Raw genomic sequence first — 144179 nt, forward strand, 5'->3', positions numbered from 1 at the left:
TTCAAGTCGTGAATGGTTAAATTTCTGTATACGGAGGGCTGACTATAATTTCATAGTACCCATTCCACATACCAAACCTATTGATCTTCTTGATCTGCCTGATGATGGAATTATGATATCCTTTAACATATCTGAGGGCACCAGGACAGTTTAGGGCAGTAGTTCTCAACCTGTGGGTCCCCAGGTGTTTTGGCCTACAACTCCCAGAAATCCCAGCTAGCTGTTAGGATTTCTGGGAGTTGAATGCCAAAACATCTGGAGACTCACAGGTTGAGCACCACTGGAGGGAACAAGATTGCCATGTGTCACACAGGCCCCATCTACACTGACCATCTAATACAGCTTGAACTTATACAAAAGCACAAGAAAGAATGCTCTTAATGCACACCAGTGCTCTATGTTTTATTACAATCCGGGCCTCCAACAATTTCCAGGATTTCCTATGTAATCATGTGCACAACGAAACCACTTTCTTCAATTCTATTTTGAAACTGCACTAAATGACCAGTGTAGACAGGGTCGTTTGTCCTCCAATGGATGGAAATGGCCAGGAAGCTCAACGAACAGCCAAGGAATTCCCATTGCACCCCTCCAGCTTCCAGCATTTGAGGCGGTCACCACACTTTGGTTAATGTTAGAGCTGCTGTTACTCCCACAGAGAGGGTCACATACGCTTCTGAGAACCTTTTTATGATGGCTGTTGCGTGTCTTCACTTCTGACCTATGGCTACCTCTAGTGGTACTCAGATTGTGAAGCATTGGATTGGAAAAGCCACCAGTTTTTGTCTCCCATCACCAACCACATTAATATAATGAAGACTTGCAATATTTATAATTATGCAAAATACCACTAGAGGGCATTATCATCGCACATTTAACTGATTCCAACGTAAGGAAAAGGTGGATACAAGTGGCAAGACAATATCCAAAGACATTTCTTTCTGGGTTGTTGTGAGTTTTCCGGGCTGTATGGCCATGTTCCAGAAGCATTCTCTCCCCACGTTTCAGCCACATCTATGGCAGGCATCCTCAGAAGTTGTGAGATTTGTTGGAAATTAGGCAAGTGGGGTTTATCTATCTGTAGAATATATATCTGCAGAGGTGAGAAGATCTTGCTTGTCCTTTGCTGAAGGTAGCATTTGTTGTATACCATGCAGCTGTGGACAACTTTACACAGGGACCACCACATGTAGCATTGCCCAAATACGAATCAAGGAACATGAAAGGCACTGGAGACTAAATTCAACCAGAGAAATCAGCCATCGCAAAAACCTGATGAATCAACCTGGACAAGCATATTATTTGCGAACACAGAAATGCTGGATCACTCAAACAACCACCTTGTCAGACTACACAGAGAAGCCACTGAAATCCACAAACGTGGGCAATTTCAACAGAAAGGAGGAAACCATGAAAATGAACAAAATTTGGCTATCAATATTAAAAACTCTAAAATCAGGACAGTAAATAAAAAACAGCACTCAGAAAATGGGATTGCCAGACAGGAAACAATCAGGGCCAGCTAGCACCTCCCAACAAAGGATTCCCCCAGGCAGGAAGCAGGCAGGTTTTGAAGTTGCAAAGTTATTAAATGCTAATCAAGGCATTCAACTGCAACATTCACACAGACAAGAGTTATTTCTCCCACCCTGGACTTTCCACAAATATATAAACCCCACTTGACTAGTTTCCAACAGACCTCACAACCTCTGAGGATGCTTGCCAGAGATGTGGAGAGAAATGTCAGGAGCTGGGGCTAACAGCAGGTGCTCACTCTGCTCCCCGAATTCGAACCAGCGACCTTTTGGTCTGCAAGTTCAGCAGCTCAGCGCTTTAATACACTGAGCCACTGTGGGCTTCCTCAGCAGCAAACAGGCCTCAAAATAGCAAGCCCTCTCTGAACCCCGGTGGCGAAGTGTGTTAAAGCACTGAGCTGCTGAACTTGTGGACCAAAAGGTGCCAGGTTCAAATCCTGGGGGCGGAATGAGCTCCCACTGTTAGCCTCAGTTCCTGCCAACCTAGCAGTTCGAAAACATGCAAATGTGAGTAGATCAATAGGTACCACTCTGGCAAGAAGGTAATGGCGCTCCATGCAGTCATGCCGACCACATGACCTTGGAGGTGTCTACGGACAACGCTGGCTCTTCAGCTTAGAAATGGAGATGAGCACCAACCCCCAGAGTCAGACATAATTGGACTTAACGTCAGGGGAAAACCTTTACCTTTTACCTCTGAGTACACTGCTCTCTTCACCAGCAGTACTGAGTCAGCTCTGAAAAACTTGTCCAAACTGGTTCTGCAGCAGCAGAGCAGAAACAGTATCAAATCAATCCCCAGGTATTTGCAGGCTCAGCCAATCGGCTTCTTGCACTTCATTTTCCAGTTAACACACACAGCACAGTACCTTTGCAAACCATGGCATATCTTTCTCTTAAGCCTTAAGTACTTATGCCAGATGCATTTGAGGAAGTAGGTTTAGGGGGCATCTGCACTGTAGAATTAACGAAGTTCGACACCAGGTTAACTGCCAGGGCTCAATGATATGGAATCATTTGGGTGTTGTAGTTTTACTAGATCTTTAGCCGCCTCTTTGGTGTCTCACCAAACTACAACTCCCATGATTCCATAACAGGGAGTCATTCAAGTGGAATTCAAACTGCACAAATGCCTCTGGAATATGTCACAATGGCGCTGGAGGTGGAAAAACACCCTGGCAGGCCCAGCACGCTTCCTTCCTGTCGTGGGATGATGACGTCTGAAGAGGGGCGTGTTCCCCAGCCTGTCGCCTCCCCTGCAAACGGGAGGGTCCGAGGATCCCCGCGTTGCCTCCCTTCCCACCGCAGAGATGCACCACCGGGGAGTGGGCGCCGGCGCCATCGCCAAAAAGAAGCTGGCAGAGGTGGGCTTTCCCCCTTCCTCCCCCCATATCGCTCTTTTCCTTGGTATCTTCCTTTCATTCCCAGCCTTTGTAGATTGAGGAAGGACGGCTTCATTTCTCAAAGGCGGGGGGGAGTATTTCCTTGAGAGCCGCCCCTTTCCCCCCTGTGCCTGGTCTTTTGGGTACAGCTACACTTTAGAACTAATACAGTTCGACACCACTGCCCTGGCTCAATGTTATGGAATCCTGGGAGTCGTAGTTTTACAAATTTTCCCTGCCAGAGGGTGCTGGTGTGTCACCAAACTGCAACTCCCATGGGTGTTTAGCAGAGAAGGCTAACAAAGCATTCCCCCAGGCGTTGAAGCTGCGAGGCCATTTAATGCTAATCAAGGTGGCCAATTGCACCATACATACAGTAGAGTCTCACTTATCCAACATAAACGGGCCGGCAGAATGTTGGATAAGCGAATATGTTGGATAATAAGGAGACATTAAGGAAAAGCCTGTTAAACATCAAATTAGATTATGATTTTACAAATGAAGCACCAAAACATCATGTTAGATAACAAATTTGGCAGAAAAAGTAGTTCAATACGCAGTAATGCTATGTAGTAATTACTGTATTTATGAATTTAGCACCAAAATATCACGATATATTGAAAACATTGACTACAAAAATGCATTGGATAATCCAGAACGTTGGATAAGTGAGTGTTGGATAAGTGAGACTCTACTGTACTTGCCTCCAACAGACAAGAGCTGGAGGACAGTACAGTAGAGTCTCGCTTATCCAACATAAACGGGCCAGCAGAACATTGGATAAGCAAATATGTTGGATAATAAGGAGAGATTAAGGAAAAGCCTATTAAACATCAAATTAGGTTATGACTTTACAAATTAAGCACCAAAACATCATGCTATACAACAAATTTGACAGAAAAAGTAGTTCAATACGCAGTCATGTTATGTTGTAATTACGGTATTTACGAATATAGCACCAAAATATCACGATATATTGAAAACATTGACTACAAAAATGCGTTGGATAATCCAGAATGTTGGATAAGCGAGTGTTGGATAAGTGAGACTCTACTGTACATAAAAAACAACACTGAGAAAACGGGAACTCCAGACAAGAAACAATCAGGGCCAGCTAACACCTCCCAACAACGAATTCCCCCAGGCAGGAAGCAGCCAGATTTTGAAGTTGCAAAGCTATTCAGTGCTAATCAGGGTGATCAGTTGCAGCAACAAACAAGATTTCTTTCTCCCAACCTAGACTTTCCACAGATATATAAACCCCACTTGACTAGTTTCCAACAGACCTCACAACCTCTGAGGATGCCTGCCATAGATGTGGGTGAAATGTCAGGAGAGAATGCTTCTGGAACATGGCCGTACAGCTCGAAAAACAGCAACCCAAGGCTAAAAGACTTTGCAAAACTACAACTCCCGTCACCCCATATCATTGAGGCATGGCAGTTTTTGCAAGATCTTTAGCCATCTCTGCTGAAGAGTGCTGGTGCCTCGCCAAACTACAACTCCCATGATTCTATAGCACTGAGCTATGGCAGTTAAAGTGGTGTCAAACCACATTCATTCTAGTATAGATAACTTGGAGAAATAAATTGGTGGCACAAGCTTTCTTCGGCTCCGGGTTCATCTATGCTACAAATAATACAATTTAGCACTACTTTAACTGGCATGGCTCAATGTCTAAAGTTTCGTGCTGCCTTTATTATTATTTTGATGTGGATGTAGGGTATGATTTTGGATTTGGGTGGTTTTGGTTAGTTTGTTCTTTGTTTAGTATTGCACAGCATTGAATGTTTGCCACAACTTGTTGTAAACTGCCCTGTCCTCATGGGGAGATAGATTATTATTATTGTTATGGAATTATGGGATTTATAGTTTAATGAGGCACTACACTCTTTGGCAGAGAAGGCTAAAGACCATATAAAAATTACAGCTCTCATAATCCCATAGCAATGAGTCATGGCAGTTCAAGTTAAGTCTATTTCCTCAGACGCTTAAGTCTACCAAAACATATAAGCAGAGGCTGGATAGCCATCTGTCAGGAGTGCTTTGATTGTGTATTCCTGCATGGCAGTGGTTCTCAACCTGTGGGTCCCCAGATGTTATGGCCTTCAACTCCCAGAAATCCTAACAGCTGGTAAACTGCCTGGGATTTCTGGGTGTTGTAGGTCAAAATACCTGGGGACCCACAGGTTGAGAACAACTGCTGTATGGCAAGGGGTTGGGGAGATGGCTGTTTTGCAATTTTGTCCAACTATGATTTTGTGCTACTGTATCAGGCATGGGCAAAGTTTGGCCCTCCAGATGTTTTGGACTCCCAACTCCCACAATTCCTGGCTGTTAGGAATTGTGGGTGTTGGAGTCCCAAACCCCTGGAGGGCCAAACTTTGCCCATGCCTGTTCTATATGCTACTAACCTCATTGTCTCAGTTGGTCTGTAAAGTGTTATAAGATCCCTTTCTATAATAATGACAACTAATATATATGCTCTGGTTTCTGGCCCTCTGTTTTGGCATTTGCTCAGTCAACTTTTCCTTCCACTACCCAAAAAAATTAAGCCACTTTTTATTATTTCTTATATCCTTTCTAGAAATGCTAACAATCTTTTTTATTTGCCTTCCCACTTTTGGTGAGTGATCATTATATTTTAAAAATATTTTGTTACTGATTATGCATTTTGTCATTCAGTTTCATGAGGCAGAGAATTCTACAGCTTGGACTCAGTAATAAAAGCTGAGTTCTAGAGGCCTGTCAAACAGTCTTCCTATGAATCCCCTGCAGTTGCTTCCTATGATGACCAAACATACAGAAGAAAAATAGAACTTTGATTTTACAATGGGTTATTATCATATTTTTTCCTTTGTAGGCGAAATACAAGGAACGTGGGACGGTTTTGGCTGAGGACCAGTTAGCCCAGGTGAGGTGTGGAATATACCAGTGGTTGTTTTTGGACTTGGAGGGATGATTGTTGCAAAATTTGTGACTGTATAAGCCTTTTTTTCTCTATTAGCCCAGGCTTTTTATATACAATGCACATTTAATCTTAGAACCTATTGCCCTTGATGTTGTCATGATCACAGACAACAGTTAGGAAAATAATTAGAAAAGGCTTATTCATAAAAATTAAATAAGGCTTGTGAGCTGATCTATAGATGCTGAGATAAGTACAGGCAGTCCCCAAGTTGCTAACAAGATAGGTCTGTAGCTTTGTTTGTATGTCAGTCGGAACAGAGACATTTTTAAAGTGTAATTCCAGCCATATATATAAGCTTTGTTGTCTCACCTTTGCACTTAACTATGAATCATTTGTAAGTCAGATTTTTGTGACTCAGGGACTGCCTGTAGTATACAGTTAGTCCTTTGCATTTGCATGTTTAACTTTTGCCGATTTGATTATTTGCAGAATTGAGTAATACGTTTTTCCAGGATATTTTAGGTCCTTTAGAACAGGGCTTCTTAAACCTTTTCCGCTCATGACCTTTTTCCACCTAATACATTTTTACATAATCCCAGGTATATAAAATAGGAATAAAAATCAACATTTGTTGATAATAAATCAGCATTTGCAAGACTTGAAAAAAAAGGCTGATTCTCCTATTTGTAGAGAACAGCCGAAGCATTTTCTGAAGTCCATTGTAAACACTGCACATTGTTGCTAACAGCTTTATGCAAATGGGTGGCGTTCAGAAACCTTTTACTGTTGTAAAATGTTTTTGTGACCCCAAAATTGAGATTAAGGGGACCCCATTAAAGGTCCAGGACCCACAGTATCAAGACCAACTTTCTGGTCAACATCTGTTGCAATGGATTAAACCCTTGTGCTGGCTGGACTACTCACCGAAAGGTTGGCGGTTCGAATCCGAGGAGCGGGGTGAGCTCCTATCTGTCAGCTCTAGCTCCCTATGTGGGGCATGAGAGAAGCCGCCCACAGGATGGTAAAGCATCAAACCTCCGGGCATCACCTGGGCAACGTTCTTGCAGATGGCCAATCCTCTTACACCAGAAGCGACTTACAGTTTCTCAAGTCGCTCCTGATACGGAAAAACAAATCTGCTGTAAGTTGATCATAGAATGATCCTAGGGCAAACACTCCTTTGGATATTTGTAGGATCTCCAGTAAACCCCTGCTGGAAGTAGATCATAGTGACATGCTGGATGACCTAGGGATTCATAAAGTGGTTTTAAAATTTGCAGCTTTCCCAGTTCTGCAAAGATCCTGAACCCCCAACCCTTGCAAAAGTAGAGGGTCTGCTGTACTGTACTGACACTGTATTAATCTTAATGTGTAGACCTTTTGTTTGGGGGGGGGGGGAAGCAGACGCAAAAGAACGATGAGATCAATTGTTTCTTCGTGGAAACTTCTTTGGATGTTCCTTCTGTATACTCACTAGTATGTTATTGGTCTGAAAAAATTGTTAAGGAATATTACAATTAATCTTTCAGGTTTAGCCTAATCCACCTCTCCTTTGTTTTTCTTGACTTCATGTACAGATGTCCAAGCAGCTGGACATGTTTAAAACGAACCTGGAAGAGTTTGCTAGTAAACACAAACAAGAGATCCGTAAAAATCCCCAGTTCAGAGTCCAGTTCCAAGACATGTGTGCAACGATTGGCGTTGATCCGCTGGCCTGTAAGAAATGGGGAGTTGGGGTTTGCTGGAGAGAGAAAGAGGGAGAAGGGAATTCCTGGTAGATTTTGGCACATTAGGTTTTATCATGGAGTTGGGCAGTGTTTATTGGATTGCAATCCCCATGCAATACATGGTGAAATATAATGCCACTTGCAGTCTAACAAAAGAAAATTTTTGCAATATTGTAATAAGTAATTAACTCTTGGAACAACCAGTGGGTTTTTTTTTGAAGAAATTAATTGTTTTTCATATATTTACATTGTTTTCATTTTCTTTTCTGCAGCTGGGAAAGGATTCTGGTCTGAAATGTTGGGGGTTGGAGATTTCTATTATGAATTAGGGGTCCAGATTATTGAAGTCTGTCTGGCTTTGAAGCACAGAAATGGAGGTGAGGATCATATCCAGTACTCAAATCTGCCCAGGATTGTGTGTGTGTGTGTGTGTGTGTGTGTGTATATGTATTTATGATGTGTGTATCTATCATTGACTCTTCAGTTTCTCCCCCACTTTTGGCATCATTTGCCAGTATCTGCAAATTTCTTCTGTTCTAATGCTCTATCTGTTTGAAATTGATTGTGTTTAATATAACATCACATTTATCCAAAATGATGCATCACCTTTAATGAGACTTATTCCCTGGTATGTGTGTATAGGATTTCCAACATAGGTTAAGGAACACTCAGCAGTGTTTAGAAAGAATTTTTTAAAAGAAAAAGCAGATAACAATTGTTAATATTATAACTTTAAAAGAAAATATTTATTTGTTCCTGGAGAGTAACAAAATCAAATCCTTAAAAAAACCCACATTGGAGTGCTACAACGTACTGGCTAATGCTGCAGAATGTTATTCCAGTCCACTTTATTGTTTCTTTGACACCTAGTAGAAAAAGCACAATGTAATGATTTCAGCATGGGATATATAAGTGTGGAAAGCAAGGGGTTGGTCTTTCCAGTGTTGTTGGACTACAACTCCCACCATCCTTTACCATTAGCTGTGTTCACTATGGCTGATGGGAGGTGTAGTCCAATATTTGGGGGTCCACATGCTTTCTAGCCATTATATAGGATTGCTGTTTAGGTTTGTTAATAAAGTAGGTTAGATTCAGATTTCTCATGTTTCTGGCTGAATATTAACATACTTTCTTCTTTTCAACTAGGGCTAATAACACTGGAGGAGCTCCACCAGCAAGTACTCAAAGGAAGAGGAAAATTTGCTCAGGATGTCAGCCAGTAAGCATTGTGTTGGAAGATCATGTCACCTCTGGTTAAATTCATAATTTCAGGGTGCTTGAAAAAAAAATCAATTCAGCTCAAATATGACTATCCTACTTGGCTGTGGTTTCAGAGCTTTCAGTGGCCAGGCTGAGGACACATTTTTTCCTACAAACAGGCAGATGGGTTTTTGATATGTCTCACCTTCCCACCAAAATGGGACTCAAAAGCAACTAGCCTGGTGCCCTCAGTTGTGTGCTGTTAGACACTGTCTTGTTGACAGTATTGCAGTAAAATTCAGCTCTCAATCCAACTAGTTTGTATACATGGAATAAGACTAGGGATGGGAGGGCGAAATGTACGTCAGGCCAAACAATGTTTTGATCCATCTCTCATTCCAAATACATTTTAACAGCTGTAAGAGCTAGAAACTTTTGTTTGTATGCATGCGCTTCACATCAAAGTTACTAAAGAAGCTCAGTTTTACATCATGTGCTTTGTTCTTTGGCTTCCAAAGAATCGCAGCCTACTGAACTGAGATTTGCAGGTCTCCTAACTTCAGGCCTAGACTGACTCTTCTTTCCCTGGCTTCTCAGGGATGATCTCATCCGAGCGATTAAGAAGCTGAAAGTTCTAGGAAATGGCTTTGGGATCCTTCCTGTCGGCGGAACCTACCTGATCCAGTCTGTGCCAGCAGAACTGAACATGGATCACACTGTGGTGATACAGCTAGCTGAGGTAGGTATGGAAAGAGAGGATGAGCTAGCGTGAACTGAGTTGCCTCTTCTTGTTCTAGTTATTTTCAGGAAATCTTTTACTATCAGTTGAATCTCAGGATCTAACCACATTAATGCAGGATATGTAGCATTAGTTTAGAACCAAATTCAGTTTAGAACAGAATTCAAAGACATGTCTATATCAGTATAGGTGGGTCTTCAAATTGGTTGAGCAAGTAGGTTCGCCCGCCTGCAAGCCTTTCTCTTCTGAGTATGAATCTTTACTTATATAGAGGACTTGATTCAATGTAACCTTCAGTCTGCTTACGCTGGTCCAATGTTTCCACTCATCTTTGCATGTAAGTGAACAGCTTCTGAAATTACTGCTTTTTCTGTTTTCCCTTTCAGAAAAAGGGATATGTAACTGTCAGTGAAATTAAGTCCAGTTTAAAGTGGGAGACAGAACGAGCCAAGCAGGTGCTGGTATGTAAAAAGGCATATGTGCTACTTTTCCTACTAACATGAAGCCCAAATTTGGCAGCAAGGGAATTCCAGTATTGCATTGGGAATAATTTTTGTGGACATACCAATCACATTTGTGGAGACAAATATGGACCAGAAATCTGTTCTTTTACTTCTATTGTTTGCATTTCTATCTAGATGTTGAGGTAATATTCCATAGGTAAACGTAAAGGTTTTCCCCTGACATTAAGTCTAGTCGTGTCTGACTCTGGGGGGTGATGCTCATCTCCATTTGTAAGCTGAAGAGCCAGTGTTGTCTGTAGACATCTCCAAGGTCATGTGGCCGGCATGACTGCATGGAGCGCCGTTACCTTCCTGCCAAAGTAGTACCTATTGATCTACTCACATTTGCATGTTTTCGAACTGCTAGGTTGGCAGAAGCTGGAACTAACAGCGGGAGCTTTCCCTGCTCCCCAGATTCAAACTGCCAACCTTTTGGTCAACAAGTTCAGCTGCTCAGTGGTTTAATCTGCTGCGCCACTGAGTGCGTTGGGTTAACTTTTTGGCCTGCAATTCCCAGAATCCCCAGTAGGTATGCTGTTGAGGGGATTATTGAAGTTGTAGCCAAAAGGGTAGATTTCTCATGCTGTGCACGTTATAGCGGTGCAATTACTGGAAAACAATCTTGTGTCATCTGTGGTAGCATAATTTGCTATAGCTGCCAGGAAATTGCTCATTTCATTAATCACTGTAAAAGTTTTTCATCCATTAGTTTTGACGAACTGTTAGTCAATTTACTGCATGAACAGGTTGAAGTTAAGTGGTTCAAAAGTAGATTGTATTTTTCTTAATTTTACATATGTGTAACCTTAACCTATGGATTCAACATCTGTGGTTTCATTTACCCATGTTACAAAAAATGTTTGTGGGGCTCTCTAGGTCCTCCGGTATGATTCTTATGGTACTCTTCTGGCCCATGAATAGTAAATAAGCAATGTATTCACACAGCAGAATGTCTGACAGCCCTTTAAGATTAATTATTCAGAACTTTTACAAGAATTAATAAAATAAGTAACTTCCTCATCTCGGCAACTTGGACACAAATTTCATGGGAGCAGGGCTGACTTATTTGGTATCTGTTAGAACATCTAGGATATTTTTACATATGCATCTCCTAGTCCTAGACCATTCTGTGATAGGCTTCTTTCCCTTCAAATACAGGATCACCTACTGAAAGAAGGCATGGCCTGGCTTGATACCCAGGCTCCATCAGAACCTCAGTACTGGTTGCCTGCCCTCTTCACAGAGCTTTATTCTCAAGAAATCACTCCAGAAGAAGCCAAGGAAGCTTTACCTTGACAACAATGTATGATGGAATCAAGTGAAACATTTTGCATTAAATGAGCAGCACTTCATATTTTAGTAACATAAAATGGAGCGGTATTGAATCCTTTTGAGTTTTTGTTTGATGTCTTTATATAAAGTGGCCACTGAATATGAGACTTCGACTAACTGTAGAGAAAGACATTTTGTTAACAAGTTTCAAATTCTTACGACTCTGGGAAAATCCTTAGTAAAGATGAAAGCATGATGGCCTATGGACTATTGGATGTCTCTTTTCCATTCTGCCTCAGTTTCTAAATTCTACAATTATAGTAGGAAATATTTACCTTATATGTTGCCTGTCCCACCAAAGGAGAACACAGTGAAACTGGCAAAAGAGAATGTGCTATCAAGCACAATTCAAAGGGAGGCAATTTTATGAAGTCTTAAAAAATATATATTATTTAAGCTCTCTGCTGACACTGCTATGGGATATAGCTAAATCCGGGCTGGAGAAGAAGCTGAGGGATTTGCGTAAAAGACATCTTCCCTTTTTGGAACTTTTCTATGAGCTTCAGTAACAGGGATGACGAACACCAGGTCCCTAGGCCAAATTATGCCCTCCTGGGTGGCCCATACAACCTTCCCTATCACAATACTGTTTGGAGATTTCCCTCATTCTAAAAGGTTGGCAAGCCTCAAGACTTAGTTATTGGTAACAAGAACCTTAAACGGAGATAAAGTTAAAGAGGTGTTTTCTAGCTGTACATCACTTAAGAGTGACCTCATTAATTTCATAAGGCTTTTTAAAGACGAGATGGGATCTGTTGTCTTCAGGGTATTTAAAATGAACTATAGTAGTCTTTTTGGCCCTATCTTTTTTCTCTTGGCTCAATACATTGTTGGAATGCAGCACCGAAACGCCTCTGGAATTGAATCCAACACCAGAATGACCTGAAAGCCACTACAAAGAAGAAACTTCAGATCCTGCCAAAACAAACTTTATTGCACAAAAAACCCTTTATGTACAATTTTATATAAACAAGGTTTCATTATTTGAAAACCCTTGTGCATTTGTTTCATTTTTTTCAGCTTGTTAGGCCTAAAATTCTGTCACTAAACATTTGTCTAGATCAGTCATCTAGGATTGTCACTTTTTGAAATGGAAACATTCAGAAAACTGCTGACAGATGACTATGGGCAACTAGAAAACCATATTCCTTTGTTTTGTTTTTTTCTTACATCCACATGCGAGCCGTGTGAAAAACAAAAAACCACATAAGGCATTTTCATGTTTTGTTTTGTTGTGTGTGTGTTTAAAGGAAATGTTTGCAATGGTTCAACAGCCAACATGCACCTGGAATTCTGATCGCCAAAATGAGCCGGTGCTCTGACTTGGGAGCACCTCTAGTGCAGGGGACTACAGAATGGGGAGAAAAGCCAAATTTGTACAATTGGCACAGTCCAGAGAATATAAGGCCTACTATCCAAGTCCTACTGATTTCAGTGGGACTTAAAACATTAACTGTGCATTCAAGTCCCTTTGATTTCAATGTGGAGAGGGTATTAATCACATCTGACTTCTGCTAGATTGCACCCCATAAAATTAAAAATAAACATGATACAATTAACTGCCTTGTGGGTGCCTTCTTCACTAGGCATCAAAATGCAATCTTGCACTGAAGTGCTTCTGTTTGATTCCATCAGCTGTTCATCACTCTTAAGAGTCTTCTTCCCCCTCCTCATGTGGCTTTAGTGGTGGGGATTGGGAAACAATTCTGTCCCAGCCCAAATGCAGACATACAGAAATGTTTTGCTACCAAAATGGTTTGAAGCAGTGGCCCTTCCCTTTCTCTCCACTGCAGAGAGATGCAAGAAGAGCTGGAAGATTGAATGCCAGCAGAGGCAGATAGGAAGGTGGTTACTTGCGTAGATCCATTAGTCTTAATAAACTGGCTGAGTGAAAACCTCCCAATTGACCTCACACCTTCCCCATCTCAGCTCTAGATAAGGATGTTCTCCTATATGTTAATAATGTTCTTCCAGTTTTCAAACAATTTAAAGTTGTTTCTAGAAGAACGAGGGAGGGGGAAAAACACTCACAAGGTTTCTGGATCTTTCTGTCTACGAACTAAACTAAAAATAATAATTACCAGCCAGGAGAATGGTTGTAGACAATTCAATCTTCAGAAGGCGTCCTTTAAGTTGCAGCCTTATATCTCTCTATCACAGTGGAGCAAGGCGAGAGAAAGGATTTATGGCAGATTTGATAGCGACACACACACGCAATCCCAGACTTCACATTCAACAGATAATTTTGTCAAAAGGAGATCACATCCTTCAACAGAGTATTTCAATGGTTCCTGTTTACTCTTGAATCTCACATTGATGCTGCCCAGGTTACTTATATGCTTTGGACATCACTAAACTCTTAACTGGTTCTTCCAAAAATTGCATGATGTCATCTCAAAGCTTCCAGTAAGCATGGCTGGGCTTCCTTTCTACAGCAATTATCCATATGTTCTGTCTTCTCCTGTGAGTGCTATTAGTAATGCAGAATTGTGTCTCCTCAGTAGCACTCTCTTTTCCTGAACTAGAACACTAAGCCTTCCTCCAAATTAGATGCAATTTAAAGGGCTTTTTTTCTGGGAATGACCAAAAAGAATGTTGTAACATGAAATAAGACTACATTTGCTAGGTGTTGCTCTCAAGCTTGAAACATTTAAATTTTGGATCTCTTCTTTCCCAAATGAAATTCAAGAGCAGGGGGAAGTTCAACAAATGAATAAAGCTTTGACAACTTAAATTGCCATAAAGCCATTCCAGCAAAAGCTCCTCCTCTTTGGTCTTTCTAAAACAGATAATACCAACCTGACTAAGAAACTACAACAAAGCAAATATGAAAAATTTGGTGATGGTGGTGGTAGTGGGGGACTTGTTTATATAAACTGTCAAAAAGTGCTTTAACAGACTTGATGGCTGGGGGTCTACCATGGCTGGGGGGCAAGCCGGGAGGGAGGTGCTACGAAGAAGCAGTATGTTTTGGAACCGAGATGATGAATCTGAGAGTCATTCTCGATCTCATGCTCTTTTTGAATCAAGAGGGAGGAAGTTAGGCAGGAAGATACAGAAACCCATGTATCACAGGTTCTTCCAGAATGCCTGTATGCCATCGGCTCGTAAGTTCTCCAGTGGAGAAAAGGACCATTTTCAAAATATCGCCTGTGATAAATCCAATTCAGTTTTAGCATCAAATCCTCTTTTTTTGTTTTTGAACAAAAACCAGAGCACTGAAGGAGGCGACCAAAGGATGCTTCTCTGCCCATGTTATCTCCACTCTGGAACCAGACTGGTTCTCAGGTTTAGCCAGGATCCTCCACAGCGTCTGGAGTCAGAAGATCCCCACCCCTAGGTCTTGGGTTCCCAAGCAATTAGATGGGAGATCTCTAAGCCTTAATGCTGCCTTGAGTGTCCGTCTCCGTTTCAGAGGAACTGCTCTCTGAGTCTATGTCTGGGTTTTCCTGCTGGTGTTTCTCCTGCACCTTGAGACGGATTCCTTGCAAACGCACTAGAAGAGACTGGTAGTCAAAGTGTCCTCGCTTCTCACCAAAGGGATCCTGAAAAGAAAAATGCGAATTAAACCAAGATGGGTAGCAAAGGAAGATCTAGATTGAATGAGGCATCTGTGGTAAATTAGATTTCCAATGAGAAGTCAAAACTCCTCATCCTAAATTATATTGTGATATTCCACTTGCTAATAATAATAATAATAATAATAATAATAATAATAATACTTTATTTATACCCCACCACCATCTCCCCAACGGGGACTCGAGGCGGCTTACATGGGGCCATGCCCAGGACAAAGGTAAGCTGCCCCCCCCCCCCTATTCTGAGAAGCCCAGGACAAGACCAGAAGCAGAGACACAATTTAAGCAACAGAGGCAATAAGCATCTAGCATTATACCAGGCCTTCTTGAATGACTGTGTGAGAAAATGGCGGCTGGGCCCAAGTGGCACTTTTCTGTCTATGGCATGACACTGAGTAGTTTTAATTTTCCAGCGTCATCTGGTTCAATGCTAAACCTCAGACACTATTTCAAAAACCTCAGGGGAAGTTATTTGTTCTTGTTTCCACTAGTACAGAAATTGTAAGAGTCATGAGTAAATTACATCTCAGGTTGAAGGATCAAACTGATAAAACTTAAAACAAAGGCAAAAGCTATATGGAAACTCCCCACCCTCCCCACAAGTTCAGAGAGTCCAAATCGTTCATCCCTGGTCTCTTGACTTGACTTGACTCTACTCCAACCGTCAGGCTGGATTTGAATCTCAACTAACTTCCACTGTCCCTCACCACAACCTTCAGCTCATTTCTGGTGCTGCAAATGACCAGGCATGAGTTATTTTCACTAATTTACATCTCTTTGAATCCCACTTCTGAGAAACCAAAGATGGCAGCTTATTTTCTGTGTGTTTGAAATAAACCAGTCCATCAAGAGATGACATCTATCTATAAGTTCACTACATCAACCTTACCTGCATTGTCTGTCCTTGGAGATGCAGCCTTTCTTTGCACACCCCCTCATAGAAATCGTAATACTCCATGAAGGACTTCTCCATAACGCCACTAGCAAACAAAATCAGCAAAGCATGAAGCCACACAGCAAGAATACAGTGGGAAATTCATCCATGAGGTAATTAATTACCTACTGTGGGCTGTGAAAAATGTTTTAAGCAGACACACCCAGGTTTTTTAACAGAATTATCTAACACAATAGCTAGAAACATTTTACACCTACTATCCCAGCACTCTACACAGAAACGGTGTAAGGGCAATACATTTTTTTTCCCTTTCACATATTACATAGAAAAAAAATCATACAGGGAATAAATTCTACTTAAGTGTGCAAAGAGTAAGGTTCACCGTTGTTTTAGTCTATCATGATGGGTTTTCTGTGGCCACATTTGCACAAAAGAAAAGGTCACCCTTAGAGAATCACAAGTTGGCCTGCAGAAACACAATGCCTAATCATTCCACTTTGCTTCTCCCATCAATGAGCACAGATTCAATCATAAGAAACTAACCAGGAGGGAAAGGGAAACCTTATGGGATTTCGGATGATCAATTCCCAAACAAGCCAGAGTGTGGCAGCTGGATTCAAAAAAACAAATGACAGCAACGGGATGCAATGTGCCAGCAAGCTCACTAAAGAATGATAAATCAGCAACCTCTAGTATCCAAGATCATTGTTCTGTGCAAATGTGGTCTCTCTCTCATTTGGACATACCATGAGAGGGTGTGTGTTAAATTCAATATTATTTTAAGCTATTGAAATGTGGGAGCATTTTGCATTGCATGTTAGCTGCCGTAGTCAACCAGCTCCCAAATTCTAGCTGTGCCATCTTCCTTCTCTTTCCAGAGCCTGATTCTTGGCTCATTCCATCATTTGCGAGGAATCCAAAATACCCACCATGCATACTCTAAAAGTCCCTGATGTTGAAGCACCTGTAGTATTTTGATAAATTGTTTTAAGCCCCTTTGAGAGGCAACTGGCTGGAAAATTGTGGGGCATAACCACAATAAAATTACGATTTTAACTTTACATTTATTTGAAAATCTTAATATACACTACATCTCTCAGCCTCCTATCCCACAAGGAAAGGGAAAAATATTATCAACTAAGAAATCAAGTGATAGGATGTCATAGGCCCCAGAAAAGTTCATTGCCTCTTTGCCCAACTCATCCTGAAGCTTGATTGGAAGATGAAAAAATGGGGTTTGTGTTGGGAAGTGGAATTCCACACAACACCTGAAATATGGTTGTCTGTATTATTGGTGTAAACTTTCTGAGCAAAAGATATGAACTACAAAAAGGTAACATTATTCAAGAAATATCAAACTTAGAACTAGTAAGTTTTTTAGTGGTAAACGTTAGCAGGGACACTAAAAGAAGTGAAATCTGTTAATGTCATGTGATGGGTTTTCTACTGGTAGAACTTCTTTCTGGGTATGGGTAAGGCATGGCTGAGACAGAGCTAGGCAACATTTCTTTATCTGGACTGCATTCTTAGACTCCAACAAGCATGACCCACTGGCTGTTCTGGCTGAGGGATTCTCGGAATTGCAGCCCAAAAAGATAGTAGTAGTAGTGAAATATGAAATCCAGCATATCTATCTTGTTTGCTGTATCATACAATAAAATAATAATATCTTTATTTGTACCCTGCCACCATCTCCCCAAAGAGACTTAGGGCGGCTCACAAAGCACTCCAAGTGCTGCATATAAACAACAATATGCATGTTATCAATACAATGACATAACTATAAACAAGAGTGCATATAAGTGCAGTAGAACCTGCAAATAAGCCAGCTATAACCAGCCTCTGAAGAGATATATCACTCCCACCCACACCAGAAGTACAAAATCCATGATTTAAGTTGCCAAGGCCCCCAACACATACCGTAAAGGCTCTGGACATGGACACTTCCCTTCCAGCATGTCACACACAGCAACTCTGATGGTCTCATGCCGAATGCACTCATTGTAATTCTTACTGTCTCCTGGATGCCTTTCCTGCAAGAGATCAGTTACCAAGAACACCTTGTAAAACTTTTCCATTTATATGGCCTATCAGAGCATATTCCACACAAAAAACGAGAGCAAAGGGAAGAGAAAAAAGTGAAAGACGGAGAAAAAACAAAGACATTCAAGCAGTAATCATTCTACTTTCCTCCACATGAGAGAACTTAATTCTGCCCCTGCTCTGTCTCTGTTCTTCTCACATGGAAGTGATGCATCTAAAGAGAACTTTCAATTTGTCTGGAGGCCTTCCATGCCGGTATAGTAGTAACAGAAGAAATAGAGCAAAGTACTCTCATGGTAGATAATGCCAGAATCAGACTAAAGACTGTGAATGCTCCTGAATTATTACCTATGTGTTGGGAACAACAGTCTGTCACTGACATAGATGGGAGTTTATAACTAATAATTTATAGCAAAACTATACTCTAGGAAAGGAAAACCAAAGAAGTGGGCAGGACTGCTATAGAATAAGAAGCATCGGTTAACTTAGTCACTTGGGTGCACTCTTCCCTTCTGTGTCTGGGAATATCAGGGTATTAGCTATCCCTCCGTCATTGATAAAGATGTTGAATAGTACACTGTCCAGGACAGAACCCTGTGACACCACTGGTCACTTCTCTCCAGGATGAAGAGGAATCATTGCTAAGCACCCTTTGGACAGTTAACCAAATCCAAATCAAACTAACAGTAGCACTGTTTACCCCACATTTTACCAGCTTCTTTGTGAGAATATCTTGGGGGACCTTGCAAAGCAAACCGGTAAGTTGCCTCAGGACCCATATAGGGAGAAATGTGGGACAATGGTTATCAAATTTGCAAATGACACAAAATAAGCTAAGACCACAGAGGACATTTAACAGATTAGAGAGCTAGACTAAAAGTAACAAAATGAATTAGCAACAGAGGCAAACGTAAGCTACTACACTTAGAAGAAATGAATGCATAAACATAGGATGGGTGACATCTGGCTCAAAAGCTGTAAATGTGAAAAGGAGTGCGGGGTCTTAATAAACCACAAGCTGAACATGAGCCAACAGTGTGATGCAGCAGCTAAATAGCCAATGAGATTCTAGTCTGCATCAACAGGAGTACAGATCTAGATCGAGGTAAGCAATACTTCCAGCTCTATTCTGCTTTGGTCAACCCACACCTGGAATACTATGCCCAATTCTGGGCACAATTCAATAATTTATTATTTATTATTTGTATTTATATCCCACTCTTTCTATCTAAAAAAGAGACTCAAAGAGACTACTGTATATTGGGAACGTGGAACATGTCTAGACAAAATAATAAAAGATCTGGAAGCTAAGCCCTATGAGAAACAGCTTAGGGGGACATGACAGCTATGTTAAAATATTTGAAAAGATGTCATACTGAGCAGGGAACAAGTTTGTTTTTTGCTGCTCCTCAGACTATGAGTAAGATTCAAACTAAAAGAGAGAGATTCCTTCTAAACATTAGGGAGAACTTTTAAAGCAGAGGATAGACGGGAATGTTTTGATTGTATATTCCTGTATGGCAGGGGGCTGGATTGGATGGCCCTTATGGTCTCTTTCACCTCTATAGTTCTAAGCTAAATAAATAATAAAGAAAAATGGTTACAACTTTGGAGCAAGTTTTCTGGGATGGAGCTCAATGCTTTGCCAGTTCAGCATGCTCCAAGCTCCTCTAAGCAAGTTGTTATACCAACATTTCAAAATGCTGTGACAGAGAATTCCACAGGCAGCATTAATCCAAAAATCAGCTGTCTTACCTGTTCGAAACCAGGTTCATTGTGATAGGGGTTCTCTGTCATTAGTGACTGTATGGAAATAAGGACTGAAGAAATACTCTGTGCAGGACTCCAGGCGGGACCAGTCCAAGTGCTACAGGATAAGAAAACCGAATTTTATTTTCACACACAATAGTGACACAATATGATCTCCCATATCAATCTAGGTTCAACAAAACATGACCTCTTTAGGGATTTTCTACGCCATACAGTGGAATTCTATGGTATTCTTGAGCCAAATGTCCAAGAGGGTTAGAGAGGGGTTATTGAAAACTATTTCTGCCTCGTATGCCAAAGTAATTAGGTTTCAGATTCTGGGCCTGTTTTTCATAATGCCTATATAGTGCCTAAAAGAAGCATGCTATGTGAAAAGATGCCTTAAATTTGGCAGTCTGGTTCCTTGTTTTTCAAGGTGGTGGTCTCTACACCAGTGCAGCTCTTTGAGCCACTGGCTGGCCATCCCTGGAGTTTCCGGGAAAGAGAGAACTAACTGTACACAGTGGGCATAATGGGGAAAAATATAAGTGCCACCACTCCCACATTGCTTTAGATTAGGCCCGCACCACCTTTGGCCCTCCAGATATTTGGGATTCCAACTCCCAGAAGCCCTAGCCAGCTTGTCCAATAGTCAGGAATGCTGGGAGCTGAAGTCCAGAATACCTGGAGGGCCACAGGTTGTGCAGGCCTGCTCTAGATTAACCTATCCGTGCTTTAAAGAAACACACACACACTCCTAAAATATTTATTTACCCTAGCTCCTTACCCTAGAATACTGAGGCAGACCTTCCCATTGCGGTAGAAGTTAGGGTTAAACCTCACTGTGTTATTCCCAGTTGTCATCAACTTGACCCGTGGTGGATGGATGGGATAATCTGGAGGACAGCGAAACAGGAACAAGAAGAAACCCCCTTCGTAAGGCGTGTCAAAGGGGCCTGTGATCAACGCATGAATCTGGAAGAGAAAAGCCCAGCTCGCGCAAACATTTCCGATTTGGTGGAACACCGGCAGAGCCTGCACAGGACGCAGGACAGCCTCTGCTTATGATTCAAGAGTGGCTGCCTCCATAAGCCAACTGGAAAACTCAAGACAGGTCTCAGGAAGGCCAAGGGTTTGAGTATCAGGCTTCATTCACAAAGACAAGGTGGTAAAATGTGATTCTGAAACACCTTTTCACAGTGCAATGCTATGGAGTCCATCCCCCCCAATATCTCTTTACTAAAAAAATCTTGACAGGAAGTTCGAGAACTATGTTTCTTAGGCTATTTGATGTGAAGGACAAACATTTTTCTTATATACAAGGAACTGGATTTCTACTTATGGGTCACAACTCTTTCTAGCTTTCCTGGAAACTCTTCACCAATTGTCAGTCAATGAGTTGTGGACTGGTGCAGGACCAGGGCTCACCACTTTGAGCAGCACAGTCCTAGAATAAAGATAGGAAGATGTCGCTGGATGACAAAATCAAACAGCTTCAGTGAGCATGGCTGGAGGTCAAAGAGGAAAGGAACTGATGAATGACAATAATCAAGAGCTAGAGGCTCTTTGAAATCTTTTGGTATTATAGCCGCTTACATCTAAATTAATTTTTGTGGAAAGCTTTTTGAACATTTCCCACCTGCACTTTGAAGCAGGTTATTCTAGAACAGTACAAGCTAAGCATTATCCAGAACTTGTTTGTATGAACTAGGCATTGCCCTATCGTCTATTCAATTGTCACTTATAATTGCCCCATTGATGGGGTGGATGACAAGGTATTTTCAGTGGTGGTCTTATGTTTCTGGAACCTCCCTTTTAACCAAGATACACATGGCTCTTTCCCTCTTTACTTTTGAAAAAGTTTTAAAGAACGTTCTATTCTGGTTCAATATTTACTGGCGTGGATGGATACAATTTCTCTGCTGATTAACAGTGACATGTCTACAGATTTCAATCCTTGCATGTCTATGCTTTCCATTAAGTTTTAGGTGTTGGTTTTCAAGCCTATGTGAGGTGCCTTGAGGAAATGTTTACTTTCAAGGGCAAAATACGCACTTCTAAATAAAGAAGCCAAACATCAATATTATGGCTCTTTGCTTCTTAGCCCAGCCCATATGCCAAAGGCTCCTCAGAGCTGCATCCAAAACATCTTAGGGTAATTCATGTGATCAGTCATTAACCTTGTGTGTGCATTGGCCATTTTAGGATCCAAGATAAAATTACTACTTGAATTTTACCTGAATCCATCTACTGAACAGGCTTGAAATTATTTCACACTTCTCCAAACATCTAGAAATTACAATACAGTGTTAGAAGGGAGAATCCCACCAAATGAGACTGATAATTTTCCCTAATGAAAAGTAATGGATGGGGCTGCCCCAATGCTGTGCTACCAAGCAGGATATTCTGCCAATTGATGTATAGCCCATAACTAATGGCTTAACTGAATCCTGAATAAAGAGGGTTCATAACTGAATGAGAGATTTTTTTTAAATAAAAGTGTGAATTGGGGAAAGGAACTGGGAAAAGCCAGAGTCCTGTCCTCACAATGAGCAGCCCTGCTCCAAGGTATCATTTGAAATTGCACACAGGACAACTGCAAGGTTTCTTTCAAAAATATTCATATAAGAAGGAGACACAGGTATTGGTGCCATTACTAATTACTTCTACAGCGCCATGGATGATGATGGTGCTTTACAGTGCAACAAAAACTAGAGGTCGGTTCTTAACCCAAAATGCTTACAATATATACTGGAAGCAAACACACCTCCCAAACTGGACCCAATTCAAAATGTTGATACAGCTTGAGCATTCCTTATCCAAAATTTCAAAATCATCCAGACGGGTGATTGAGATATGGCTGAGATGGGTGGCTGAGGCTTACTTTCAGGTAATGCAGGCATGGGCAAACTATGTTTTAGACTTCAACTCCCAGAAATCCTAACAGCAAATTGTAGGAGTTGAAATCCAAAACACCTGGAGGGCCAAAGTTTGCCCATGCCTGGTTTAAGGTTAACAGACTTTATTTCATGCACAAAATTATCACAAATATTGAATAAAATTACCTTCAGGCTATAAGGCGCATATGAATTTTGTGTGTAGAGTTGGGTCTTATTTCTAAGATAACTTATTGTGTACGTATATTGAAATACAAATATTCTATAATATTTCTCAAACCCAAAACACCCAAACATTTCAGACAAGGCATTCACTGTCAAAGCCCTGAAGCTGGTGGTTGGGGAACCTGAAGGATTCTCCCATCCTTTATATATTTTCCCAGTTATGTAAAATAATCTCCAGGGTCAAATGAGGTGAAACAAGAATAGGGACTTCCACTGGTGATCCTCTGAGTGTGGAATGCCTTTCCCAGGCAGGTTTGTCTGTTGGCTTTGACTTTGATTTTCACTTTGGTTTGATTCTAAATCTAATCCTCAACCACAGCTAAACTAGGCAGAAAAAGCAAACACAGCAAAACACATGAGAACATGAAGAGTCTGCACAATTTAAGTACCATTCAACTTTTCTTGGGGTAGTGTGTGGCATAAAAAATTGATTTTAAAGATCAGGATGTCCTGGATTTATTCCTCAAAGTTCATACAGCCCTCAAATTGCAGACGAAAGGCCTGGGGGTAGCCTTATTTAAAGGTTGCTATTTGATAACAACTCACTAATTTTTCCTGGTTTTTCAAACTCTTCTCTCTCCTTTCCATTTTGTTCCTGCTTCCCTTTCCTCTTTTCCATTGTAAGCCTGAAGCCACACACTGTGCACTGTATTTTGATTTACACACAGCACCTGAGTAACATAGAAGAATTAGCAGCAAGATGGTTAGGTACAAACTGTTCTAATAGTATCCACACACTCTCATTCTTCCTCATTTCAATTTGTTTTTCAGCGTGAACACAGGACAAGCTGAAAAGTACTTAAAAGGTGGAAAGACTTTGTGTGAATATCGTTCTGTCAAAGCAAGATGGTCAGTTTTTCTGCTGCTCTTCCTAGGTACTTCTGACTACATGGAATTACAGGTCACTGGGAGAAATCTAATACAGCAACCTCCTTCTAAAACCTGCAGGCTTCCTCCAACCCCATTTAGCAAGATGCATTACAGGAAAAAACATTCACGTCCCACTTACCTTGGTCATATCATGGGGGTCAGGCACAACAAACATTCCAGGAGGTGGCTCTTTATATATTGACATGATGTCTCTATAGAGGGGGGAAAGTAAACAAGCATTCAGTCAAGTGAACAAACGGTTCAGGACCTGCTTATCTCTGTGACTGCCTCCTCCCCTATGAACCCATGCAGGCCTTGAGATCTTCTGGGGAGGCCCTTCTCTCGCTCCCACCCCCGTCTCAGGTGCGGTTGGTGGGAACGAGAGAGAGGGCCTTCTCGGTGGTGGCCCTTCGGCTCTGGAATTCCCTCCCCAGGGAGATCAGGCTGGCACCCTCACTATCCATCTTTCGAAAGGACCTTAAAAGATGGTTATTTTGATGTGAATTCGAATAAATAGTTCCGGTTAGTTATTAGTTGCCACAACTACTGCACTTTATCACACTCCACTCTTATTGATTGAACTCTGTAATGAGATCCTTAATTCCCTCTTGTAGAGTCTGCTGAATTTTATCTTACAGTTTGTATTTTATGTTCAAATGTTCTAATGTTTTGATGTTGATGTTTTATACTGTATGTTTATACTATTTTACCTGTTTTACATTGGTTTAATTATGCTATATTTTATTGCATGTTGAAACTAGGCTTGTCCCCATGTGAGCCGCCCCGAGTCCCCTCTGGGGAGATGGGAGCGGGATATAAAAATAAAGTTATTATTATTATTATAAGTGCAATCTCCCATGCACCCAGCTTGCCACTGCAGCCCCCAAAGACTCTTCCCGAATTCTTTAGAAACAAGCCTATTCAAATAAAAGAACAAATGAACAAAAACATACCAGAATATGCCTTGTGGTAAGGTAAAGCAGTTTTCCCAAAATATTTTGTAAAAGTCTCAAATCATGAGTAGTTCTGTTGCACTTTCTGCAGTCACCTTCCTAGCTCTTACACTTCTCCCTATTTTGATCAATACTCAATTCTTTCTGCCATTAGACTCTTTACACTCGGTGCATGATATACATTCACAGGAAGCCCCCAAACAAATTCAGCATACAACCTACTCACAGAGAGGAAGAGGAAGAAAGGGAAAAGCCATGATTATGAAACCTTGTAAGTGTCATGATTCAAGCCTCACCTTTCCACTTCAGGTCACAAACTGAAGGGGAGAATCAAAAACAAATACTGCAATAGGAAGCCATGTATCATACTTTCTGCAGCCTATTCAGAACTTTGCTCTCTTACTAAGCGTAAATATGTCCATATTTTGGCCTGACCACATAAAGCCAGACTAAAGTGGATGGCTAGAGACTGTAACTTGAAAACCACCAGTTCACAGAATAATGAGGAAGGATAGTTGTTAAAAACGAGCAGACTAGTCTGACGTCTTGCTGCATGTTAAAGAAAAGACTATAGAATGTTACAACAATTGTAGGCCAGAATTTAGAAAAGCTACATTTTTAGCATCCAACTCCCAGAATGTCCAAACTTTTCCAAATTCTGACATAGATTTCCTGATGGAGGTCACGTGCCTTCTGCAAGTCTCGGCTGCTACTTGGCCTGACACACCAGGAACCATATACACCTTTCTCAAGAAATAAGGCGCGGGAGGGGGGGGGGGGTACTTTCATTTCATGCTCCTTTGTTAGTCTCAACAATAAAGGTTTTGTTTCTGGGATTACATAAAACTGGCAAAACTGCTCCTAAAGTTTAGTTATAGAAAGAAACAGAAATTGTCAATCTTCACCCCCCCCCCCAATACACATACAACACACATACACACACACAAGTAAGGCTCTGGAGTTATACAAAACATCTGCCTTGGTGCTATGTGCCAAGATCATGGTGGATGTACACTAAGGCAGAAAAGTCCAGGCGGGGATTTACAAAATGATGCAAAAGATTCTAAAAATGAAAATACTGTATAACTGAAATCAGAATACTTCCTACTAGGATCATTAGATATAAATACAGAAGAGAACAAGGATAAACAGGGTTGTGTTTTCCGGGCAATATGGCCATGTTCCAGAAGTATTCTCAAGGATAAACTTTTTAACTATTTCACTACAGCAGCAAAAATAGTTTACGCGAGAAGTTGGAGAGAAAAGGAAATTCGCTCAACATATCAATGGAAGATAAAAATCTTAGAAATTATGAATATGGATAAATTAACACAACTATTATCGAGACATGAAGGGAAACTAAAAAAAAAGCACGGACTGTAAACTATTTAAAAATTATATGGCTCAAGAAAAACAAAGTTTAAAAATCTAGACCAATCCAATGGCATTTAAGAAATATTTATCATGGAAAAACTGGAAGAAAAGGAGAAGCAAAGAGAGAAGAGAAAAAAAGAGAAAAGATAAAGATTAAACAATACCACCATGAAGGAGATCGGAAGTCAACAAACTTTCCCCCTCTCCTACACCTCTTCCCTATATTTATGCCCTCCCGCCTTCCGTCCTTCACCTTCCCTCAATGTCTGTATTTTTACCAAATGTTTAAAATATTTTGAATAGCAATGTATCTATTGTCTGAAAAACAGTCTTTGTTGAAAAAAAAAAAAACAACCCCACAAACCAAGTGGCAATAAATTCTTTTGTGAAAAAAAACACACACACATCTGCCTTGGAACTATAGCCAGGCAGAATAACTAATAACTAGTTCTTCAGAACATCCCAGGCAGGTCTCATCAAGAGATACAGACTTGTTAATGACAAAGATTTTGTCTATATTAAACAGACATTTTCAACAGTTAACGGGTAGGCGTTCCTTTCTATGGCAATTTCTGGGATGATCCAAGTACATTAAAGAGAGGAACTACGAAGATGTGGGCAATAGGTGACCCTCCAGGTATTGTTGGCTTCGAAGTTCCATCAGCTCTAGCCAGCTTAGTCAATAGCGGAACTGCAGTCCAATAATATCTAGAGGTCTATCAACTGTTCACTCTTGGACCTGAAGCATTTGTGCTCTCATTTTCTTCTCTATCTGGAATGGTATGTTGGGTGCGGCACTTGGAGACTAAATGTTTTCTATAATATTTGTTAAAGTATTAACATGTACTATGGCACAAAAGATGAAAGAAGAAAGCTAACAAAAACCAGATCTGGCAGGTGAATTTGGAAATCTGCCTTCAAATTCTCCCTTTTGCCAAGGATTCAGCACGTTGAACAGTATTCTCAGTAGTGAAATGGAAATGATGGAAACCTGCCACTTAGGTGTGTTGAACGATAAAGAACACATCAATCAAGGAGAAAAAATTCTAAAACTGTATTGTGATATAAGCCCTTTCATGTTGCTCATTACAGGCCTGTCCTTGTACAGCTTATTGACTATAGGAACAAAGGCAGGATCACCTAGACCAGTTTTAAAGTGACGTAACCCTCCTGTCAATCATAGTAATTCTTAATATGTCTCCACAATATTTCTTTTGTATTTTGTGAATGCAAAATAGAGCCTCAAAATGTATTCTGAACCAAAATGGAATGTATATTGTGTGAGACTGTTACTTTTCACTGCTTGATCTGAAAATGATAAACCAAAAGAATAGCATTAAGAGCATGACTGAGCAGCGCATGGAATCATAGAAATACTGTCATTCTCTTGCTCTTTAGATTTATATAGTTACAACCATGAGAAAATGCTTTCTGCTTTAGGAGGGACTGGTCTTGATCTATGGCAGAAAACTGCAAACAGAACTTTACAGTTCTGTTGCCTTCTAGATTATAACTTCCACATCCAGCTGACGCACAGCATTTCATTACAGTATATGCACATCAAATAAACTCAGATCGGGGAGGGGACAAAACGAAAACGAGATAATAACTGAAAGTGTGACCAGTTTTGTGGTTTGAGTCATACATGAATTCCAGGAAGGAACCGAAGCAGGAATGTATTCATTTTTTAGATTACTCACTTGCAATGAGGGTGTAAGTATCTCCTATAAGAACTGTTATCTGAAGCACAACAAAGAAGTTGAGACTGGGGTGGAAACAATCTAAAAGGCTATATTCTTCATATAGAATTGATTCTAGGCTCAGATGAGAATAAAGCCTCTCTCATCTTCAAGGCTGTCAGAAACACCATACTAGGGAGAGGCCTCATACGACTTAGTGAACTTTCACTAAACCCATGTAGTAAATACTATCATCAACAACAGCTCCAGCTTCCCATGCAGCAACATGAGAAAAGCCTCCCACAGGATGGTAAAACATCCAGGCGTCCCCTGGGCAACGTCCTTGCAGCCGCGACTTGCAATTTCTCAAATCGCTCCTCACACACACACACACAAACAACAAAAAAGAAACCCTGACAAGATTGAAAACTGAAACTGCAAGTTGAATAGAAAATCAAAAGGTGTAGTTCCCCATCCCCATCTTGGTGAAGGAATTAGGCTAGACCCTGAAGATATCCTGAAGTTAGAATGATCTGTATTTCTACGTACAGTTATGATAGCAAGACAGGGAAAAGCACTACTAGGAACAAAATCAATTCATTTGAAGTGTGGCAGATGGGTTCTACAGATACTGTGGACTTCTAAAAGGTCTAATAATGGACATTATAGCAAATTAAGACTGAACTTTCCCTAAAAGCTAAGATGTCTAAACTGAGACTGTTGTACAGGCAGTCCCTGAGTTACAAACATTCAACTTACGAATGACACATAGTTAAGAACAGGGGTGAGACAATAGGAAGTTAGAGAAATCTACCCTTAGGAAAGGAAAATTCACTCCTAAGAGAGAAGTCACAGACCTGAATCTGCAAGACCTGAGCAGGGCTGTTGAGGCCTTGGAGGTCCATCATTCATGGCATTGCCATAAGTGGACTTGAAAGCAATTGGCAACAAATCAGTGCTACACCAAAGTACCCTGGTGCTACACCGTTACCCACCAGTAACTGGTGTAACAGCTGTAAAGGCATTGCAACTCTTCCATTAACATCCTTAGAGGAGTTTTATGGCATCATGAAGAAGATACATTCCCTCTGCTTTTAAAAAGGTAAAAGGAAAGCAATACACCCAGATAATGACATGAATATGCACTCTGCACATGTACAGAAACTCCTCCCCTTCCATTCCTATTAAACCTAGCATTCTAGGGCTGCATCTTTCCTGAGCTGTGGTCAAAATGCAGGAAGGGTGAGTGGGGGTGATTCATACACTGAAGAATTAATGCCGCTTAACACCCCTTTGACTTCCAAGGCTCAATACTATGGAATAATGGGAGTGGTCGTTTTACAAGGCCTTTCGCCTTCTCTGTCCAAGATTGCTGGTTCATCACCAAACTACCAATCCCATGATTCCACAGCATTGGGCCATGGCAGTTAAAGTGGGGTCAAACAGCATTAATTCTACAGTGTAGATCAGACATGGGCAGACTTTGGCCCTCCAGGTGTTTTGGACATCAGCTCCCACAATTCCTAACTGTCAGCAAACTGGATAGGATTTCTGGGAGTTGGAAATCTAAAACACCTAGAGGGTCGAAGTTTGTCCATGCCTAGTGTAGATGCACCTTAAGACTGCCATATATGAAAACATAATAGCAAATAAACAAAACATCATGAGAAAACTATTTGGATGGATAAATCTGGGGTCAAACTCAGATAATATTAGCATATATACTACTTTGAGGGGAAAACAATGTTTATGACACTCAGTTTTGGGTTAAGGCCAGAATCACTGGGTTGCTGTGAGTTTTCTGGGCTGTATGGCCATTTTCCAGACGCATTCTCTCCTGATGCTTCACCTGAATCTATGGCAGGCATCCTCAGAGGTCATGGGAAACCAGTCAAGTAGGGTTTATATATCTGTTGAATGTTCAGGGTAGGAGAAAGAACTCTTGTCTGTTTGAGGCAGGCGTGAATGTTTCAACTAGCCACTTTGATTAGCATTGAATAGTCTTTCAGTTTCAAGGGTGAGCTGCTTACTGCCTGGGAGAATCCTATGTTGGGAGGTGTTAGTTGGCCCTAACTGATTCATGTCTAGAATTCCCCTGCTTTCAGAGCTTTGTTCTTTATTTACTGCCCTGATTTTAGTAGTCTGACATGGTGGCTGTTAGAGTGGTCCAGCATTTCTGTGTCCTCACATAATATGCTGTGTCCAAGTTGGTTCATCAAGTGCTCTGCTATGGCTGACTTCTTTGATTGGATTAGTCTTTAGTACCTTTCATGTTTCTTGATTCGTGTTTCGCTGCTGTGTTTGGCGATTCTGGCCATGAAAGTCTTCAACAACAAGATCTTTTTCATACATACTGCTGTTGAAACAGGTGCCCCCCATTCTGTATCATTTCATTTCATTTTTCCTGCCTAAGTGGAATATCTTGCATTTATCCTTGTTGAACTTCATTTTGTTAGTTTTGACCCATCTCTCTAATATGTTAAGACCGTTTTGAATTCTGCTCCTGTCTTCTGGAGTAGTAGCTAATTGAGAGCTGCCCTTCCACACAGCCCTGTATCCCAGAATATCAAGGCAGAAAATCCCACATTATCTGAATGTAGACTGAGATAACCCAGTTCAAAGCAGATATTGTGGGATTTTCTGCCTTGATATGCTGGGATATAAGGTTGTGTGGAAGGCCCCTAACTCTCTGCCTCGGAGCATGGTTGAGGCTCCTTCTTTGGAGGCTTTGAAACAGAAGCTGGACGGCCATCTGTTAGGGTGCGTTGAATGAGATTTTCCTGCTTTTTGGCAGGGGGTTGGACTGGATGGCCCCCAAGGTCTCTTTCAGCTCTATGATTCTAAATATCCCTCTCAATTTGATCCCGTCTGCTAACTTGGTGATCATGCCTTCTAACTCTTCATAAGTCATTAACAAAGATGTTGAACAGAACCAAGGTCAAGACACAACCCTGTGGCACTCGTCACTTCTTTCCAGGATGAAGAGGAAGCATTGGTGAGCACCCTTTGGGTTTGTTCACTTAACCAATTACAGATCCAGCTAACCCAGGCTTGGCAAACTTTGGCCCTCCGGGTGTTTTGGATTTCAACTCCCACAATAGGCTGTTAGGAATTGTGGGAGTTAAAATCCAAAACTCCCGGAAGGCCAAAGTTTGCCCATGCCTGAGCTAACTGTAGTTCTGCCTAGCCCATATTTGACTAGTTTGCCTGCCATAAGGTCATGGGGGGCCTTGTCGAAGGCATGGGAAACTTGGGCCCTCCCTCCAGGTGTTTTGGACTTCAACTCCCATAATTCCTAACAGTCTCTGGCCCTTTCCTTTTTTTCCTTGTTAGAAATTGTGAGAGTTGGAGTCCAAAACACAGAGAGGGCCCAATTTTGCCCATGCCAGATTTACAGTTAGTGGAGATTGACCTCGCTTGAACTGCCAAGGCTGAAGGCTATGGCATGATAGGAGTTGTAGTCTGGGAAGACCTTTCTTCTCTGCCATAGCGGCTGGGCCTCCACTCTGCTTACCGTTTGATGCGGAGGAGGCAGGCGGCGCTAGGCCTCTCCCCGTCCCAGTCCCCGCTGGTGGTGGGGTCCCAGAAGGCCGAGTGCGAGAGCAGGACGCCGGCGGCGGCGGCGGCAGCGGCGGCGGAGGGCGGGATGCCCGGCACTGAGGAGGCCCCTCCGGACGCGGCAGCCGCAGAGGAGCCCCCGCCGCCCGCGCCCAGCCCCGCCACCGCCCACAGCTCGGCCGGCAGGAACACGCCCGGGCCCCCGCCAGGCCCCGCAGGCCCACCGGCGCTTCCCGCTCCGGGCCCGCCGCCCAGCACCGCCGCCGCAGCCTCCTCGGCCGCCGGACTCTCCGCCATCATCGCCCACAGACCACGACGACGAAGACGACGACGCTTCCGGGACCTCCGACACGCCACCAACGACGAGGGGCGGGCAGAGCGGACCGCGAGGCCCCACCCACAGCCATAGAGTACCTACTGGAGACCCAGAGCGGCCCCTATCTGGCTGCAAATCGAGCGGGACAGCGACGCCGCAGGGATAAAGAGACCCGATCAACGTTATCCGCAACCCCCGCTTCCGATTGTACTTAGACACCCTTTTTAAGCAGAGCAAGGGTCGTGTGTCTGTATTAGGCATAGGTCAACTTCGGGCCTCCAGGTGTTTTGGACTTCAACTCCCACAATTCCTAACAGCCTGTAGGAATCCAAAACACCTGGAGGGCGGAAGTTTACCCATTCAGTTTCAATACAGTAGAGTCTCACTTATCCAACACTCACTTAGCCAACGTTCTGGATTATCCGTTTTCAATACATCGTGATATTTTGGTGCTAAATTCGTAAATACAGTAATTACAACATAACATTACTATGTATTGAACTACTTTTTCTGTCAAATTTGTTGTTAAACATGATGTTTTGGTGTTTAATTTGTAAAATCATAACCTAATTTGATGTGTAATAGGCTTTTCCTTAATCCCTCCTTATTATCTAACATATTCGCTTATCCAACATTCTGCCGACCCGTTTATGTTGGATAAGTGAGACTCTACTGTATTCTGTTTGCCCATGACTGCTCTATTTTGAGTTTGCTAAGCCAAATTTTTCTAAGCCAACTTTCGGTTGTGTATGCAGGAGGGCATTTTCCTTTCTTCTCTCACTCCTTTCTTGTGGCCACTGCTAACAAGAGTCCAACCAAGTTTCTATAAATAAAGGATATTTGTGCTTTTAAAATAAATATTGCCCAAAGGACTAGTAAATTATTGTATGGTGTCTAATGTCTCTCTAAAATGATTTAAAAAAGTTAATAAGAATGCTTTTTCTCCACATTTCTTCCAACAAAAGGAGGAGTTTATTAATAAAGTGTGTCTTTTACTGATATTGAATGCCCTCTAGTTCAGCTAGAGTGGACTGACCTCAGAGAGTGAAATTGTTCCCAGAGGAGCTTTGTTCCACATTAACGGTCCATGATCCTACACTTGTGTTGTATAAACCTACTTTTACATGGATACAAAGTGGTTATTTTGCAGTACCATTCTGCTGCATCATTGTGGAACTGAATATATTTGCTTTTATAATTTTGTATGTGTGGTTTTATGAAAATGTTTGATTTTAAATGTTGATTATTTTTTTTGCCTATCAGTAGCAACTTGAGAAACTGCAAGTAGCTTCTGGTATGAGAGAATTGGCTGGCTACAAGGACCATCCTTGTGGGAGGGTTCTCTCATGTCATCCACACTCTTTCATGGCTGGAATCACTAGATTGCTGTGAGTTTTCCAGGCTGTATGGCCATGTTCCAGAAGCATTCTCTCCTGACGTTTCGCCCACATCTATGGCAGGCATCCTCAGAGGTTGTGAGGTCTGTTGGAAACTAGGCAAGTGGGGTTTATATATCTCTTGTCTGTTTGAGGCAAGTGTGAATGTTGCAAATGACCACCTTGATTAGCATTGAATGGCCTTGCAGCTTCAAAACGTGGCTGTTTCCTGCCTGGAGAATCCTTTGTTGGGAGGTGTTAGCTGGCCCTGATTGTTTCCTGTCTGGAATGCCCCCCTTCTGTGTGTTGTTCTTTATTTACTGTCCTGATTTTAGTTTTTTAATACTGGTAGCCAGATTTTGTTCATTTTCATGCTTTCCTCCTTTCTGTTGAAATTGTCCAAATGCTTGTGGATTTCAATGGCTTCTCTGTGTAGTCTGACATGGTGGTTATTAGGTTGTCCTAATAACCCTTTCTTAGCCCAGGATGCCAGCAACACCATCAGTCTACAGAGATGCAGACATGGTCTGCAACCCTCCTTTCCCATACTATATGGTAAAAGTTTTCCCCTGACATTAAGTCTAGTCATACCCGACTCTGGGGGGTGGTGGTGCTTATCTCCATGTCTAAGCCGAAGAGCCAGCGCAGCGTTGCCCATAGACACCTTCAAGGTCATGTGGCCACCATAACTGCATGGAGCGCTGTTACCTTCCCACCAGAGCGCTACTTATTGATCTATTCACATTTGCATGTTTTCGAACTGCTACACTGGCAGAATCTGGAGCTAACAGTGAGAGCTCATCACGCTCCTCAGATTTGAACCGCCAACCTTTTGATCAGAAAGTTCGATAGCTCAGCGGTTTAATCTGCTGAGCCACTGGTGGATCCTCCAGTACTACTTCGATGCTATATTAAAGCAAAGCAAGGGTTATGTATTTCTCAATAACTTTATTTGCTGCTCCTCACGTCTGGAGGCAGGGTACCACATCATTAAAACAGACATATGAAATATAGTACTATTAAAAGTCACCAGTTCAACACATCACAAAGACTAATACAAATAAAATGTAGGTTAAATTCAGTTTAAAATTGCATTAATTATTATTTATATTCTGCTTTTTCTCTTATCTTAAAACAGACTCTCATAGCAGCTAAAAAAGAGCAAAAACAATGTGCAATTTAAAAAGCCAAAATATATAAATATTAATATATATATTTTTATTGTGTCAGAATTCCTTAAGACCAGCCCTCTAGCCAATCAGTGCTTGCTTCTTAGAATCAAAGTCTGCCCCTTCTCTTTCCTGTTAGTACAGTGGTTCTCAACCTGTGGGTCCCCAGATGTTTTGGCCTTCAACTCCCAGAAATCCTAACAGCTGGTAAACTGGTTGAGATTTCTGGAAGTTGTAGGCCAAAACACCTGGGGACTCACAGATTGAGAACCACTGTCTAAGTAGAACCTTTGCAGCCACCCTTTCACTTTCCTTATAGTCACTGAAGCAAAGCATTGAGTTTAAATTCTTTTCTTTTTTTAAAAGACTTGTTTGGAAGGTAATCCCTCTATCACCTTCAAGGAAAAATATTGGTTGAGGAAGTTTTAGAGGTCACCAGAACATGACCTGGTCATAACCTCGCCTTTTTTGTTTTTGCATCTACACTGTACAAGTAGTGCTCTTTGGCAGGACACCAGCACTCTAACAGAAAAGATGACACTGTGAAACTACAACTCCCATTATTCCATAGCATTGTGCTTTGATAGTTAAAGACTGTATGTGTGTGTGTGTGTGTGTGTGTTGTGGGGGGGGGGGGTTCTATTTTTATTGTTCACTACCAAATGAAACTGATGCGCGCGCACACACAAAGTGAGATGCAAAGGCAGAATGAAGTAAGACACAAGACAAAAAAACTTTAATCTTATTTATTTAGAGAAAGTTTGGAACACCCTGGCAAAGGGAGGCAAGTTCAAACCGGTGAGGACACAGACAGACAGCAGCTGCAGCATAGTTCCAAGGATTTCACATGGCGAACAAGATGAGAAATGCCACCATCAAACAGAAGAGCCCCATGGCCTCTGAGAGGGCAAAGCCCAGGATAGCATAAGAAAACAACTGCTGCTTGAGGGATGGGTTCCTGTAAACAGCATGCAAAAGAAAGCCCTGTTAAGGTATTTTACTTTGGGAGGGGGTTCTAAGCTGCCCATTGTGATAAAGTGGAAACGGTTTTCCAAGTTAACTTACCTGGCATAGCCGATGATTAAACTGCCAAATACTGTCCCAATTCCTGCTCCTGAGCCAGCTACTCCCACAGTAGCAGCACCAGCACCAATGAATTTAGCAGCAGTATCAATGTCACGGGAGACCGCACTGGTTTGGAATTCCCGATGAACCAGCTGATTATTGGAAATGCCAAAGGGCTGCAGAAAAAACAAGCTGTTAATATGGCCAACAACATGAAAGCAACATAATTTCAGCCAGTGCTCACCAAACAAAGTATTAGGACAGAAATTGGGATCTTTTGATCTTCCATATTTTTGATGACAACTCCAACCCTCTCCCATTGGTCATGTATGGCCTACTAGGAGTTCCAATTTTCAGCTTTCGCCACTGGTTATACAGGCTAAGACTGAAAGAAATGACAGCCCAACAATATCTAGAAAGCCACACATTTCTTATGTTTGGAAACATAAATTGTTTCTTGTTAGATTTAGAGTGTGTGAATAGCTGCAACTTCCAGTGCAATTGAAACATCTGCAAGCCACATGAGACAAGAATCTTTTGATACCCGCTTTTCCCTGGGAAGAGGTAAAACTGGTGTATGCAACCCACAGGACACATCCAGCACTTTCATGTCTTCTGATACCTCCTACAATGTGATTAAATAACTGGCATATTCAGTGACCAAGACGTTAGTGTTCGCAAATTCATATATATATATACATATTCTCTATTCCTTTATTTAAGCACTTTCACTTTGACATTTATGTGCTTTGATGGATTTTAGTATTTGCTTTTGTAACATTTTCACTACTTTGGTCTTCCTTTTAGAAGAAGAAATGATGCAAATAAACACTAAAATGAAAAGCTGCATAAGTCAACAATGTGAAGCCATGTTGTTTATTCTCACCTGCACAGTTTGAATTTCTGGCCTGCTCAATATAGAAAGGGAAGCTGGCCTTGTTAGAGCTCGAGAACAGCAGCGCAACTGGGGGAAAAGGTAATAAATAAATAATCAAAATAAGAAGAACAGTTCTATAAAGTATTGTCTATTCTGACTGCCCAATACTCTTCAGGGTTTCAAATTTATGTCTCTCCGAGAACCTTCACGTTGTGGATGCCAAAGATGGGAGGAAATCAAGAGTAGAAATCATGCAGCCCTCCAGGTATTGTTACACAGCATCTCTAATAATCCTAATGCCAAAGAAACCTGGAGGTTATAGTTCAACAACACCTGGAAGGCTGTTGTTCCCACCCTGGACCAAACATTCTTAAAATACAATTTCTACCAGAATTATAATTTAATTTTTTGATAAAGGAATCATTCCTAGTCTAGAGTACTGAGCATAATCACAGTACAAGTCAATCCTAAGGATCACTAGCCATAGAGCAACCGATGAGAATACAGAGCAGCTGAGGCACAAGAATATGATTTTACTTAACTGTAAGTAAAATCTGAGTATTTATGTTCTTGTCTTTAGTTTACTTTTATATATGTAGTTTATATTTTAATTCCATCATTTAGAAAATTTTTCCAGAGCATTTGTTTATCCATAAGGGGATGGATCTGGATTTAGCTGGACTTAGAAGAGGAACAATGAAATCAATTACCACAATAACTATTGAGTCAAGTATGAACTCACATTAAACTATCATTTGATATATCATGTCAAATTTGCTAAATGTTACCTAATATGACTGCAATTAGAGATAAACTAGCCTTGGGCAGACCAAACATTTTCTTAATAAATATTAACTGTGACACCACTGGTATGAGCCAATTTGGATCCAGACTAATTATTAGCTTGAGGAGGGGGGAGAGATCAATGGACTCCCTGCTCTTGAGATATTTTATGTGATAAACAAGTGATAAACATTTCTTACCAGGGCTGGTGAAGCCATAAGAGCTAGTGGAGCTTGCATTTTGATTGTCCTGAATAAAAGAATAAAAACCAGATTTACACAAAATAAATAGTCATGTCATTCCCAAAAACAAGTATATGATTTTTCCTAATCCATTTGTTTTTCAGGGGAAAAAACTCTTTCTATAAGAGTTTTTACTACAGTAAGTGCTAATCCAAAATAAAACCAGGTCAGATCAGCCTTGAATTAACAGTATCAATCTGTCTATCCACCAGAAAAGGGAGAATTACTTGACAGGCAGGAATTGTGCAACAGTGACATTCCACCAGCTGTAGACTGGCACCCTATGTGACAACTAAGGCACCTTCCACACTCCCCCCCCCCCCAGGATCTTATCCCAGATTATCTGCTTTGAACTGGATTATACGAGTCTCCGGTGCCAGATAATCTGGGATAAACAGGCAATCTGTGATCAAATCCTGGGATATAGGGGCAGTGTGGAAGGGGTCCAATAAAATGATAAAACAAAGCCAGTTTAAAAAAATTGTTTTGTAAATCCATGAAAAGGTTCTTCTTCTTTTACAGAAATCATAAGACACAAGGAAAAGGATGTTTGGAACTACAGTAGATTGAAAGATGGCTCTTTAGAAGAGATGTTAAACATAGTTTTGGGTACATGTGTATGTCAAGTCATCTGTTTCTTAGGGAAGGAAGGAATACTTAAAGGTGATTTTTGCCAGATTCTTCCTTTGAAATATAGCCTACAGCACCTGAAATGTGTTGATTATCTCCCATACAAATTCTAACTGAGGCTGACCCTTCTAATCTTTCATGTTCAGATGAGATCTGGTGTCTTTATAAAGTATTGCAGCAAAGGGTTTTATTACCTGCAAACAGGCAGCTAGGATCTCATCACACTAAAGAAGTTGTTCCCAACCTTTGGTCCTCCAGGTGTTTTTGACAGCCGCACAATTCCAAACAAGTAGTAAACTGGCTGAGATTTCTAGAAGTTGAATCCAAAACAACTGGAGAACTAAACTACTGCACTGGAGCAGTTATCTATTTTAAATCTTGTGCAGGTCTCTTGCAAAATTCTGGGGTTTGTAGTTTGGGGGGCGGGGGGGCTTTAAACTGCTCAGCCAGAGTGGTCCTGGATCTCACTAAACTGCAAACCCCACAATTCTACAGGAGGCAGTCACAGGATTTAAAGTGGATAATTGTTCTGTGATGAGTTCATAAGAAAAGAACTGATATTAGGTTACAAAACTTCCAGAACGTTATTTTTTAAGAGCTGTACTTCCCGACCAAAAAATAGCCAGTAGGCCACCAAACAAACCTATCACTAAGCAGCTTTCACCTTTTACCAGTTATATCTAACTTGTTTTTCAGTTTTTGCTATATTGTTCAGCCACTGAGATGTACCCAAAGCATTTTCATATGTCCCTTTCTCTCCACATCTACACTGTCATCTACTTCAATCATAAAGTCCTTGGACTGTTTTAGTAGTATTAACCAGTGCTCATGGTCGCTGACTTCAATTATATCATCTAACTGAAATATTACATTTGCAAGGTTATGCAAGGAGCAGTTACCGTTATATGACAGTTCTAAAGATGCAAGTATGCTTATCATACAGAGAATCAAAGGACCTTTGGTGACATTTAGAAGACTAATTCGATTTTGTAGTACCAGAAGGCCATGCTCTCTAAAGTTCAAAATCCACAGATAATCACGGCATAATAAGATAATGGTACAGTGCAGTGATTCCCAACTTTTGGCCTTTCAGGTGTTTGGGAACTCAACTCCCAGAAGCCCCAGCCATCTTGGCCACTTCTCAGGAATTCTGGGAGCTGAAGTTTAAGGCCCATTTACAATGACAGAAACATGGAAATATGGTAGTAGTTAAAAGATATCATCAGGATTGTGCAAGGCCTAAATGTTTTCTGTAATATGTGTGACTGTTGCTTTATAAATACACTACCATATAAAATCCAGATTATGTGGTTTGAACTGGATTATATGGCAATGTAGATTCAGCCTAAAACACTTGGAAAACCAAAGACCACAGCTCTGGAGCATATTTCTCCATATTTCTCCTGGGTTCAATATAGTTTAATGTATCAGATCAATGCCTAATGTATTAAACTCACAATTTACATTTAGATAGAATAAGTGTGTTGGATTGCACACTGAATCTGTTATTTATTTGTTAAAATCTATATTTAAATGTTTCATGTACAATACTAATTTTGTTTTCTATTTGCCAGTTGGCATAACCAGACACAATTTTTTAAAAATCCAAAATTGGTCTGTATGGCCCAGGGATGACTGACCCATTGATGTTCTCTGAAAAAGAAATAATGTGGGGCTTTCAAGTCCTTTCAGACCTATGAAGACCCTAGGTAAAGGTTTTTCCCTGACATTAAGTTGAGTTGTATCTGACTCTGGGGGTTGGTGCTCATCTCCATTTCTAAGCTGACGAGCCAATGTTGTCCGTAGACGCCTCCAAGGTCACCTAGGTACCTATTGATTTACTCACATTTGCATGTTTTCGAACTGCTAGGTTGGCAGAAGCTGGGGCTAACAACGGGAGCTCACGCCGCTCCCCGGATTCGAACCGCTGTCCTTTCATTCAGCAAATTCAGCAGCTCAGCGGTTTAATCCACTGTGCCACCGGGGGCTCCTTATAACAACCCTGCGTCAAACCTACTGCGATTTTATTTAATGAATATAAAATAATGCAAATATAGAATGATAAAAATATAATTTCAACATTTTTTTCACAGGTTTGTCAGTGCCTTCCTCCGAGACCCCTTCCACACAGCTGAATAAAATCCTACAATATCTGCTTGGAACTGGGTTATCTGAGTCCACATTGCCATATATTCCAGTTCAAAGCAGATAATGTGGGATTTTATTCAGTTGTGTGGAAGGGGTCTCAGACAACCCAATTCAATGCAGATATTGTGGGATTTTCTGCCTTGATATTCTGGATTGTATAGCTGTGTGGAAGCTGAGGCTGAGAGAGTATGACTGGACCAAGGTCACTCAATGGGATTCGAACCCAGGCCTTCCATTTCCTTCATGCATTCCTTCCTTCCGCCCCACCAAACCCACCTCCTTTCTCTGCACGTTTCCTTATCTGCTTCTCTTCTCCTAGGCCTCACCTCGGCTCCTGTGCAGTAGCGGCTCCAGACTCACCTTCTCCAGCGGAATCAAAGCGGCTCCCAGCACCACAGAGAGAGAGAGAGAGAAAGACAGCCGAGCCCCTCCCGCCCTCGCTCACCTTGCCAAGGCTCCACAGCGTCCTCCGCTCCTATTGGTCCCTGCGACGCAAGGCACGCAGTCCAGCCTGGCCGCGGTGGCTCACGGGACGCCAGACCTTTTTCCCGCGCACGCCATTGGCTGCCCCTGCGCGCGCGCTCCCCTCCTCCTCGAGCAGAGATTGGCCTGCTGCTGAAAGGACTTCCGACTCGTCAACTCTTTGCCACGGCTTCCGGGGAGTATTCTACAGAGTGAGTGAACGGGAGAAAGGGAAGGAAGAGAGAGGTCGCGTCACGTGTCGGCATCTCCCCCCCCTCCCCCGCTTTGGGTGTGACTGAGGCGCTGTAGTAGAACGCGGAGAAGACCTTCGTTTGACGCAGAGCAATTCGATGCACTGATTGGACAACCCCGCACCACGTGAGGCGATCGGGCACAGCCATGCCTGCACTCGGAGAAGCCTGTAAAATCCACAAGCATGTGGACAATTTCGACAGAAAGGAGGAAACTCATCAAAATGAAGAAAATCCGGCTACCAGTATTTAAAAAAAAACAAAACTCTAAAATCAGGACAGGGAATAAACAACACTCTGGAAACGGGAATTCCACACACATGAAACAATCAGGGCCAGCTAACACCTCCCAGCAAAGGATTCCCCCAGGCAGTAAACAGCCAGACCTTGAAACAGAAAGGCAATTCAATATTAATCAAGGTGGCCAATTTACACTTGCCTCAAACAGACAAGAGTTCTTTCTCCCACCCTGGACATTAGAATCATAGTAGAGTTGGAAGAGACCTCATGGGCCATCCAGTCCAACCCCCTGCCAAGAAGAAGGAAATCGCATTCAAAGCACCCCCGATAGATGGGCCATCCAGCCTCTGCTTAAAAGCCTCCAAAGAAGGAGCCTCCACCACACCCCCGGGGAGAGAGTTCCACTGCTGAAGAAGTTCTTCCTAATGTTCAGGTGGAATCTCCTTTCCTGTAGTTTGAAACCATTGTTCCGCATCCTAGTCTCCAGGGCAGCAGGACACAAGCTTGCTCCCTCCTCCCTATGACTTCCCCTCATATATTTATATATGGCCATCATGTCTCCTCTCAGCCTTCTCTTCTGCAGGCTAAACATGCCCAGCTCTTTAAGCCGCTCCTCATAGGGCTTGTTCTCCAGACCCTTGATCATTTTATTTGCCCTCCTCTGGACGCTTTCCAGCTTGTCAACATCTCCCTTCAACTGCGGTGCCCAGAACTTGACACAGTATTCCAGGTGTGGTCTGACCAAGGCAGAATAGAGGGGGAGCATGACTTCCCTGGATCTAGATGCTATAGCCCACTTGCATAAGGTTGCTGTGACTCTTTTGGGCTGTATGGCCATGTTCCAGAAGCTTTCTCGCCTGACATTTCGCCCACATCTGTGGCAGGCATCCTCACAATCTCTGAGAATGCCTGCCACAGGTGTGGGCGAAATGTCAGGAGAGAAAGCTTCTGGAACATGGTCATATAGCCCAAAAGATTCACAGCAACTCAGTGATTCCAGCCATGAAAGCCTTCAACTCACTTGCATAGTTTCCAATAGACCTCACAACTTCTGAGGATGCCTGTCATAGATGTGGGTGAAATATCAGGAGAGAATGCTTCTAGAACATGGCCATAGAGCCTGAAAAAGTCAGCAACTCCCTGTCTGCTTTTTGCCTGTCTATTTTGAAAGGAGGCTTTGATGTACAATTGTTCTTCCGTATCCATGGGTTCTGCACCCACGTAATCCACCGTCCGGGTCGTTATGATACAGAGTGTGCCAAACCAGGCATGGGCAAACTTTGGCCCTCCAGGTCTTTTGGACTTCAACTCGCAACAATTCCTAACAGCGGGTAGGCTGGGGTTGTATGTTTTCTGGGCTCTATGGCCCTGTTCCAGAAGTATTCTCTCCTGACGTTTCGCCCACATCTATGGCAGGCATCCTCAGAGGTTGGCTGTTAGGGATCATGGGAGTTGAAAGTTCAACACAACTGGAGGGCTGAAGTTTGCCCATGCCTGTGACCTAAACTATCTATACATAGGAAAAATGAACAGACCTATTTATTATTATTATTATTAGTTTATATATTTTAATGTTTACATTGGAAGTGTTTTGCAAAATTGTGTGATGAAACATTTTCTCCATAAATGGCAATTCTGGGGATTCCCTGTACTTTTTTTAAAAATCCAAAAAACAAATCTCAATTTTACCATTTTACGTTAGTAAGGGCATATTCGAACTACGCCATTATCTACAATGGAATTTCAATTTTGATATTTAGGAGGATACTGGAACCAAACCCCAGCAGATAACAAAGCCCCACTGTATCCATGATGTTTATTTCTATGTGATATCAATGTACATATTGCTTAAAAAGCAAAATATTGGATTCTGCCAAAGGCCTGGAGGGCCAAAGTTTGCCCATGGCTGTGATATAGAGTGCTGCTAAGCTATCTATACATAGGAAACAAACAGGCCTCTTGTAAATGGTTTTAGTTTCCCAATCAGGATCAAGTCACCCCAAAATAATGTCCACTGCAATTATAACATTTAACAGAAAACTTAATACAGTAGACCCTTAGTTAACTGAAACTCAAAGAACTATAACTCTCAAGCAACCAGTTAAAAATAATGAAATAATTTGTTTTATTTATTTCATGTCAAAAGCATTGCATAAATGAATAAGTTTAAAACTGACAAAATAAAGGGATCACAAGCAGCTAAATAGTTTTAGACCAAAACTATCTGTCTGTCTGACTGCACTATCCGTAGTTTTAAACAGTTCTTCCTCTGTACATGAGGTAGGGCATTGTGGGCAAGTATACAGATGCCGAGTTGTTTGTTCTGCTCACAATTGCACAAGGTGAAGGATTCTTCTAGGTAGTGCCATTTTGCCAGGTTGTCTTTTGATCTCCCAACAACACTTCTGAGTCTGTTCAGGGACTTCCAAGTTGCCCATTCTTGGTTTGTCCATGGAGGAAGATCCCCCATGAAGGGCCATTCATTTGGAATTGCCTGATTATGCTGCTCACAGGGATATTACTGCTGTTGCTGGAGGAATATTTAGAGGAGTGGTGGTTCTCATGAAACTTCTACTTGATTTAAGTCTACTGAGAGGAGTCTGATAGCTGTATAGTAGGTGACTCTCACAGTGTTCAACCTTATTTATCTTGCAATTGACAGCAACTTCCCGTCACACATCACAATTACTTATTTATATTTATTTCATACATTTGTATCCCATCTTTCTCACCCGCCCAGTTTGGGGGGGGGGGGGGGACTCAGGGCAGCTTCACAACCAGCAATCATTAGATGCCATAAACAAATCTATGTGTTGTTGAAGGCTTTCATAGCTGGAATCACTGGGTTCTGTGAGTTTTCTGGGTTGTATGGCCATGTTCCAGAAGCATTCTCTCCTGACGTTTTGCCTGCCTCTATGGCAGGCATCCTCAGAGGTTGTGAGGTCTGTTGGAAACTAAGGCAAGAGGGGTTTATATACCTGTGAAAAGTAGAAACTCTAAAATCAGGACAGTAAACAAAGAATAACCATCAGAAAACAGGAGAATTCCAGACAGAAAACAATCTGGGCCAGCTAATATCTCCAAACAAAGGATTTCCCCAGGCAGTAAGCCTTCAAACAAAGGATTTCCCCAGGCAGTAAGCACAGTCAGTCCTTGAAGCTGCAAGGCTATTAAATGCTATCAAGGTGGTCAATTGCTACATTAACACTTGCCTCCAACTGACAAGAGCTCTTTCTCCCACCCTGGACTTTCAACAGATATATAAATCCCTCTTGCCTTGTTTCCAACAGACCTCACAACCTCTGAGGATGCCTGCCATAGATGTGGATGAAACGTCAGGAGATAATGCTTCTGGAACGTGGCCATACAGCCCGAAAAACTCATAGCAACCCAGTGATTCCGGCCATGAAATGCTTCGACAACACATTAGTATACAATTTAAAATATACGAATATACAAACATTAAAACAGAATCAAACACAACCAAAACTAAAAAGTTCACAGTTAAAATCCACCAAAACATATTCAAAGTAAAAAAAAAAACATTGTTAAAAGCCTGCCACAATTAAAAAGGTTTTAGCCTGTCAAACTGCACTAATGCTACAGTGTAGATGCAGCCAGGGCTCCCTGAAGGCTGTAGATCAGAATGATGGAGGCTGGACAACAACGGTCACTGGGAAGGAAGCGTGGCATGCATCGCGTTGTGGGACTACACTTCCCGGCAGCCTGGGCAAAGCGGCCCCGCCTGCATCTCCAGGGCTGGACTTTGGCGAAGCCAAGGAGAGAGAGAGGATCGGGTTTCTCTTTCGCCCGTCAAGGCGCCGCCTCCTCCCGGTGACGGGGAAACAGCGGCTGGGTCTCTCGGACAGGCAAGTCTACGGAGAGGTTTTTTCCGTCCCTGGGCAAGGAGAAGGAGAGAAAGAAGGAAGGGTGAGTAGCAAGACAGCCAAGCAAAATCAGAGTTATCACCCTTCCTGGTTCCTTTCCCACTTGGAGGAAAGAAAGGAGTGGGAAAAGGACTTTTAAACAAGTGCGTCGCATCCGGGAAAGAAACTTAGGTGAGTCTACACTAGGCATGGGCCAACTTCGGCCCTCCAGGTGTTTTGGACTTCAACTCCCACAATTCCTAACAGCCAGTAGGCAGTTAGGAATTGTGGGAGTTGAAGTCCAAAACACCTGGAGGGTCGAAGTTGGCCAATGCCTGGTGTAGACTCACTCGAGTGTTTACCAGCCTGGATGTACATTCTCATATCCGGGTTATCTTTTTGAACTGCGTTATATGAGTCTACACTGCCATATAATCAATTTCAAATCAGATAATCTGACTTTAATATCGCAGTGTACTTCCAGCACTCTGGATCATCAGGGATTCTGGGAGCTGAAGTCCCAAACCTTGGGACTTTAGCTCCCAGAATCCCTGATCATCTGCCAAGGCAGCTGAGGTTTCTGGGAGTTGAAGTCCCAATCTCCTGCAGGATTAGAGTTTGGGAGTCAGTCACTGGATGCATCTACACTCAAGAATTAATGCAGTTTGACATCACATTAGCTGTCAAGGCTCAATGCTGTGGAATCCTAGAAGCTGAGGCTCCAGCACTCGTTGGCAGAGAAGGTTAAAGACCTTGTGAAACTATAACTCTCATGATTCCATAGCAGTTAATGTGGTGTCAACCTCACTAATTCTACAGTGTCGATTCACCTTGGGCCCTTCCACACTGCCATATAACCCAGAATATCCAGGCAGATAATCCACAATATCTGCTTTGAGCTGGGTAGTCTGCACTGCCATGTAACCCAGTTCAAAGCAGATGATGTGGGATTTTATACAGCTGTTTGAAAAGGGGCCCTTGTCACCCTTTCACCCGCTCAAGCAGCTTTTTAACTGGAGATGTTTGCATTGCTACCGCTAGGCAGTTTGCTGTTGTTGTCATGTGTCTTCAAGTCATTTCTGACCTATGTTGAACTTGTCGGAGGGCTTTCTTGGCAATATTTGCTTATAAGAGGTTTGCCATTGCTTCTTATGACGCTGAGAGAGTGTGACTTGCCTAATCTCACCCAGGGGGTATCCATGACTGAGCAGGGATTTGAACCTTGGTCTCCCAGAGACCTAGGGCCCTTCCACACAGCCATATAACCCAGGATATCAAGGTCGAAAATCCCACAATATCTGCTTTGGACTGGGATATCAGAGTCCACCCTGCCATATATTCCAGTTCAAAGCAGATAATGTGGGATTTTATTTCTCTGTGTGGAAGGGGCCGTGGAGTCACGCTCAAAGTACTACACCACTCTGGCAGGTGCTCAGCCAACAAAATACAGTCAAGTCTCACTTATCCAAGCCTCGCTTATCGAAGTTTCTGGATTATCCAAGCCATTTTTGTAGTCAATGTTTTCACTATATCATGATATTTTGGTGCTAAATTCGTAAATACAGTAATTACAACATAACATTACCACGAATTGAACTGCTTTTTCTGTCAAATTTGTTGTAAAACATGATGTTTTTGGTGCTTAATTTGTAAAATCATAACCTAATTTGATGTTTAATAGGCTTTTCCTTAATCCCTCCTTATTATCCAAGATATTCACTTATCCAAGCTTCTACTGGCCCGTTTAGCTTGGATAAGTGAGACTCTACTGTATATTAATTATTTAACTGTCTAGTCCAAACAAAGGGGGCACAAACACTAAACATAGCAGCTGAAGCGTGTTGAGTGGTGGCTTGGGAACAGGTGGAAGATACTGTCTGTCTCGACTATATTCTGCTATTCATCTTGTGCTAAGGTCACAATTTATCATCGGTGTGCATTGTACACAGTGCAGTAGAGACAATTCTCGGAATTGGAAGAGGGTGTGGGCTTTTCTGTAATACATGGAAAGTGAAAGCTATGGCCTATTTAGTTTTATGATAAGTAGGAAGTCCAACAATGTGACTTTTTAACCACAGGAAATGAAGGAGGATGGTAGTTAGCTTTGTATATATGCAATATAATGATCTCAAAGGTGCTCTCTGAGAAAAGACTGGAAACAGGGAGAGCAGGATAAAATGGGCATTCATTTGTTTTGTGCTCCAGAACAAAGACTTTGCTGTTCTTATTGTGTATCTCCAGGCAGTGCTGGACTGCAGCTCCTAGCATTCCTCACTATCAGTTATGCTGCCTAGCTAGGATTGTTGGAAGTTGCAGTCTGGCCTTATCTGGAAGGCTGCCCATATCTACTTTACAAGCACGCTAGATGATATTTTGAAGACATAGTTAGCAGCGATGACATTTTGGTTTCTTTCTGCAAGGAATTCTAAAGTGGGGACAGGGCTGTTTTACTTCTTTGGCCCCTGATGTTCTCTTGATTGAAATGGGGAACAGCGTCAAATGTTTGTACTTCCTGTGCAGAAGTTCTTATTTGTAACAAACCATGACACGCAACAAGGAATTAAAGCTCCTCTTTCTTCCTGTAATCTGGACCTATCTGAAATTGACCCCCCCTCAAAATTAGTGTTAGATTTTTTTTTAAGTCATTACTTCTAATCATGTGTTTACGGTTTTGCTTTTTTGGTCCTTAAAGTAAGGAATCGGGCATGTTAATGCTGTGAAAAGATATGTATCATGTTAATCTCCCACCTTCCTAAAATCAGCTCTAGCCATTATGGTACTGAAGAAAAGTATGCCTCTATACAAGTAAACATGATGCAAGCAAATTGGACTTCTCTCTGTGCCAATTGAAAAATAATGAAAGGAAACAGCAAAATGCAATATTGCATTCTTCCGTAACTCCTATTAATTTCCGCAAGCTGTATGCAGGAGAACTTCTCACTGGTTTAGACTCCAAGGCTGAGGTTCTAAATTAAGCAAATAGGATATAATGCTCAACTTATGCCGTTCTGTGTTTTATGCCATACATGTCTTTCCTGGGAATGGAACACAAAGGAGTGCCCTATATACTCATGTATAAGTCTAGGAATTTTAATAAAAAATCAACCCCCGCCCCAAGATGGGGTCAACTTATTCTTGGGTCAGTGTGATTACTGAACCTTAACTTTTATCAAAAATGAAATGATCCCCTTCTCTGAATAGTGAGAAAAGCAAGAGTTTAATCTGTCCTGGGAGAAAATAAAAACAAATCTGGGTTGCTGTGAGCTTTTCGGGCTGTGTGGCCATGTTCCATGGCCTTACATACCAAAAAAACTCACAGCAACCCAGTAATTTCAGCCATGAATGCCTTCGACATTTGTTTGTAAAAACAAATACCTTTCCTCAATCTTCTGGTCTTTTGAATGTCTGGGCAGGAAAATGGAAGTGGCAGCCAGGGCGGCTTGGCCCTTGAGGTGGTGCTGATGTTTTCCCCTTTCCACAGAATTACCCTCGACTTATTCATGGGTCAAATCAAGATCCATAATTTTGGCTCCAAACCTGCCCTTGACTTATATGTGAAGTTGAGTTATACATGAGTATATATGGTATTATTTTCTTCCTGTACAATCCTGCACCCAGCTGTCAAATCTCAGGAGCCTTGGTTGTTGTTGCTTATATGGGAAGGGGAGGGAATGGGGAGGCAAGCTGAATGATGGAAAACTGGCTAGCCTTTGCTTGGAGGAGGAGGGAAATGGGAGCATGTTTACATATGGAATGCATCCTCCTATTTCTTTCTCTGCGTAGTCTGAGCTGCTTCCAAATCCCCTCCCTCCCAACTAATAAGCAACGACAGCCCTTCCAAGGGCTTGACAGCTGGAGGGCTGGAGTTGTGGATATTATCTATAAGGATACTGAATAATGCCTTGCACTCAATTCAAAAGGAAACATATGCACTCATATTCTTCAGTTTTCTTGCTATGAAAAGCTCTATATATCTTCACTGGACCATTTCTGTCCTCACTTGCCTTTGACTGTTATAAGGGATTTCCCCCCTGGACATGTGCAGGGAAAGGAGTAGCAAAGCCAAACTGAATCCAGCAGGGGACTTTCCATGCATCCCAAAGTGGACAAGTCAAACAGGTCAAGATATTCAGCTTTCTGCTATATATAACTCCAAATCCTGCTATTAGATACTCAAGGAAGAGACTGATGGATGGATTTCTGGCAAGCCTTTGTGAATTTGTGTTTGGAACACATGTGTGGTGGAGCTGTGTTGTTTGGGGAGAAAGTGGGGATTTAGGCCACATCCAAATCCTCCCTCCAGCCTCGATTGTTGGTGTTTTCTACTTGTTTTTTGTTTGTTTGAGAAATTAAAGTTGCATTTGTGCATATGCAACTGAAGAGCTGTATGTACTCCACGAGTTTTCATGCTAATCATTTCAGAGCTAGTGCCATCGAAATCCATTTGGCATGAACATAACTCAAGGGAGCAGAATGTCCAAAACAAAACCGATCTAGCCAACTGCTCACATTCCCATTAATGACCTTTTCCCCTCACCTTGAATGGCATGTGTCTCCATTATGTGGTCATATCTCGCTTGATGTTCTGCTGTTATGAGGATCAGCCAGGGAACTCATGATCAGAATTGGCAAGAAAGTTGTCTAGGAGGCAGAGAGTCCCAGCCATCTGGTGACAATCCAAGACCTGATCAAGTTGCCTCTGAAAACTTCAGAGAGAAGTTTGTATTTTGTTTTCTCTATGCTTCCAAGAATAGGTACGAATGGTGTTACCTTTTCAACATACCGTGCATTGTGCAAGACACAACACCCTGCAACTGCATGTAAATATGGAGGTATTCCATATGGGCAGGAGAATGAAAGTTCTAGAGTTAGCATTCCCTTCTATCCTTTATAATGTTTAGCACTGGTAATGTTTTCTCAGACTAAATTCCACTAGTGTTGTGAGGAATTTATCATTAGGTGCAATCAACATGGTGTCATAAGGTCAACATTATCTGTGTCTACTTAACTGACCTTGTTTATTCTTCTCTCCCTTTCCATTTCTATTTTTTCTCCTTGACAGAACTCCAGCATGGAAGCCGTGCCTTGCAATAACTCAGATGAACCCCCTACTTCTGCTGTTCTCTTGGACACCTGCCATTTCTCTCAGGTCATCTTTACAGACGTGGAGAAATTCTACGTTCCTGGAGGAGACATAACTTGTCATTATAACCTTTCCCAGCAGATCATACCACGCAGCAAAGACTGGGTGGGCATATTCAGGGTAAGTTCATGGTATAAAAACAGCTGCCTGCATTATGCAGTGTAGACATCGGAATTTACTTACGATGAGTCATGAATTCCAGATTTACAACACATTGGCCAGCTGGGCTTATAAATGATTCTGTTTCCCTTCCCTTAAGTATCAGCCTGTATTCGGAGATGAAGTAATGCCAGAAAGGTCAGGATTTTGTAAGCAGGGGAAAGAAGGGAGGGGTGACTATTTTTCAAATGCTCAGTTATCTTAAAGTCAAGGCATTTATATCAGGGAGCTTGAATTTAACATACTTGCCCCCCCCCCATCTTTTGTTTGATATTAATAAATAAATTAGGATCAAAGCGTATTTCCTCCTTTGTTGTGGTTTCTAAATGGATAACTGTGTTTGTTTGTTGTAGCAAAGCCACAGAGTCTTGTAGCACCTTTAAAACAAACATATTTATTATAGCAACTTTTATGAACTGGAGCCCACTTTAGCAGGTGCATTCATTGCAGTGAGCTAAAATTCCTGAGTGTTCCTGCTATAGCAAATACGTTCATCTTTAAGGTGCCACAGGGCATTTTCCAGAATCTGCACTACAACATTCAATCAGTTTTAATGATGCATGGGTTCCCCCAAAGGGTCTTGGAAGATATAATCTGGTGGGGGTGCCAAACATTATCTCTGTTAGGAATCCCTTGCCTTACTTTAAAAAAAATGGGAGAGGAAATGATAATGATAAAAGTAGATTAAGGGAGCAATTCTGTAAGTACACAGATACAGTAGTTTAAGGGTCACTTTATTGGCAAATAGGGCAGTGTTCCAGCAGTTATCCTAAGTATCCCAGTGTACAAATTTCATCAGTACATATCTTCCTCCTGTGGTTTTTCCATCTGATCTGTAGGTTGCTATGGTTGGCTGCACTGTGCAGTGGCATCAATGTTATCTGAGCACAATTGGATTAAGTTGTACGGCTGTAGTGTAAATATAACCCTGCAAAGGTTTCTGTTTGAGAAGAAATCCTGTGGCGTTTCTGGGCTCCAGCTCTCAGAACTTCTGATAATTGATCATGCTGGTTGGAAGGGATGGAGCTTAAACTTTCAAAAGCAAAATACTCCAGAACATCCAACAGACTCACAGGCACACAAATATTTAGCAAAATAAATTCACTGTATGTATGAAAGAGGTAAAAATGTTTCCGTTGCAGGTGGGATGGAAGACAACTCGCGAATATTACACTTTCATGTGGGCACCTTTACCAAGCAATGCCAACAGCAGTGATGCTGAACTTCAACAGGTGCTTTTCAAAGGTCAGTGGGAAGAAGGGGAGGAATTTGATGGAGCAGGTATGCAGTCTTGTCCTATTTGTTATAGTCTTATCTTGCAAAAAATATATATATAAACACTTGGTAACCTTTGGTTTTGAAGATTAGAAGGAATTGATTATAGAAATTTTTTTATCTTATGGTTAGAGGAGGTATGAATATTAGTATGTATAACAGTTGCAAGGATGATCAGAAGTCAAATTTCTTTCTTTTTGTTATTTTCTCTTTTTCATGTCTTTTTTATTTTTCTGTATATCATTTAGTGTGATGTTGAAATATCTAATTAAAAAAGAAAGGAAAAAACAGATCGTCATAAGTTGGAAACAACCTTGAAGGTGCTGCAACCAATAAAGTAGCTCCAATGTTTTTGCATGTTTAAGAGGCTAGAAATGAGATTTGTTTTGTCCTTTTAGCTTACTACTTGCCAAAGGATGATGAATATTACCAGTTTTGTTACGTTGACCAGGATGGACAAGTCCGTGGGGCCAGCGTCCCCTTTCAGTTCCGTGCGGAGGCTGAGGATGACATGTTGGTGGTGACTACACAGGTTTGTCTCTTCTTTTGTCCTGAAGCCTGTAGTGCAGGACCATGGAAACTTTAGTCTTCTAGATATTTTGAACTCTGATTCCCACAATCCTTTATCATTGGCTACGGTGGGTAGGGCTGATGGGAGTTTTAGACCAAGATGCCTGGGAGAAGAGTCCCCATTGTGGGTGATTGGGCTTATTAACAAAAGACCCTCTCTGTTGCTAATAAGCAGAGTAACTTATTAGCAACAGCGTGACCCAGCACCAGTAGCCAAAAGTGATAAAAAGAACAAAAACACATATACCAATGTTACCTCTTCCTTAGGAGGCTTTTCTTTATGGCAAAATAATATGGTTGCACTATTTACAAAAACAAGGTTTCCATAACACAAATAAAGTTCTTTATACTTCCCTTTTTACTTCCACGCTGGGCTTCTTTTGCATGCAGATAAACAGCTTCGCTCTCACAGAGCCTCCTCTCACACTGAACTTACACAGGAGATTTACACAGTAGCTTTACACACAGCCTTCACACTGGAGCATCTCACACAAGGCCTTTACACATTGAGGCCTACCTCACACTGAGGCATTCTCTCACTCTCCTAAGGATGACACTAGCTTTGGCCCACTAACTCTAACAGGCTTCGGCCTACTCACTCTTCTCAGGGCGATGCTAGCGTTTTTAATCCCTTCAGTGCTTGACTCAGCGGCAACAAAAGTATGATTTCCTACCTTGGAGTATATTTATGATAATAAAAAAGAAGCAGCAAGTCTAGCAATAACTAAATATAACTAATATCCCAGTATCGTGTATACAGTGTTCTCTCACTTATCGCGGGGGTTAGGTTCCAGGACCACCCGCAATAAGTGAAAGTCTGTGAGTCGGGAAACTATATTTATTTTAATATTTATACATTATTTTAGTAATTATACACTATTTTAAGTCTTTATCAACCAATCATGTGTTGATAAATCGCCTCCTCCTCCTCCTGTTGCCGTTTGGGCTCCTTTTCTCTCCATTCGGCTTCTCCTTCCATCCTTAGGCTGTAAATTGTAAATTTTATGATTTATAATAGTCTTTTAGAATTTATTGAAAAACCGCAAAACAGTGAATCCACGAAAAGTGAACCACGAAGTAGTGAGGGAACACTGTAATATCAAGTAATATTTTAGCAGAAAATGGTAGGTAATTTCTCCTTTCACTTATCATTGAGAATGTAGTCTAAGCAGAACATATAACTTGTGCATTGGACTGTAATGGCTTCAGAAAAGGAATTTTCATTTTTAAGTGGCTTTTGAAAAACAAACTCCCTATGATAGAATGGTGCCGTTTTCACCACCTTGCTCTGCCCCAGATATAGCTTGCCTGGATTATGGAATGCAGACAGCAAGATGACTTGTTGGAAGGTATCTTTGTAAGGTTTGTGCTGTCCACATTGTCTATGTTCTTCAAAAATTAAAAGAATACTCAAGTGATATGAATGTGGGGCAGCCTGTGGTTCCCAGGGGAACAAGGCCATAGCATGGTTGGCTGGGTAAACTGAAATCATAGAGGAAGAACTGGATAATGAGACACTTTTCAGTTCCACAGCAAGTATTTCAAAAGATGACTGTGTTGAACTTTGAAGCCCTTTTGTATTGAGATTATGTGGGAGAATAAAAGAGCAAAGAGCACTCTTATGAAACTGAGTATTGCAGTGCATGTGGCTTTTTGCAGGAGTAATTAAACAAGATAACGCAATTTTCAGCTCCATTGAAGACAATAAAGCATCTGAGAAAAAACAGTGTAGAAAAATAACTCTTTGTTGTGCCTGTTTTTTGTTTTTTTTTGTCCTGGCTACCAGAGTATATGGCGCTTTGCACAATATCATAAGCAAAAAGCAAGACACAGGTATTTGTCCTCAAAGAGCTCAATATATATATAAAAAGTGGACACTGGGCGAGTAAAATGACAACAGGAAGATAATTTGGTTTGGCAAAAGGGTTAGTATAAGAATAGGTCTCATGTTCCATGATTTCATTTCACTATGGCTGGATCTACACTGCCATATAATGAAATATCTGATCCCAGATTATCTGCTCTGAACTAGATTATATGAGTCTACACTGCCATATAATCCAAGCCAAAGCAGATAATCTGGGATGAGTTACTGGATTATATGACAATGTAGGTGGGGCCTAAGGCTCAAGGCAGGCTTGCATAATCTTTCCATCCCAGGAATGTTTAAAAATAGTATGTGTGGTTCAAATGTCTTTAAACAGCTCATATCATTGACTTGATGTAAGCATGTGTATTCTTCCTCAACTCAGAAGAATGCCTCCTCACCCTCAGCAAATCCTTTCTTCATTGCTATGGAAAGAATCGTTTTCATATCATTTGGGTGATTTGTTGGATCAGGGTTTCATGACACATGGATGCAACCCTGCGCTCCTGAGTTTCACGAAACGGCATTGGAAGGATATAAGAGATAGCAACACAAAAGAATATGCTCTTGGGAAAAAAGCATCCCAGACAGAATTGGAGACAGGGTGGAGTCATTTCGGAGACTGTGGTAGTGGTGAAGATAAAGGAGCAAAGTTTTCTGATGCTTCTTGCACAAGTGTTGCATGCCATTGTGGAGCGATCAGATTTTGCTGACACATCCCTTCAGCCAGCCAAGTTTTGAGCAGCCCAGAAAGACCACATCTGTTCAGTGTCAAATACTTTGGCTTAATCCCAGCGTTTGACATTGTGAACAGCTGTGGGCTCTGAAGGGTCTCCTTCCAGGCCTCCTTATGTCACATAGTACATGTGTTGGCCCCATCTGTCCGTTTTTTTCAAAGAACATAATCATTCCCTGGTTGTATTTCTCTTGTTCTTGCTATTGTCTTTCAGCTGCAGAATTTGGGTCAAATTTTATGGGACAAGAAATAGAACATTATGGGGCTTTCCCTTCCTTTATTTAGTGGACGGAATAGTAGAAGGACATTTTTTTCATCAGGAGCTCCCTGCCTATGTTTTAAAGGCACTCGAAGAGGCTTCATTAAGATCTCTGCTAGAGTGGATAGGATTGAAATTCCCAGTTTGGACAAAAATCACCTTTCTTTCCTTGTTATTCAGGGTTTTTTTAATTAAAAAAACTGACACCATCTCTCACAGAGCATAGTTTGGCTATATGTCTCTCTCAGCCTGATATGCTGCAGATATTTTGGACTGCAGTTCTGCCAATACTTGGTCATGGACCATGCTGGGTGGGGATGGTGGGAGTTGCAATCCAGAACACTAAATTGCTCCAGCTTTAGACTTGTTGCATCCCTTGGGGCTCATTGACTAGAAACTTGTAATAGATGTTCCTCCTGAAGAACCACCTTTGCCTTTCGGCAGAGTTGTATTGTGTTGTGGACTCATATGTTTGTTTGTACCAGGGAGAAGTAGAGGAGATTGAGCAACAAAATACAACCTTGCTTCAGGAAAACCAGAAACTGAAAGAGAAACAAGAGAGCCTCCGGGAACAGAATGAGGATTTGCAGAAGAGAATCAGCGTTGCAGAGGTATTTTTATTCTAAAACACATAAAATGAAATGGCAGTGAACTCTTAAGTCCCAGCATGGAGAAAAAGGACATAGATTAAAGGTTGTCAGACTTGGGGCTCATTTACCAGAAACTTGCAATAGATGCTCCTTCTGAAGAATCAGCTGTATCTTTGGGCAGAGTTGTGTTGACTCTTGGAGACCTGTGTTGCTAATGTTCAAGTTATGATTACTGGTTTCTTTTATACCAGGGAGAAGTGGAGGAGACTATGCAACAAAATACAGCCTTGCTTCAAGAAAACCAGAAACTGAAAGAGAAACAAGTGAGCCTCCAGAAGCAGAATGAGGATTTGCAGAAAAAACTCAAGGTTGCAGAGGTATTTTTATTCTAAAACACATAAACATGAAATTGCAGTGAATTCTTATGAAGGAAATCTGACCCATAGGAAGACTTGGGAGCACCATGCTGGTACACATCACTTTTGGCCCATTTCCACTTCACATCATTGACTATGTAGTTAAAAACAGGTGGAAGATCAAAGGTTCTCCAAAGATTCCCTGTTGCATTTGAAGGGAGATTTAATTCTCCCTTCTCTTGCTGTGATACCAAGGCAAACTCCTCATGTCAAAAAGTGATACTCTTTTTGGAACTCCCCCACTAAAATGAAAAAGGGAAAAGGCAACAGGGGAGGAAGTGTTAAATTCTCCTTCCATCTGAGCCTGTTAATTCACAAAAATTGGAGCATCATGAAAACTTTCTAAAAAACATGCTGGTTTTATTAGAATGTGGTGTTCGAAATCCCAAAGAATGACTTCAGATTTGCATGCAGTTTTTTTCACAATGTTGTAATATGTGAACAAAAGAAATTAGTATTGATATTTGGGAAGGAATTGTGTGTGGTATGATTTTTTTGGTTGTATTTTTAAAAATAAAAAATCCAGTACACCACAATACATTGTGTTTCATTATGCTTATTTAGTTTATTCTTGGTAAGTTTGGTTGTTTATAAGTTATATTTAGTTTATTTTACTTCGTGTTTCGTTTTGATTGTTGTTCATTTGTTCCTGGCATTGAATGTTTGCCATTTTTGTTATACGGTACTTTGGAAACCACTCTGAGTCTCTTTGGGGAGAGTGGGTGGGTTATAAATAAATAAATTATTATTACAGTAGAGTCTCACTTATCCAACATAAACGGGCCGGCAGAATGTTGGATAAGCAAATATGTTGGATAATAAGGAGGCATTAAGGAAAAGCCTATTAAACATCAAATTAGGTTATGATTTTGCAAATGAAGCACCAAAACATCATGTTAGACAACAAATTTGGCAGAAAAAGTAGTTCAATACGCAGTAATGCTATGTAGTAATTACTGTATTTATAAATTTAGCACCAAAATATCACGATATATTGAAAACATTGACTACAAAAATGTGTTGGATAATCTAGAACGTTGGATAAGCGAGTGTTGGATAAGTGAGACTCTACTGTATTATTATTGCAAGCGCAAAGCTGATGCCATTTGTATTCAGGGAAATCTGCAGGACTGGTGCAAAGGCACACTTAACAGCCTGAGTTGTTTTGACCATTAATGTTTTAGAAAAAGCAGATTTCTTAATCATTGACATTGTGTGTTTTAACTGCAACTATATAGAGTAGGAGTAGGCAGATGCAGTTAGACTGAAACTTCTATCTTAGCCAGCATCGGCAATGTAGGGAACATTTGGAGTTGCAACTGACAGAGATGGTTAGATGTGGCTCTCCAGATGCTGACTGCAGGTCTCATCATTTATGAACATGCTGGCTGGGGTTGCATGGATATAGAACCCAACCAAATCTGAGGACCATATCTGCCAACGTGTCACATGTTTGCTATATTCTTAAACATCAGTGTCTTCCCTGTATTGTGTGTGTCCAGGAGGAGAAAAAGGAATTTGAGGAAAAAGTCTGTCTGCTGCAGACTGGGACGATGGAGCTTCAGAGAGCTCAGGACCGACAAGCTTTAGAGATAACCTCTGCTCAAACTGAATTGGCTGCTGTCATGGAAAATAATATCAAACTGCAGAAGGAAAAGGAGGTAAATACACTGAGCACATTATCTGGGGTTAGGGACACAGGACCCCCATGAAAGGTAAAACATTCAAATAAAGAAATTTATTTATTTTATCCAAGATAATACTTCACTAGGAATTTCTAGGTCTTCTGCTAAGGTGCTATGGTCAACTTCTGCTGGAAACTGACTGCAAAATCTCACAGGATAACCTAGAGATTCCTAGAGTGGTGGTCTCTTTAGGAATCTTTAGATCTTCCAGTAAGACTCTGTGGTCTGACTTCTGGCAGAAGATTCCCAGAGATGTTTTAATTAAATCCAAAAATAGCCGAATCTGCAAAAGTCAGAGCTCCAAATGTGATGAATTGAATAGGAGATGTTATGGTAGAAAGGCTAATAGGTTGGGTGACAATGGCATCTCGGAAGGGATAATGTTAATGTTTTAATTTGAGTAATGGACAATGTGAATATAACTGTTCGATCTTTGCAAATATCAAGTAGTTGTTGGCTTTCCTGTGATGGGGCAACTCCCTTTATTCAATTATGTCTACTTTTCTTACTCTTCAGGTTCTTGAAAAAAGCTTGGATAACTTAAGGCTTCATAATGAGAAAGTCAATGGAGAAGTCAGTTGTTTAAAAAAGCAGGTTACTCTTCTGGAAACACAGAGCAGTTCTACAGAGAAAGAACTGTGCCGGTGAGTACATCTCTTTTTTGTCATTGTTTTGATTGCCAATTGACGCCATACTTTCTCATAGAGAATAAATTGAGGCAATCCTTGAACTAGTTAGCTTATTTTGTATTCTCTAGTTTCAGACTATAGGACTAGTTTGTTTTCACTGACCAAAATTAAGGTTTAGATCAGGCCTCCATCAACCGTGGCCCTCCAAGAGTTTTTTTTAAACTCCAGCTCCCAGAAGCCATAGTCATCTTGTCCAGGGGACAGGAATTCTGGCGGCAGAAGTCTAGAACATCTGGAGGGTGACAGGTTGGGCAATCCTGGTTTAGAGTATAAATGCATCCACTATGTGGGCTTCAATCAAATCATCTCACATACTGCAGCTTCAGTGTTAAAGGTTCTGTTCCCAAAACCAGAAAAGACCTATGAGTACTTTATATATCTCCAATACAGTGTCCTGTCTTTATGAAATGTTAATCCCAGTGAGAGATTTGTTTTCAATGCAGGAGAAATTTCCAGAAGACATAAGCAGAGATCATACACCTGCAACTGCCACCATTCATAGCTAGTAGAGCTAGAAGCTCCTATCCAACACAACTGGAGAGCTGCATGATTTCAAACCTTGCACACTAGGCTTTGTAGTGTTTTTCTTTTTGCTAAATAACTTTTCTACAATAAGATAATTACCCTTGAAATTGTCAAATCAGCTATATGGTTCTAAGAACTTCTGCACTGTATGCACTCAATAAATAACTCAAAGATTATCCACGTTGTTCTGTTTCCAAACAGGGTCAAAGAAGAGAGAGAAAATATATTGATTGAACAGGAACAGCTGGAAAAGAAGCTTAAAATCACCCTGAGTCATATGGATCAGCTTCAGGTGAGGAAGCAAATCTGAATCTTCTCTTGAAGTTTAGAAGCCATAGGGACCATAAGTGTAAAGGAAGTGAATGTATGTATTCTGTTCAGAAGACTCTTTAAAACCCATTTGGCCTTTGAAGAACCCTAAGTAAATTTGAACTTTAATGGATAGGGCTGAATACAGTTGCCCCTCCACATTTGCTGTTTTGCCTTTTACTTATTTGATTATTTATGGATTTGATTTAAATGTTCTCCGTAGGAGTCTCTCTACATCTTTAGTGTGCCTCTATGGTCAACTTCCTCTGATCATGTTGGGAAACCTAACGTTTTATAGAGAGAACATCTCTCTAGAAATCTCTAGGTCCTTCCAGCAGATATCAACAACAGAGTCATGTTGGAAGACTTGAAAGTTCTCAAAGAAGTGTTTTCTTGGGTCAAAAGAGTAATTTCTTTATATTCACTTTTTTTTTCACTTTCATGATGGTCCTGTATCTCTAACGCCAGCAATTGTGGAGGGCTGACTGTACAGTCAACTACATAATTTATGGTTAAGCTCACTCACAAACCAAGGCTGATTCTTCATTCCAGCTAACCACAAATCAATAGATGATATACAGTCTTGTGCATTTGTATGGAATCACAGGCCGTTTCTATTTGTACCAGTTGTAAGGCCCCGTTTTTGTCCACTGTGTACAGAAACGGGCGCCTATACAAGTAGGCTTTTCTGTCCACAGTCTGAAAAAAACAAAGTTTTTTAGGCTTTAGGCAGCAAAGTGCCGGCACTCAGCTGTAGGCTCAGCAGGCAGGGCCTATGAGCATCAAGCACTCGATGCCCGACTGTAGGCCCTGTGAGCCGGACCTACGAGCATTGAGTGTCCGGTGCTTGGCTGTAGGCCCTCTCAGCCAGGGCATACAGCCAAGCACCTAAAATCAGCCAACCAAATGTCTACCATTCCCCTTTTCCTTTTGTTTCACTGCTACTTTCGTTATCGGGGTTGGACTGTTCTGTGCCATCCAAATGGACGGAACAGTAAAAAAATCATGAAAAAACAGATGAAAGAAGATTCTGACCCTATTCAAATAGCTACTACTGCGGCCAGGACTTAGGAACTATCCCTGATGCCAGATAATTCCTATCTGATTATTACAGTGCATGTTGGAATGGTGACCATAATGGGATTACTTTCTAAGCCATTTTTCTGAACTGTTTAAAAATATCTCCAGCACTTGATGACTGACATATTACAGTCCACAATTGTAGTGTTCCATTGAGTGGTTGCTTTCATTGTTTTAGCATTAAGGAATCACTGAAGCAACTTAATTCTGTAGAACCTGTATATCAGGGGTACAGCCTTTCGGTTGTTGGCAGACCAGAATTCCTATCACCCTTAGCCCCATGGCCAGCAGTAAAGGATGACAGGAGTTGTAGTCCAAACAAATCTGGAACGGTCCCACATTGCCCACCCTGGTGTAGCTCTTTCTCCAAGACTTGGAGTCTAATATTGAACTTGATCATTTTGGTTCCATGTGGGAAAAGTGAACAAAAAAGTGAAAAGTGAACAAAACATAAAAAGAATGTTGGATCAGATGGAAGCATTATATTCTGCACTTACAATGACTTTCAGCTGCCTCTGGAAAACCCATAAGCAGGATTTGTGCTAAATAGCCCGCGTCTGTTTGTATTCTCCAGGAAATTGTATTGAATAGCTTACAGTCACTTTTAAGCATTTTCAAACTGGAAAGGGGAAAATACAAGGTATTTTCTAAAAGTAGAAAAGTAAACATTATTTTTGCACACTTATTATGTTCTTAGTCTCCACCTTTTTCACCAGATCTTCTTTCTTATATAAGGTTTCTCATTTTGCTTCTTAGTGATCTCATAATTCTAAATCTGGAAATGCTACCAAAATTCTAGGGGGTTACCTTTTGAGTCTTAATTGTTCAGTGTTTGTTTCCTTCATAATTTGTGTTTTGAGAGGCATGCACATCTGTTGTTTCATCTCAGTCAAAGGTGCAGAGTCAACAGAAAGAACTGGGAGATCTGCAGCGTGTAGGTCAAGACAAATCCAGGCACCTAGAGCAACTGAAGGAAGAAAGTCGTAAATTAAATGCCGCTTTGCTCAGACAAGTAAGCTGGCCTTACCTTTCCTTTAATGCAGATCAATGGCTTTCAAATGGTTTTGGGGGATTTCCCAGGTAGTGGTGATCATCATTTATTAGTAGGACAAAACCTTCGCATGATAAACTTTCAGATCAATCCTAGCATCTCTTGTTTAAATTACGTAAGAGTTTATTGGTGAGGAGATCCAGATGTTGATCCATGTTGTTGTGTACATTCAGTCATTTCCAATTTAAGGTGGGCCTATCATAGGGTTTTCTTGTTAAGATTTCTTCAGAGGCTGAGATAATGTATTTTACCCATAGGGGTTCCCATAGCCAAGCTGGAATTTGAATCCTAGTTTCCTATAGTTCTGGTCCAACACTCCAACCATTATATCGTTCTGGCTTTTGAAAGCCTTTATTCTAGATGGCTTCATATCCAAATACTGACTAGATCCGGCCCTACATAGCTTAGAGGCCATTTCTGTTTCACCTTTGCAGATCAGGTCTTCTGGAAGTTGTAGTCCACAAATAGCTTCTCAAATGCTGAATTCCATTTCATAAAGGCAGAATTTTGGGAGCAGGTTTGGGTGGTAGATTTAAAGGCCACACAGACAAGGACATTTTGGGAGAATTATTTTATTAAATATATTTGTAATTTCCAAGGAATTCCAGGTTGTTGCTATATCCTATATCTCAACTTGTCATGGATAGACTGAGAGAGAGTGATTGGCCCAAGGTCATTCACAGGATAAGGTGAAAAAAGTCTAGGGATAAAAACTGGATGTGTGGATGGACATATGGTGATAAATGCTCCTTACTACCAATTGGCTCACTATTCAAAATGGCTTTTTTCTATTTCCACAGCAAAATTTGGAGGAGGAACTGAAAGAGAAAACACTCTTGTTTCAGACTCTGCAGAACGAAATAGATATAAAGGAAAAGGAGAATCAGGTACATGTTTTGTCAAGTGAGAATTGAGGATGATCACACCCCCTTTTCTTGGGGGGGGGATGCAAAAGCTGGGGGGTGCATTATCATTTATCCCTAATAGGTTATTATAGAAGGATCTTGCAATCCATGGAAGTACCACTGAAAAGAGACCCAGTGCCCTCAAGATGCATTAGACTGCAGCTCTCATCATCTTTAAGCAGCATGTTAGGTACATAGCTGAGCACATGGCAGTAAGGAGAAACTGAAAATCAACCAAGCAAAGAAGTTTTTGTAAACTGGAAACGGTCAATGTGCCACAAATCACTAATACTAAGTACAGCATATGTGAGGAAGGGGCAAATTAAGGAATTATAAAACGAAAGAGCTGTTTGATGCACTAGGAACTTCTATGCCTGTTTTGCGAAGTTACCTTGGAGGACACTGAAAGACAGATCCTGCCAATACACTGATGACAATAATACCTAATATTATAATTAAAGTTCATAGGCAGACACACTTGCCTTAATTTCTTTGCCACCATCCCTCCAGGTATTGATGATCTGCTATGCCCATCATTTCTCACTGTTGGTTAAGCTGGTGGAGGCTGATGAGACTTGGGGCTCATCTTCACTGCCATATAATGCAGTTTGAAACTGCATTATATGGTCAGTGTAGACAGATATAATACAATTCTATTCATTATATGGCAGAGTAGATGGGGCCTCGGACTTCAACAACTTCTAAAAGGCCACATGTTTTCCAAGAGCTTCACTTTCTATATCTCAGGTGCAGTCAATCATTTTTGGCCCAGCCATTGACAACCCATAAGTTTGGAAGATACTGACTTCTTATTCTATCACTTTTTTTCAGTGTTTAAGAAGGGAGAATGAAGGACTGATGGTACACCTTCCTGAATTGATAGATCATCCACCAGCTGGGCTCCTCACCCAGTCAGCAGAACATTCAGGTCTTTTATTTGGGAATCCATATTCTGGTGAGTATATTAGGATAGCTAGTTGAGATCAAGGGTGAGGAATGCCTCTCTAGGAATTGTTAGGTCCTCTGGAATCCTATGGAAATTGACTATAGAATTGCACTGGAGGATCTAGAGAGGTGTTCTCTGAAGTTTAAAAATACAGGGTGTTTGAAAAAGAACTCCCTATTCACCATTTAAATTAAATGGTGAATAGGGAGTTCTTTTTCAAACGCCCTGTATATTAATTTTCTCACTTTCATGGAAGTCTTGTGCCCCCCACTGCAGTGAATATGGAGGGCTCACTTTACAGGCTTTTCCTTAACTCTGAGGTCAAGCAAAACCATGCCATGACTGACTGTGCAAAACATGGCATTATGCTATAGGTAACACAGCACTCTTTGCTTTTTAAAAAGGCCAGTGTAATACCCTTCATCAACCCAACTATGGCACTTTAAATGTCATGAGTTGGAGGAAAAACAACACCAAGGATTAGTAGACAACTTTGAAATTGTTCCAGGAGCTCCATTTGTTTGCTAATTATTAAGAGTAGTTCCCAAACCTACTGCTTTCTGCATTTGGAACATTGAGACCTGTGGATTATAAATTAAATAATAAGCCAGCCTTCTAAATATGTTAGAAGTGTTTAAATGTATTGGGAAATTGCAATCTAACACCCAAAGAGCATGAGATTGCAGAAAGATACAGTAATTTTGGTTTAATTAATTTAAGGTTTGATGCTTCTGGGCGAAAGACAATAGTGTTGCCCTGTGGTCCCCCGTTTCTGCCAAAATGTATTTAGTTCTGTTTTAGGGGCTTATCACATGAGGTAGGCAAACCACAATTACAGTGCTAGGACTTACAGCCTGGAAAGTGTTTTTTAAAAAATCACACACACACACACACACACAATTTATTAATGGCCTTTTTTTTGTAAAATAAATGCCTTTCAACAGTCCCCCACTGGGGAACAATAGAAGAGGAATTATATCATGTGATAAGTCCCATTGTTATTCTGCTGTAATTACAATCTACCTGCCTTACGTGATAAAGTTCTGAATTAAAATAGCTTCTGTATTGTCTTCCTTGAAACATTTTTCAATTATCGTGTAATGGACTCACTTCTCTGGAGGTTTTTAAACAGAGGCTAGATGGCTGCCTGGCAGGAGTGCTTTGATTGTGTGTTCTTGCACGGCAAAGGTTGGACTGGGTGATTCTGATTAACCAATTTTGAATATCTGCCTTAAACCAATGTACTGGTGTTTTCTTTTTTGGTGGGAGGAGTTGTTGCATTTTGCATTCTGGGGTTAACTTTTGCATATTCTATCTATAAGAAAAAGAAATTTAAGAAATATAATACTGAAGTGATAAGGTGGCATTTAGGGGAAGAGACCTATCATCATAACCACAGAGTCGACCTTAAAACAGAGGCTCTTTCTTCTACTCAGCTGGTTTATCTTAATGTTTCACTATTTTCTTTCCTGTTGTTTTTCCTTTCTTTTTTGTTCCCCCTTTGTCTTATTGGGGCTAAAAATATTATCTTTTGTTTTGCAGCAGCCCCAGAGATTCCTGAAACAGACTTGGTAAGTAAGAGTAGGGTTTTTTTATGTATTTTCATGGATTTTTGGGAAATAATTTCAATGTCATTGTTGGAGCTTGTTCTGTTTTGTCCCAGGCTCTAAGACTTCGCAGTCTTAACTAGATACCATTTATACTAATTATTTCTTAATACCCCTACATCTCTATCCCTAGCTCAGTCTGCTGATTTAAAGCTGTTTCACACAACCTGCCATTTCAATTTTAGTAATGCTTTTGGTTCCTTTGGTTGCATTTACTGCATAACTCTTCTAGTCAGATGCCACTTTACCTTTCATGGCTGCATCCTGTGGAATTCTCATATTTGTAGCTTGGTTGATATACTTGGAAGTCTTTGCTAGGGAGCTCTAGTCCACTCCCCTGGACTACAGCACCAGAGGTCTGTAGTACCTCACCAAACTACAAATCCTAGGATGAAGCTGTGGCAACTAAAGTGGTATCTCATTTCTGTAACTAGGTAGTAAGATTGCACATTGTAAGATAAGAGCTGTTTGATTGTGAAATCTGTTGAGCGAGTGGGCTTATTAACAAAAGACCCTCCCCATAAATTTATAGCAGAGTAACTTATTAGCAGCAGCATGACCCAGCAACAGTAGCCAAAAGAACATAAACACACAAGCCAATGTTATCTTTTCCTTAGGAGGCTTTTCTTTGTAGCAAAATAATATGGTTGCAACTATTTACAAAAACAAGGTTTCCATAACTTCCTTCTTTGCTTCCACGCTGGGCTTCTTTCTCATGCAAATAAACAGCTTCGCTCACACAAAGCCTCCTCTTACATCGAACGTACACAGAAGCTTCACACAGTAGCTTTTACACACAGCAGCCTTCATACTGGAGCTTCACACATGAGGCCTTCAACCTGGGGCTTTGCTCACTGAAGTTTCTCACACTGGGGCTTTCTCACTCTCCTCAGGGCGATGCTTGCTTATTTAACCGTTTCAGTGCTTGACTCACATTTTTGTAATTAAAAATACCTAATTTTTAATATTTCTGACAAAATCTGCTGCCTTGGAGTGTGGGATAATTTCTGCCCTGCAGTTTTAAACAAAGCTGGATGGCTGCCTGTTGTGAGTGCTTTGCTTGTGAATTCCTGCATAGCAGAATGAAGTGGACTGGATGGCCCTTGTGGTGCTTTCCAATACTATGATTCCATAGCTCCACTCATACAGTTCTAGGACAATATTATTATTACTCTTATTATTACCATTTCTATTAATAGTATTAATATTTTTCTTATGAGCTTTTCTGTGTGGGTCAAGGTGAGGAACAACATTCACAACACATCACACCAGTATTTCCTACTCCCTAGCCCCTGTCAAGTAGAGTCTTCAATCTGTTTAGTGGTGGGGAGAGGAGGGTGTAGGTGGTTCATACCATGAAGTAGCATCTGGATTTAGCTTGATGGAGAGAACAAAGATATGGATGGCATACATCCTCTGCTTCGTTCTTACAAAAGACAAGGACAATTGTATTTTCATGGTCTAAACTGCCTACACTCCCCCTCGCTTTCTCACTGGCAAACAGCAACAGTAAGCAATCCCTCCCAAGACCTGACAGATGCCAGGGTGAGGTTGAGATGAAGCACAAAGGCAAGAGAACAGTCCTTGGGCTCTGTCCAAAAACAGGAAGGAAAGGGAAGGAAAAAGAAGGGGGAAAAAGTAAGAACACACCAAGATATGTGCACGTAAGCTGTATTTGCAAACAGTATATCACTAGCAGGATACAGGCCTTTGTGTGTCACCATTACAGTAGTAGCCGTGCTTTCACTCTACCATTTCAAAATGTCACAAAACCCCAAACTGAGCTGTTTGTTTTTCCCCTGTTACATGTGTGCGTTGTGGAGTTCCAAAAGAGATAAGTCTTTTCCACTTCCTTCTCTGTTCAGGTGTCTGTGAAAAAATGTCCTCTGTGCAACAACGTTTTCCCTGATGATGTTGAAGAGCAGGAGTATGTGGATCATGTACAGAGCCACCTCCTGGAATGTTCAACTTGCCATGAGTCTTTTGACAATAAGCAAGTTTATGATGACCACGTCTACTGCCATACGTTAGACTCACACCTCCTTAAACATTAAACTGTAAGGGATTATATCTGGGTCTTTATGATCTGAGAGTGACTGACATGGAATGGGTTTTGTAAGATGAAGGGTTTGCTGCTGTTAAACTTGATTTGCCAGGATTATTGCATTTATAGCATTGACAAGTTCCTCTTTTGCACTATACAGCCCATTCTATTAAATGTGCACTTTGCTTGCCTCAGGAAGAGATTTCTATTGCTTGTCCTATCACGTCTTTCAACAGGTTAAATCTTGGTGCCGGTTATTATGAAGAGAGGTGGCATTTCTTCCCTGTGTGTTTTACTAAGGATCCTGTCACACTACATTGTTGTAGCACTGTTATTCCACTGCCATGGCATGATTGTGTGGAATTCCAGGGTTTATAGTTTTAGTGATGCACTAGAGCTTTCTGGTGGAGAATTCTGAATGTCCCTCCCTAAATTGCAAATCCCAGGATTCTGTACAATGTTGGTATGGCAATTAAAGTGGAAAACAGCACTATAACGGTATCGTGTGATAGGGCCCTAGTACTGAATAGTCATTCTTTTCCTCTTCTGTTTGTAACAGGCAGGGATCTCTCCAGTGTAAGCTATTTGTTCTGTAATATAGTGTGTCTAGTTGTGTAAATAATAGACGCTGAACCTTTGTTTGCTTTGTTCATGGTAAAAAAAGGGCATAATCCTGAAACAAAGTACAAAAGTGGTGGCAGCCCTGCTGGCTCCTTCTTTCTGTATGGATATAAGAGGAAAGTCTGTGTTCCCACCTATGTTATATCATGTATTTATCATAATGTGTAAGGTAGGAGGTAGGATTTTGTTTCACTCACAGTCTAAGCCTTCTCCAGCCTTGTAAGGTATTGGCTACAAAATCTATGCTTCCCTCACAGCGTGTGTTATAGTCTAGTAATTTTAGAGTGCAGGTTTCAAACTCATTTTCACTGAGGGGCACATCAGCCTTATGGTTGCCTTCAAAGGGCCATTTGCAGTTGTAACTCTGTTGCCCTGACATTGAAAGCCTTACAGGCCACATAAAGTGACATCCTTTAGACTACATGTCTATCCTCTAGACATGTATTGTAGAGGATATGTGGCAAGGAGGACTGATCTAGGCATAATTTCATGTCCAAAATATATCTGTGATTGCACAGAATGATGCTGTTTTAACCACAATGACCTATTGCCCTACATAACAAATATTTTCCAAGAAGGCTGTTTTGAGAAGTGAAACACAGGTGGTTGTATTGCTAACATTTCATCAGCCCTAACCCTACTCGAAGCTCACCATAGCAATCCAAATAGCTGCAGATTCCATTTTTTTCTGCACATCTCTTATCCTCAGGTGCACAACTGGGGAAGAGGGTAGCCTGTGGCATCCCTTGGGAGAGAGATCTGTTTAAGGACGCCTTTAGTTCTGGGAAAAGTTCACCAGAAAGTACTTCTTGCTGAAACGAAACACGCAAATAGCAGCCTGCTTTTTAACCCAGATCATACTCTCAGGATGAAATTTGTAGTGAATTATGCCCTCAACAAACAAAAAATAAAGGGACATAAGGGAATGATAGATAGACATACTGAATCATAGTGAATTCTGTTGGATATGTTTCTTTTTCATTGGGAGGGGGGAGATCTTACTAAACATCCCATATTAAGATACTTTTCTTAAAAACAAATTTACACAAAAGTCCTAGTGATTTTGCGAGTCTTCAGATGTAGCATGTTTTAAGAATTCCAAGTCAAAACAATTTGGAGCCACATTTCAATGAGTTTCATATGGAAACAGAAGAGTAGGAATGGGACTGGGCAATCTATCCTACTTTTTAAGAAGGCATTTGGCATTTCATAATAGGTTGAATTCTGTACCTGCCATCCCACTACTATAAAACACTTTTAGACAATGGAAAAGTAATTAACTAAAGTCACACTGTGGAAGGTGTGGGACTCCAGGTGGTATTAGACTACAACTCTCATTATTTCTGGCCATTTTAGTCAGTGGAGAGAGATAAGAGGAAATGTCATCAGCATCTGGAATTCCGTACGTTCCTCTTATCTGTGAGCTAAATGTTAGGGTTCGGAACTCTAATATCACAGAGTACATGCCCAGATAAGACTTTACCTCCCATATTGAGTTGCTTGCCCTTGTATGCTTTTGCCAGACTGTGAGGCAACAGCAAGCTACTTAGAAGGACCTCATTTAAGCAGCTCATGGAATATAAAACTCAGGGCCTAGAATCAGTTCTGTTTTTTAAAAAACCGAACCAAAAATACTCACCCGTCCTGTTGTATTCACTGCCGCTAAATGCTGATCAGTAGCTCAGGAATCAAAGTAATCATCTAACAAATGAATATTTTAATATGCACTGTGAGCTTTTAATGCTAAGTTGGAAATGGCAAGGTTAGATCCAAATGTTGATTTAGTAAATCTTCATGATGATAAGAACTGAACAGGTTGCCCTGTTTCTTGAAAAATGCTGTTCTTAAATGGTTATTTTTTATATTGATAGCACATATTCTTCTATGCAAGACCAAATGCTGTAATGATGGTCAACTAGTAAGTATTTTGCTGTGTTCTAATTACTGATAAATACCCAATGCTGTAGGCAGAAGCATTTATTTTAACTATAATGGTATCTTATTTTTAATTATATTTAATATTACCTTTTAAACCGGTGGTGTGTTAAAATCTGCTACTCATGAAAATCTAAAGTTGTATTGACTGACTTCCTGTGCTTTGAATAAATAGACTGAAGTAATCCTCTTATTTGAAATGGTTGATAACAGTTCTTTACCAATACATTTCATTAGAATATTTCTGACTTATGAATTTTCCAAGACAGCCGTGGGAAGCGATACACCGTTTATTTCTTTGCGGCATGGTTGGATGAAAGCTTTTTGCTAAGCCAAAGTACAATGGTTCTTTCCTCCATTTCATATACAGATGCTGACATTTGTGTGCCTTCAGTTTGTTTCCAACTTGTGGTCACTCTAAGGCAAGTCTATCACGGGGCTGTCTTGGCAAGATCTGTCAGGGAGGAGTTCCCATTGCCTCCCACTGACATTGAGAGGATATGATTCGTCTAAGATCATCAGTGGGCTTCTATGGCTAAGAGGGGATTCAAGCCCTAGCCACTAGTCATTATCCAACACACAAATCACTACACCACACTGGTCTCAGAAGCTGACTGAACTAGTAGTTAAATTTTACTTGAATACTTGTAAAGAGACCAGAATTCTCAATTGAACATGCAACTGACAGTCTACCGTATGTGATGGGCACAAAACACATATAGCCACGTTATATAGGAGTCTTGCTGTAACTGCAAATACCCAGGACATTATCACACAAGGCTCTAAAAATAGATTTCATGTTTCAAACCCATCTTGGGTTTGAGTTGGAGCATGTCAGGATAGCTACTCTTTTTATTGTACCAAGCAATTCCCCAAATGCTTGAAGAAACTTGCAAGCACTTTCGGCTTGCCACAATGGCTGGGACGTGTCCTAATCTATGCATTGCCCACATTTATTCCTATTGAGCAACTCTGCAAGTTAAAAATCTCAAGAGACTGGGGTTTTGCTATTAAATACTTCTGTAAGTTCACAAGCACTGTCTATTTAAGCACTTGAAATTTTAATATAAAAAGAAAGTTGCATTTGTTTAGGGACCTTATCACATGGAGGCTGAGAAGCCAGGGGAAAATGGGGAAAACCGTGGGGCAGCATAACGCTTCGTCCCCTTACCATGGTCGATCTTGGGATCAGTTCCTATGATGTTTCTCCGTTATCCTTGACTTCCTCCTGCATATTGCTTCTTCTATGAGGAGTCAGGTGTACACCCGACTCTTCAGGACTCCATGTCTCTGTGCTACTGGCATGCTGCCGGCACGAAACTCAATGGAGCCATGCCAGAAGTAGCCCTGTGTCACCTGATGGACTCCGTGTGGGCAGTGTAGAGAAGCGCTGTTTTGATTCTATGTGATTAAGTTGTCCTCCCCTGTTTTGTGTATTCTGCAAGTCTGAGGGCTACTTCTCATTGCCAAACATATACAGGCTGCTGGGTTTTGTTTTTTTTTGTTTTTTGCATAAACTGTTTTGCAAAACAGATTTTTTTCAATTAATAAAATAGATTAGAGTACTATGTTTCTGTTACTATTCTCAAGAGTCCCTAAATTAACTACAATAATTATATTTATATCACAAAAGGACTGACATTATCCTTTTACATAACAATTGTAACTGTACAACTGAGAGAATGATACCAAGGGACTTATCAAAGAATCTCTAGCACTACTTATCTTTGCACTCCTGCAGCACCCGGTTGAAATTATCAGTGATAGTACACAATGGAAAAATACATCTCACGCATTCAAAGAGAGAAAGAGAGTCTCCTAGCCAAGGGTGCAGAGATTGTGGTTATGTTGATTCAAGCTTTGCAGCCTATTCATTCTCAGCTTACTTCTGTACCTCTGCTACAGTGTACTTGAAAAAGAATAAATAATTAGTAGAGCTGTATATACTTTGCTCTGGGTACATACTAAAGCTTTGGACATTGTCTTATAAGATAAACAGTATAGTAGCGTCCAGAACGCTTTCTGCAGATTAATTTGGATAGGAATATCTGAGGACACACAAACAGAAGGTTATCTTGTGCTTTCCAAATTTATGATCACCCCCAGGTTTTCTGATAAAAACCTGACCATCTACACCATCTCAGACAGTTTCTCCATCGCCTCAGGAATTCCTTTCCTACTCACGGCACAGCAACCCTGCACATGCCACGTCTTTCCTAGTTTCTCCTTCAGTCCCATTTTTTCTGCCACTCCTATGGGAGGCTGAGCTCCAGATAAGTCTTATTTGTTCAGCAGCACCAAAGACACCCGTTCTGTGGCAATCATCACAGCCTCCAACTCCTATCTGGCCTGCTGAAAGCGTTCATAGTCCACACTGTCAACCACAAAGGCACTCCATCCGTGTTGGGATAGTAGTGGCGCCACAGGGTGCTGGACTTCTCGTGGATACCCACATCGTAAACCTGACATTGCTGATGGGTTCTATTGCCTTCACATTGCAACTTATGGTGGAAACGGTTGTGACAGTTTCATTCAACTTCAGCTGATACAAGAGGATAGTTTTGCCAGTTCCAGACAGACCCAACAGAAGAATATGAGCCTCTATCTCAGTGGTTCTCAACTTTCCTAATGCTGCGACCCCTTAATACAGTTCCTCATGTTGTGGTGACCCCACCTATAAAATTATTTTTGTTGCTACTTTATAACTGTCATTTTGCTACTGTTAGGAATCATAATGTAAATTTCTGATATGCAGGATGCATTTTCATTCACGACCAAATTTGGCACAAATACCCAATACACTGAATACTGGTGGGGTTGAGGCGGAATTGATTTTGTCATTTGGAAGTTGTAGAGCCTTCTGAACTTCTCCAACGATGGAATTGAACCAAAACCTGGCACACAGAACTCCCATGACCAACAGAAAATACTGGAAGGGTTTGGTGGGCATTGACCTTGAGTTTTGGAGTTGTAGTTCACCTACAACCAGAGAGCACCGTGGACTCAAACAATGATGGATCTGGACCAAACTTGGCACAAATACTCAGTATGCCCAAATGTGAACACTGAAAGGCTGGCCAATCATAGCAAGAGGAGAGCTTTTGGTGGGAGGATTTGCTGTTTGTTTCCAAAAAGGAAGAAAAGGACAGGCGGAGAGATCTTCAGCCTTCTCTGCCAAAGAGGTTCCTAAGACCACCAGAAATATGTGTTTTCTGATGGTCTTTGGCTACCCTTCTGACACCCCCTCACAACTCCCAGGTTGAGAAGTTCTCATGGAAGTTCTGCCATGTATCTTGAATCTGGCTAAATGAAACCCCCATAGTGCATGTTTCTTGTCCAGAGACAGCTGTAAAAACTCAGAAAAGCATGGTTTCCCCACCTCCCAAAGCTTAGTGGCTAAGCTTAGGGGGAAAAAGCGGCCTGAGGCTGTTAGAAATTGTGGGAGTTGGAGTCCAAAACACCTAGATGGCCAGAGTTTGTCCAGGCCTGATGTAGCTACACCCTGAGATTGGAAACAACAACAACAACAATAACAACAACAACAATAACAACAACAACAACATTCTTGCATCCTGCCCCATCTCCCCAAAAGGACTCGGGGCAGCTCACATGGTGACCAAGCCCAAAATACACCACAAAATATAATAAGGTAAATTTAAAACATATAAAATCAAAGGCATATACTCACAATAACCAATAGCATTCTAGGCATAGTGAGCATGATCAGGATTGGAGGTAAGGCGGTAAGATTTATTTATGTGCAATATCTTGCAATGAGGATTTGAATCCTCACTCGGCCATGGAAACCCATTGGCTGACTTGAGGCAAGTCACATTTTCTCAGCCTCATGAATACTGAGAGATATATGTAGTAAATGTACTAAATATACTGCATGTTTCAGATTTCAATATTTGTGTCAAAATACGTAGTATTTTACATAGGATTTGTGCTACTTTAGAACAGTAAAGACAAGTATCACTTAAGTCAGGCCTGGGCCAACTTGGGTCCTCCCTCTGGGTGTTTTGGACTTCAACTCCCACCATTCCTAACAGCCTCAGGCCCTTTCCTTTTCCCCCTCAGCCGCTTAAGCGGCTGAGGGGGAAAAGGAAGGGGCCCGAGGCTGTTAGGAATGGTGGGAGTTGAAGTCCAAAACACCCGGAGGGCCAAAGTTTTCCCATGCCTGACTTAAATAAATATGAAATAACCCAAAAAAATAAAATAAGGTGTAAGCACTAAACTACTCTGGGAATCTGCTATTGCAACACAACCAGAGGAAGACAATGGCAAGCCTCTTCTGAACAAATATTACCAGGAAAACCCTGTAATAAGTGCACCACAAGCTTGAAATGATTTGAAGGCAAAAAAAAAAATGAATTTTTGACTGCATCTACACTGTAGAATTGATGCAGTTTGATACCACTTTAACTGCCTCCCACTTTGATAACATTTCAAGGCAGTGGGAAGGGGGGGGGAAGCCGAGAATGTCTCAATATTCAAATTAGCAGTACTTCTTCCAGCCCTGATTGGCTAGCCCAGAGCGACCGTTTGCCTCGCGCTCATGCCTCTACAGCGCGTGGGGGCGGAGGAGAAGCGCTCCGGGAAAAGACTAAGAGTCGTTTGGATCCAGAAGTACGCATGCGCTAAAGTGGGAGGTTGGGAGAAAGGCGGGAGGGAACAAACAGGGGAAGCGAAGTGCAATTGTCTGCGCAGCCGCATTTGGTTTCGGGGTATGTAACTGACTCCCCGCAGTAGCATCTCCTTGAGAACCTCGCATCCGCCTCCCTTTGGTTCCATATCCACATTTCCTGTTTGGTATCGCCTGTAAAGTTTTTTGAAAAGGCAAGGCGGTTAGGGATCTACATTTTGACCAATGAGAGAGCAGTATGCCCCGTTTTGTTTGGCTAATACGGATGAGAGGGCGGAACCTTCAGGATGCAGACAAAGATGGGGGATGGAGGGTGGCGGTGGGTTTACGCTGTAGAATTGATTCTGATTGGCTGAGGGCGCTGCAAGGAAAGGGCGAAGAGAAAGGCGAAATGGCCGCACAGGATGAGGAAGCCACGCCTTTCCAAGGCTAAGCCACGCCCACTCAGCCTGATCTCTGTTCCACTCCAGCTTCCACTTCGAACACCACATAGGTTGCTTTTCATTTGGGGGGCATCTACACCGTAGAATTAATGCACTTTGACATTATTTTAACTGCCCTGGCTCAATATGTCGTTTTGCAAGGTCTTTATTCTCCTCTGCCAAGGAGTGCTGGTGTGTTACCAAACTACAAATCTCAGGATCCTGTGGTATTGAGTAGTGTAGGGAATAGGTTCATTACTTTTTAAAGCTAGCTAATAGATTGTCATAATGCTTCTTATGGACTTTTGAAGTTGTTTTAGAGGTGTTCCCAGCTCTTCCTTCAGGATTTTTTGATGCCTCTTGAATTCTTAAGTTCTTTTCTGACCAATTGGCAACACTATTTATGTATTTATCAAGTCAGTTATACTGTATTTCAAAAAACACACGCAAGGTTAAAACTTGGCATTATACTAGATTTCCTTTGATTGGCCTCTTGGAGTGCCTCTGATGTCGCTGTGAGAAGGTCCTCCATTGTGCATGTGGCAGGGCTCAGGCTGTGTTGCCATAAATCAGTGGTTCTCAATCTGTGGGTCCCCAGATATTTTGGCTTTCAACTCCCAGAAATCCCATCAGCTTGGAGTTGTAGGCCAAAACACCTGAGAACTCACAGATTGAGAACCACTGCAGTAAAGGGTCTGTGGTTTGCTCTTCTCCACACTCGCATGTCATGGACCCCACTTTGTAGCCCCACTTCTTAAGGTTAGCTCTGCATCTTATGGCCCCAAAGCGCAGTCTGTTCAGCGCCTTCCATTCCTCTCTTCCTTTTTCCTTCCATTTTCCCCAGCATCACGATCTTTTCCAAGCTTTCCTGTCTTCTCATGATGTGGCCAAAATACTTCAACTTTGCCTCCAATATCCTTCCCTCCAGTGAGGAGTCGGGCATTTTTTCCTGGAGGATGGACTGGTTGGATCTTCTTGTGGTCCAAGGCACTCTCAGGATTTTCTTCCAGCACCAAAGTTCAAAACCGTGTATCTTCCTTCGCTCAGCCTTCCTTATGGTCCAGCTCTCGCATCCATAGGTTACTATGGGGAATACCATTGCTTTGACTATGTGGACCTTTGTTGCCAGTGTGTTGTCTCTGCTCTTTTATCAAGGTTGGCCATTGCTCTCCTCCCAAGAAGTAGACGTCTTCTGATTTCCCGGCTGCAGTCTGCCTAGAAATATAAAGTCTGTCACTGCCTCCACGTTTTCTCCTTCTATTTGCCAGTTATCAATATGTGTAGTTGCCATGATCTTGGTTTTCTTGATGTTTAACTGCAACCCAGCTTTTGCACTTTCTTCTTTCACTTTGGTGATAAGGCTCCTCGGCTCTTCCTCACTTTCGGCCGTCAGAGTGGTATCATCTGCATACCTAAGGTTGTTAATGTTTCTTCCAGCAACTTTAACTCCGGCCTTGGATTCGTCAAGCTCCTCATGTCGCATGATGTGTTCTGCATACAAGTTGAATAGGGAGGGTGAAAGTATGCAGCCCTGCTGTACTCCTTTCCCAATCTTGAACCAGTCTGTTGTTCCATGATCTATTCTTAATGTGGCTCCTTGGTCTTTATATAGATTTCTCAGGAGACAGGCAAGGTGACTTGGTATCCCCATACCACTAAGAACATGCCACAGTTTATTATGATCCACACAGTTGAAGGCTTTAGAATAGTCAATAAAGCAGAAGTAGATGTTTTTCTGGAACTCCCTGGCTTCCTCCATTATCCAGCGGATATTGGCAGTTTGATCTCTCGTTCCTCTGACTTTTCTCAACCCAGCTTGGACATCTGGCAACTCTCACTCCATGTATTGCTGGAGTCTGCCTTGCAGGATCTTGAGCATTACCTTACTGGCATACATATTCAGCAGTAAAATGCAAGGGCAGATGTCTTCACTGTCTCTGGTTGTAATCCCCAGGTTGTGCCAGTCAGCTTTTGTATGATATTATTTCTAGCACCCACTTTTTGCTTGCAAATACTGATTTGTAAATGTTTGATTTTATACCTATTTTATATATCCGGGGTCACATAAAAATATCTTGGGCCTAAAGGGATTGTGAGTGGAAAAGTTTAAGGAGCCCTGCTCTAAAGCAGATATAGATGGCTAATTACTGAATGCAGAGTGGTCTGAGTTTCGGCATTTGCAGTCATAAATTGCTGAAAATATGATATGATAGGGCTAGAATAATCATTAAAAATAGGAGAAAAAAATCAAATATGAATAAAATGGAAGTACAGTATACAAATATGAACATGATTTTTCCACCTTACTGTAGGTTTAATTTAATTTCAAAAAATAACATTTTATTTTATGATTTATTGTTTGTATTTTGAATAATGGTGGTGCCAAAGTTTTTGAAGCGCTTAGGGCCTCTAAAGGTCTTAATCTGGCACTAATGATAACACAGTACCTGGAAATCACTAGTTTTTCTTTTTCTGAATTGGTTTGCTGCTTTCTTTTGAAGGTTGGGTCAATAAAATTGGAGGGTTTTCTCCCAAATACAATGGCATTAAAGGCAGCAGTTGGGGGCAGTTCATGGATGATTTTCCATCTAAAATTAATTGGGAGAAGATCTTGAGTTTTGAGGGCATAGAAAGATGTAGCAATGCTTTCTCCATTCCTGACTAAGTATCAAGCCAGGAGCATGGGGTGCTAATGTGTATCAGATATTGGCATGGTGGCATTTTGAATATTTGTTTTCGGCAGTGATTAGGAAGTTATGGGCTGCATAAAAATAAACAAATTCCAGGAACATTATTCGGTAATATACGGGTTCTAAAATATTGTTTGTTGCCCTTTTTCTTGTTTCAGTAGTTGGGTAGAAATGAAAAGCGGTACTTTCTTCTTCACCCAGGAAGATGTAAAATAATTATTTATATTCTAATACAAAAGTGATGCATGAGCATAGCACACATTATAGGAAAGGCTTTCACTTGCAAGCACAATTGGAATTAAAAGCATGTTTTTTCCTGGGTTTTAAAAATATGTCGTAAGACACACTTAAGTCCTTATTTATCGTTTCAAATTGTGTACACATGCATTCGCCCTTGGTGTTTGGATAATCACAATGGACTATAACAGACAAACATGTTCAGGCAACTGTGAATGAAATACACAAACATTTCCTTGGTAACGGGTGCGACCGTTTCTGTTACCTTGGCAGGTTTTTCTGTGTCTATAGATAATTATTTCAAAAGAACACCTGATTTGTTTTAGCTCCTGTGCCACAGTCACAGTGTGGTTTACCTTTTGATTTTTTGAGACTTCAGATTTACATTGGGTTTGATTTTCTTTATTATTATTTTTACCTCACTTAGAGTCATCAGGATGACAACTACCACAACTTACCCCTTCCCTTGTGAACAGGTCTGGGAAGAACCTACAACCCTTTCAAAGAAATGGAGCTGCAGGATCAGGTTAGTTTTAATCAGTATAAGATAAGGCCCCAACACTGTAAAGATATAATTTTAAAAACACATTGATAACAAATTATTTATGCTGACTTGTCAATTTTGATGTTTATTTTTCCAAGAGGCAAAGAGTTCAAAAGTAATATATGACTTCATTTGAATACTTTTTAAAGCAAAAGCTTATACTGTACATATCTGTACATGTCTTCTCAGATATGTTTGCATTTCTGTGAGAGGAAGAGAAGTGAGATTTACCTCTTTCTAAAAATATATAGGATTGCAATGTTGAGCTCCAGTCCTAAACAACTTATCGTGCAATATGTGCCATTGAAAACAATCTTGATTTGGATACTGATCAACATACCATTATCCTGTCTCTTTCGTGATTCAGATATAATAATTTACTTTTTAACCTCTCACATTCTCCTATTGCTAAGTCTTTCTTCCTATTCTTTTTTTAAAAGTTGTTAAGGAGGGGAAGTTGGAATAACTAATGCTTTTTAATTGACAGCACAAAGATTTTTTGTGTAAGAAATTATAATACGGAAACACACATGGGACTGTATTGTATAGGACATTTCAAAAACTATTCTTTTTGCCTATGTATTTTGCTTTGTTCTGCAATCCTGTCCTGAAATCTGACAGAGAAAAAAAATATAACAGTTGCATTTCTGATTATTCTGAAGTTTTGTTTGCTGCTTATGATGGTATAACCTATTTCAGAGTAATTGCTAAAAAATTAAGAATTCTTTATACCGTAATTAAAAAGGTATTGATTTTAAAAATGAATTCTATAAAATGAAAAAAGTATGTCTTACAGAAACCAATAGCAGCTGCTGTCCTATTTAATATACTTACTATAAGAAACTGCATGTAGAAATGAAAAATTGATGAGATGGTTGAAAGTACGGCGTCGGCTAATGTTATACCTTCTCACCTTTATATTGGGTATCTAATAGATTGCACTTTAATAATAAAGCATTGTTCAGTGAATAGCTTCCCTTACAGTTTTGTCCACTTCTTAATTTCATTGTTTGAGATGGACTTCTTTAGTTACATGAAGATTAAAAAAACAATAACGCCTTCAAGCAGTATCTCAATATGATGACTAAGTAATATACTTGGTATACATTTCAATATATCTTAGTGACACAGTTTACACTTCCTGGAAATTACATACATTTTCAAGCTTGTGGTATGACTCATCAGAGAGAGAAAGATAATAAAGAGAGAGAGATAAAGAGAGAATCATTAAAATGTGTGAAGGAAAAATGTTTATATTTAAAGGTTGATATAAACATATTAGCTTACGGTGTTATTGTTGTTTGCCTTCAGGTCATTTTGGACTTATTATTACCCTAAGATGAACTTATCACAGGTTTTCTCTGTAATATTTTTTCAGAGAGGGTTTGCCATTTTAAAAAATGTGTACATTTGAAAATTGTACATAGAACGTGGTACAGTTTGAAAAAATGCATGCAGAAATATGTACAAAATTGGGAGATTTGAGCCTTAAAATCCAAGACAACAGTAAATTTCAGTGATTGTAAACTTGACAGATTCACCCATTCCCATTTATGAGATTTTGCATGCTTCACTTAAACTTACATCTGTGTAGCTGGTATTGTAAACACAGAGCACTGGGAAGAACTTGGAGCAGATCACTTGGAACAATAATGCACAATTGTATTGAGAATTTGAACACAAATCCTACTTTCCCGCTTTTCCGAGAATCTATCTTTGTAGCAGAAGAGAACATATTTGATAAGATATGATAGATATTATCCCTATGCAAACAATGCATAGACTTCATGTAAAGATTTCAAGTACCTTAACTTCTCTTTGAACTACATGCTTTGCAAGAGAACTTGACCCTGTTAGATTCAAGTTTCAACCTGTAGATCTCATTCTAAGTATTGGGTGTCAGCTCTGATGTGGCAATCAAGTAAGGTATATATACTTTTGGAATATAGCATTGCACTCTAGAATTGAAGGACCAAGCCCATAGAGATGAACAGGGGTAAGCCATTGATGAAGAAATATCTACATGGGAAGGATATTTGTAGCATTAATGCCTACATTGAAAGATATTCGTGATCTATTGACCCTAGCAAACCTTTAGAGAACTAGAATCACACTAATGTGTGTTTTGTGAACTGTTTGATCACATGGATTCAATAGTTTATGAAAAGAGAGGTGATGGATGGCTGCATATTCTGGCAGGAAGAAAAGGAATGAATCCTAGCGAATTCTAAAGACATTAATTGAAATTCAGCCAAATAGAATTGTTTACAAAGGCCTGTGCAGGAAGAATATGGATGGAAGGGGTTACTATGTCTTTTCTGAGCTTTATCTAGGAAATTATGTGATCCAGAAATAGTTGGTATGAATTTTTAATTATCTGTAGATCCAGTTGGCTAATTTGGTTTTGTCTTGGGCAGGATGAACTTATCAGATAAAGATCGGATATATGACTCCTTTCACAGAAAGAAGCAAGAGCTGGAAGAACTGGGTGAGAAGGATGAGTCTGAACTAGATATTTATCCAAGTCATCTGGGAAGAGAAGAAAGTGTCCTGGAAGAAAGTGCCAATGACCAGGAAACAGTGTGTGAAGAGGAAAGCACAAAAAGTGTGTGTTCCAGTGCTGTTACAAAGAAGAAGAGGAAAAAAAAGAGGTTAGAAATGAGCTCTAAAAGGGCTTGTGACGTCTGGCTGGGGTTGGGAGAAGACAATTCCAATGCTCTTGGAAACAGATGATGGATTATAGAGAGGCTGGCAACTGTTTATGGTGCGAATGAGAAAGGGGAAGTGGTGCGAGATTTATGTAATGGAAGAGAGCCAGGGGAGAAGAAATGGTTGAACTAAAGAGTGTGTATATTCAGGAATTCCTCCTGCTCATTCCTGCAATCTATCCCAAAGACTCAGGATGTACCTCGCTATATCTCCCCCCTCGCCTCCAACCTTATGAGAAAATCTTAGGGCAAAAGACATTGACTAGACAAGGTTTCCTTGTGAGTTTCCTGACTATTTGAATTTAAGCACATCATTTTAAAAATGTCTACTGAATCAAACCAAGGATCTCTTTGGTCCAATATCTCACTTCTTACAGTAGCTAATCAAATGCCTCTAGGAAGCACTTAAGCAGGTTATGAGTCCAGTAGCCTCCTCCACCTGTTGTTTTCCAGCAACTGGTGTTCAGAGACAGGCTGCTTTTAATCCTAGAAGTATCATACAGCTATCATGACTTGTACACTTACATGTACCATAATCCAAATTCAACAATCCTTTAGTTCTGTTTTGTATATAAATCAAATGTATACTTTCGATGTAAGGCAAAAACTCCCAGTCTGTCTAGGGCCAACTTTTGCAATCTAGTTGCATGCCTGTCTGGCCTTACAGAAATTTCTCTACATTTCACTGTCAAGTGAATCGTACTGCTTGTGATTCACCTGATATCTCCTTGTCCAGTGCTGTGGGAAAGAATGTGCTCGTTTATTCTGTAGCTGCATTGATCAAGAAGTTGCTTTTGATTGTGGCAGTCCTTTTCAGTATTAACATCAGACTACAGTTGTGGTACTATTTGGTCTGAGAGGAGAACAAGCCAGAGAAATGGGGAAAGAGATGCAACATCCAGATTAATGGAAATATCCTAGATTTTGTCTTGGTTTCTAATTTTATAGTGGGTTAAATTAAGCCAGTCTTGGGAGATCATACTGGGAGCTGACAAGAAGAATAAACAAAATATGTTTGGATTTCCAGAATAAAATTGGAAAGAACAGGAGTAAAATCTAGGATTTTTTGGTCTTTTTAATTTGTCTAAGTTTGTCCTTGGCTAGTTGCTGATTCAGAGTTTAAAAATTCTCAAGGCAGTATCATTACATGTATACAGAAAGACTCTAGTAGTAAAATGTGCTAAACCAAAAAGAGGTTTCCAGATGAGCAATGTCCCATTTCAAGGCCTGAAACCTTTCTTTCATTTATTTGCTACCTTGGGTATCTGACGTTGCTTGGGTTATTTGAAAAAGTCAATAAGGTTGTGGATTAACTACAACTGAAATCATGCCAGGTTAACCCCGAAAAAGTCCATCAGTACTTTAAGTTTGTTATGTTGGCAAGTTTGCTCTAGATGCATCATCGGTGAGGTTCAGTGTGCTCTCTGGCTGTAAGGTAAACTACAACTCTCACTATGGCGAGTCAGTCTCCTCAAACCCCTCCAGTAGGCTGAGTTAATCATGGGGGTTCTGTGTGCCAAGTTTGGACCAGGTCCATCATCGGTGGAGGTTACAGTTTCTCTGGCTGTGGGTGAACTACAATTCCCAGAAAGGAAGGTCAGTTTTCCCCAAACCCCTCCAGTAATCAATTTTTGGTATATCAGGTATGTGTGCCAAGTTTGGTCCAGATTTATCGGTGCTTGAGTTCACAGTGCTCTCTTGGGATAAATTTATCCCAAAATCCTTCAGTATTTTTTGCTGGTCATGCGGGTGCTGTGTGCCAAGTTTGGTCCAATTTCATCTTTAGTGGAGTTGAGAGTGCTCATTGATTACAGGTGAACTATACACCCCAGTACCTACAACTCCAAAACATCCAGGCTATTTCCCCTCAAAACCCACCAGTATTCAAATTTGGGCATATTGGATATGCATGCCAAGTTTGATCCAGATCCATCATTGTTTAGGTTCATAGTGTGCTCTGGATGTAAGTAAACTACAGCTCCTATAAATCCCTCCAAAAACCTCCAGTACTTTTTTTTCTCTGTCCAAGTTAGTTCCAGGTCCATTGTTGGTGGCATTCAGAATACTCTTAGATTGCAGCTGAACTATGCATCCCAGTACCTACAACTCCTATAAATCTTGGTGAATTCTCCCCAAACCTCTCTAATATGTTCAGTTACTGATAAATTCCTCTGTTTGCTGTGTGCCATAGAAAAGAATAGGAAAGGGTTATGGGAGAGGCAGTGGACGGGGTCTTGCAAATTCCACTCTAATGGAGAGAGTCAGAAACAGTGGGATGTCTATGGTAGAGGAAAAACAGAAAATTTAGGATGAAATTGTCCTTGTATGAAAGCCTTCACTTGGGTGATGGGCTCTTGTACATGTTTACAGCACTCTCTATAACCTGCGATGTCATTAGAGGGAGGGCCTTTGGTGGCTCATCATTGGTGGGGGTTATAGCTGTTTGTGGAAGAGGGTGTTTGTCAGTGGAAGTGGGAATCACAGCCACACACATACATATTTTCCCTTTTATTATGTGTATAGATTTATTATTTAAAGTATTGCCTCTTCGTCCAAAAGGACTCCTGAGGCAATGAATGAATAAAAACCAATTAAAACAATAGAGATAATATATTTTAAAAGCACATTAAAATTCTTTTTAAAAACTTTTAGCAGAAGTTGACCATAGAATTGCACTGGAGGTACTAAACATTTCTAGAGTGTTAAAAAAAGAAAGAAAAAAGTTTTTAGTTTGTCATTTTCCCACTTTTTGTGGTGGCCCTTAGCCCCTTTGAAAGTGGAGGGCCTACTATATTCTTCAAGGGATGATTGCTGTACTCTGAACCTCAGCTCAATAACTAAACACATTTAATTTTGGCCATATACAGAGTTCATTGCTTTTCCTCTATTTCCAACATATTCTGGATGGCAAAAACTATGGAGGGAAGCAACACTGTCTGTGGGTCCTCATTTGAGTGCACAAGGTCCTTAGAAACTAAACCTAACTGGAAGAAAAAGAGTAGTAGCAACAATCTGGCCAGCTGTTCTCAGCAAAGCAGAGTAAGGGATAATTGGAATGTGGGCATATTCAAGGTCCTTCAAGGCACCCAAGGTTGAAGTAGGATTTGAAAAAGCTATAGCACTCTCCCGCTTCCATATTCCATCAATTCTTGGAGAGAACAAAGGTTAAAGATCCAAAAGATTCTGATATTCTTTGAGACCCCTTCCCTCTTGCCATGACTTGGTTTTGCTTGTCTGCCTCTGTCTTTCTTCTTCTTTTTGTTTTTCAGATGACCAGTGATAAATCTGACCAACTGCAAATACGAGAGTGGTGAGTGAGTACCTTGTTGACTTCTGTTCGTGAAAGAAAAGTCTGTATGTTTTCTCTCTCTTGAATGAGAAAAATGTTCAGATATTTCTAGATTCTAAGTAGAATTTTGAGATGTCTTACTTGTGTTCTTGGTTGTTTCTTTTTAAGAAGACTCTAGATCTCATGGCAGAAACTGAAATACACTGTACAAACTAAAGTGCGAGTTTAAAAATATATACATTGATTACATTTTCAATTCTTATTATCCCTAATTCCATATTGCTTTCCCCCACTGTGGCTGCTTCACACATGTCGAAAAATAAAAATAGTAATCTGAAGATGAGAATTTTGCAGTGAAAATGTGCCATCTTCAGTATCCTGTCGCTTGGCACTTGCTAGGTTTAAGAAAATGAATTTCTTCTTATATTCATTCACACAGTTAAAATATCCATGCTAGTTTAAGATGCACCTTTGATGAATCCCTTTGGGTTACACTCTTCCCCACATCCCACTCACCAACATCTCTGTGTAAATGGTTATGGATCTCTCTCCGCAGTGCGACGGGCAGCTAAAATGTGTGGCCTCCGAGAGGCTGGTGAGCTTGATGATTGGACCCTGTTTTGGACAGATTATTCTGTCTCACTAGATCGCGTGATGGAAATGAAAACTTACCAGGTATGTCTCATCACCTTGAGATAAAGCTAATGCATCTTTATATATTTTTAATTCATTAAAAAGAACCAAAGTCTTAGGGCCCTTCCAGAGAGGACCTATATCCCAGGATCTGATCCCAGGTTTTCTGCTTTAAACTGGATTATATGAGTCCCCACTGCCAGCATTTAAGATTTTGTCTTTGACATCTTTTTCTAGAAAGTCAACCATTTTCCTGGGATGTCTGAAATCTGTAGGAAGGACCTTCTGGCACGAAATATGAGCAGGATGTTAAAGCTCTTTCCTAAGGAATTTAACTTCTTTCCCAGAACCTGGTGTCTTCCTGCAGAGTGAGTCTTCCCAAAATCTGACCCCCCCCCCTTCCCCTCCTACATAGCAACGGTATACAGGAAGCTGATATGAAACCAGGTAGGCACAGAGTTTTGGCTGCAGGGAGATGTAAATCTGGAGGAAAAGATGTGTTTCACATAAGTAATCATTAATATATTTGCCAGTTCCTCTTTCTGAGGAAATGCCATTACCTCTCTAGATATTTATTAAATTCCTGAGGAATGCCTGAGGGGTTGATGTTGTAGCCCAGGATCTGTGTGAATGGTAGCAAAGGGCTTACATAATACCCTTTTCAAAAGCAAACTCAGTTCTGGTGGTTAGGTTAGTATTCCCATTACTACTTTAGTTTAGGCAATTGCTCTACCAGTGTTCAGTTATATATCAACAGTCTTACTTTGCTTTCCTATTCACTGCTGTTAGCTATGGAGAACTGCAAGCCTTTGGCCGATTAAAAAAGAGTAAGACTTACATCTGTAAACCAGACTCTGGCTGTCAAGGCAGAGGCATTTTTATCACAAGAACTGTGAAAGATATCAAACCTGGAGAGGATATGATCTGTCAACTCTATATCTCAAAGGTAATCTCTTAAATTAGTCTTGAAATGACTTATTTATGTCATCGATGAGTCACTCTAGCTATTAATTGGCGCAATTTTGCAGATGTTCATAAACATTCTGTTACTAGAAAGGGAGATCAGTGGGGGAACATTTATGGTTAATGAACCTATGGTGAGATAACCCAGGGGACTAGAAGAAAACTCATGTTTGGTAACTAGAAATGTAGAAGGAGTTGGATTCTCTCAGTATGTGAGGTATTGATGGGAGATGTGGAGATTTGAAAAAGTGGTGGGTTTAGAAGAAAGAGAGCTGTATTTTAAAACTGCCTCAAGAGCATTTGACAGTATGGACTGTAATATAAATAAATAAATAAGAAAAATATCTAAGGCTTTCATGGCTGGAATCACTGGGTTGCTGTGAGTTTTCTGGGCTGTATGGCCATGTTCCAGAAGCATTCTCTCCTGATGTTTTGCCCACATCTATGGCAAGCATCCTCAGAGGTTGTGAGGTTTGTTGGACACTAGGCAAGTGGGGTTTATATATCTGTGTAATGTCCAGGGTGAGAGAAAGAATTCTTGTCTGTTTGAGGCAAGTTTGATTGTTGCACTTGGCCACCTTGATTAGCATTGAATAGCCTTGCAACTTCAAAACTTGGCTGCTTCCTGCCCGGGGAAATCCTTTGTTGGGAGCTGATTCTGATTGTTTCTTGTCTGGAATTCCTGTTTTTGAGTGTTGCTCTTTATTTACTGTCCTGATTTTAGAGTTTTTTTTAATACTGGTAGCCAGATTTTGTTTATTTTCATGGTTTTTTCCTTTCTGTTGAAATTGTCCACATGCTTGGGGATTTCAATGGCTTCTTTGTGTAGTCTGACATTAATCAAGTGCTCTATGTCTGACTTCTTTGGTTGAATTATCATGTGGACAATTTCAAAATCCTTGGATGCCTGCCATAGATGTGGGTGAAACGTCAGGAGATAATACTTCTGGAACATGGCCATACAGCCCAGAAAACTCACAGCAACCCAAATAAGAAAGAGATTGTTTTTTAAATTTAATTTTTATTCGGTTATATTAGGTGTAGTACATAGTTAAAATGGGGATTAAAAAGACAAGGGATAGTGTGAGGAAAGCTTTGCGTAGGTAATTAGGGGAGAGAGAGAGAGAGAGAGAGAGAAAGAAAGTAAAGAAGAAAAAGGGTGAGGAGGGGTAGGATGAGGGGTAGGAAGTAAAGGGGGTAGTTAGGGTAGAAGGGAAAGGGTATATGGAGGAAAAAAGGGTAGGAAAGGTAATTTGGGGTAAAAGTTTTTGTTCTTCCCTTCTTTTCTCATCACGGATCCATTTCATTTTATAGTCTTACTGCTCATGTGTCCTGGTATCTTCTTATTTTCTTTATCTCGGGTTCACCCTTTTGTTTTCTATTCCTTTCCATTCTTTCTGTATTCATATTTTTCCAGTCTGTCATTTTTATTAGTTTTCCTCTATTTTCCTTCAATAAGGTCAATCTGTCCATATCATAAATTTTGTCTAGTTTCTCGAACCAAAATTCTTTTGTGGGGATTTCTTGTAGTTTCCACTATCTAGCGAAGGTTATCCTTGCCGCTGTAGTTATGTAGGTAAATAAAATGTCTTCATTTAAGTTAAAGTCTGTCTCAATGTCAGTTATTCCTAATAGGTAATATTCCATTTTCATCGGGAATGTTTTTTTCAATATTTTTTGGGCTTCTTCATTAATCTTTTCCCAATATTTTGTTATCTCTGAGCATGTCCGCCATGCATGATAGAATCTGCCTTCTTGTTTTTTTACATTTCCAGCAGTTATTCTGGGTATTTTTGTACATTATCCCTAATTTTTTAGGATTGTTAATAAGCAGGTGATGGCAGACAAGGAGAACAAAGCTGATGAAAAGTTTTGTACATATAAACTGATTTGTCATGAAGCATTAAAAGCAGAAAAAGGCAATCAACCAGAGGCTAATCCTAGATCCATCTTTGTCACTGGCAGCCCAGATAGACGTGGCTCAGAGTGCTTGGGGCTGGCTTTGATTTCTTTAGCAGCTACATTATTTCCTGTATATCTTTGCCATAATAGTCCACATATGTTAACTGCCTGATTAGACAACTACAATGAACTCTATATGGGCCTCCCCTTGAGGTTTACTTGGAAACTGCAGCTAATGCGAAATGAAGTGGCTATACTGCTCACTGGAATTATGTTCTGATCTCATATAACACCAATTCTGAAGGAATTGCACTGGCTGACAATACATTTCTGTTCTGAACTGAAGGTCTTGGCAATAGCATTTAATGCCCTAAATTGCTTGTGACCTCCATATTTGAGGGAGCACCCATTTCTCTATATACCTCCCTGAAAATTGAGATCTATTACTGCTCTTGACTTATATAAGAGTCCAATATATATGGTAATCATAAAACATGTGCAGCCTGGATAAAAATCGGTATGGTCTGAAGGCTTTGATGAAAAGTCAGAATTATTCCAGTATTGGTGCCAATCAGACCTTTGGGGTGATAGAATTTCACAACCAGGATGCCGGTGCAGAAGAGACCTCTTCCATGTTCTCCCACAATGTACTTCCCCTATTGATGAGGCACGAAGATGAGCTCAATTTTCATTGATTTTATCCAGGCTGCATATGTTTTATTATTATTGTATATACTTGTACTCGTATATAAGTCAAGAGCAGATTTGGGAGGTTAAATTATGGATTCTGATTTGACTCATAGATAAGTCAAGGGTCATTCCACAGAGAGGAAAAAACACCTTCTCAGGGGGCCAGCCCTCCCTGGCCTCTACCACCATTTTTTCACACAAACATTCAGAAAGGCCAAAGAAGGGCAATGGCAGAGAAAGTAGAGGGATCAGTGTTTTCTAGGGGTTCTCTTATGATAGACTAATTTCCTGGTTTTCACCACTCTACTCAAAGAAGTGAGTTCTCTGCCACTTAGGTATTTAATTCAGACAATTCTCTTCTCTCTTCAAGCCTTTTATTATTGATGGGTTCAAGTTTGATCTTCGAGTTTATGTCCTGGTGACATCATGTGATCCACTACGAGTATTTGTTTATAAGGAGGGCCTGGCACGCTTTGCAACATCTGCGTACTCAGACCCATCACAAAGCAATTTGGTGAGTAAATGTAGAATGTTGCAGTTGGCCACCTTGATTACATTGAATAGCCTTTCAGCTTCAAGGTCCATCTGCTTACCTTTCATTCATTGGTCTTTTGTAGTTGTGACCAATAATAGGATTTCGGTCATCAAGAAATCTGAGACTCCAACCAAGCAAAGTTCAATGATTCTATTAAAATAGGCTATTTTTTCTTTCTTTCATTGTTTTCAGAACAGAAGGCAAATAGGCATTAAAATTTGAAAATACTTTTTTGTCATTTGTTTTGCTGAGTGTCTTCCCAGCACATACCCTTTCCAGGTGGAAGTCTCCTAGTAGCAAGTCTGTCTATTTTTTCCTCCTCAACCCCATTGATTTCTTCTTGTTTAAAAAATGATGTAAAAATAGTGTAGAGATGCAAGCTGAAGTGAGAACCATTGCTTTCCTTACCCAGTTTATTCTTGATATGTAATATATGTAGATTATCGTCTCCCCCTTGCCCACACATTGTGGAGATAGAGGTAGGGCTTCCTCCATTTATTAATGCCCAGACCATACAAATCATTCACATTCACACAAATATATACTAATATGTAAAAGAGCAACAATATAAATGCACTTAAAATCCCACAGTCGGGATAAATTATGTTAAGAAATTAATGTAATAGTAATGGAAACAGAATTCAGAAATCGATAAAAACTCCAGGTTTTTCATAAGGTGTCAGTAGTACTTCTTCTGCTTTCCCCACCTCCATTTTGAAGAAGGAGCATAAGGGAGGTTGTAATCTCTATAGCCTCATAACCTGCTTGTTTGTTTAATTATTTACAGGATGACGTCTGCATGCACCTGACTAATTATTCAATTAACAAGCACAGTGCTAATTTTGTGCGAGACGAAGACTCTGGTAGCAAGAGGTACAGAATGTTTTCCAAAATAATCACAGCTGGGGGGATGCTGGTGGGTCTGCTCTCATGAATCTTTACAGCCATTTTCATACGTGTTTAGGAAACATTTCTCTAAATTCAGCTGGCACGTGGCACATTCTCTATCATTAGGTGACATAAATCATTTTAAAAGCTCAGATGAGGAACAGCAGGGGGCCTGGAGCAGGCGAGAAGAGCCTGGATTTATCCCCCCTAAAGGAAATACAAATGAATTTGTTGCAAATGGAATTGCTGGATTGCTGCCCTCTGTTTTATTGTTTTCGGAGGGTGTAATTAGCCACCTCTCTAAATCTTGCACAGAATGGTCAGTTCGATCTAATTATTGTCGCCTCATCTTTTTTCCCCCTCTAGCTTTTTTGTTGATTACTAATACTGTATTAGTCTCTTCTGCAGTGTTCTGCCCACTGCGGCAAAGGCTTGGTGTGCCTTGGGTTGTTTTCCATAGTATTATTGCGCATTCCCAGCAAAAGGGTCAGATGCCAGCAGCACAGCCTCAATTCTGCAGTGCAGTGGTGCTGTCCAAAAAACAAGGTCTGCAATGTGGCAGATCAATATATGAGTAGGAGTTATTAGAGCAGATGTTCCTGGAACTCCAAGACCAAGCAAAGGCTGTTGGTGTGTTGATTGTTCTCTCAGTCCACTCTCTACACATTCACTGCCTTTTAGAATACAGTAGAGTCTCACTTATCCAAGCTAAACGGGCCGGCAGAAGCTTGGATAAGCGAATATCTTGGATAATAAGGAGTGATTAAGGAAAAGCCTATTAAACATCAAATTAGGTTATGATTTTACAAATTAAGCACCAAAACTTCATGTTATACAACAAATTTGACAGAAAAAGTAGTTCAGTACACAGTAATGTTATGTAGTAATTACTGTATTTACAAATTTAGCACCAAAATATCACGATATATTGAAAACATTGACTACAAAAATGGCTTGGATTATCCAGAGGCTTGGATAAGCGAGGCTTGGATTAGTGAGACTCTACTGTATTCAAATTTCTCCCTGATCTTACAGAAAGATGGTTCTAAAGTTTCAACTTTCAGTTCTTGTAGGTATTGTCTTTCCAGGAAAAGAGCATTCAGCAGGCCCTTGGCATCCATTAGGATTTAATTTCAGAATCCGGATCCCCTTGCAGCTACCAAAATCCATAGATGCTCAAGTCGCAATATATATAATGCCATAGTAAAATAGTGACCCTTACAGAAAATGGAAAATCCAAGTTTGCTTTTTGGAAATTTGGGGAAATATTCTCAATCTATGGATGGTTAAATATGTGGATGTAGTATCCATGGATATGGAGGTCTGACTATAGCTGCTTTTACATTGGTTTCCAATGTGGACTTGATGTTTACTTTACCAACAGTGTAGCTGTTATCTTTTATTTGAAAACTTAGCAAGATTGCTTCTTCTGTCAGCAGTCTTCACAAATACTTCATTTACATAGCTTCCTGTAATGTTTCTTATTGAAATCTTGCAGCTTTGACCAAGCTGAAATTGACACTCTTTCATTGACATTCTCTCCTGACGTTTCGCTCACATTTATGGCTGGCATCCTCAGAGGTTGTGAGGTCTGTTGGAAACTAGGTAGGTGAAGTTTATATATCTGTGGAATGTCCAGGGTGGGAGAAAGAACTCTTGCCTGTTTGAGGCAAGTGTGAATGCTGCACTTGGTCACCTTGTATAGCATTGTATGGTCTCGCACTTTCTGGGAAAAGTGTTCTTACCATACATCAAGGGAACTACTGACTGCACAGGGAAGCTGATGAAGAAACACAACCTACAAACCCACTACGAAAATCCAACAAATGCTATACATTAAGTAAATGACAAGAGGGATCCTCTCACCTCTACAAGAGTCTATTGTATACCATTCAGCAGTGGACAAGTCTACATAGGGACTACCAAACACAGTGTTGCCCAAACACAAATCAAGGAACATGAAAGGCACTGCAGACTAATTCATCCAGAAAAGTCAGCCATAGCAGAGCACCTGATGAAACAATCTGGACATAGATTGAGAACACAGAAATGTTGGACCACTGTAATAACTACCATGTCAGACTACACAGAGAAGACATTGAAATCTACATACATGTGGACAATTTCAACAGAAAGGAGGAAACAATGAAAATGAACAAAATCTGGCTACCAGTATTTTAAAAAACTCTTAAAATCAGGGCAGTAAATAATGAACAACACTCAGAAAACAGGGGAATTCCAGATAGGAAAAATTAGGGCCAACTAACACCACCCAGCAAAGGATTCCCCCAGGCAGGAAGCAGCCAGTCTTTGAAGCTGCAAGGCTATTCAATGCCAATCAAGGTGACCAAGTGCAACAATCACACTTGCCTCAAACAAACAAGAGTTCTTTCTCCCATCCTAGACATTCAACATACATACATATATATATAAACGCCTTACTTGCCCAGTTTCCAACAGACCTCACAACCTCTGAAGATGCTTGCCATAGATGTGGGTGAAATGTCAGCCGAGAATGCTTCTGTAACATGGCCATACAGCCTGTAAAACTCACAGCAACCAAAGAAGAATGACATATAACTAAATACATAAAAAAAGAAGGGAAATAGCATTTTGTGACTGGCTCAATATCATTTGGCTTTTAAAAAGAAGTAATGGCAACAAGATGCTACCACTTCCTGGGACATTGGTTCCTAACTCGAAAAGATTCTCAAAGCAATATGTGTATGCAGTAACCTGTATCATCTCACTCTTTTCTGATCTCCCTTTTAAAGAAAGTTGTCGACCTTTAACAAATACATGAAACAACATGGCTATGAAATTGACAAGCTGTGGAAGGACATTGAAGAGGTCGTTATTAAAACACTGATATCGGCTCATCCTATCATCAAACATAACTACCTCACCTGCTTTCCCAACCACACCATGTGGTGCGCTTGCTTTGAGATCTTAGGATTTGATATTTTACTAGATCGAAAGCTGAAACCATGGTTGCTTGAGGTATGTTCTTACAAAGCAAAGGAGCCCTGTCTAAAATGACTCAGAAATGTTGCTGCTCATTCTCTCCTAGCTTTCTTTGGGGGGAATAAGGGTAGCTGATTTCCTAGACTCCTTTGTTCAATGCTCTTTCCTTCTGTCATGTTATTGGCAGCCCAACCAGTGCCCTCTGGCAAGTCTTCCAATCTTATAGGTTCCCAGCAGAGGGCACTAGACTACAGGAAATGTTTTGTTTTATTTAAAAAATCAAGTGTATACTGTGGCACACTGGAGTTCCCAGTCAATTGGTTGCAAGCAGATCTTGTAGGAAGATCTAAAACACAACATTGGACAAATTGAGTCTCAGCAATGGTTCACCAGGATAGCTGATACTTACTGCCTTATACTAGTGTCAGGCAGCATCAATTCTTAATGCTCCAGATCTGGTTATCTGAGGCTGTGCTTTTAAAAGTCATGCCCTCACCTTCATAGGACCACAAATTCACAGATTAAGCTAGCTGTCTACACAATGTCCTATGGAACCCGGTAACATATCATTTATAGAAACATTTCCTTTACTTACTTCAAACCCGTAGTTTAATTATTATACTAGAAGCTCCTGATTTGGTTGGTTCTTGTTTATTTAGTTTTCAAGCATCTCCCATAAAGGAACAGAACAAACCCAGCAAAATGAAATGCCCCATTAAAAGATACATTATACTGAATGCATTGTTAATGAGATTAAAGTGATTAAAATACAGAAGACTATATAAAAGACAATAAAATATGATATATTTCCATTGTAGATAGAAATACAAATTTAATTAAAAAGCATCTACAGTATATAGTTTTATATATATGCAAATATTTGAGCTAAAAAAGTGAAAACACTTCCTGCTTTTCTAATCATGATTTTAAAAATTTCTGTTCTGGAGAGAAATCTTTTTACTAGATATAACAATAAATGCTTTTATGAAATATTTATCCTTTTAACTAGCATATAGTCATTTTAATTAAATGATCAAAATTGCATTTAGTGGCCTTTGAAAGACTCTTGAGGAATAAATCCGTAATTAAACAATTTCCTAACTATATTTGCAGTTTTTGGAGCATCTATCATTTAAAAACGATTGTTTTAAAAATCTAAATAAATTTAAAGTTTTGTAACAGTTTGCTTCTTAGAATTAGATTGAATTGCTAGTCCCAGCAAACCCACTTAAATGATGGGAATATGGCAAGACAACATTTGTGTAAACACCATTTATTCAATGAGCCTACCTTAGTAATAATAATAAGTAATAAATCTTTATATCCTGCTTTTTTTCATCATGGGACCCACAGCATCTTAGAACATATTAAAATCATGTAAACAACAATCCAAATATATCGATAAAAAGTTCAAAAAATCATAAAATAGTTTTAAACAACAATGATATACATTCACATTCTTGTGGCATCATGTCCGACCATATTGCATTTTGTTCCAGTCCAGTACAAACTAGTAAATGAATTTAGGCCTATTTTATTTAAATGTAATTGTGTGATCTTCTATATGGAATTCAAATTAATCTACCTTTGAATAATACTGTCATCAAAGTCTTAATTCTAAAATCTAGTTAGTAGTTACTTCTATATCAGTTATAAAAACTTCACAATAGTTAAAAAAATTCTCACAACAATCTAACAAGCTTGCCGTTCAACCTACCAGTGCCTAAAAGGCAACTGTTTCATTTTGTTACAATAAAATGACAGAAGATGTTATGGCACCTTAAAGACTTGTACCTTTATTATAACACAAGCTTCTGATTATAAAATAATGTACTAGTTGACCGTAAAAAATGCTATAGAACCCCTGGTTAGGTCTAACTAAGCAATTGTCAATGGTGGCTTAATTCAAGCTATGAAAAGTCCAAATAGGAAGATCCTGCAGCCATCTCAGGGAGATGCTTTAGTATGTCAAAAATGTGATAAGTAAATGAGTATCTAGGTTTAGAAAGGTGTTCATACATTGGTAAATCTCTAGAACCAACTTTTGGAGTCGCCGCTAAATGTATCTATGTGTGCGTATCGCTTGTTCATTTCAACTATTGTGATTAATAATCGTGAAGATCAGAATGTACCTTGAAGGCAGTGGATTTAATTCACTGGAAGAATTCAATCTCTACTTTTGCTTACTTTCTTCATCCTTCTCCTTTTAGTGTTATTCTCCAAGCCATGCTTTGCTTTATAGTTCAAATCGTAGCACATGCAGATAAGTGCATTCATGAATCTTCTAATTCTAGGTGAATCATTCTCCAAGCTTTAGTACAGATTCGTGGCTGGATAGAGAAGTCAAAGACCAACTCTTGTATGACACTCTGGTTCTGATCAACTTGGGGGCATGTGATAAACGGAAAGTCTTGGAAGAAGAAAAACGGCGGGGAAAGGAGAGGCTTCTTAAGCAGTCCCGTAATCAAGAATCCAGGTGTGAGCTTTTTGTGTCCTTCTATTATTTCCTGGGGTTGTGTAAAGTTTGTAAATCTCTTACAAAATATCTCTAAATGCAGTGGATTTGCAGTCATGGATTTCTGAGGAGTGCAGAAAAAATTACTGTAGTTTAGATGCAACTTTTAAATCATTTAGTTGCTGTGTGCATTCAGTATGAGTAATTGCCTCAAAATAAGAAGTCTTAGAATGAAATTAAAAGTGTATGTTGAACTTAGACATTATCTAGTAATTTGGACTACACTATTATACATATATGGCTGTTAGTGAAATGAGAGCAGGAGATCTAGTTCCCTTTTCCTTTCCATAATATCTAATATGGCTTACCCATGGTGTCGTTCCTGTTCAGGTTTGCATTGTTGGATTAGTTGAACATATCCTGTTGCATCTTGTTCCCCGACTTACCAAGCAGATTATGACATAACAGCATTAGCTAAAATATAGGGAAATACATGGAATCAAATATAGGGTTTTTTTAAAAGAAGAGAGCACACAGAAATCTATTTATGTACCTATTTGGAAAAATATGTATTGTTTGCAAGCTGATAAATGTGACCAGCCAAGTTTTATGCTTCCTTTTGCTTTAGCTTTGTCCTTCTCTTTATTGACAGTGATTCTGCCAAGTGCACTGATTTTTTTCTCAGAGATATGCCCTTTTTCGTCCCAGAGAGCCAGGCTTGGGTTTTGTATTTATTTATTTTTCTTCCTTAACTGGTGGTACATGTGTGCATTCCCTCACCATAAAACTGATAGAATGTACTGGAGCAAAAGAAGAAAGTGGTGATGTTGAATTACCACACAATTTTTTGCTATTTATTTATTTATTTACAGCATTTTTACCCCACCTTTCTCACCCGAGGGGACTCAAGGCGGCTTACAATAAATAGGCAAAAGTTCAATGCCTGAAAACAATACACTAAAACAACAGTTCATATGAAAACAATTAACATTTTTACTATCTCTTCTGATAAGATGAAGTTACATGTGAATGCTGAAATGTTCAACTAGTATTAGAAGACAAAGCAGACTTCAGAGTGTTTTAGTTACCAATATGAACAGTTGTGTCCAATTTGTTTAATCTTTCAGAACATAGCTTTAGGGTCAAAACATCACTTTTTTTGGTCTCTTCTAATTTTTTGAGGAATGTAGGATTGCTTCACAGCCTGCAGCAAAACTAGGGTATATGTAATAGGAAACTCACCATTTCTGTAAACATTTCAGTGTAGGACTCTGAAAAGAAAGGTTGGTGTAGAGATTCGGACACCGTGAATTCTGTGTTCAAACATTTTAAAATGTAATTTTTAAAAGAACAGATTATATATATATATACACACACACACACACATACATACATACATACATACATACATACATACATATACATACACACACCTCTGCTCTTTTATCCATTGTTCAGTACAGGTTTCCGAGTGATTTGGAAGATATAAAGAATGCATAAATATATATGCCACTAAATATATATAAGTTTATATGTGTGCTCTGTTTACTATTTTCCAAAGATTATTGATGTGCTTTAATTTCACTCACATATGGAGTGGACTTTAAAATTTAAAAATTTAAAAAGTGCAAATTCTTGTCATGGATTTTGGCAACATGCTTCCATCCACCTTATTTTATTTTTGTAAGGAAATAAGAAATAACAAGGGCCCTGAGTTCCTATCTTGCAGTGCGATTTGCTCAGATTTGTTTTTTGTTTTGTTTGTTTCTACCCCAAGGAGGGGGAAGACAGGAGAGAGCAAGGCTAAGCTATACATATTCCTGTTTGCTTCTGAGATGTCTGTACCTGTATGGAGTAAATAATACACACATATACAACATGAAGTGTCTCTGTCTCTGAACTTGGTTTAAAAATTGTATGAAGAAATCTTGCTTCCGCTTGTAGCCTTTGGGAAACATGATTTAAGGATTGAAATGGCACTATGAAAACCAAATAGGGAAATTTCTCACTGTGGACATTTTCTTTGGGGTTGTTAACAGTTTTACTTGGGTGGTTTTTATCAGAGCCGAGGAAAACAAGAGCTGCCAAGCTGCTTGGCTCCAGGAAACAGAAAAATATGAGGAAAAAAACACAGGAGGGTATCGCCGAATTTATCCCAGTTCTGATTCAGAAAAATATGATAAGTTTTTCCAACATAATAATTCACTCTTCCAAGAAACAGCAGCCTCCAGAGCACGTGAAGAGTACGCCAGGTAGGAAAGGGTCTTTTGTGGCCTATTTCTTTAAAGAGTGAGGAATGTTTTAGAAAGAAAACAATTCCTTCCAAGTCCGTGTTATTGTTTTAGACATTCTATTCTAGTATTGCTAAATAGCCATTCAACCTCTCATTTTATTGAACTTAAAGGAGGGTGTCCAACCTTTTGGTTTCCTTGGACCACATTGGAAGAAGATTTGTCTTGGGTTGCATGTAAAATATGATAACACTAACGATAACTGATGAACAACAACAATAAAAAGGTTCATGCATAATGTTCATGATATTCACTACCATAGATAAGCAAAAAAAAAGTAGTCGCATAATAATCCTAATTATGCACCACCCTGTTTGGAGCATCTTTTACAATTGTTGAGCAGGTCATCTGGTTGAACTGTTTGCAATTATAATGTACAATACTCTGATTTTTAGACATAACATATGCTGATTAACCACATTCCATTCATTTGTCATCTACAAAGTTCATGCTCAAAAACGGTGCAATTGAGTTACAAAAAAATTGTAATGTTTTAAGTAAGTTTATGATTTTGTGTTGGGCCACATTCATAGGCGTACTGGGCAGCAGGTTGGACAAGTATGGTTTCAAGCATCTTTACTGAGTTTAACTTTCTTGTGATGGTTAGAGCACTCGAGAAAGGCTCACTTTTTGTCTTCTCATAGATTTGTCCATTAACTATTTAGACAGATTGATCGTTGAATAAGAAAAGCATTTCTAATACCAAGCAGTTCAGCATCCCCAAATGTCCTCCAGTCCTAACCCCAAAATTTTTAGCATTTCTCTCACCTTAGTCCTTAGAGCAATTGCCTAAGAATCTGATTGTGTAACTTCTAGGTGGCCTGTTAAATCTAGACATATTTAGGCATGTCTGGCACCAGAATTTGGCACCTGCCAAGGCCCACAAGGCTGCAGGAGACCCATTGGCGATTACTAGATTCTGCTTACCCTGCTGCACCTCCTCTCTCTACCTGACTATTCACTTCATTTCTAGACATGCATAACAAAGGTCAGAGTGAATGGGTACTCTTTTCATCTTGCTTTATTCTCTTCTGGGTAGGGATGGCTGAACATGCTCACTAAATTAGTATTCTTGGTGAAAACTTGGGTGACAGTTTATCCTTCTTTCAACATCTCGTTATGTATAAATAAACTTGCAATACATGTATACTAGAGAAGGGAGGCATTTCTCATATTATGCCAAATAGGCAGGAACAGCAGCTGCCTTGTGCTGTTCTGTATGTCCCAAAGCCCAGCATCATATGGCAAACTTTCCAATATCTCAGGTTCTTTGGCACACATAAAAGACTCAGGAGATGGAAAGGCAGCAATTATGAATTGTGGCCTATCTGACATTTGTTCACCAATATCTACAGGATTTATTCAAATCCAAGGGCAGAAGAAACTACACAGTAGTAGTATATAACAGTAATTCATGTGTACACTATCACCAAAGCACACCTGTGCATTTTCTGCTTGTGTGTGTTGGTTAGACAATCAGACTCCACAGACTAACAGGAATTTGGGAATTTGATAGCAACAATGCTGAAGAGTTTTATGTACAAACTGCAGAAGTTGCATCATGAACTCTAACCTAACTTTATGTGAAGCTAGGGATATTTTTAAAGCAGCTGAGGACAAGAGGAGGAACGCAGATTTATAAACACAGTACAGCACTTTCTAGAATACATTGGATATTTTCTGGCATCACCACTCTACAGGGCCTCTGCATGCCTAAATCAGCTGCTAATTTCAGCTAGAATAGGCCTATTGAATGTATTGCTGAACGGTAAATTGACACTATATAACTCTACATCTTCGGTGGGCTAGTGGCGACTGGTACTTTGATTTAGGTCCATATATCTTCATCAAAGGATCCCCCAGTTGCATAGTGTGTTAAAGCGCTGAGCTGCCGAAAGGTTGCAGGTCCGAATCCGAGGACCGGAGTGAGCACCCGCTGTTAGCCCCAGCTTCTACCAACCTAGCAGTTTGAAAACATGCAAATGTGAGTAGATCAATAGGTACCGCTCAGGCGGGAAGGTAACGGCGCTCCATGCAGTCATGCTGGCCACATAACCTTGGAGATGTCTACAGACAACGCTGGCTCTTCGGCTTAGAAATGGAGGTGAGCAGCAACCCCCGGAGTAGGACACTACTGGACTTACCTAACCTTTATCTTCATCAAGCAGATATACACATTATTGTGATGTAGTGGTTTGAGTGTTGAACAAGGTCTTTGGGAAACCCATGTTCATATCCCATCTCAGCCATGGAAACCCACCCTTGAGCAGGTAATGCTTGCTTAGCCTATAAGGTAGGCAATGGCAAACCTCTGAAGAAATCTTGCCAAGAAAGTCCTGTGATAGAAGTTGATTTGAAGGCACATAACAATAGCAATAGCAATCTTAATCTATAATGGCAAGATGAGAGACAGATAAGTTGCCGAGTGTGTTACATGTGTGCAAAATGTTGAGATGAATTGAGAGTAGTACACTGCTTTATAATTTAATGGTATCAGAAACCCATTAATGTTAACAGTCTTAAACATGCATTCTTTCTCACACACAGAGACATCTTTTCAGAATATTCACTGTCCCTTAAAAGAATTATAGAGGATGCAAGGCACATCTAGCCCAAAGTAGCTGTGCAGGAAGATACAACCAAAGCACTCCTAAAAGATGCCTATTCCACCTCTATCTAAAGACCTCTAATATACTACATCACCATAACAGTGTACTTATTTTCTCCTCCATTTGCAACATTCCTGAAAAAGCTGCAGCACAAAGAAAGTGGACAATGGCCATGGTGGATAGTGTATTATTCTGATACCCCTCTCACTTCTCTTGTAGGGAAATGGATACAAGACCAGACATCTACACGGTAGAATTGATATAAGTTGACATCACTTTAATTGCAAAAGTCAAATCAAGTAGATAGTAACTTTAAAATTTTAGATTGAGCATCTGTTCTCCAGAATTCCAAAATCTGAAATACAGCATAGTCATCCATGCAAGTGGCTGAGATAGATGTACATTTGCTTTTCTCATTTTGCTTTTTGCACAAAATTCTCTAAAACGCTGTACATAAAATTACTTTTTGGCTATGTGTAAAATGTGTATACGAAGCATAAATGATTTTTTTAGTTTTGGCTTGGGTCCCATCTCCATGATATCTTATTATGTACATATATGCAAACACAGATATTCCAAATTCTGGAAAAAAAATCTGAAATCCAAAACAATTCTGGTCCTAAGCATTTTAGTTAAGGATATTCCACTTGTATAAGAAACTACCACCTTTACATAAGCAACAAGGGAAGTTTTTTAGGAAGTGTTCTTGGACTAGTTTTGGAAATGTTGTTAAGAAAACTGGATGCACTAGGTATGGGACTGTCTTCCTCCTTCTAATGCCCTCCAATGGTTATACTAGATGGAAATGGTAACAGTTGTAATCCAGAGTTTCTGTAGGGTTCCAGGTTTAGAAAGGTTGGCAGGAACTATTATGTTAAATGTAATGGGAGTAGATGATTGTTTGGGGCATCCTTCTACCTTTACTGCCAGTAAGAAATGGTTTTCCAGACCATATATCTTTAGTTTTAAACCAGCTTCCAATTTGCTTTCAAGTGCAATTGAATTAAAGATGTTGAGTTAGATCTACAAAGCCTAGATGGCCTGGATCTAGAATGTCTGAAAGAGAGTTTCCTCTCATATAAGCATGCCCAGAATTTGAGTTTCTCAGTAGATACCATGTTACATGTCCCATCAGACCTGGAGATCAGATTGGTAAGTTTACAAGGCAGGGCTTTCCCTGCAATAGTACTTTTGTTGTGGGTCTCCCTCCTCATGGACGTCAGGTCGACTCCATCTGGTCTGAGCTTCTGGGAGGCAGACAAGATTATACTGATTTGTATGGCACTTGGTTCTTAAAGCAGTGTCAGCATTTGATACTTTTGTATGTGTGCTCTTACTATTTTAGTTCACTTTTTTAACTAACATGTTGGGCTATTTGGGCCATTATGTTTGTCCTAGCAAGTTAAGAAATATTTTTAATAAATAAACAATTCAACATCAGTTCATCTCGAGGGAATCAAGAATAATTTTAAATTTAAAATATCTACAAACAACATTTAGCTAGAGGGTTAAGCTAGCACTGAGCTCTTGGAAGATATTTATCATAAATGTTCAAAGACGTAATGTCTCAAGACTGGGTTGGGAGGGGGGCAATTGTACTACTTTATTACATTTTACTGTGAACAAAACATGCTTTAAAAATTACAAGTATTTCTTGTACTTTTGTAGAAAATAATAAATTTAAAATGAGGAAAAAAAAATCTTTCCAACATCAATTCATAGGCAGCAGCTTCAGGATCTACGTCTAAAGCAGGAGCAAAAAACAATTATGATGAGAGAAAAGAAGGCTGAGCTGCAGGGAGAGTCTAATGGAGAGAAGATAAGGGCTGCCAGGCGCAAGGTGGCAGAAAGAACAAGGATGGCGCCTACTTCTGCCCAGGTAAGAAAGGTGGAAAAACATTTCTCATGGGGTTTTCCTCTCATTGGTACTTTGGGAGGAGCATACAACAGCTTGGAAAGTCCCTTTAAGTTTGCTTTCATAAATCAATTGGAAGGACTGAAACAAAGAAAGAAATGAAACACCAGAGATCGCCATCCTAAGATCAAATTGAGTTGTTTTATCCTTAATTTATTGTGTTTTGTTTTTGAGTTACATCCTTTTGTCTGATATTATGTATATTGTTTTTGTGTTGTGAGCCTACTTGTGTTGTGTTTCTACTGAAAAGCCAAATGTTCTAGATGACTCAAACTTTTTCACAGTACTGATAGGATAGGGTTGCCTCACTATCCTACATAGTTGTGTTAGTCTCTTACCTCTTCCTTTCAAACTTACCTTAATTTGTTATATGTACCCCACTATTAAGGCACATAACATATAAGATAGGGACCTTATTTACTTTTACTTAAGCGATCCCTCATAGCTCAAGGATGATGGTCCTCCAAGTGTAATGCCTTGGCTGTGGATGCGTAGGTGGCTGTGGAGACCTATTCTTGACCCGCACGTTCTTCCACAGTGAAGACATCGGTTTCCAGACAGAAGGCAGTCCCTGTCAGGGTTGGCTTGATGTGCCTTCCTCTTGGCATGTTTCTCCCTTAAGCCCTCTATTCGTGCAGCACTGTTGGTAACAGCTGACCTCCAATTAGAGTGCTCAAGGGCCAGGGCTTCCCAATTCTCAGCGTCTATGCACAATTTTTAAGGTTGGCTTTGAGCCCATCTTTAAATTTCTTTTCCTGTCTACCAACATTCCGTTTTCCGTTCTTGAGTTGAGAGTATAGTAACTGCTTTGGTAGACAGTGATCGGGCATTTGGACAACGTGGCCAGTCCAGCGGAGTTGATGGGGCAGGAGCATCGCTTCAATGCTGGTGGTCTTTGCTTCTTCCAGCACAGTGACATTTGTCCACCTGTCTTCCCAAGAGATTTGCAGGATTTTTTGGAGGCAACACTTCAGGAATGTTTCCAGGAGTTGAGTGTGACATCTGTAGACACTAGACAGTCCATGTTTTGCAGGTGTATAGCAGGGTTGGGAGGACAGTAGCTTTATAAACAAGCACCTTGGTATCCCCACTGATATCCCAATCCACAACACTGTCTGCTTCATTCGAAGAAATGCTGCATGCGCAGAGCTCAGGCAGTGTTGTATTTCAGCGACAATGTTGACTTTTGTGGAGAGGTGGCTGCCAAGGTAGTGGAAATGGTCAACATTTTCTAATGTTACACCATTAAGCTGTATTCCTGGCACCTTAGGGACCTTACTATACGTATTTATTTTGGTCAGGCAAGTAGGAAAAGAAGTGAAAGGTTACAAAGACAAGAGAAATGAGGAAAATTGGGGAGGTAAGGAGAAGAAGAAGGAACAAGAACTAATACATCTGAATACATTTGGAGACAGATCACTGTAGTTTTATTCCTTGTAAGTTTCAGATGGGTTCACACATATATCTGTCTTGCACAATATTGCTAGTACTTCTACTTGATATTAGAAGTAGTAAAATTTCAGTCTACAGTTGGGCAGGACATATGTGAACCTGTAAGAAGTCTAAATGCTTAATGTGGCCTCCCCATTTTGCATGCATTCCAGTCCCTAGATGCTTGGTGTGAATGAGACTCGAGCTCATTATATGTCAGAAAGGTTGAGGTATGCTGTGGTTTTATGCCCACATCCTGGCAAATAAACAGAGCTTTGGATATTTTATCCCTGAAAGCTGTCTGGAGGTAGCTTGAAATCAAAGAAGAGATAAAGTTACTAGCAGTTAGAGATTGATATCAAAATATAAGATCTTTTCTTCTCATTCTCCAAAGTTTCAGGCTATATCCTTTGAATAGCAGGAAGGCCAATCCATATCTTCCAGCATTTCAAGTTGAAAATTAGGCACATGGAGCCAGGAAAGATCAGTGAGGCATACCTTCCAATTGTATTGCTTTGGCAAGGACAGTCCCAATTAAACACCTGCTATTCCACATATCCACTGCTTTTTTATTGTCTCAGTTTCTCTCTCCTCCTCTCGCTTTCTTCTTTTACCTTTGGCTTATATCAACTGCTGCAAAATGAGTCCAAACTGAAAATGTATTCGTGCACAATTAACTGATCAGCAGGAGAAGGGAAGGGTGGATGGAATCCCTTCCCTTAGGCTCAGGCAAAGTAAACTGCTGCAGGTTTTCCTGGACCATTTGTTCTTCCTCACATATTTTTAGCCAATACTCTCTGATGTTGATTGGTCACAAATGTCCAGATTCTCGTTAGAAATGTTTAGCTTATGGTGTGGTTAGGATGGCAAAGTTTAGTACTAAGGAAGAACACAGGAGCTATGAGATGCTGCAACAGTTTTCTTTTCCCTGAATCTACAAGGAAGGAGAAGGATTCCATGCCTTCCTCTCCCCTGTTCTCCTTCCTGCTGAGTTAACTGAATGCAAGCTACTTTCGTACTTTGGACTCAATTTTGCAGCAACTGAAGTAAGCCAAGAACAAAGGGGGAAACTGTTCCAAAATGGGATAATTGGAGGGTATGTATATAGTGTAGACCTGTATGATATATGTACTGAACAAGAGAAGGAACTGAACTGACCTGAATTTGTACATCTCCTCAATTAGTTACTTTGGGACAACCAACTCAGTGAATAACATTGTATCTTGGCTGTTACAAATATTTTGGGACAATTGCTGGCTGGGAAGTCTGGAAGTTGTAGTCCAAATGGTATCTTTTTCACACTCTGTTGCTTATCAAAGCTTCTCATTTCCTTGCAACCTAATACTGTTTTTTTAATCTTTTGTCTTTTTATTCATTCCCAGGTTTACACAGAGTCTAGCCCCAGGCCTACCTTTCTGCTTAAACGTTTTTCAGATATACCACAATCTGAGGGAAAAGTGGATTCTAAGATTGGCCATCATGAGAATCATGAGTCATGGATCCCTGAAAAACTGCCTGTGAGACCTTACAGCTCTGTGCCTGACCTTAGCAGAGCGAACTCATCCAATACACCAGAACAGTATGATTCCAATCCAGAACTGAGGGATAGCATTAGTTGTCATCACTCTGCAACAGACATGAGCATGAAACCTACAGTAAGTAACAGAACTATGTTTAGAGCTGGAGAAGTTACACTGGGAAAAACAACTCCCAAAACCCCAGCTATGTTTGGTGGATGATGGTGGAGTGGTATTCTGGATACTGCAAATACAACATAGTGCCTTTACCAAGTTCTACCTATGCTGCAAATTATTGTATTGTATTTCCAATCCCAGGGGTTTTCCAGGCACTGCTTTGGTCTTTGATGGTTCAAAAAACCCTCAAATTAGTACTGTGGCCATTATTATTATTATTATTATTATTATTATTATTATTATTATTATTATTATTATTATTCACCATTCATGGACATTCTAGGGTGGGTACAACTACAGCAGCAGCAAAACATAGTACGTAAATAACAAGAGCACTAAGGCTAAAAGGCCCTCCAGATTAAATAGTTTTCACATTGGTTGCAGGTACTGTCTGGATATAAACACATTAGTAGCCATCCTGGATTAAGCACCAATATGCATTTTGCTCCATTAATTATTTTAAGTCTCTGCAGCACTAGGCCTGAATATAAGGAGTACATAAGGTACTATTGGTTTACTGCCAGCTGGGTTATTATTATCAGTGAAGTAGTCAGGCATCTAGAGCAGAAACTCTTTTACAGACCTTCCTTCTCTCCCTTACCAGCTATCAAGTGAATATTCAAAACCGTGTGATAAACAAAGCCCATGTCCTCACAAACATTTTCCATCAATGGCCCGTCCTCGTGCGAAGAGTACAACACCAGCAAGCATGGCTTGCCGGAATGTTCTGACTATTAAAAGCTTTCGTCCATTTGGAGAGGAGTCCTTCCAGTTTCATTTTAGAGGACGTGCACCCTCCTCCTCCTCTGCTGAACAGGCAGCGGGAATTAAATTATCTGAGAATGAACAAGAGAAGAAATCCATCTTGATCTCAGAGTTCTTCAGCAAGCTGAATCGCATACCAGTGGAGAAAAACTTCAAGCTTCTCTTGCAAGGGCGCTCTCATCACCTCACCAACCGAGCACGTGAGTGCCATTTTCTTCTCATCCTGTCAGCTAAGAGGTCTATATGTCTGTTGAAACTGAAGAGTTGATCACAGCATTTGTAGCAAAGTTGATCAAACAGTATGTAAGACACTGGACAGAATGCCTGATTTATTTAGAAGTATCTTAGGTACCTGATGATCCCCAGGTTAGATAATTTGTAATGCTATTTATTAAATAATGTCATTTGTTCATTTTTGGGTTTCACAACCAATATAGATTATCCATATTGTAACCTAGCATATTTCAAGAGAAAGGGTGTTGAGTAGGTCTGTCAAAGGATTGCATATTTTGGGATTATTTTGAACATGACATAAAGTTTAGTTTATGGTTTCTTGCATGACTCAGAACACACCTTTGGCATGCCTCCAGGTGGAATAAAGAAATAGAAGATTTTACTTTCTTTGTAACACTGTGCCCACATTTCTGGAATCTCTGATTAGTTTAATTTTTGCTAACTAAGTTAAAATTGAATGATTGATTCCTAGCTTGACTAACCAGAGTTTAAATTCACTCCAATTTACCCAGTGTTACGTGATAGATAATTACTTATTTTAAAACTTAAAAGTTTTGATTCTGTGACACTATTCTGAAAGATGGGATGAAGTAGGAGAGAGTGTGAGTCTGAGGTTTCTTTGCATAATACCAAATTCTAGTTGTTTGTGGTGTGGTGTTGGTGGAGTTTGCTCAAGACAGTTCTTTAGCATTGCTGGACACCTAGACCAGGCATGGGCAAACTTTGGACCTCCAGGTGTTTTGGACTTCAACTCCTACAAATCCTAACAGCTGGTTTGCCCATGCCTGGTCTAGACCATACCTTGACATTATCAGTAAATATCTGGGCAACTCCTGCCTCATGTAACAGTTAATAGGATCAACACTGACTCTGAAGATTTGTTTTCACAGTTCTGCCCCCAGGAAAATGTAGGTTATATAGTTGCTTCAGTTTAGAAACTTAGATCCCATTAGTGAAGATGAAACTGAGGACATCTGCAGTCTCCACAAAAACTAGAAACAGCCCTTCAAGTGATTTGGGGGGTGAAAAGGAATGAGGTGGGATGAAAATAGGAAGCCAAAATCATAAGTATGGCCTTGGAGTGGCATATTACTCCTACTCAACAATTATTTTTATTACTCTAAAATCAAAGATTTTTAAAAAGAACACCTCTGTTGTGTTGCTGGGTATGTTGTAGCACAGCATACACATCTTGTGCTTTTTGTTACACAGAAAGTGCTTCTCTCCCAAGAGAAATTCTGGACAACAGGACGGCTTCTAGCAGGAGGTCGAGAAAGTACTACAGTAGTCACATCCGTGCTCAACAGCAAGTGGTTCAACAGCATAGTTTGCAGGACCTTCTGATGGTCTCACGGATGAAGAACCAACCCCAAAGAACCAACCCTCCAATATTGGGAAATAGTGCTGTGAAGAGGTAACAGGCAAAGGTGGCTCTCAGGTCCTCTGCAGTGAAGGGGGGGGGGGGATAATTGGCTGGGAGGGATCAGGAACTGCGATAATTTAAGGGAGAACATAGCATGGTATTTAGTGCCCTGTAGTTGTGCACTCATGAACGAGATTCACGACATATTAATTCACAGACCAGATAGACATAATTAAATGGAAGAAATAGGCCACAACTTTATTTGGTTACAGCTGTTGATGGGGTTGACACCCACATGAGTCTGGCTCCAGGTACTTGATCTGTAAGCCTCCATATCCATACTGGATTCCTTGGTATGACCCAACTCCTCAGTATACTTGCCGCCTCCAAGAATTATAGTCAAAGTGTCTGCCCACAGCTGGGCAAGACCATTTCCACACACCCCAAATTCTTTAAGGGAGCCCCATTCAATTCCAGTACCTGATAAACACCTAATCCTAGATCTCATCCATCTCCAGAGTTGCAGCAGCCAACACATACATATGTTTCACAATAGCCAAAACATAGGGAGGTAGAGTGGGATGAAGCTTGGATTGAACCTTCTCTCTGACTAGGACTACTAAGTACTCCGCTTACATGAACTGAGTGAAAACTTCTCATCCAGGTCACTCCAGCTGGGTTATAGGAGTCCATCAGCCAATGAGAGTCCAGCAACTTTAGAGTCATTGGCTGGTACCACAAATGGCTTGATATCAGTATCCCCCAACACACACACAGAGGGAGCCCTGGAAAAGAGATGAGAGACCTGCCAACTATGGGGACTGCTGATACTCTGCTCCCATTCTACTTTAACTGGCTTGGTTCAGTGCTATGGAGTTCTGGGAGTCTTCTCTGCTTAACAAAGGCAGATGCCTCACCAAACTACGAATCCCAGGATTATATAGCATTGAGCCAGGACCATTAACTTACAGATGGCATCACTCAAATAGGAGCTCCAGGTGCTCCCGAAGCAGCTTTCCCTATTGTTTTGGCTCAGCACTAAAATTAACCTATTACTCAAATCTAATGTGCACACTAAATTTGGCAAGGTAATTTAGCCAAAAAGATGAGCATTAGATTTAAATAAATACAGTACTTTGCTAGTGAGAAAGAGAGAGTAATCACTAGAAATACCAATTTAGCAGTTGCACTTCTTCACCTGAAATAGATGTAAAGAGAAATAGATCTAGTTATCATCGAAATTATATCCTTTTTCTTCCCTCTCTGTCTAAGATTAGAGCCAATGTGGTATAATTGTTTTGAGTGTTTGCCAGGGTTCGAATAGTTGCTCAGTCATGAAAACCCACTGGATGATAATGAGCCAGTCAACAACAACAAGAACAACTTTATTCTTGTATCCTGCCACCGTCTCCCCGAAGGGACTCAGGGCAGCTCACAACAGCAACAAGCCCAGCATAACAACATAAATTAATAAAAAGGTTCAAAACAGTAGTTAACACAATATAGCAGTAAAATATGCACATCATATAAAATTTCCTTTAAAAGTTAACATATAACAGAAGGTGACTAGTGCAAGGACTCTAAAAGGGTCTATAAGTTAAATCAGGGCAGGAAGGGGACGAACTAGGGTTCCATTGAAGTGCTAAAACATAGATCAAGGGGCAATGCATTTTTCATATCTGGTGGCCTTATTCACTCAAGGGCATTTTGGAAAATCCATGTTTTCAATTCCCGACGGAAGACGGGCAGTGAAGCAATCTCCCTGGGGAAGAGAGTTCCAGAGCTGGGGAACCACCACTGAGAAGGCCCTCTCCCTTGTCCCCACCAACCACGTTTGAGACAGAGGTGGGAGCAAGAGAAGGGCCTCCCCAGATGATTTTAGGGCCCATGTAGGTTCGTAGGAGAAGAAGCGATCACAGAGATAGGCAGATTTTGAACCATTTAAGGCTTTATAGGTGATAACCTGCACTTTGAATTGGGCTCAGAAACCTATCGGTAGCCAGTGAAGCTGCTTGAACAGGAGGCTTGACCGCTCTCTGTAGCTTGCTCCAGTTATTAATCTGGCTGCTGATCTTTGTACCAGCTGTAGTTTCCGGGCTGTCTTCAAAGGCAGCCCCACGTAGCGTGCATTGCAGTAATCCAACCTGGAGGACCCCCAAGCTGCGGACATGTGTCTTCAGGGGGAGTGCGACCCCATCGAGCACAGGCTGCCAGCATATGCCCCGATCGGCCATATGACTGACCTGGAGGACCTCTGTCTTGTCAGGATTAAGTTTCAGCTTGTTTGCCCTCATCCAGTCCATCACAGTGGCCGATCCAGGACCCGAGGGTCTTCCTTGGAATTTGTTGGAAAAGGTTAGTAGAGTGTCATCCACGTAGAGATGGCACCAAATTCCAAAACTCCAGATGACCTCACTCAGCATTTTCATGTAGATGCTAAAAAGCATGGGAGACAGAATGGACCTCTGCAGGGCCCCACAGGTCAATGGCCAGGGGTCCGAACAGGAGTCTCCCAGCTTCACCAACTGGGAACGGCTCTCCAGGAAGGAGCGGAGCAGAGCCATTGCAAAGCAACACCCCCAATACCCATTCTGGAGAGCCGTCCCAGAAGGATACCATGGTCGATGGTATTGAAACCGCTGAGATGTCCAAGAGGACCAACAGGGTCACACTCCCCCTGTCAAGTTCTCTGCAGAGGTCATCCACCAAGGCGACCTTCTCCCAGCTCCAAAGGAAGGCAAAGGCAAGCCACATCTGAACAAATTTTGCCAGGAAAACTCTGTGATAAGTTCATCAGTCAGAAATGACTTGAAGACACACAACAAGACATGATTATCCAAATACTTCTGTCCAAGTCTTAAAATGACCTTATTCAACAGTTTCATGTAGAGATTTAAAAATATAAAGCGGAATAGAAACCCATAAGAACCTATAACATAAAAGCAGTAGTTAGCAATAACTTCTGGAAATAGCCCTCCAGGTTGGAATCGAATCACTGAAAACCTGCTCCAGTCCAGATGCCCTATTAAGAAATATGTTATGATTGATAGTACAGGTAGAATATCCCTTATCTGAAATGCTTGGGACCTGAAATAGTCTGTATTTCAGATTTTTCAGAAGGTACTTTTATGCACAACATTTTAAATAATTTTGTGTAAGCCAGAAAATAATTGTATATGCCTCATGTTTTTTAATAATGTTGCATGTCAAACAATCAGAAAGCAGAAGTTTCATTATCTCAGCCACTCAAGTTGATAATTTTGGATTTTAAGGTATTTCCGATTTTGAATTGGTAAATAAGGGATACTCAGTCTGTACTGAAAGATACTGAGAGCAGAGTAGAATTAGCTTATCATTGGTGTTCATCCAGCCTAGATCATCTGCTGAAGCAACCAAAGCAATTTCTTTTGCCCAGCTCTGAACCCATATTGAAATACGGTATATTTGCTCAACAACCTTTTCAAGAGGAGAATATAAAGAATTGGTTAATATTACACATGTCAGGGGTCCTATTAAGATTTCATCACTGTTTTTGTTGTTGTAAGCTTCATGTTGTAAGTCATGTTGAAAGATAGGGAAAGTGTTTAATATATAAATGTTGTCTGAGTAAAATATTCAGAATCACTGACTTTAGCTATCATTTATGTTTTCTTATTAAATCATTTCCTTCTCTTCTAGGGTCTGATCAAATCCTCCAGAAGTACAGGCATACTGACTTATTTGAACTGTTCAGCTATAGTGTACTATCCAGTACAATCCTATACAATGCAGCAGAGAACTTTGACTTGTAAGAACATTGTGTCTTTTAGGGTAAATAGACCTCGGGGTATTGGGAGTATCTGGCTTTCAGCTCCCTGCAGAATGGTGTGGCTGATGTTTTGCATATGGAAACATTATTTCTCCTGCATCTCTAAGAAGACACATGGTGCATTCAGCCAGTTTCAGATACCAGATAATGTCTGCATTGTCCCAATCATATACTTCTCTAGATCTTCAGAAAGGATGGAGTCGTGCCACTGTACTTTGCAAATGGAATCCTAAGGACGAAATGTGATACGACATGGGGCTGCATGTATCTCATTGATTTTGTTTTCTAGTGGAAATCATCTTCAAAGGTTACAGCAAGAAACAAAGTTGTGCAGGAGGAGATATATTTAACTGCCCCCCAATCTGTTTTGTTAAAAGTTCTTCCTGGTTGGTTTTATATTTACAGGGAGAAAGCTACATGTTGTGCTTCTCTGTGATGAAAAACAGCAGCTAAGGAGGAGCAGCTTTCACAGCTGCTTAAAAAAAAGAAATCAGGAGAAAGATTCATTGGGTTGCATGTCATCTCTTGTTAACTGTATACTTCTCACATTTTTCAAAATAGTTCATGCTAATAAATCTAGAGATTGCAAAGAACAAGCAGTTCAGAGGTTGAGAAAATAGATTAGCTTTCCTTCCTGGAATAAAAAGTCCGGTACATCTTTGGATTATATTGTCTCTAGCTGTAAAATATTTGCTCAAGATCCTCTTGACAGATTTGTTACAACAGATATTGTTGCTGTTAATTTTATCTCCCCTTCTATTCCTGCCCTATTCCCATGCTTACAATGCTATTTTGCCAGGAAGATGGGGTGGTGGAGTGCATTTAAACAATCTATGGCAGAAATGGTATGCCATATTCTTGGCATGAAATATGGGCTACTCAAGCGGGAAAAGGAGGCTGAAGGTGATGATTGCACAGAAGGGAGACTTTGGTATTTGGGGCAAAGTCCCTGCAATTGCTTGTTTATGCAACTTTAATGAAAGTTTATAGTCATTACTACTAGGAGTCAAGGGATTGGGACTTCCTGGCAGGACTGAACCTTCCTGGCAGTGCAGAAGTGTGATTGAGACCGTAATATTCAGAGCAGAAGAAAGCATGGCAACAATAAACACTTACTTTTCTCTGCAACATCTCGGGCATTGATTCCACCTTTTTACAGCGTGTAGAAACTTATGCTGGGATCTGTGGTTCTTCCAGTTTGCTAATGAACCTATTGATTTTTATGGTAATGATTGTGTCATGGGTTTCAACTGTAGGGGGCACTCCTCATTACAGGAGTTATGTTAACTAGGTCCCATTTACTCTTGTGTATATATTCTGAAGAGACAGGTTTATATAACTTCCTTTATGCAGAGCATGATATTTCTGGTCTTTTTTAATTCTACCAAATTTCCCCTTTCTTTAACTCATGCTTCATTTGTTTGCCATGGCCTGTGTTCCAGTGCTTACTATAATTCCATTGGATCTGAGCCCACCTAAATGACTCTTGTGGGAATAAAATCATTTAGTATGGGAATAAAATATACATGCAAGTTTCATTTGATGGCTATAATTTTTTTGGCTGCGAAAATGGTGGTTTTCAGATTGCAGCATTTGCCTTTTTGCTCTACAGAAGAGTAAACATTTGTGGCTTATGCAATGTCATTTGCTCTGGTACTTTACAGTGTATAATCATACCTCTGGTAGGAACAGAACCAGCCTCGGACATAACAAGAGGTACTGTGGTGTCTAGCCTGACAGTCTTAACAAGCCAACCCATCTTACCCACAAAGCCATTCCAGTGCCAAACTATGTCTGCATAGCATTTATGGGGTCCTGCTCAAATATAGGCATTTCTCTCTGGGACAGCATGTGGCATCCAGAAAACTTCAACTTAAAAGCAAGTTTCTGCCCTTGCAGAAAGTTACAGAAAACAACAACTCTTTGGTTTCCTTATTAACTCACAAAGTGACCATCATTATGACCATCATTATGACCAGAGGTAGACTGGGACAAAATGTATACCTGTGGCCAGATAAATCTTCCTCAGAGTCAGGAGGGACTCATTTGCTCCGTATCAAAGGTAGGTTTTGCCTCCATTGCGGTAGTATCCCCTGAGTGTAGTGTTCTATTTTATTGAGATGACAGTCATTCATTTACATGGGGGGAAAGTAAAAATATAATGAGGGATGAGATATTTCAACAATTCAACACTTACCTGGGATTGGTTCCCTTTGGAAAGTAACTCGCTGGAGCCTTACTGACATTTGAGGATGTTTTTCTCCAAGCACATAGGTTGAACATAGGTGGAGTGACTGAGGGAATTAAGTGATCTTCACTTAATACCAAAATAAATCAAAATTGGTCAAATCATCTACATGTTTCCCCATTCACATCTCAGCTCTGTGTCTCTCTCCCTTCCCACTGCCACTTCCTGTTCTCCCATCCTTTTAGTTGTTCTGATTTGGCAGAGAAAGTCCTAATTCTTTGCCATCTTATTTTTTCAACTCAACGCTTTCTCTCTGTTAGGTGTGCATACCATGATTTTTGGTCAAATACATTCAGTCATGCACACACATTCATTGATTGCAATTCAACTATGGCCCCAAAGGTCTTTGTTGCTAGATGCTTTATTGCTGCAAAAGGGTGTTTGTATGCATTGTAATAGGTCACAGAATGTTGAGTTGTGCACTATTCAAGGGCGGGCTGTTGTAGAAATTAGAAATACCATTATATTATTGTTCTTTGATCCCAGGATATCCGATCCTGCCAGGAGTTACTGGTTGCCTTGACATTTCATTTCTTCAAACCAAGAGGTTAAAGTGAGTCCAAAAAGAGTTATGGCAGGCCAGAGGGTTGTATAAATAGGCCTTTCATTAGCAGCTGTGTGATTTGGTGAGGCTGTCTCATGATCTGAACCTGGATGAAAATACTGTGCCATGATGTTTTCCTGCTGTGTAGTTATGGTGAATCAATGTGATGGTTTATTGGCTGATGGAGGAAAGCTTTAGGGTTGAAACGATGGGCCACTTGCTCCGAGAACACTCCCAAGGTTGAATAAAATAGTTAACTCCCCTTCCCAGTGATTAAGTTTTAATGATGGAGCCTGAAAACAGACGTGACTTCCAGTCTGAATAATCTCCAGCAAGCTCTGAGTCAGCGGATGGGGGGTGGCTGGGAAACCAGTAATGAACAACATAGTAGGGAAGTGTGTGTTCCAGGAAAAGAAGGCTGCTCTTGCATCTTTAAAGGCCAGAGAAATCTGTTTTCATCCTCCGGTGCCTCTGAGCCACAAGATGGAGTCAGGGTGAAGGGCTCAGGATGGCCTGCCTTCCAAAGTTTTGAAGCAGATAATACCCCTGCAGTATTGTCTTGGATCTTTTCTTCTCTTCCTTATATAAAAAGTGCCCCTGCTGAGATAAACCAAAGAGCCACTGTCCACCAGTCTTTGATGTGTGCATTTTTGAAGCCTTTCCTATAAAGTTCTCTGCCTTGAGGGCTTACCTCATATGACTGTTGTCTCATCCTGCCTATAGATAATGGTTTTATTGGTCTTTATTCTTATTTGTTGTTTGGATTCGGTGACGTTGCTTCCGATATGTTTTGTGGTATTTATCTGGGGTGAATCAACCATACATTATAGGAAGTAAGTATGGATTCATCCTTCTTGCTGTCTTTAACCATAAGCTTACAAAGGCATTCAGTGCCTTTTCTCCAGCTTTTGTACCACATCTGGGGGCTTCTAACCCCATACATCTGCCTTGCTATGGTATGTTGTTGCAGTGGCAACTGATGTATTACAAAAATTGCATTGAAGAAACTTTATCCCACTGCTTTTGCTCTTTCTAATGCTTCATTTAATGTTAGAATCCAGTAACACATCCCTGTATTCTCAGAATACAAAGAGCAGTGGACAATATTACCATCGCAAAACTACTGAATTTTGGTGGTGACAACCAAAAGCAACAGAGAATGCCTTCCAAAATATGGTGCTAGCATGCTCCCTGAAACAATACTTTCCAATGTTTAAGAGATGAAAACCAGGACAGATGCGGCCAAACAACTTTGGAATATGGTCAAGATGACAAAGATCTAGGAGAGGCTGTGGCTGTTTGTTTTTGTCTAAATCCACTGGAAAGGGCAGGATTATGCCCTCCATTTCCTAGCTGAGTTAACCGAGTGCAACTTACTTTTACACTTTGAACTCAATTTGCAGTAAACTGAGGATGTAGGGAAACTAAGGCCCCTTCTACACTGGCATATAATCCTGTCATAAGATATACTGCTGGCATTATTAATTGGACACAGGCGGAACTGGACAATTTGGACAGAAAAACAAGAAAACTCATGACCATTCATCATTCACTGCACCCTCGCAGTGATGTTGACTGGCTATATCTGCCTAGAAGATCAGGTGGCAGAGGACTCTTACAAGTAAAACAAGCAGTCAAAGAAGAACATGCCCTGGCAGAATATGTAAAGCAAAGTGAAGAACCTGCTTTGATTGAAGTCAAAAATCAGAAACTCCTCAAAGCACAGCAAACAAAAAGCCAGTACAAGAAACCCACACTACAAACTAGAGCTGACAGCTGACACAACAAAACATTGCATGGAAATTCCTTGACAAAATTGAAGGAAAAGCTGACCTTGCTATGTCTCACGAATGGGACACTGAAGAAGGAGACAGAAGGCCTGATCCTTGCAGCCCAGGAGCAAGCCATCAGAACAAAGGCAATTAAGGCCAAGATCGAAAAATCAGCTGATGACCCAAAATGCAGACTGTGCAAGGAAACCGACGAAACCATTGATCATATTCTCAGCTGCTGTAAGAAAATCGCACAGACAGACTACAAACAGAGGCACAACTATGTGGCACAAATGATTCATTGGAACTTATGCCTCAAGTACCACCTGCCAGCAGGAAAGAACTGGTGGGATCACAAACCTGCAAAAATATTGGAAAATGAGCACGCAAAGATACTGTGGGACTTCCGAATCCAGACTGACAAAGTTCTGGAATACAACACACCAGACATAACAGTTGTGGAAAAGAAAAAGGTTTGGATCATTGATGTCACCATCCCAGGTGACAGTCGCATTGACGAAAAACAACAGGAAAAACTCAGCCGCTATCAAGACCTCAAGATTGAACTTCAAAGACTCTGGCAGAAACCAGTGCAGGTGGTCCCGGTGGTGATGGGCACACTGGGTGCCGTGCCAAAAGATCTCAGCTGGCATTTGGAAACAATAGACATTGACAAAATTACGATCTGCCAACTGCAAAAGGCCACCCTGCTGGGATCTGCGCGCATCATCCGAAAATACATCACACAGTCCTAGACATTTGGGAAGTGTTTGACTTGTGATTTTGTGATACGAAATCCAGCATGTCTATCTTGTTTGCTGTGTCATAATAAAATAATAATAATAATAATAATAATAATAATAATAATAATAATAATAATGCTTTATTTATAACCTGCCCTGTCTCCCCGAAGGGACTTAGGGCAGCTTACAACAAAATAAAACACAGTGACAAATATTCAATGCCAAGGATAATATATAAATAAAAAACAAGCTCAAAAATACCTGTTTTGAACTGGATTATGAGTCTACACTGTCATATAATCCAGTTCAGAGCAGATAATCTGGATTTTATATGGCAGTGTAGAAAGGGCCTAGGAGGAAGATACTGAAGCTGGATATTATAAAAGTCGCTGGAATAATGGGATGACAGGATTATTTGGGACCGATCATTCTAAATCAGGACACTTGGGGAATATGCAACAATACAAAGTTGCTCACCTGCAATATGGATTATGAGATAACATTGTGTGGTTTGTTGTCTTTGGTCCCTCCACCTTGTTGGAAATTAAGATGGCAAAAGCTAAGAAACTGCAATAATCCAGGGGAGTGGTTCCCAACCTTTAGTTTTTCAAGTGTTTGGGCGAGTAAGTTTAAAGATGTTGAGGTGGGAACATCTGACTTGCGTGACAAACAAAGAGTTGGACGTCCTGTGACAGCAACCACAGAGTTTCACAAGCAAAAGTTTGACAGATTGATTCAGGACGATCGATCGTTGTATCACTCAGAAATTTCAAGCATGATCAGAATTTCACAAGAATGTGTGGGTCACATTATTGCTTTGCTTGGCTATCGGAAGATCCAACTCTTTGTCATGCAAATCAGATGTTCCCACCTAAACATTTTAAAACTTACTCACTCAATGATGCACCAGTACTCACATCAACACAATCACCATAAGCAGCTTGCATTCTCTGATGAATCTCCTTCTGCTATCAAGAATTCAGTGACTGCACGTTGCTTAAGTCGCATTGACCAACTGTCTGCACAGGGTTCGATACTTCACAGTTTAACAACACAACCGTTCAATGCCAAAGCTTCCCGCCAAATGGAACTGTAGAGGAGAGTCTACTGAACAAGCCAGTACCTGCCACATACCACTACTGCCATCTGTTGAGTTGCGAAGTTGGAGGCATTACTTTTCATTCAACCCTCATATTATGAATTCTGTGAGTTGAATATCTGAGTGACTAAATGCTGGAAACCACCTAATCCAGAAGATGCAGCAGTATGAAGGGCAAAAGGAGAAGGAGGTATGCTGCTCATACTGGCTCTGGAGAACATTTTTCATTATTCTTGCCTTAATATGAGTTCACTAATGAGCCACAAGCCACTTTACAGTACCAATGTTGATGTCTGATGCATATCAACCAATGGCATCCTTCTCGATACCCAGTCAAAGTCCAAAATAGCTAGGAGCAGTCAAGCTTTTTGGTCTCTAACTTGGAAAAATTCCACAAACATTTATCTTCCTTGACCCTAAAAATACAATAAAGATAATACAAATCAAATCACGTTTTATTGATTAGCCCATCGGCCGTATCAAAACATTTAACACATAGACATACATACAACATACAACATACAACCCACGGTAAAAAAAGAAGTTAAAATAAACAAGCTGTTAACAAGACCCCATTCAGGTCAAATATCTGCATCACCTGCACAGTTTACCCCAATTGATTCCAGATATGCAATTCTCAGTTGTGTGGCTTTGAATAGGAAAAGGGCTGTTTTGTGTGTTATTTTAGGATTCTGGTCAATAAAGATAATAATGTATTGCCTTCACCGGGGCCTACCCCTATGGCATCAAAAAAGGTTGCCTTTGGATCTATGGTTTTGACCCTGGAATCTCAGGGTTTGTGATAGGTTTCACCTTGCAAGTTTGAGCCAGTCTGACTTCCCTTGGAAAGCAGCTCCTTGTTTTATTTATCTTATTTTATATCTCACCTCACCTTCTCGCATGATAGATTCCACTATTCAAGGGTGGCTGCCCTCATGGGGACATGCATATAAGATATTGTCACCTGTTTTGATGATGTTATAGCTTAAACAATTCAGTTGACAAAGTGTTTTCCATTAGGAAAGAAATCAGTTCAGTAGCTCCAGGCCAGAACCAGCCCGGCTTTTCTGTCTTAGGAATAACACTTCCTTTGTATATTATGGTGGAGCTTGACCCAACCCACACTTACCCATCTCTGGTCAGTGGAGAATAGACCTATGTGGCCTCAGCTGCAGTTGCCTAAAGTTGCATGTCATAATCAAACATCCTAAACTTCTTTGGCCTTGTTTCTGAGTAATAACAAGGCTGGTTCAGTCATAACTGCCAAGATGCATTGTTATCAGACCCATCCTTGGATACTCTACAGCAACTCAATTTTAGATGCTTTGGAAGTTGACCTTGGGAATGTGTTGTCTGAAATAGTCATTCAAATGAGTGGGATTACCCTAAGAAAGAAAGAGCAAAGACCAGCAGTGGCTGATCTTGGGCAAGTCACATGCTCTCAGCTACAAAGGAAGGCAATGGCACCCCCTCCCCCCAATAAAATCTTATCTTAAGACAGAAAAGACTTGAAGCTATAATGTACGAATTAATATTAATCAAGATTTTATTTTAGCATTCAATTTATATAAAACTAAATGTATTATTTTAAAATTATGGTTATAAAATTGAAATGTCATCATTTCTAATTTATAATGACCTTATGGCAATCCTGTGACAGGGTTTTCTGGGGCTGAGAGTGTATGATATCAAAGTTACCCAATGGGTTTTCATGACCAAGCAGAGATTTGAATCTGAGGCCTCTTCTACTCTGTCCTTATATCCCAGGATCTGATCCCAGGTTATCTGCTTATCCCAGATTATCTTCTTATCTCAGATTATATGTCAGTGGTGACTCATATAATCCAGTTCAAAGCAGATAACCTGGGATCAGATCCTGGGATATAAGCACAGTGTAGAATGGAGCCTACTTTCCAGAATTATAGTGCAATGGTCCAGTGGTTAAGCCTATGCTGTCTCTCCTATTAATACATGCAATTATTTTTTAAACTGTGACAACAACCCTTTATATTAATGCTAGCTTTAGCTACAAATGCCTGAAAAACAAAAGCCTATCTGAACAAAACAAAAATGAAACAAGAAAACAAAATACCTGGTAGAGAAAGAGCAGCCCTTGCTTTTCTACATAGAGGCATGTTTCTCCCAAGGATCTGAGCAGACTTGTATGAACAAATGAGGTCTTCCAAACACACTAGTCACAAGCCAAGTGGTTGTTGAAGATAATAATCCGTACTTTTCACTTTGCCTAGATTCATATGAACAAGAGGAGAAACATGTGCTTCCCATAATTAGTTCCACTCAATAGTCTGTAAGCAGCATTCTGGACATGCTGAAGTTCCTGAATTTTCCAGCATATTACATATTTCCTGTATAAAATCCACATTGAACTGGATTATATAGATGGTTCTGTGAAGGAAATTCTGTTGAAATAGCTGGGAGTGATTTCTAAACAACTAAGGCCCCTTCCACACATAAATATATAAAATTCACATTGAACTGGAATATAGGACAGTGTGGACTCAGACAACCCAGTTCAAAGCAGATATTGTGGATTATCTGCCTTGATATTCTGGGTTATATGGCTGTGTGGAAGGGCCCTTAGATGTGCAGTGGTAAATATCAGTAGTGTGACTTCACTGGCTTACTGAGGGCCCTTCCACACAGCCATATAAGGTAGAAAATCCCACAATATCTGCTTTGAACTGGGTTATCTGAGTCCACACTGCCATATATCCCAGTTCAAAATAGAAAATGTGGGATTTTATTCAGCTGTGTGGAAGGGGCTTGAGTCAGTAGTCTAGTTACATGCATTTACTCAATCTTACCTATAAAACAAAATTTGATTTTTAGTCAACTATAGAAACCAGGCAGGGTAGAGTGAGGCAGCTGCTTCAGACACAAGATATGATAAATCATAGAGAGAAAAGAACAAATTTGTTATTTGTTAGCTTGTTGGTTTACTAGCTGCCATGGATGGGAAATTACTTGTAGGGTTTTGTTTTTTCCCCCTTAGGTACCAAATTAAAATGAATAGCTGCAAATAACTTGGAGATGGATTGCTATGTCAGAGTTTGGGGAAATTGCTTTTTTGGGTAATAACTCCCAATGTGCCAGCATAATCACTGATGGAGGATTAGAGTAGTAGTCTACCAAATAACATTCCCAAACTCTGGGGATGGGTGCCATTTGTTGCTCTGTTTTGAGCCAACACTGGAAGGCTGTGTTGGGAGAGAGAATCCCGCCACCCATTGGCAACAGTCACCAAATGGAGCCAGTTAAGTCCAAAGAACTGAATCCTAAATTGATAGTGCTCAACTTGAGTTTGTGTGTATGTGCCTTCAAGTCAGCTTTATGAACTTCATTGGGTTTTCTTGGAGAAGAGGTGGTACTATGGGTTCCTTGGAAATATAGCCCACAGCACCTGGCATTCATTGGCAGTCTCCCATCCAAGTTCTAAGCAAGGCTGTCCTTGCTTAGCTTCTAATGTCAGCCCTGATCTGGTGCCTTTAGGGTATTTATTCAGGATGGTTGATGCCAACCCCTTGGGTTTAGAGCAGAGTCCTTGAAGCCAGCAAACTCAACATAAGCATAACTTACTAACCTTACTGATTTCAAGGAGCTACTCCTTAGAGTTGGATCATGGGTCATCCAATCCAGCTCCCTGCCTTGAAGTCCATGGGGTAGGTAAGGCATGAGCAAATTTAGTTTTGCTGGTTTCTAATGCTCTGTTCTAAGCCAATGTATAGATTCAAGCTCAAATTTTCACCTTAAGAATAGAGCAAATGAGGTTAGCTTTCCCAAGCACTTGAAGGCTCATTTGCAATGTAAACCCCAAAATCTACAACACTGAGTTTAAAACACTAGCAAAAATATACACTGATTTTGCCTGCACTTATCACAGGTTTTCTAAATAGCCACATAAACTGGATTTCATATTGCCCACTAATCAATGGTAGTCAAAAAAATCTATATTATTATTATAATAGATTTTTCTACTACCACTCTAGTATTATGATATATTATTATAAACAAAGCTACAGTATTATAATGAAATCTTCAGTATTTGCAGTCATTTCCTCTGAATGAAGAGAAGGCTCTATTTAGCCTCCCCCCCCCCCAATCTTGATTCTTGCATCTTTTTCACTTAGATCTTTTAACACACAAAAACAAGTATCACAACCTGGTTTTAAACCTGAAACACTTCACAACAAACTATTTGAACAGAAAGGCATATTGATACATTGACACCGGTCCTTCAATCCGGATCTTTTTTTTTTTTTTGAAGTTTCTTTTCTGCCTTCGAAGTTATTTCGGATTGAAGCTTTGAGCCAAAATTTCAGCAGGAAACAACGTGGCAGTTAGGCACAGACTTAACAATAAAAAAAGCTCACAATAAAAAAAGCTCCCGAGTAAGAAAAAAAATGAGAAGTTTGCTTTAAGATTATTAATATCATCTTTAAAGTCTGAGGCTGGAAACAACAACAACAAAACAGGAGAATATGATAACTTCCCAAAAGACTTGTACAGAAGTTGAGCCCTAAAATAATAATAACATTCACAATCATCATCATATCTAAAATCTGCTGTTAGTTCAAATTAGCATAGACCTCATTAGATAAATCAAACTTACAGATTGACACAAAATTCAACAACTGATTGAATGTGTCTATCGCATACTGTCTATCAACAATATGCTATCTTATAATAATCGAGGGAGGAGGGGAAAAAGTGCCTCTATCCATGTGCAAAGTGTAATTCCTTCACCATTCAATTTTGTCCATTTTTCCTACCCATCTGGGATGGAGGAAGGGCAAGTGTGTCTAGCAGGTGAGACATGGTTGTGTCCCAGCACCTATTTCACCTTTCAGGGAGCATCTATGCTGTAGAATTAATGCAGTTTGTCACCGCTTTAATTGCCAGAGTTCAACGTTATGGAATCCTGGACGCTGTGGGTTACAAAGTCTTGATCCTGTAAATGGAAATAGCTTGACCTGACTCAGAGGTCCATCTCCCCTTGGAATCTGGGGCGGCTTACAACATAAATAGCAGCCATTCGATGCCAGACAGTACAAAATAAAAATACAAATGCGTAATAAATGAAATGCAAATAATTAAAGCGAGAATTTATCGTAACTAAACATGAAAACAAATCAATAAAACGCACATGAGCTACGAATCCGGGTGCGATCTACACAGATTTCAGTTTTCCCCCCTAAGGTATGCTGCTTTAAAGTGCTGCGATTTTAAAGTGCGACCCACGAAGTTTCTGTAAACGCTTTCATTTCGCTTGGGCCAGGACTCCCTTTACTTAAACGTGGGTAGTTTTAACTCCAGCGCAGTTTTAAAGTGGAGAATTGAGGCAGGAAAAAAGGAACCAATTTCAGCTTAATACATGTTAGGAGAGCTAGAGAGAGGCTTACTGTCTGTCTATAAACACTATATGTCCGCAAATATATAAATATATGCATATACTGTACATTATATACATATATACACATATATAAACACGTAGTCCCCAAGTTACAATCAAAACAGGTTCTGTAGGTTTGTTCTCAAGTTGAATTTGTATGTAAGTCTGAACTGGTACATTTTTAAGTGTAACCCTAGCATATATGTGTGTGTATATGTGTGTGTATGTGTATATACATGTTAGCCCTTCCCTATGCTATCCAAAGCTTGTGTGTGTGTGTGTGTTAAGGGTTAACATACACACACACACACAAACACAAACACACACACACACACACACACACACATATATATATCCACACACACACACATACATATAGGCAAGGTATGCCTTTAGAACATAAAGTACTGCCTAGACCTGCATAATTGAAAACCAGGTAAAACCAAGTACAGTAGAGTCTCGCTTATCCAACGTAAACGGGCCGGCAGAAGGTTGGATAAGCGAATATGTTGAATAATAAGGAGATACTAAGGTTATGATTTTACAAATTAAGCACCAAAACATGTTATACAACAAATTTTACAGAAAAAGTAGTTCAATATGCAGTAATGCTATGTAGTAATTACTGTATTTACGAATTTAGCACCAAAATATCACGATGTATTAAAAACATTGATTACAAAAATGCGTTGGATAATCCAGAACGTTGGATAAGCGAGTGTTGGATAAGTGAGACTCTATTGTAAATACAGCATTATTAAGACTTAAGGAGGGAACATCTTGAATATAAACAACCACTATTAGTTAAAAGCATCCCCAGCACACCTCGCCATTGATATATGTAGCATTTTAGTAATTTATATAAGATTTTAATTGTGTATTTATATTTAATAATCTGGGTTTCATGTATTTGTTTGTTTGCATTGTATGTGAAAGACCTATGTTCTAAGCATGGAATAACCTTGGAAACTACATACACACACACACAAGCTTTGGATAGCATAGGGAAGAGTTAACACTCCTGTAGTGTATGTTTTGCTGTCTATGCTCCTGTTCAGAAGAGTTCACCTCGTTTTCTGTCCCTGTTACAATTGGATTCTGAAAAATTGGTTTGTTTTGGAAACAAGGATTGGCGATAAAGCTTCAGCGGGGAGACACCTTTTCCCCCCATGTTAACTCTTCCAGGAGTGAATTTCCCTTCCTAGAGGTAGATTTCTCTCACTTCCTTTTGTCTCATCCCGTTCTTAACTATGATACTATGAATCTTTGTACGTCAAATGTTTGTTACTGGAGGACTGCCTACATATAGAGAGACACACATGCACACTACACTTATCAGAGAGAGGTGTATTTACATATATAGATCCTCTGTCTTTCTAGCACTACATCGGGGAAAGATGGGCCTCCAGATGTTTTGGACTTCAGCTCCCACGGTTCCTAACAGCCAGTAAACTGGCTGGGGTTTCTGGGAGTTGAAGTCCAAAACACTTGGAGGCCCAAAGGTTGGAAACCACTGCACTACATGCATCATATATGCATGCGCGGGCACACAAACACACACACACACATAGGGTATCCTCCAAAATATGAATACCCCTTAACAGCTAATAGTAGCTATGATGGTTATTTGAAAGTCAGAGCATTTGCATTGAACAATAAATGTCATAACAATGATTTAATCCGTTGCAAATTCCATCTTAAATTACAATTTTATATGAGAGGTTCAAATGCTGTCCCTGTGCACCAATGCACTGCTCCCATTGTCAAAAGACAGAATCCTAAGATGTCTCTTGTAATGTCTTATAATTTGAGCTCTATCCCTGCAATGCAATGTATTAAATTTCCAAGCATTAGCATGACAAATATTCCCCATCAATCAGCTGTGGATAATTTTGGAATTTTGTGTTTACCTTCTTTTGGAACGCTTTGGTACAAATGAAATATGTGCATTATTTACATAGATATAAAATGTAAATATAATATTGAATGGCTTGTCTATGTATGTACAGGACCTACTATGCTAAACAACACAACACTTGCTGGTTCTGAAATCTTATTTATATTATGAAATGCAGACATACAGGTTGTCATCTGAAATACACGGGAATAATAACTATTGATCTGTTTACATGATACAAGAACGCTCCATTTCCTATCCTAGCCAGGAAACTGAAGTAATATCGGTTTTCTTTTCTTCAGTCGCTAAAGGTAAAACCGAGCTGTCTGTCTATTTTGAACACGCTTTTCCCAACATTCTCCAAATTTCTAAGTCTCTAAATCGAGGCCATGCAATGTTGAGTTTTTCAACTATAAATCCAAATAGTATCCCCTTTTATCCCAAATGTTTGAAGGAGAAGACATCTCAACACTATAAGCGTTTCAGCTTTGGCAACTGAAGAAGGAAGACACTGAAAGGTTTTGGTCTTGATAAATATTGTTTAATTTTTTTGTTAAACGCTTCAATAAATATATCTGCCTTCAGTGATTGAGTGCATCCCTCTGGAATCCAGGACAGGTGCTGTTGCTTTGGTTTTTCGATCATTATACTATACACCTATATAATATATATTCCATGTATATAGTAGCCCCCGTGGCGCAGCGGGTTAAACAGCTGAGCTGCTAAACTTGCTGACAGAAAGGTCGGAGGTTCGAATCCGGGGAGCGGAGGGGGAGCTCCCGCTGTTAGTCCCAGCTTCTAGCAACCTAGCAGTTCGAAAACATGCAAATTGTGAGTCAATCAATAGGCACATGCCGGCCACATGACATTGGAGATGTCTACTGACCATGCTGCCTCTTCGGCTTAGAAATGATTAGCACCAAGCCCAGAGACGGACACGACAATATTTAATGTCAGGGGAAAACCTTTACCTTATGTCAGTATATACCCACAGACATGTTATTGGCTTGTTTGTGACATTCCATTGTTGTAAAACCCTTGACCAAGGTTTAGATAGTGAAAGGGTGGAATATAAATCCCATTAAAAAGTTTCGGACAGATAAAGCTTGCAGCTCTAAGAGCCCCTTGCACACGGCCCTATATTCCAGAATATCAAGGCAGAAAATCCCACATTCCCAGTTCAAAGCAGATACTGTACTGTAGGATTTTCTATCCTGATATTCTGAGATGTAGAGCTGCGTGGAAGGGTCCAAACTCAGAACATCAAAACACATTTCCCACAAATTGTTTTTGTGCTCCTTTTCCACCTTTCGTGGGGTGTTCTTCCTCCTCCCACACTTGCAATACTCCTGGGAATATTTTAGGCACTGAGTTGCTGTGAGTTTTCCCGGCTGTATGGCCATGTTCCAGAAGCATTCTCTCCTGTGTAGTTGTGAAATTACACAAGTGGGGTTTATGTCCATAGTGGGAGAAAGAATTCTTGTCTGCCCACATCTATGGCAGGCATCCTCAGAGGTTGTGAGGTATATTGGAATATATATTGGTATGGCCATTAAATGCTGATCAAGGTGATTAATTACAGTATTCACACTTGCCTCCAGCAGACAAGAGTTTTTTCTCCCACCCTGGACCTTCCACAGATATATAACCCCCCCCCCTCCCTTTTAGTTTCCAATATACCTCACAACCTTTGAGGATGCCTGCCATAGATGTGGGCGAAACCTCAGGAGAGAATGCTTCTGGAACATAGCCATCCAGCCCAGAAAACTCACAACAACTCAGTGATTCCGGCCATGAAAGCCTTCGACAACACATTTTAGGCACTAATCCGGTATCCAGCTAACCTGGAAGTAAATCTTCATGAACTCAGGGAGAGTAACATCTGTTTAACAACACATGGATAGGATCTTGCTGCTAACATGCATTCTACCGAAATTAATCAGAAACGGTACAAGCATATTATATGGCAGTGTAGAAGGGGCAGAAAACCTCATCTTTTTAAATAAAAACGCTTACACAGAGGGGAAAAAAAACCTCCCTTGCTTAGTTTCCAATATACCTCACAACCTCTGAGGATGCCTGCCATAGATGTGGGCGAAACGTCAGGAGAGAGTGCTTCTGGAACATGGCCACACAGCTTGGAAAACTCAGAGCAACCTTTTGTTTTGTTCTGTAACAATTTGGGAGAAAGAAGAAAGAGTTGGGTATTTTGAAAAGTAGGTTTTTAAAAAATGGCATTGAAAACCGTCAAGTAAAATGGCAAATGCATGAATAATATATTCTATCTATACAAATCCTTACAGTCTCGAGGATAAGGAATGTGGCTCGTTCAACACCCTTGACCCCGTCTTGCTGCAAACTGGATGCATCGTGCATAAACATGGATCTATCTATCTATCTGTCTTATTATAAACTGGACGGGAGCAATATGTTTACAGCAACAAACTAGCACGATTTCTGAACACGCTACTGGGATGTAAATACATTATTTATTATACTCGCCTCGTATTCGCCTTTTAGAAATTCGCCTTTGTGACATAACGGCGGAAGACAAGTTCACATCAACTCTTTTCTCAAAGGTAAATAGCGCTTCTCATGGGGAAGGATGAAAGCGTTTTACTCCACCTGCACAACCGCCAAAGTTTAAAGATACCTTTCCTTATCTTGCTTTTGAAAAACTCCTTCTTCGGCATTTATTTTGACACACTTTGGGACCAATAGGAAGTAAAGTACTCTCCCAAAAAAGCACATTGCTGTATTCTGGCAGAACGAAGGACCGAAGTACAAGCAAAAGTGGATAGTTTTGGTTGTTGATTATATTTCTTCCTGGTTTCTTAAGATTTTGGGTAAACTTGAGTGCGTTTACTACTACAGAATAAGCCCCGATGGACTCTAAACTACGTTGCTTTCGGTACACATCCTTGGAACTACTCAGCTCTAAGGAAATTCTTTTCTTTCAGTTTTAAAGTTCCTTCTCTGCCTCTTTCCTCCCTCCATAAAATTATTAGCTTGGGACGGGGGCATTCCAGAGAGAAGTTATTCTGCTCTCATTTCAAGGAATCGAATAGGATCTGCTCAATAATTCTGGAGGGGGTCCAGAATGAATCCTCAGCCGCTTCTAGATGTAACCAGATCTCCCGCCAGCCTGCCTTACTCTTCACCGCTCTCTTGGGGTGCATCTACACTATATAATTGATGCAGTTTCACACCACTTTACCTGCCATGGCTCTATGCCATGGAATCCTGGGGTTCCATACCACCAGTAATCTTTGGCAGTGGCCCCCAGAGCCGGAAATGAAAGGAGAAGCCTTTGCCTTCGTTTATGTATTTGTGTCTCATTGTATGCCATTGTGACTAGGCATTGGATATTTGCCTATGTTTGTGTGTATGTTGTAATCCGCTCTGGGGGCCCTTCCACACAGACATATAACTCAGAATAGCAAGGCAGAAAATCCCACAATATCTGCTTTGAACTGGGGTATCTGAGTCCGCGCTGCCATATATCCCAGTTCAAAGCAAATAATGTGGGATTTTATTCAGCTGGGTGGAAGGGGCCTGAGTTTCCTTGGGGAGAAGGGCAGAATATAAATAAGGTGTTATTATTATTAGGCTGAAGACCTTTTGAAACTCCAGCTCAAATGATTCCATAGCATTGAGTCATGGCTGCTAAAGTGGTGTGAAACTGCGTTATTTCTACATTGTAGATGCATCATTGACTTTAGCTGCACCCATAATCTTAAGGAGCAGCAGGGCTTGCACAGGAGAAGCCCCCCCCCCCACACCTTTCATTGTCTTCTGCCTTTATTTTCCCACCTTCTCCAGGTTCTATCTGAACATTTTGCTGTTGACTTCCAAGTCAGGGTGACCCTAAGGAGAGTTTGCATTTGTCTTCCTCTGAGGCTGAGACAGTGTGACTTGCCCACAGTTGGTTGCCATGGCTAATGTAAGGTTCCCTGCGCACTAATCTTGTGGTCATGACAGCTGATCAGGATTTGAACCCGGGCATGTGCTCAGCCCAAAATTTTGTGAAATATTTTAGACTACTGGCCCTTCCACGCAGCCATATAATCCAGAATATCAAGGCAGAAAACCCCACAATATCTGCTTTGAACTGGGTTATCTGTGTCCACACTGCCATATATTCCAGTTCAAAGCAGATAATGTGGGATTTTATTCAGCTGTGTGGAAGAGGCCTAAGAAGGCTCTCAGATCCATTCATCAACATAAAATGTTAGGATTCCAGTTTAATTTTCATGATAATGCCCTATTGAATCCTAGAATTTGCAGTTTACAGAGAAGCACTTAGACTCCTCAGATAGAGAGGTCCTCTAATGCCTCTTTAGACTACAAATCCAAGAATTTCATACAAAATTAGAATAGGAGTTGAAGTCTCCCATCATCAAAACATTATGTTCCAGCGAGATAGGGACTATTGGGCTCTCTCCAGCATCCCAGCAGCAGTCCAAGAACATGGCATGTACTGTTTACCGGAATGGTGCTTCTATGCATTTTAGATATGTTGTTCCACTGAGAAACAATTTATGATAATCCTAAAATAATAAACCTAAAATACACATTTCTGTGTTTTTCTTAACCTATTTCAGAGATTATTTTGTTTGTTTCCATAACACCCTTTTCCAATTTTTTTTTACTGTCTTGCAGGTCCATCAAACATGAAAAAGTACCTTTCTGTATCCTAGAGGTGTAGATGCTGATGTTTGATGTTTATGTTTTATGTTAGATATAATTTATTTGATAGGTTATATTTGTTTAATTTTAGGTGTTATGTTATAGCTTGCTTTTATATGCTGGGCTATTTTGCGCTATCATGTTTGTATTTATTGTTATATTGAGGCATTGAATGTTTGCCTTTTTTTTTTTTTTGCTTGTTAGAATCTGCCCTGAGTCCTCTGGGGAGATGGGGTGGAATATAAATAAAATCTTGTTGTTGTTATTATTATTATTATTATTTGTTTCTCAGGGCCCTTCTACACTGCCATATAATCCAGAATATCAAGACAGATAATCCATATTATCTGCTTTGAACAGGAGTCTCTGAGTCTACACTGCCATATAATCCAGTTCAAAGTAGATAATCTGGAGTGTAGAAGGGGTCTAGAAGGGGCCTCAGAAGAACTGCCATGAATACTTTCCAGATATTATTTGACAATAACTTGGCTGTAGTATTCATCAGTTGATAAGAATTGCAGTCACTACATTTAGAAATATATCCCTTAACTCCCCATTTTCCCAGCAAACTAATTTGTGGCATGGGGTAAATAATTTATTATTTCTAGAATGGGGAAATCAACTTTTAAAATGTTGGCCACCACTAGACAATTGGGAACAATGAACCATTTCCAAAGGCAAATCATGGAGGAAGTGACCATACTATTCTCTGACTTCTATCCTATGTAATGTTTGATGCCCATTAGGGATATGTTGGTAGTACTAATGCCATTTTTATAGTGAGAATCACTATCTGTATCTCCTGCCAATAATCTGTGGAAAACGCTGCTTTGCCTACTGTAACTACTGACCTTGATTCATATGAAGTTGGTCCTGTTCTTTGAATAAATATGGCAGCCAGCACAATCCTAGGCATGCATATGGTGAAGGAAATCATGATATGAATCCAGTGAAACTGACTCCTAGGTATGTATAAAAAGAAGGTGGTGGCGTGGTATTTAATATGAACCTTTGTGAATATAAACTTACTTGTGAAGATGAAGTACGCTCCATTCTACATCTGAAAGAATGAATTTATATTCATAAAAGCTCAGGATACAATAAAAAATTGAGTCTTTAAGGTATTGCCACCCCTCTTTTTTTCTTCTCTCCTCCTTTTTGTGATATAGGACTAACTTGGATACTTCTTTGAAAACTCTCAGGTATGTGTGCTTATCATCCATCGTGTAAAGCCTAAAAGCAACAAGAACATTTTTGTTTTCAGGCAACCAATTATTTAACCAAAGGAAGTGAGGTTTCTAGTCTTGGAACAGATTACTCCTATTGATCAGAACCCACTTTTGTCACTGGGCTAATGGGAAGTCTTTTGGGTCCTTATTTAATAATGCAGTTGCTCCAGGCAAATTTGATGAAAAGTATTATCTATGCAAGTAATTCATCTAGTTCCAGCAAGACAATTATTTCTGCATCTTGTGACATATGAGTAATCTTCATCTGCTATAAAGCCACACAATCTGACTTGCAGAAAGTTTGGAGGAGAAACTGGAGCCAAATAAGCTTGTTTTCAGTTGCTGACATGGTAAGAATTATTATATGTAACAGTAACTGGAATCTTGTTAGTGAGTCCCAAGTAGATTAGACCCAATGATTGATTGTTGAATTGTGGCTCAGCACGGAAGGAAAATTCCATTGATCAATGGGTCTATTCTAGCAACAGAATTCAGGCCATTGAGGCCTCTTCTACGCTGCCATATGAAATACAGAGTATCTGCTTTGAACGAGATTATATGGCAATGTGCACTCATATAATCCAGTTCAAGGCAGATAATGTGGATTATCTGCTTTGATAACCTGAATTATACGACAGTGCAGATCCAACCTGTATTAATTCTTTGTTGATTATATTTTATGATGCATATTGCTAAGGCTTTTCTAGGAAATCAAAAATGTTTGGAGACTGGAAAAGTAATATGTTAGCCATAACTATTTGGAAATTGAGTAGGAAATAATTCTTCTTTCAAGGTAGCTTGGTTTATTGAAGCAAAATTGTACAATATCATTATTGTTTTATATTATAAGCATGTCTAATGTTAAGTACCTGGCTTATTTTGACAGTTTGACATTTGAATTATTATATCTTGGACTACACTTTGGCATGCTTGGCATAGTCATAGAACACACTGAATGAAGTACTGCATGTTCAGGTAAACTCCATGATGCATTTTAAACATCAATTTTGGAATACATTCAAGACTGGGAAATAGAACCTCAAGCCCAGTGCCAATATATTTGAACAGCATTCATTGTGAGGCATGAACAGCTACCTTTTTGAACTACAGCTTCCAGAATTCCTCAACAAACAAAGCTGAGGATTATAATCTCTGGGAAAGGGAGCATATTACATCTATACTAGAATCACTCCACTGGCTGTCAATTAGTTTACAGGCAAAGTACAAAGTGTTCATTTTGACTTTTTTTTTACTTATAAATCCCTACGTGGTTTGGACAAAGCCTCCTTCTTCTGTATAATTCACCCAGTACACTTAAGTCTGCCCTGGGATGCTTACTTCAGGAACCTGACTGGTAGGTAGGCAAAAAAAGTCACCCAGAGGACCTTTTCATCAGCTGCCATGAGAGTGTGGAATGATCTGCTGAAAGAGATTCAACAGGTAACTGAATTGTCAGAATTTAAAACACTTTTAAAGACCTATCTTTTCCGGAAGCTCTAGCCAGTAAATTTTAAACAAGGTACAACAGGGGAGTTTCTCCATGATATATCTATTTTCCATATACAGGGATTTATTTTTATGTATTTAGTATTGTGAGTAGTATTTCGTCATGTGACACCTCAATTACAATCTTCCACACAGCCATATAACCCAGAATATCAAGGCAGAAAATCCCACAATATCTGCTTTGAACTGGGTTATCTGAATCCACAGTGCCATATATTCCAGTTCAAAGCAGATAATGTGGGATTTTTTTCAGCTGTGTGGAAGGGGACTCAGCGTAGATGAATTCTGCAAAGGGGTAAAAGTTTGGCTGGGAAAGTGAAAACAGTATTTCTACATGGCTGACCCGATTTTTTTAGAATGATATTGCTACCTAACAAGTTGACATAAATGCATGTGGAATAGGCAATAATTCAGTAAGATATTTGGTTCATAGATAGGCAAAATTTCTGTATGGACTACATTTCTACTTATTATCAAGGGACATATCTACCCTGACCACTTAAAGGATATCAAAAATGTCCTATTTAAACAAAGGACAGCGTGAATGCACACAGGAACATGCTTTAAAGCTGTGAAACTCATTTTCACTGAAGGCCACATCAGCCTTAAGGTTGCCTTCAAAGGCCTGTTTGTAATTGTAGGACTGTATAAATGTAACTAAGTTACCTTGGCATTCAAAGACTCACAGCGCCATAAAATGTCATGGCGGGCTGGATTTGTGTGCGTTAGGGCCTTAAACTAGGATAAGCAAAATCATAGGATACTTTGAAATAGGGTAATGCACATCAGCACATTTAGGTATAAACCATATTGCATGGTAAAACTGATTAAGGGATGGGTACTCTGGTCATTCACACGTGAGCTTTGGGGGAGGGGCTTTGTGGGGATTAAAATTCACATCTTAAAATTGACTGGATAGGGCGCTGGAAGATATGGGTCTTCAATTATGTATTAAATCCCGACAGCTGATTTAGCTGTTGAGACTCTTCCAGCGGGTCATTCCACAGTCTTGGGACTGCCGTAAAAAGGTCCTCTGGGTTGCCAGTTGAGTTCTAGCAGGCTGGAGTGGATGTCCCTCAGAGGACAAGTGTTTGGGGCAGATTATGCAGGAGAAGGCGACCCTGTAGGAACCTGGGCCCAAACCATGTAGCGCTCTAAAGTTCAAAACCAATACCTTGTACTTTGCTCCATTGGCAGCCAGTGGAGTGACTTTAGTATAGGTGTAATATGCTCATACCTGGATGTTTCTGTAACTAATCTGGCTACCAGATTTTGAACCAGCTGGAGTTTCTGAACTTGGAACAAAGGTACCCAATGTAAAGCTCATTGCAAAAGTCCAACCGTGAGGTTTCCAGCACATGTGCTACCATCTTTAGATCCTCCAGATCAAGGAAAGGGAGCAAATGGCATATCAGCTGAAGCTAGTAGTAAGTACTGTTGACTGTTGCATTTAACTGGAGAGACGGATCCAGGAACACTCCCAAGCTGTGACCCCATCCAGAAATTGCTGACACACCTCCACCCCCAGATTAGGACCCTTGATGGCAAGCACCTCTGTTTTTTTTTTGTTTTTTGGTCTGGATTCAATTTCAATTTGTTTTTCTTCATCCATTTCTTCATCCTTCTACTCCAGAAGGATACCATAATCGATGGTATCAAAAGCCATTGAGTCGTCTAGAAGCACCAACAAATACACACATCCCTTGTCAGTGTAAAGAGATCATGCATTAAGGTAGTGGTTCTCAACCTGTGGGTCTCCAGATGTTTTGGCCTTCAACTCCCAGAAATCCCTACAGCTGGTAAACTGGCTGGGATTTCTAGCAGCTGTAGACCAAAACACCTGGGGACCCACAGGTTGAGAACTATTGCACAAAGGCAACCATAGTGTGCCACTAAGGCATAATATGGCAGCTGTCTCATGTGGCAAATATTGAGTATTAGAAAGCTATTAGAGGACAGAAACTGATACATTTTGTACCCCTTTAGTTACCCGCCTGACCTCAGGTGCAACGGAGGAAGATTTCCTTTCGCCCATGTCAAATTAAAGTTTAGGACTTTATCCCATTAGGAAATATTCCACTTTTGAGTATGAAGCACTGTTTTTGTGTGTGATAGGAAAATCTGTATGCATCCCATCAGCAACTATACTTGTTAAAAGGTCATAAAGTGATGTAGGGGATGTTTTGAATGGATTGAGAGGAGCCAGCCTTCAGTGGTGTGATGAGTCAAAGAGCAGTATTTTCAAATCATAAGAATCATAATAACCAGGTGTGATGAGGAGAGTATGCATCCGTCTCAATACAATGCATCCAGTCCTAAAAAGATATAGGATGCATACTGATATAAACAGATTATATCCCAATGTGATAAGGTCTCTATGTGTGGAATTGAAACTTTATCTTTATCTCAGGCAGCCAAACACCTTGGTCCAGCCTTGCCCTCTAGACATGTCAAGGGCATCCCCGCTGACCCATAAGACATGGTCATCCAAATCTCATCTCCTGCTCCCTCTGTGTGTTTCCGGAATCAATAAGTACATAACATCTATTACACAAAGTTTAGAGATTTAACATGCATAGATGAAATAAAGCACAATACGTGTGAAACTCTAGTTAAAGTTGTTGGAAAGGGCACTTCAGAAAGCAGTCAATCTGCAGCCATTGTTAAGATTATTTGCTTGTGAGGCATTTAATTAAAAACAACAACACTCATCTGACAACATGGAATGGAAATTTGGCTATTTCATCGCCTCTGTTCAGAAGACATTTATAAGCAGAGGGTGTAATAGCATGATTTGTATATACCATAAAGGGTACTCATGCAGCCAGGCATAGTTATAATAGACAGTAATAAGAACATCACCTTGAGCATCTGGAATAGTTTGGTTAAATAGCTGTGAACTAACTATACTGAAAGGAGAGGGAGATTAATTCACTTGGGCGGAGAATGACAGTGAAGAATACAGTTTCTCTAGGCAGCAGATGAGAAGACAAAGTACTAGACAGAAGTACTAGTGAGAACACTACACGAGTAGATGTAGGTCATACTGGCAAACATCCGTCAAATAAGCATATAAACTGGAGTGAAAATTGTGTGGCCATCCAGATGTTTTTACAGTGCAAATTCCAGGAGTCCCCACCAATACAGCCAGCAGTGAGGGTGCTGTTAGCCGGAATTTAACAACATCTGGAATACCATAATTTGGGTTCAAGACAGCAATAAGTGATACTCTACATTCTTGGCATTTAGGATTGGCAGTCAAGAAGCAGCTTTAAACATGTTTGGTATTTCCCTAAATGCCAAATAAAAATAATGTTTTCAGGTCACTTGGCCATGTGTTTCTCAGAAAATTTAACATACAGTATTGTCCACATTCACAATGACAGGATGCATACACTTCTGTCTTCACAAGGTGCCCCACTCAAAAATACAGGATGCCTTGATGTCTAGTTTGATCTGTATGAAAGGAAAAGCTTTTCAACCCTCATAAAGGGAACAGCCTTTATAATAAAGGACACTTAGCAATCCTATAAGGCTTTTGAAATCTTAAATAAGGGTCATTCCTTAAAATATGGGACACCGGAAATCTTAGGGTGCATTTACATTGTAGAATTAATGCAGTTTGATATCACGTTGCCACCATAGCTCAATGCTATGGAATCAGGAATCATGGTATTACAAATGGTGTCAAACTGCATTAATTTAACAGTGTAGATGTACTTTTAATTTCTAGGGTTCCATAATTTCCATGCTGAGATATATAAGAAAAATTGCAATCACAGGAAGAAGCAAGCTAATATAGCAGGAAATTGAGTGAATTGTTTTCTTGAAGAAATAAACTAGTTTATTTATGAAGTTTATGAACCTATTATGGGGATAGGATTCATCATTTTAGAAATATCACTTAACATCTGGAATAAAAGCCAGAGTGGATGTGACTGCACCACCCAATGAAAGCCATAGGTCATCTTGGCTTCTGATTTTAACTACTGAAATCTCGAGATGGGATTACTGGGTGCAGAATCAGAATCAACAGGCCCATTGCCAATACTATACTGCCTGCACGAAAGCAGCAATTTGCAGTGGTGGACAGTGGTCAGCACCCTTTTGAGAGGCTTATACCCAACATACTCTCAGGAATATTGAGAGTATTAAGGTTCTTCCTGTGCTGTGAACCTGAGAACGCAACCTTGTTTCCTCTGTTATTTTCTGGGGCAGTGGGGATGGTGTTCCATCACAGATGCCCTTTCCAGTTCATTCAGGCTCTGTGTGTGGATTTGTAAAAGAGAGCCACTATGTCCTTCACTTCAAAGCTATACAATTTCTTGAGCTGAGTTTGCACAAAGAAGCTTTGCTGAAGGCACAGACTAGACTGGCCGACAGCTGATGGGGTCTGCTATCATCTTTGGTGGCATGGATCAAGTGTCTTGTCAGCCATTCTCATATGCATAATGTTTCAAAAATGTGATTCAGGGTGGGATGGATTTCCACAGGTGGGGACAGAGCTTGGAAAAGTTATTTCTGAAAGACAGTTCCTAGAATTCCACAGCCACCATGCTGGCTGAGATTCAAGGAGCTGTAATCCAAAATTACTTTTCCAAATTTTGGACAAGTGTGTTTTATTATTGTGTAGCTCCTGACTGAGTGTTCTTTGTGAGGCAATGGCTCCTGATAGAAAGGGAGATTTTTCTTTACTCTTCTGTATCTGCAATATTTCTGACTTTGGTTTTTTTGGTTTTTAAAAAACCCTTTTTGTAAAGCACTTTGAATAAAATTAGACAGTGTATTCCTTCCTCCTCCCCTTTCAAAATATGATTTGTACATTAACTGCCTTCTAATCCTCCTTTAAGGAAACCAACTTTACAAATATTATATATTTTGCTAAAATTACATTTTCACTTCTGAGGTCTTGATGATCTCAGACACTTGCTGATAATGATGGTGATATATTTATATCCTGCTTTTCGCTACCAAAGGAGACTCAAAGCTGCTAACAAGAATGGTTTGATTACAATTCCAATCAGCCCCACTTTGCACAGGCAATATGGAAGCTTTAGTCTACTTTGCTAGATGGGCAGAGTTCTTTTTCCCTTTCCCTCTGCTCTAATGATTAGCTTCTACTTGACATCACTTTTCAGATATTAGAGACTTTTGGGTCAGACACCATCTTGGGATGAAGTAGCAATGCAGAAAATGCTTCTCTAAAACCTTTTATGGTTTATTCGGATCTTCTTCTGAACCCACCTTTGTCTTCTAAAAGACTGTCCACCTCCTCAGTTGATTTCTTTCTCTTGATAAATTCAAACACATATTTTTGATTTCTTTCCTTGGATCCTTTAAAAAAACAACAACAGCTATCTGACCATTGAAAGGTCTTTTAATGGAAGTTGCTATAATTTTATTCTTGTTCTATGTTAAAATCCTTTTTATTGATTTAAATTAGTGTTGCTATAGCAGTTTAAACATTTCAGGTTTTCAGTCTTGACTCTAAGTTGTTTTGGGCCTCATGTTGGGAGAATGACAGGACATAAATCAAATAAAATCAGTAAGTTAATCAAGTTCTATGCCCAAGTAGGGAATCTCCTTCAGATCAAAGACCACATTCAGCTTCAGAGAGGTTCCCAGCAGCCACATTCCAGTGAAGGACAGGTCAGTAGCAAAAGAGCAAGATCCAGAAATGCCAGTGAATTTACTTTGAAGCTCTTATTGTCAGTATTTGGCTTTAGGGGAGATTACTCAACCTTTTGAATGGGAGGAAGAAACCAGAACTGAACAAACAAAAATACGCCTGAGAAACTACTGAAGGATAATCCTAGGGAAGAATATGTGTCTTTCTGGGAAGTCTGAGAGAGCTTGTTAAATCCAATAGTTAAGAGGTTCCTACTCCTGCCTTAAAACATTGGATCCTTCCGATATTTATTTTGCTAGAACCGAACTGGGAACCTGTGGCCCTTTAGAGGTTGTTGAATTCCAGTTCCCATCTCACCTTGTCAGATTGTTGAATGCTGAGAGATGATGTAGTCTGACAATAGCTGAAAGACCAGTTATTCCCCATTTGTGTTCCAGGGCATTATGCTTTTTAAAAATGGACCTTTTCCATTTATATCCCACCTTTTCTCCTAGGAACTTGAGATGGTGAGCACATGCTCACCATTTCATAAAGAGGACTCTTGGACTTGACTCACACTGGCTTACCTTCAGATATATGGCTCTGAGATGGGTGTTCTGAGATTGTGACCTCTCCTTTTGGAATTCCTTAAATCGGGCTACAAAAAAATCCACAAAACTGACACCATGCATCAGGCATCAAAACTACATTGTGCATTTTAGTTGGCACAATAATGGTACCACTGTTTTGTGGGTTTTCGTATCTTTTTCTGCATAGCCAATATGGCTACTCCTCAATATGCTTCTTAGGTCAGGCTAGGATTATTCAGGGGTGGTGTGGAAAGACACACTCTTAAAGGCATGCCACATATGCAAGGATTCAACTGTACTATTGAAATAGATCCTGATCCTGAGCCATGGCTATTTATTTTATTTTTTTGCACCAAGAGGTGCCTATAGGAAAATGTCATAACTCCTGTCTTTGTCTGTCTGAATTCTGTCCCCTTCCCTATTTTTCCCACATAATGTCTGTCTAGTCTCTCCCGCCGTCCAAGCAAACAAGGAGCTCCATGATGGGTGTGTGTTTTAAGCAACTGAAACTGTCTACCTTTGACCTTTTAACATTCTTTGCTTGACTGGCTGGCTGGCTGCTGGTGCTAGACATACACCTGCTCTGTTGACATATCCTTTGCCATCCTTTTAAAGAGCCCTGCAAATAAGCCGAAACCCTTTTGAGTTGTCTCTGATATTTGCTCAGAACTGGACAACTGTGTCAGGCTTTTAATAAAAAGTTAAGAGAAAGTGCTTCTAAAACATTATTATTTTACAGCTTTGCCTTGTTAAAAAGAAGCTATAGGCATTTGTTGCAGCAGAAAAACAAACCAAAAAAGACCTTGTGGAACCTTCAGATCCATCAGATTTTGTGCAGTAGTATTGCCTATTGTGGACCTGTTTCTTGGTGAAATTGGCTTGAGCCTTTGAAAGCTTAAAACCAGTCAATTGATCTTTAAAAAGTCCCCGAATCGTGCAAGATGTCCCCAAAAATCTCCATACACAGGAAATGTTAACAAACTCATATGCATTTATATTATACATATACAGTAGAGTCTCACTTATCCAACATTTGCTTATCCAACGTTCTGGATTATCCAACACATTTTTGTAGTCAATGTTTTCGATACATCGTGAAATTTTGGTGCTAAATTTGTAAATACAGTAATTACTATGTAGCATTACTGCGTATTAAACTACCTTTTCTGTCATATTTGTTGTATAACATGATGTTTTGGTGCTTAATTTGTAAAATCATAACCTAATTTGGTGTTTAATAGGCTTCTCCTTAATCTCTCCTTATTATCCAACATATTCGCTTATACAACTTTCTGCTGGCCCGTTTATGTTGGATAACTGAGACTCTACTGTATATGTATGGAAACTTTTGTAACACCCTGTACTTTGTGTAAGAACCTAATCATGGATCTCTTGTAGTGCCAGACTTTCATGTAAACACAGTAGGCTGCAGTTTTGGGCCTCTGGTTCTGAACTGCCTCTGAATGCAAACTAATAATGACTTTCTAAATTTTATATTATCGTTTGAGTAATATTTTGGTGGTAATGTTATGGAGCACCTTCAGCTTGACATAGGCACATCTTAATTCAACTCTAATCACTTATTGATACAGCTAAAAAGGAAACATTCTCACTGATTCCCTTGGGCAGCTGAGTATAGGTAATGTTAGACTCCACTTACGGTCTTACATTGTATGGCTCTCTTGAGATTATGCTGGGTACTATTTAACATCAAAATGGTGCAAGTTAGCAGTGTTCTTGATCATTCTGTTCAATGGGTTCCTGGATCTATGTTCTGTCTTATAGTGCTACTGTTTCTCAGACATTATATGACATAATTTCTATTTCTGAAAAAAAAAGAAAAGAAAAGTTGATAAATTGAAATGTCCCATGAAACTTTGGGGTAGAGCATTACTCTGGGCATTTCCCTGGTGTATTGTTATATGGGCATTCAAATTATCATTTAATATCTTCCCACATTTTATAATTTTTACAATTGTATTAGCTGGGATTATATGTACATTGTTTTTATACTTATGTCACTATGTGTATTCTTATGTACTGTTGTTTATATCAGCACTTGGAATGTTTCTGTGAGCTACTCCAGTCCCTTCGGAGACCATGGTGATGGAATACTGTATAAATAAAGATTTATTATATTATTATCATCACATGCATAAAATGCACTTTTAAAAAAACTAGGAAATTTTTACGGTCCATCTCTCTTTGGTAAGACACAATTTAGAATAAGAGGGGGTAGATTTAAATATGGCTGGCTAATTTTAAATCCCAACCAATAGTACATGAAATAATAAGCACTTATCAAGGTAGGAAATCAGACTAATCTGTAACAGAAGAAGTATAACAAAGCTTTCCTTAGATACATACACAAAACAATTTAATAACAAATATATCACTTTTATCTATTTCAACCATAAACAATGACTGAAAAGAAACCGAGAAGTCTTTTTATATTGCCAGTTAGCCTAGTTCATTACATTTAGAACCAAGCAATTTTTTTCTATAAAAGGATCATTAAATTTAAAGATTAGCTTTGTCCTTTACTGGGGTGAGATCTTATCTGTAGTTAATATTTCCCCATATCTTATCAAACTTTTCTAGCAGGAGTTTATTCCTCCATTTCGTCCCTTTTGAAAGTTTGCTGCAGTTTGGAAAAGACAGTTAATTATTTTCTCATTTGCGGCATGACTTCAGATGTATAGCACCTAAGGTGAGTGTCAGAATGCAAGAAATGGGCTAAATGATTCTGAATACAGAACAATGTTTCATATAATACCTTAAGGCATTGTTCAGTTTTACCTCATTTTTCCAACAATGCTTTGTAAATGAAATTTATGTGATGTTGAATACTATCTTGAAACCAATTCTAAAACAACTCCTTAACATTAAAGCTTTCTGGGCTTGGAGGAATATATTCTCAAAATGAGATAAACGTGCATGCCACTTGCACTTAAATGTGCCGCCAAATCATTTTGCCCATGACAGCAATATTAAAAAATAAATTGCAATGTAAATTACTGGAAGCATGCCTGGCCTGGTTGGTTATACAGTTTCAAGATTTAATTTGCTTCCTTTTGCCTGCAAATCTAATATTTTAGGCAGGGAAATGACCAGATGCCTGTGAGAGTAAATAAGATTGAGTGCAGTGTAAGCACTTTCAGTTAATGGATTGAAAAATCTTGCTTTGTCTTTTCATTCAGATCTATAAGATTTAACATGTATGTCATTTGGAATAAGTCCTAAATTCTTTCTGTTCTCTTTTAGAAAATGAATTTACTCATAAACAGTACTGTATATATTGGCATGAACTATGTTCTGAATGAGAATTTCATATATTAGGAATGAGTATACCAAATGAATACTATGATGCAATTGATGGGAGACTTCCACATATGTCTCTTTCTGTGTACATGTCTCAAAGTCGCCTCTTAACTTGTGGAAACCCCATGCATTTCATTCACAGGACTTTCTTAGGCAAGGGATATTCAGAGGTGGTTTGTTGCTTTGAAATAATTCGCTCCCAATGGGTTAAATGGGTTTTTCAACTCCTGAGGAAGACGGTGCAAGTTTGAATCTCTTAGGAAAGAAATGCCCATTTTCTTTTGGTAGATAGCTCTGTAGTATTTCAGACTGTGTGTTTGGTTTCATATCCTATCCTTCCCCAGTTTAGGAAAAGAAACAGACACACATATATTAGTAATTTGCCTCCAAGGTTGGAAAAATCACTTTGAGGAGCTATTGCTTTTTCTAAGCTCTCTTTCTGGGTTGCTGTGAGTTTTCTTCAGCTGTATGGCCATGTTTCAGAAGCATTCTCTCCTGATGTTTCACCCACATCTATGGCAAGCATCCTCAGAGGTTGTGAGGTCTGTTGGAAACTAGGCAAGTGGGGTTTATATATATGTGGAATGTCTAGGATGGGAGAAAGAACTCTTGTCTGTTTGAGGCAAGTGAATGTTGCACTTGACCAGCTTGATTAGCATTGAATAGCCTTACCACTTCAAATTCTTTCTGAGTCCTGCCTGGGGAAATCCTTTGTTGAGATGTGTTAGCTGGCCCTTGTGGTTTCTTGTCTGGAATTCCTCTGTCTTCTGAATGTTGTTCTTTATTTACTGTCCTGATTTTAGAGTTTTTAAAATACTGGTAGTCAGATTTTGTTCATTTTCATGCTTTTCTCCTTTCTATTGAAATTGTCTACATGATTGTGGATTTCAGTGGCTTCTCTGTGTAGTCTGACCTGGTGGTTGCTAAAATGGACCAGCATTTCTGTGTTATTAAATCATATGTGTGTCCAGGTTGGTTTATCAAGTGCTCTGCTATGCTGACTTCTCTGATTGAGCTAGTCTGCAGGGCCTTTCATGTTCTTTGATTCGCGTTTGGTGATATAAGGTAGACTCCTGCAGGGCCAGCTAACACCTCCCAACAAAGGATGCCCCCAGGCAGGAAGCAGCCAGACGTTGAAGCTACAAGGCTATTAAATGCTAATCAAGGTGATCAATTGCAGTATTCACAATTGCCTCAAACAGAATTCTTTCTCCCACCCTGGTCCTTCCACAGATATATAAACCTCACTTGCCTAGTTTCCAACAGACCTCACAACCTCTGAGGATGCCTGCCATAGATGTGGGCGAAATTTCAGGAGAGAGTGCTTCTGGAACATGGCCATACAGCCCGGGAAACTCACAGCAACCCAGTGTTTCTGGCCATGAAAGCCTCCGACAAGGTGTGTGTGTTTACTATATTCAATGAACCATGTTCCCAGCTAGGTAAGAATAAGATAATATTCAGCTGTCAGTTTGTCTATTGTTTATTAATTTATATTAATAAGTGGTTAGTATAAGTGAACAAAACTATTCAAAGATCCTTATTGGGGCGGCGTTGACATGTGTGCTTGTGTGTATTAATTTGCCAAGGACTCTCTTTAGTCCTAGACACATTGTCTATTTCTTTCCCAACGCCTGGGAAAATATCGGGAAGAGAGCCACGTCTTGCTAGATATGTTTCACGTTAATAAAGTATCAATTTTCAGTAATACAAATGAGGCTACATACAATGACCTAGAAGCAATGGGGCTATTTCTGGAGCCGACAGGTATACAATGATGATATTTGCTATAATAATCCCACAATATCTGCTTTGAACTGGGTTATCTGAGTCCACACTGCCATATATTCCAGTTCAGAGCAGAAAATGTGGGATTTTATTCAGCTGTGTGGAAGGGGCCCCAATTCAAAGCAGATATTGTGGGATTTTCTGCCTTGATATTCTGGGTTATATGGCTGTGTGGAAGGGCGCTATGAAAACCTATTAATGCCAATGGATATAGGGGAAAGCCCGGGAATAGCCAAAGTGTGTTAGTCGGTTGGATAAATGCCTCTGTTCATTTTAAGCAATTTTAAGTGTGATCAGTTAAAGTGGAAGAGGTGCTTCAGAGCATAAAAGAGAAAAGCGGAGCCTTAAATACTCCAACGATGCCATTGATTTGTCGAAAATGCTGTAAAACCATCATCCAGAGTAATCTGACCATTGGATACTGTGGAACTTACTCCGGAGTAAATAGACCCAAAGTTAAAATGGGACCTTTTTACACCTCATAGAATCAAAGGGTTGGAAGAGACCCCATGGGCAAACCCTCCCCCCACACCGCTAGACAAAAATACAATCAAATCATTCCGGACAGATGGCCACTTAAAAAAAAACCTGGGCTTCCTAATATCTGAGCAATACCAACCGAAATGTCATCAAAAAGTGCAACTTTTGTTCCAGAAGCATTCCCTCCTGACGTTTCGCCCACATGCATCCTCAGAGGTTGTTCTCTGACATTCCTCTTATGATGGAAAACTCAGGGAAAGACGAAGAGGGAAGGTGCTTGATTTTTGAAAACTTTTGTGTACTTTTAATGATTTTCTCCAGTTATTAGACGTTGTTTTAATGGGATAATGGCAATTGTGTTTTAGAATGGTATCCATCTTTGGTGAGCCGCCTTGGGTCTTAATCCAGAAGAAAAAGCAGCCAGGAATACACGAATAATTTGCAAATTAGACCATACATTGTCTTGCTATTCAGACTACAATCTCAAGACGAAGACTGAGCCCAAAACAAGGCAAAAACTGAGCCCAAAACCAGCAGGGTCCCGATTATTTTTCTCCTCCTTTTTCCTGCCCTCTTTCCTTATTTCGCTGTCA

The 144179-nt window shown here is 40.2% G+C and overlaps 5 protein-coding genes and 1 pseudogene across 12 annotated transcripts; 3 read left to right on the plus strand and 3 right to left on the minus strand.

Annotated features, from left to right (window-relative positions):
• Positions 1-2742: 2742 nt before the first annotated feature.
• On the plus strand, positions 2743-12320 carry snf8 (SNF8 subunit of ESCRT-II). Its single transcript, XM_003222628.4, has 8 exons — positions 2743-2899; positions 5781-5831; positions 7406-7544; positions 7828-7932; positions 8702-8774; positions 9353-9494; positions 9881-9955; positions 11156-12320. The coding sequence occupies exons 1-8, from the start codon at positions 2846-2848 to the stop codon at positions 11291-11293; spliced, it is 777 nt and encodes a 258-aa protein (XP_003222676.1). The 5' UTR covers positions 2743-2845; the 3' UTR covers positions 11294-12320.
• ube2z (ubiquitin conjugating enzyme E2 Z) lies at positions 12243-31550 on the minus strand. The gene is made up of 7 exons (XM_008113501.3): positions 31107-31550; positions 23726-23798; positions 20382-20569; positions 19601-19712; positions 17723-17835; positions 15797-15887; positions 12243-14874 (listed from the first exon to the last, which is right to left on the minus strand). The coding sequence occupies exons 1-7, from the start codon at positions 31448-31450 to the stop codon at positions 14704-14706; spliced, it is 1092 nt and encodes a 363-aa protein (XP_008111708.2). The 5' UTR covers positions 31451-31550; the 3' UTR covers positions 12243-14703.
• A 3192-nt stretch (positions 31551-34742) lies between these two features.
• Positions 34743-40332, minus strand: atp5mc1 (ATP synthase membrane subunit c locus 1). Of its 4 annotated transcripts, none has more exons than XM_062957838.1 (5): positions 40202-40332; positions 36937-36985; positions 35963-36040; positions 35077-35252; positions 34743-34969 (listed from the first exon to the last, which is right to left on the minus strand). In XM_062957838.1, the coding sequence occupies exons 2-5, from the start codon at positions 36973-36975 to the stop codon at positions 34855-34857; spliced, it is 408 nt and encodes a 135-aa protein (XP_062813908.1). In that variant the 5' UTR covers positions 36976-36985; positions 40202-40332; the 3' UTR covers positions 34743-34854. The 4 variants fall into 4 exon arrangements, with proteins under 4 accessions (XP_062813908.1, XP_062813907.1, XP_003222675.3 ...); XM_062957837.1 differs by having other exon boundaries at positions 40117-40214; XM_003222627.4 differs by having other exon boundaries at positions 40083-40209.
• Positions 40333-44291: 3959 nt separating this feature from the next.
• On the plus strand, positions 44292-69180 carry calcoco2 (calcium binding and coiled-coil domain 2). Of its 2 annotated transcripts, none has more exons than XM_008113498.3 (14): positions 44292-44639; positions 49638-49838; positions 51020-51122; positions 51551-51684; positions 55070-55195; positions 55426-55551; positions 57093-57251; positions 57792-57919; positions 58691-58781; positions 60768-60890; positions 61730-61816; positions 62666-62789; positions 64323-64351; positions 66253-69180. In XM_008113498.3, exons 1-14 carry the CDS (start codon positions 44307-44309, stop codon positions 66439-66441), a joined length of 1953 nt encoding a protein of 650 aa, XP_008111705.2. In that variant the 5' UTR covers positions 44292-44306; the 3' UTR covers positions 66442-69180. The 2 variants fall into 2 exon arrangements, with proteins under 2 accessions (XP_008111705.2, XP_008111706.2); XM_008113499.3 differs by having other exon boundaries at positions 64326-64351.
• A 1764-nt stretch (positions 69181-70944) lies between these two features.
• LOC100552007 (uncharacterized) lies at positions 70945-75951 on the minus strand (annotated as a pseudogene).
• Positions 73992-112200, plus strand: ttll6 (tubulin tyrosine ligase like 6). 4 transcript variants are annotated; one of them, XM_016994621.2, is made up of 17 exons: positions 73992-74125; positions 77409-77507; positions 79943-80176; positions 83503-83543; positions 84079-84197; positions 84393-84523; positions 84945-85101; positions 88081-88224; positions 89033-89118; positions 91908-92133; positions 94392-94573; positions 96616-96804; positions 101175-101331; positions 104181-104453; positions 105097-105457; positions 106704-106905; positions 110533-112200. In XM_016994621.2, exons 5-17 carry the CDS (start codon positions 84096-84098, stop codon positions 110537-110539), a joined length of 2217 nt encoding a protein of 738 aa, XP_016850110.2. In that variant the 5' UTR covers positions 73992-74125; positions 77409-77507; positions 79943-80176; positions 83503-83543; positions 84079-84095; the 3' UTR covers positions 110540-112200. The 4 variants fall into 4 exon arrangements, with proteins under 4 accessions (XP_016850110.2, XP_062840550.1, XP_062840549.1 ...); XM_062984480.1 differs by having other exon boundaries at positions 79988-83543; XM_062984479.1 differs by lacking the exon at positions 73992-74125 and having other exon boundaries at positions 76189-77507; positions 79988-83543.
• The last annotated feature ends 31979 nt before the right edge of the window (positions 112201-144179 follow it).

This window comes from Anolis carolinensis, chromosome 6, assembly GCF_035594765.1.
Source record: "Anolis carolinensis isolate JA03-04 chromosome 6, rAnoCar3.1.pri, whole genome shotgun sequence".
Taxonomy (NCBI): domain Eukaryota; kingdom Metazoa; phylum Chordata; class Lepidosauria; order Squamata; family Dactyloidae; genus Anolis; species Anolis carolinensis.

What these genes read in the sequence shown, in the direction of transcription:
- snf8 (XM_003222628.4), top strand. Translation starts at nt 2,846, where the DNA reads ATGCACCACCGGGGAGTGGGCGCCGGCGCCATCGCCAAAAAGAAGCTG. An exon ending in CCAAAAAGAAGCTGGCAGAG is followed by an intron (nt 2,900 to 5,780) that starts GTGGGCTTTCCC and finishes TTTCCTTTGTAG; the next exon opens with GCGAAATACAAGGAACGTGG. An exon ending in CTGAGGACCAGTTAGCCCAG is followed by an intron (nt 5,832 to 7,405) that starts GTGAGGTGTGGA and finishes CTTCATGTACAG; the next exon opens with ATGTCCAAGCAGCTGGACAT.
- ube2z (XM_008113501.3), bottom strand. Translation starts at nt 31,450, where the DNA reads ATGATGGCGGAGAGTCCGGCGGCCGAGGAGGCTGCGGCGGCGGTGCTG. An exon ending in TGCCTCCTCCGCATCAAACG is followed by an intron (nt 23,799 to 31,106) that starts GTAAGCAGAGTG and finishes CCCCCTCTATAG; the next exon opens with AGACATCATGTCAATATATA. An exon ending in TCCAAGGACAGACAATGCAG is followed by an intron (nt 14,875 to 15,796) that starts GTAAGGTTGATG and finishes TTTTCTTTTCAG; the next exon opens with GATCCCTTTGGTGAGAAGCG.
- atp5mc1 (XM_062957838.1), bottom strand. Translation starts at nt 36,975, where the DNA reads ATGCAAGCTCCACTAGCTCTTATGGCTTCACCAGCCCTG. An exon ending in TTATGGCTTCACCAGCCCTG is followed by an intron (nt 36,041 to 36,936) that starts GTAAGAAATGTT and finishes CTTTTCCCCCAG; the next exon opens with TTGCGCTGCTGTTCTCGAGC. An exon ending in TTAATCATCGGCTATGCCAG is followed by an intron (nt 34,970 to 35,076) that starts GTAAGTTAACTT and finishes TGCTGTTTACAG; the next exon opens with GAACCCATCCCTCAAGCAGC.
- calcoco2 (XM_008113498.3), top strand. Translation starts at nt 44,307, where the DNA reads ATGCTACAGTGTAGATGCAGCCAGGGCTCCCTGAAGGCTGTAGATCAG. An exon ending in TCAACAGGTGCTTTTCAAAG is followed by an intron (nt 51,123 to 51,550) that starts GTCAGTGGGAAG and finishes TTGTCCTTTTAG; the next exon opens with CTTACTACTTGCCAAAGGAT. An exon ending in GTCATATGGATCAGCTTCAG is followed by an intron (nt 58,782 to 60,767) that starts GTGAGGAAGCAA and finishes GTTTCATCTCAG; the next exon opens with TCAAAGGTGCAGAGTCAACA.
- ttll6 (XM_016994621.2), top strand. Translation starts at nt 84,096, where the DNA reads ATGTGTGGCCTCCGAGAGGCTGGTGAGCTTGATGATTGGACCCTGTTT. An exon ending in GAAGACTCTGGTAGCAAGAG is followed by an intron (nt 89,119 to 91,907) that starts GTACAGAATGTT and finishes TCCCTTTTAAAG; the next exon opens with AAAGTTGTCGACCTTTAACA. An exon ending in GCACGTGAAGAGTACGCCAG is followed by an intron (nt 96,805 to 101,174) that starts GTAGGAAAGGGT and finishes ATCAATTCATAG; the next exon opens with GCAGCAGCTTCAGGATCTAC.